The 111,797-nt window shown below is 38.5% G+C and overlaps 3 protein-coding genes and 1 long non-coding RNA gene across 24 annotated transcripts; 2 read left to right on the plus strand and 2 right to left on the minus strand.

The window, feature by feature from the left end:
- Positions 1 to 607: 607 nt before the first annotated feature.
- On the plus strand, positions 608 to 17,656 carry LOC113462801 (protein virilizer homolog). 5 transcript variants are annotated; one of them, XM_039129647.3, is made up of 7 exons: positions 620 to 983; positions 13,194 to 13,371; positions 13,446 to 13,533; positions 13,615 to 14,957; positions 15,065 to 15,904; positions 16,018 to 16,089; positions 17,347 to 17,656. In XM_039129647.3, exons 1-7 carry the CDS (start codon positions 640 to 642, stop codon positions 17,365 to 17,367), a joined length of 2,886 nt encoding a protein of 961 aa, XP_038985575.2. In that variant the 5' UTR covers positions 620 to 639; the 3' UTR covers positions 17,368 to 17,656. The 5 variants fall into 5 exon arrangements, with proteins under 5 accessions (XP_088577292.1, XP_038985575.2, XP_088577294.1 ...); XM_088721166.2 differs by having other exon boundaries at positions 608 to 983; positions 13,446 to 14,957; XM_088721169.2 differs by lacking the exon at positions 620 to 983 and adding an exon at positions 10,065 to 11,004 and having other exon boundaries at positions 13,446 to 14,957.
- LOC148703292 (uncharacterized) lies at positions 3,093 to 9,893 on the minus strand. The gene is made up of 5 exons (XR_015986806.1): positions 9,754 to 9,893; positions 8,806 to 8,910; positions 4,936 to 7,734; positions 4,352 to 4,456; positions 3,093 to 3,280 (listed from the first exon to the last, which is right to left on the minus strand). It is a non-coding gene; the product is annotated as an uncharacterized LOC148703292 (long non-coding RNA).
- Positions 17,657 to 20,477: 2,821 nt separating the features above from the next.
- Positions 20,478 to 74,065, plus strand: EMB2016 (mRNA methyltransferase EMB2016). Of its 8 annotated transcripts, none has more exons than XM_088721175.1 (31): positions 20,478 to 20,717; positions 27,029 to 27,134; positions 28,033 to 28,121; positions 29,739 to 29,862; positions 34,694 to 35,362; positions 35,482 to 35,850; positions 35,942 to 36,046; positions 37,009 to 37,191; positions 37,687 to 37,828; positions 37,919 to 38,100; positions 41,019 to 41,104; positions 41,178 to 41,226; positions 41,319 to 41,385; positions 41,512 to 41,966; positions 42,065 to 42,164; positions 50,432 to 50,565; positions 53,473 to 53,540; positions 53,617 to 53,833; positions 53,994 to 54,209; positions 54,301 to 54,453; positions 54,524 to 54,577; positions 54,654 to 54,865; positions 54,968 to 55,037; positions 58,752 to 59,071; positions 69,457 to 69,634; positions 69,709 to 69,796; positions 69,878 to 71,229; positions 71,335 to 71,955; positions 72,052 to 72,171; positions 72,285 to 72,356; positions 73,608 to 74,065. In XM_088721175.1, exons 2-31 carry the CDS (start codon positions 27,060 to 27,062, stop codon positions 73,626 to 73,628), a joined length of 6,591 nt encoding a protein of 2,196 aa, XP_088577301.1. In that variant the 5' UTR covers positions 20,478 to 20,717; positions 27,029 to 27,059; the 3' UTR covers positions 73,629 to 74,065. The 8 variants fall into 8 exon arrangements, with proteins under 8 accessions (XP_088577301.1, XP_038985471.2, XP_038985470.2 ...); XM_039129543.2 differs by having other exon boundaries at positions 71,335 to 71,895; positions 71,971 to 72,171; XM_088721174.1 differs by lacking the exon at positions 20,478 to 20,717 and adding an exon at positions 22,282 to 22,434.
- Positions 74,066 to 79,038: 4,973 nt separating this feature from the next.
- LOC103707774 (chromatin modification-related protein EAF1 B-like) lies at positions 79,039 to 102,021 on the minus strand. 10 transcript variants are annotated; one of them, XM_088721178.1, is made up of 24 exons: positions 101,792 to 102,021; positions 101,051 to 101,234; positions 100,913 to 100,967; positions 100,725 to 100,822; positions 99,125 to 100,613; positions 98,919 to 99,038; positions 98,446 to 98,706; positions 93,678 to 93,869; positions 93,366 to 93,446; positions 92,194 to 92,254; positions 91,532 to 92,118; positions 91,357 to 91,410; positions 89,860 to 89,917; positions 89,554 to 89,750; positions 88,609 to 88,662; positions 88,432 to 88,512; positions 86,902 to 87,039; positions 86,654 to 86,770; positions 86,032 to 86,132; positions 85,654 to 85,869; positions 85,142 to 85,535; positions 83,185 to 84,196; positions 82,731 to 83,109; positions 79,039 to 79,703 (listed from the first exon to the last, which is right to left on the minus strand). In XM_088721178.1, the coding sequence occupies exons 2-23, from the start codon at positions 101,137 to 101,139 to the stop codon at positions 82,802 to 82,804; spliced, it is 5,763 nt and encodes a 1,920-aa protein (XP_088577304.1). In that variant the 5' UTR covers positions 101,140 to 101,234; positions 101,792 to 102,021; the 3' UTR covers positions 79,039 to 79,703; positions 82,731 to 82,801. The 10 variants fall into 10 exon arrangements, with proteins under 10 accessions (XP_088577304.1, XP_008790654.3, XP_088577307.1 ...); XM_008792432.5 differs by having other exon boundaries at positions 89,554 to 89,756; XM_088721181.1 differs by having other exon boundaries at positions 100,690 to 100,822; positions 101,792 to 102,006.
- Positions 102,022 to 111,797: the final 9,776 nt, after the last annotated feature.

Raw genomic sequence — 111,797 nt, forward strand, 5'->3', positions numbered from 1 at the left:
GGTCGACCGGTACGCCGATCGGTATCGATTCAGCGATCCTTGATTAGAACACTAGTTCCTAGTATGAAAACATTTTAACGTTAGGGGCTGGAACCAACCGGTACAAGGCCTAACCGAACTCGGTGCGAAACGGCACTGAGTCTAGTTTGATTTGTCACAGCGCGCTGCGACATGTAATACCACAACACTGTGGCTGTGGCATTAAATGCCACAGCAATGCCGCAACGCGCTGTGGCATTTCGCGCGAGCGCGCTGTGGCCTGTTTGGCCAATTCGGTACTGGTCCGGTGGCTGATCGGTACGCCGACTGGTACCGGTTCGGCGATCTTTGATTAGAACACTAGTTCTTAGTATGGAACAGTTTAACGTTCTTGTTTTTAAGAATAAATTGACCTCATTGTTTTGATATCATTCATGTAAACATTTTACTTTAGAATGATGAGAGATGGTCTCTCCTTAGTTATGATGCTGAAAACATTTGGCTGCTAGGCAGCAGGCAGTGACTATATCTCCATGATTTGATATTCCAGTCAATTGTTCATCCCTCATAGAGTACTCATTGTACCCTTCTTTTCTTTTGCTCATTTTTTCTGCTAACTCTTGAACCTTTTTTTTTCCTTTAATTTAGTTTTCCTCAATCATGATAGATAGATTGTTTTGTCAGGTTCTGCCAGTTGGAAGGGAATTGTTAGCATCTCTTGCGACTTTCAAGGAATTAACTTCCTGCAGTCAGGGTAGAAGTGCTCTTGCTTCCCTCTTTTCACAAATGCGATCTTTTACCCTTGAGCAAACAGAACGAGATCAGAGATATGGTGATAATACCACTTCAAATGAGTACGAATGGAGGTCGCCTCCCCCCTTCTTAAATTGCTTCAAGAAGCTTTTGAGATCCCTGGAGTTGAAGGACTGTACTCTGACAATTGTAGTTGAAATAGCTCTTGCATTGTCTTTGAGTGCTCTCTCTCTTTCCAGGGATAGTGATGAGTAAGTTGAATTTCTTCTTTTTTGCTTACATACCTTCCTCTTATACTATATTGAAAGCACGTCATTTCAATTGATTTGTAATATTTAGTTTCATAAAATCATTTTTACCTGTATAGTGTTCTAACATCATCTAAACTTCACCAGATACACTTCTTTCTTTTGTATATGCAAGATTTACCAATGATCCGAGCTTCATTGCATAGAGGAAAAGAGAGGTTTTCTCGTACTATTTTTTCTAAACAGAGAACTAAATTTTTCTTGAAATTTTAGTCTTTTCACTGTTCTTCTGTTAATTTTTTAGAATAAGAGAATGTTCGTAGGTGTTTTCAGATAGTTATAGCACCATCATGGAAGCTTTGTTAAAGTGTAATAATTTTACTTGATGAATCAGATGGGTTTGTCCATTTTACATAGAGAATATACCAATGATTGCTAACATCTATTTATTTGTTACAAAGAGCAAATGTAGGGAAGACTGTGAAATTTGAACTTTTTAATCATGATTTCTGGAGGCAATGATGATTTAGCACATGCATTCTGAAACATTTTGCTATTTAATTCTGATATAGAATATTTTTTCTTGAGGAAGATCATTTCACTTGTAGCTACAGTTTGGGTTAAAAAGGGAAAAGATGCTAGTGGGGTACCTCAATTCTGAAACTATGGGAGTACTGGAGAAGCACAAACTGTATTTTTATATTATTGTGAGAAGTAAAAAAAGGCATTAATGTTATTTTTGATAGAAATTAAAGGCGACATATTTTACATTAAAACCAATGGTAGCTTCTTAGGATTATGATCCTGCGTTTGGCAATAGTTACTGTTTTACACAAGGAACTGCAAGGTTTCTTGAGATTTGATCAAGCATAATTATGGTAGAGAGCATGAATGTCTATCTTGATGCTCAATGGTCTTTATACTCCCATCTTCTTGAAATTTAACAACATATATTCTTTAGTATCAGGAAATTTACATGCACATTTGATTTTGAACTTTTTTTGTTTCTTGTTTCTAAGGGTCATAAATCTAAATTCTTCCTTTATTGCGTATAAAAATAATAAACCCTGTCATGAATATGTGTGCTGCTTATTTATCACTGATATGCATGTAGCAACATTTGTCATATTCTTAGATCTAGCAAGTATTCAATATTGAGATCCTTAGTGTATAAAGCTCACCTATGTGCAAGCATATTTCACTGAAATTAAAAAGCTAGAAATTTGTACATGTTTATATGCTCTTAGAAATGCATCAAGTGGTTCTCCCGCAATCTCATTTACATTGACTTTGTGGCGAAACTAAATTTAAGCATATGTTCCTTCGTATACATAACATTTTAAAATGTTCTGGACTAAGAATGCTAGAATAATAAAAGGGTGTGAAATCATAAAATTAGGTGGAGGAACTTAGAATATTACTTGTATGAGAATGATGCATACGCTCGCTTAAAGAGCAACGATTGCTGAACTATGATGTTCATCCCATTCTCAAGTAACACTTCATTTTCTATGTAGAACTGTTTATGGTACTTATCTGAGATACTTGATATGTACAAACTGTAGACAAAGTTATCTACATCAAGTATGTATTGAATCTAGAAATGGTTACTGGATTTGTGCTTTAAATATTCTCGTGGACTGCTGTTCTGTTAGCTGGGCAACTTGTTATAATTTGATTTGCTGGTGTCCTTGATCTTTGCTGGATTAGTGTAACAACCCAGGACCTCACCCAAAATGGCTAGCCGGAAGGTATTATTTGGGTTCCTTGATCCTGTATAAGTACCCAAGATCTACCCAGCGAATAACCGATGTAGGACTAAACACACGCCCGCACGGGTCCTCACATACTCCCCCCGTTCAAGCCCTGACGTCCTCGTCAGGCTAAGGGTTCAAATCCATTCAAATTTAATCACAAACACCACGATCGGTCCGTGGTCAACCCCAATGGATCTGTGCTGCAGTGTCCCCTAGTCCACATAAGTTATGTGCCGAGTCCGCTCTGATACCATCCCGAACCCAGCACCCGGGTCCGGTACGCGACCGGCCGCATGAGCCCTAGAGCAGTGCCCTAAAGATCATGCAAGGCCTATGATTATCAAAAATTCCAATAAATCCACAATTAATTTAGTAATTCAAATAGACAAATCCAACATGTCCACACCAGATAAACAAATTAGTTCAATTACAAGATCTTCAAATGTTCATCAACATCAAAGAAAGATAAACAAACCAACTAACTAATGACTCGGGTACTCGCACTCTGCGCCCATCCCGTCCAAATCAATGCATCATGTAACTCTGGTAAAGAAAAAGAAGAAGAGGGGGTGAGCTTTACAGCCCAGTAAGAATCCCTACACATCCATACCAACACAATAATAATATGAATTCGAAAACCACGACAAATCGATGTACATTTCATGAAATCATAAACCGGCTATCAAAAGGCTCAAATAATCAATATAAGTATGTACGTCAAATATCAATGAAAGTCCAACCACGCAAGAATGATATAGCATACGATAGCTCATAAATCTTCATTAATGTTTTCTATGCTTTTTCTTTTCATTCTATATTAACTTGATCCGGATTAATTATTCTTCCGACTTTGGGTCAAATCTCAGTCACATTTCTCAGCCTGTGGTGGGGCAACCAAATTATCACATTTTCAGCCTGTGGCAGGGCCTGCACATTATAGTTCCACATTTCTAGCCTGTGATGGGGCCTACCAAAGTATCACATTTTCAGCCTGTGGCGGGGCCTGCACATTATAGTTCCACATTTCTAGCCTGTGAGGGGGCCTACCAAAGTATCACATTTTCAGCCTGTGGCGGGGCCTGCACATTATAGTTCCACATTTCTAGCCTGTGAGGGGGCCTACCAAAGTATCACATTTTCAGCCTGTGGCGGGGCCTGCACATTATAGTTCCAAATTTCTAGCCTGTGAGGGGGCCTACCAAAGTACCACATTTTTCAGCCTGTGACGGGGCCTGCCATAATAACAAGATAAACCCAAAGTCCCTTTTCATACAATCCAGTTTACATCCACACATCAATTCCTTTATATTTATTTCCGGCTTTAAACTAACCACGGTCACGTTTCCAGCCCGTGACGGGGCAACCAATATCACATAGTTAGTTTAGTGCACCACATCCATCAGTCCAATTATGTAGGTGTAAGTTATGCGCATGCATGCATCCATCATAATACCAACCACAAGCGAATACGATCATAATATCAACCACAAGCCAACACGATCAAAATATAATTTAATATAAAACTATTTTTGATTTATCTGGATTATAGCATATCATACATATCTAAGTATAAAAATATTATATCATGCAGGATTGGCGTACAAGGATCCTTACTCTTTGTTGAAAGCTCAGACAACCAGTCACCCGCCCTCACGGCGATCTATAAACCGGAATGCGCAGGACTCTGCTCAGCGTCCTCTCGTCCAAAAGATTGTTCCCCTACAGAATCAAGTCATCATTAAAATTTATCAAAGATATATGATGATCTAGGACCCCCTGTTTGATTCCTCTAAAGGGTCCTCTAAGATCAAACATCCCAGGACTTCCTAGAATCCACAAAGCAATGCTCTCCCTAGATCCATGTGTAGAGAGAGAACCCAATTAGAGAGAGAGAGGGAAATATAATAAGAAGGGAAAGGGAAGAGAAGCCCCAAATAAAACTCTCTCTCTCTCTCTTCTTCATTCTTCCCGACGGTAAGGGGGAGGTGCTCGGCAGCAGGCGGCCCACGGCCGGCGACGCTCCCTGGTCGTCGGCCTGTGTGGTGGTGCCGGCGGTGCCACGCCCGGCGACGGCCGGCCGGAACGAGAGAGGAGAAGGCCGAACAAGGCATCGGCTTCCCCCATCAGTCTAGCGGCTTGCCGGCCGGATTCCAAGGCGACGGTGGCCCAAAGACAAAGGAGGAGGAGACGATGCTTACCTTGCCTCCGGCGAGTTCCTCCGGCGAGATCGGTGGAAGAACCCGTGAGCAACTCCCTCGGATCCAAGCTTCTTCACCCGTCGGAATCTTCGACAAAGGGAAGTGGTCTTCCTCCGCGGCCGGCCGAATCCCGGCGTCGGCGCTGGGTCTCCTCCGGCGATCGACCTCACGCCGCCGCCGCGCCCTCTCCCCCCCCCTCTTTTTTTTTTTTTTGTGTGTTTCTTCCCCCCACGATCGTGCCTAGGGCACGATCGTATATGGTGGATGGGCCCGGTCTTTTCGGGCCGGCCCATCCACCCCCCCCCTTTTTTTTTTTAGGGGTATTACATACTCTCCCCCTTAAAAAAAATTTCGTCCTCGAAATTAACTTACTTGAAGCCTCAAATTTTTTTTTTTTTTTAAAAAAAAAGATTTGCATCCATTATATCATCCCTGAGATTTCAAATAGTCTCCCTCTCGGAGTACCTACCCACAAGATTTGACATACAAAAATTACAGCATCTCAAAACTTAATCCTTTCTATTTACCACACGTATTAAGTTCTTTTGATCTCCTTCAAAAGAATTCCAAATTCCCAACCTTGGATTAAACTGTCATAATTATATCCCAAAGAAATTAATTTCTCTTAATTCTACCCAGAGATCATAATTGGCTTAATAGAAATAGGAGAAATCTTTAGTATCAAATCCTCTTAATATTCTATAATCATTTTTCTTTTCTTTCTCCCACATCATTTCAACAAATAAGAGATCCATGTTAAAACATTCCAAGTCTAAGACCAACCAAGGAATCATCAATCGTAAATGCTAAATTTAACATGCCCAAGATTCTCCCAAAAGTTGTCAACAATAGAAGAATCCACTGGTGAGAATTACATAGCTACCTTTAGATCATCCATAGAATCAACACCATTCTCCTTTACTAGAAACTAACTCAAGTGTTCCATCATAATACCTTTTACATTAAATATTAATGTCCTTAACCAATTTCAAAATAACTCAAACCACCACACTTCCGCTGTGCACTCTGATTTAATCCATTAAATACTCTAAGGTCTCTAAATGATTTATGACCAAAATATCACTTTGCACTAGGAATAAGAAAATCCAGATTTCAAAACTTTAATTGAAATTTATGTAGAAGATACTAACCATAACTAACCCTCAAGCCATTAATCAAGTTTAAGGTCACTACATGATCTCCACAACTTAGAATCCAAAATATCCAGATTTAATTAACTCTGGATTTCTTAGCAATTCAATTACATAATTTAGATTAACCTTCCTTCCAAAAGAATTTACTTCAAATTCAATGGGTTAAAAATCATTGAGCCAATATCACTATGATTAGAAATTAACTCTATCAACCTTCAAATCTTTCTTCACCAAGATTCTTAATATGTATGATCAATGCTACATATGATAACTCACATAAGCATCTCAAAATCTAAATCTCTACTCAATGGCAAAGATTCCTGGTTAGATCATAAATCTACACTTTAGTTCAAGTTAACACATCCAATAGTCTCCAACAATTATAAGAAAAATTCAGTAGCCCAATCCAAATATATGAATTCAATAATTAGAATTTCCCCATCAATATGCCAACTCAATAGCCTCAAAATAAAATCAAATATATCAATAGGAAATAGACCTATTTGTAATATCGAAACATGCCAATACCACATACAGATTCACATACATATTCAACTTCGAAGAACATTCTTTCCAATATTATGAAATCTTCTTAGCTCACTCCAATACTATGGAAGATCTACGTACAAATCCCACTCTAATAATTAGCAGCAAAACCAAAAGTACGATTACATCATAACCCATATCAAGTTTGAACTTCCAGGTCATTTAAATAATATCTGAATATGGTATAACCGATATGCCATTGTTGACCTTCGTACAGTTATTTTAGGTCAAACCTCCTTTTTTTTTTATCATGATCAAAGACAATTTATACTTTCCTTCCACACTCATCGAAAACCAAACCCGATGCATACATTTTATCACTATGCCCAGTGATCTTACACCCTAAGCACCGAATTTAATTGTCACGTCCCAAATGATCATAACCTTAAGCTATGATATTTTTCTGTCACGATCCCTAGTGATCTTAAACATATGCTCAGATTCCAACTGGTCACATTTTCCAATAATCTTAAACCTCAAACTTTAATGCCACTAAGGCCACAGTCCCTAGTGGTCTTAAACCTTAAACTCTGATTTCATTCTTGTCACAATCCCGAGTGATCTTAAACATATACTCAAATTCCAATTTTGTCACTATTCCCAATGATCTTAAATGTCAAACTCTAATGCCACTAAGGCCACAGTCCCTAGTGGTCTTAAACCTTAGATTACAATATCATTCCTGTTACAATCTCAGGTGATTATAAACCAAGACTCTGATAGTTTTCCTATCATAATTCCCCACTCACACTCACCTAACCCTAAAGCCTAGGATACATTAACCTTAAGCTCTGATACCACTCTGTCACGCCCCGAACCCAGCACCCGGGTCCGGTACGCGACGGGCCGCATGAGCCCTAGAGCAGTGCCCTAAAGATCATGCAAGGCCTACGTTTAACAAAATTCCAATAAATCCACAATTAATTTAGTAATTCAAATAGACAAATCCAACATGTCCACACCAGATAAACAAATTAGTTCAATTACAAGATCTTCAAATGTTCATCAACATCAAAGAAAGATAAACAAACCAACTAACTAATGACTCGGGTACTCGCACTCTGCGCCCATCCCGTCCAAATCAATGCATCATGTAACTCTGGTAAAGAAAAAGAAGAAGAGGGGGTGAGCTTTACAGCCCAGTAAGAATCCCTACACATCCATACCAACACAATAATAATATGAATTCGAAAACCACGACAAATCGATGTACATTTCATGAAATCATAAATTGGCTATCAAAAGGCTCAAATAATCAATATAAGTATGTACGTCAAATATCAATGAAAGTCCAACCACGCAAGAATGATATAGCATACGATAGCTCATAAATCTTCATTAATGTTTTCTATGCTTTTTCTTTTCATTCTATATTAACTTGATCCGGATTAATTATTCTTCCGACTTTGGGTCAAATCTCAGTCACATTTCTCAGCCTGTGGTGGGGCAACCAAATTATCACATTTTCAGCCTGTGGCAGGGCCTGCACATTATAGTTCCACATTTCTAGCCTGTGATGGGGCCTACCAAAGTATCACATTTTCAGCCTATGGCGGGGCCTGCACATTATAGTTCCACATTTCTAGCCTGTGAGGGGGCCTACCAAAGTATCACATTTTCAGCCTGTGGCGGGGCCTGCACATTATAGTTCCACATTTCTAGCCTGTGAGGGGGCCTACCAAAGTATCACATTTTCAGCCTGTGGCGGGGCCTGCACATTATAGTTCCACATTTCTAGCCTGTGAGGGGGCCTACCAAAGTACCACATTTTTCAGCCTGTGACGGGGCCTGCCATAATAACAAGATAAACCCAAAGTCCCTTTTCATACAATCCAGTTTACATCCACACATCAATTCCTTTATATTTATTTCCGGCTTTAAACTAACCACGGTCACGTTTCCAGCCCGTGACGGGGCAACCAATATCACATAGTTAGTTTAGTGCACCACATCCATCAGTCCAATTATGTAGGTGTAAGTTATGCGCATGCATGCATCCATCATAATACCAACCACAAGCGAATACGATCATAATATCAACCACAAGCCAACACGATCAAAATATAATTTAATATAAAACTATTTTTGATTTATCTGGATTATAGCATATCATACATATCTAAGTATAAAAATATTATATCATGCAGGATTGGCGTACAAGGATCCTTACTCTTTGTTGAAAGCTCAGACAACCAGTCACCCGCCCTCACGGCGATCTATAAACCGGAATGCGCAGGACTCTGCTCAGCGTCCTCTCGTCCAAAAGATTGTTCCCCTACAGAATCAAGTCATCATTAAAATTTATCAAAGATATATGATGATCTAGGACCCCCTGTTTGATTCCTCTAAAGGGTCCTCTAAGATCAAACATCCCAGGACTTCCTAGAATCCACAAAGCAATGCTCTCCCTAGATCCATGTGTAGAGAGAGAACCCAATTAGAGAGAGAGAGGGAAATATATGTCACATGGTGGCGTTCCTGCCTCTCTCTGTCCAACTCGTTACGCAATTGACGTAGTAGACCCATGATTCTTTCAATGATGTATTCAATCAAGACATGCCACCCGATTAGCTACTGCACCGGGTGCATTTCCCCAAGGGTGTCCTAAAGTTCCTCCGCCAAACTGTAGTACGGAATCATCCCGGTCGGATTAACCCCGAAAGAAGTGATCCAAAAATGGATTTGGCCTAAAGTTTCAGGGTATGTCCGACCGGTATCGCCTCTTTTCTTTCCGCAATGGAATCGGCTTAAGCTCGACCTTTTCTTTCATTTCCTATCATAGGGATATCCAATCAATAACATGTAGTTTTCTCATAGTTTCATAATAAGAAGGGAAAGGGAAGAGAAGCCCCAAATAAAACTCTCTCTCTCTCTCTTCTTCATTCTTCCCGACGGTAAGGGGGAGGTGCTCGGCAGCAGGCGGCCCACGGCGGGCGACGCTCCCTGGTCGTCGGCCTGTGTGGTGGTGCCGGCGGTGCCACGCCCGGCGACGGCCGGCCGGAACGAGAGAGGAGAAGGCCGAACAAGGCATCGGCTTCCCCCATCAGTCTAGCGGCTTGCCGGCCGGATTCCAAGGCGACGGTGGCCCAAAGACAAAGGAGGAGGAGACGATGCTTACCTTGCCTCCGGCGAGTTCCTCCGGCGAGATCGGTGGAAGAACCCGTGAGCAACTCCCTCGGATCCAAGCTTCTTCACCCGTCGGAATCTTCGACAAAGGGAAGTGGTCTTCCTCCGCGGCCGGCCGAATCCCGGCGTCGGCGCTGGGTCTCCTCCGGCGATCGACCTCACGCCGCCGCCGCGCCCTCTCCCCCCCCTCTTTTTTTTTTTTTTGTGTGTTTCTTCCCCCCACGATCGTGCCTAGGGCACGATCGTATATGGTGGATGGGCCCGGTCTTTTCGGGCCGGCCCATCCACCCCCTTTTTTTTTTTTTTTTTTAGGGGTATTACAATTAGATCCTACACTTTTGGCTAGTGGCCAGGTGGATTAGGGTCTTTCTACATTCCATATTTAGAATATGCGATTGTCCTTTGCAAATCTCAATATCTTTGTTAAAAGTTGATGAGTTACTTTTTAGACAAGTTTTGTCAACATAATACGTTCAAGCGAAACATTGGCTGATGAAGGCTAAAAAAAAACCAAAGTTCGCCATATCAGAGTGTACCACATCATGCTGGGTGTACCGCACCATGCCATGCACACTTTATTGTACCGATACCGAACTAATACTTGGTATAGAGGGTGTAGAGTGTCACTACATGAAATCGATGCTCTCTCTCTCTCTTGGTGCGCAATGATATGATCTTCCAACCGAACGAACATGAGATAAAATTGTCGATGCGCCAACATGGTACCTGTATGGGTACGGGGTACCCTGTCGTTTTTGAGAACTCTGAAAAAACAATATAGAAGGTGTTTCTTCTTATCCTTGGAAGATCATCTTCTTCAGTGTCTAGAATTTAGAGTCTAAGTAGATGCTACATTGTTTAAAATTTACAATTTTGCAATAGTCAAATGTCGAGTGGGAGATTTTGCTTGACATGGAAGGAACTATGTGGAGTTAAGGATTGAAGTCACTTGGCTGGATAGAAAAATAAAGGTATACTTTTGCCATTGTCAACAAAATAGGGCTGTTTGGAGCCCTGTAGCTGAAATTGCATTGCAACTCAAGTCATATTGCAACTTAAGTTGTAGTAGTTGACTAATAAGAAAGCTTACTTCTTGTATCTGGAGGAGAGTTTCTGGAAAAGTGGGGCATTTCTGGTGGACATTCCATCGAACACGTTGCAAGTGGACACCAGGTCGGAGCACTTGATGTACATCGAGATGAGGGTGTTCTAGAAGAAGAGGTCGGCATCGAAGCAGTTGGTGGTGAGGGGCCTTTTTTTCTCAAAAATTAAGATACCTAGTTGAGATAGAACAGAAAGAAAATCCCCTTTTTTGTTTAATTTAAAATACATATCTAAGCGGCTGCAACTTGTCTTATGGCCATTTTAAGCGCAAGTTTACCTACTATAGGATAGCGCTATGTTGTTGACCAACAAGAAACTCAATTTACCATGAAATTTGGGTTGCATGCATCCAAACAAGAGAGTTGGTCCACATGTATAACTTGAGCTGCATGCAGCTCCACTTACATGACTCCTAACAACCATGAAGTTGAATCTGATTCAGAAAGTGGTTAATCTACTAGTATTGAAACTAATTTGACACTGGATTAGTAAAAATGTGAAAGGCTGCTGAATTCTGATGCAATGCTGGTATTCTTTACTTGGGCATTCTAGAATATTGTAAAAGATACATTAAAGAAAAGATTTTTGATGGGTTAGCTATCTGCTGGTTTTTTTTCCTTACACTCCAGTTTTGTTCAATTTGAACAGAAGAAATGCTTTGTTGTTGAATACAAAAAATCTTTAAATCGTTATCTCTTGATCATTCTTTTGTTGGCTTGTTCTATTAGACTAGTAAACTGTCTTTGCGTGACCACATTCTAGATGTTTATAAATTGGATATCATCTGGATCTTTTAGAAGTTCTAGGGGGACAAGTTATGAGGATTTTCTATATCCTTTGCCTCCCATACTTGCGGATGTTAATTTGTAAATAATTTTTGTGATGGAGGGGTAGGTTTGATTTTGGAAATAGTATAATCTTTTTTGATAATGGAAAACACTTTAGTGGCATACCTTTAGCAATTTACATGTGGTCCTTACAGCTTTTGAAGTTAGATCTGGCCTATTGAAATAAATTTTCCATGAGATGGCAGGTAAGTGGACTTGAGTGATGGTCTGGTTTCAGACAGGATAGAGTTATACAGTTTATGAGATAAGTCTTGCCTGTTGTATTCCATGTTAGGATTTTCGGAAGATATTTGAGCAGAAAGATTTACTACAGCAAGGATAAACTGTTTCTTCTATATGCTTTTCCTCTACTGCTGAGTTGCAGCTGCCTGAAGCAGGATATTTGTTTTTGGGTGTGTCTTGTACGTCTGTTACCTGTAATTGTTTTTTTTCCTAATCATGCGATCGTCTTTTTTGCCTTGTTCCGTTTCTTGGCCTTGGCATGTTCCCTTGCTGGGGTGTAATACATCGATGATGTATCTAAGAAGTTGGTCCTAATAGTGAAAGTTAGAACATCCTCGATGTTCTGGACGGACATTGATCAGCATAGGGGCGCATCTAGGATTTGGTTTCTGTTGCTTCTTCTGTGCAGTCATTGCACTGATAAAAGAAGAACAAAATGCTCCAATTACTAGCAACCTGTGCAATATATACTAGGGTTCAGTTTGGTCTCCCCATTTGCTCAACTAGTATCTCACCATATGTTCTAGGCTAAGATATCTGTGCATAGTCTCCTAGTATATTTGGAGGAAAATTTATTCTTCTAATTCTCTTGTATATTATTGTAGTTTTGAACCTTTCTCTGTGGAGTGTTTAAGAATTGTAGTCCTTTGTTGTCTTTAATTTTTTTCATCTGTTTACAAGCTAGTATCAATTTTTTCCGGTGTTACCTGGACACTCACTTCTAGCTCCAAAAAAAAACAATTAGTGTTGGAAGTTGGATACATATCATAGTTAGATATATATCGGATGCCTGGATATGTATGAAGCTCTTTGGTAACAACTTTTAAAGATTGGAAGAGAGTTTATCCTCTAATTAGTTCTTTTTCAAGATTGGTCGAGGGTGTAGGTGTTTAAACAACTTCACAATGTATTATTTTTCTTTTATCCTTGAGTGAATTGGGAAGTTTGAATAAAAAATGGATATATCAAAAGATCTTAACAAACAATATTTTTTAGTATTTTATTTTTAATGTTCAAACACATAACGTTTAAAGGTATACATATATAAGTTAGTTAAATATATGTGTTAGCATATCTTGGTATCTCCTTTTTCCCTCCAGCTGCATCAAATACTTGGATACATGTCCAAACCTGCTTCTTGTATCCATGTCCATGAAACACTGGTTTTTCTCCCTTGAGTGTCTAAAGTTTTTCAATAACATATGGAAACACATTGTTTTTTCAAATCTGAAATCACATCATGATATTTGCTCAACAGTTTGGAGGGAATCTTGATATCGAAGTGCCTTTTTGGGCTGCTGAATGATGTGGATGGTGCCGCAATTTCTTCTGATAAAAACTCAAATGATGTGCTTAATTTGATACAAAAATTAGAGCAGAGGATTAGCGAGGATGAGAATTTAACTACTACAATCGGGAAGACCGGTTTGCATCAGGTATGATTTATGCTTTATTTTCTTGCGTGATTTAATTATTTGAGTTTGAAAGCTAAAGTGTGTTGATTTTACAGGTTAAGGAGTCTTTAGATTCCTTGTTGTTTCTGCTGCAGAGCCCTACTGGTTCATCATCCATGTCAGAAGGCATTGTTCTAAGTGAAGGTTCTCATTCCTCCATTGATGTTGTTCAATCCATTGTTTTGACGTCCCAGTTGATGCCATCTTTGACCATGTTGTCATCAGACAATGAAGATGCATTATCCCTTTCAAATGTTTGGAAGTTGAAAGAAGATGAAAAAGCTGGCAATCAATACTTGCTCGAAGGAATTGCTGAAAAGTTTGTGCGGGAGTGTCCTGATTCTTCTCTTGACAGACGATTGGTGCCAGCTTTATCTGCAAGGAGGAAGCTGGCAACAGTAGAGGGCTCTGGTAGACGCACACGGGACGATACCGGGTCTGAAGCTATTGGATCAAATGTGCTTTCTCGAGGGTTGGGTGTAACCAATGTTGCTTCTGGCCCTACTCGTAGAGATACTTTTCGTCAGCGAAAGCCTAACACCAGCAGACCGCCTTCCATGCATGTTGATGATTATGTTGCCAGAGAGAGAAATATTGATGGTGCAAGTAGTGGATCAAATATTGTTAGTTCTTCTCAGCGTGGGACACCTACGAGTGGAAGGCCTCCATCAATTCATGTGGATGAGTATATGGCCAGGCAAAGGGAGCGCCAAAATCCCATGGCTGTTGCAGTTGGAGATGCATCACAAATTAAGAATTCAGCCCTTGGAAATGAGAATGTTCCTGTTAAGTTGGATAAACCTCAGCAGTTAAAGACTGATCTTGATGACGATCAAGAGATAGATATTGTCTTTGATGAGGAATCAGAATCTGATGAGAGACTGCCATTCCCTCAACCTGACAATAGTTTGCAGACTCCTCTCATCATTGGGGAAAGTTCTCCAGGTTCAATAGTTGAGGAGACTGAAGGAGATGTGAATGAAAATTCTCGATTTTCTCAATTAGGTGCGCCACCAGCATCTGAAGATGGAGGTTCCCACTCAGATATTCCTTTGAGACGGTCTATTTCTCAGTCTGAAATATCAGCGGCTCAACAATTTTCTTCAGAGAAAAACATGAGATTGACAGCAGCAGATAAGCCATCCTTCCGTGAGCAATCTGAAGAGTCAAAATATGTTTCTCCTATAGCAGGATCAAAGGGTTTTGATGCACAGCCCTCAGCAAATCTTACTGGTTTTCCTTCACACTTCGTTGGTGTTTCTTCATCTGTTCCACCGATGCCCCCATCTACGCTTTATCATAGGAACAGCCCACAGAAAACAGCTGATGGTTGTTTAACTGTTGGATCTCAAGGGTATGGCGAACAGAAGCTTCCCAACAGCCAACCACCTTTGCCTCCAATGCCCCCTTCAGCTATCTCTTCTGTGCTGTCAAAAACTGCCGAACCAGTGCAAAGCCACTCTTCGCCTTTCATGAACATTGTCCGGGATGTACAACCACCACTTCCTTCAGGATATCCACTACAAGCATTTGATGTCAATGGCCCTAATACAGTTAGAGCTCTCAATGTAAGAGAGAAAAGCCCTTCTTTTAGAGTTTTTCTATTTTGTTGCATTGAGCCATGTCATCTGCATTTTTTTTTCAGAAGTGGTTAACTTCTTTCTTCAAATTGCAGCTTCAGTCAGAGAATTATTTATCCACCAGCAACTGTTCTTCTTCAAATGCCCAGCCTGTTCTGGAGCCAAAGCTCTCATGGAATTCGGTTTCAGGCAGTAGGTTACATATGGAGACCTTTACTTCCAGTACCTCTGCACATCCAACACCTCCGCTTCCCCCTCTGCCACCACCATTTTCCACTCCAATTACCCATTGCCCTACAACTATTTCTGGATCACAGGCTTCACTGTATAATCAGGGAAGTGTTGCAGCCCATCTCACTCCACCTTTGACTCCTATAAATGACACAAGTTTAGGAATTTTTTCTACACCAGGAACAAGCATAGCTTCTTATTCACTACCGGCATTTACACCAACTTTGCTGATGAGTAGGCCGGCTTCTGTACCTGGAACATTGTTTAGCCCACCTACCCTGCAACACGGACAGAACTCATCGATTCTTTCACAGCCTGTCCCTAGTTCTCAGACTAGTGTTCAAACAATGCATCCCCGACCACCACCACCACCTCCTCCGCAGCTACCACGTCCTCCTCAGCCTCAACACACTGGACCTCCCATACAGGTCTCACAACCACATTCTAAACAAGTTATGCCAATTCAACAAAGCTCTATCCAAATACAGGTTAATCCCTTGCAGATTCCACAGCAGCTCCATATTCCCCAGTTACAATTTTATTATGAAACCCAACAGCAGGAGTCTCTTTTGCAACCTCTGCAGCCGATGCTTGAGCAAGCTCAACTGCAAAATCCAAATCTTCAAGTAGATAGTGCACCTCAGCAGCAAGAAGAGTCAGTAATGACTTTGCAGCAGTACTTTTCTTCACCTGAAGCCATTCAGGTTTGTCTTGTATATAGTTTGCTGACTTTAATGTATGAAATATATTCTGCAATTCATTTTATGTTGACTGACATCTTTTTTTCTTCTATTTCTCTTGGGTTTGTTTTTGACAGACTCTCTTATGTGATCGAGATAAGCTATGTCAACTTTTGGAACAGCATCCAAAATTAATGCAGATGCTTCAGGTTTGATTCAATAAATTATGATAGTTTGATGCAATAGATGACGAAAAGATCCACTTGGTGTTTCGGAAAAAATGCATGTTTACATTCATGCGGAGAATTAAAAGAATTTAGTTCCTAACGGAATTTTCCACAGAGAAGCTAATTAGTAAGACTACTACAGACTGGTCCCAAGAGTTTTAAGGATAAGTAGGGCTTAATGTGTTAAAGAGTGAGCTGGTGTTGGTGAAATGGGATATATTGGATTTAACAGGTTGGTATAATTAGAAGCTAGGAAGGCCGTACTGCCCCAAACTCTTTAACAGTTAAAGGGTGAAGATTTTGCGGATTTCAACTTACATCCAAGCCAAAAACAGGTAAAGGGTCTTCTCCCCTTCCCTGTTCTTTTTGTTTTTTTCATGCCGAAAATCAGCAAAAAATTAAAGAGAGAGAGTTGAGGTGCAGTTATGTTGGAGAGAGTTGAGGAGCTTGTTCACTCATTCGGAGATCAGTGAGCTCTTGGATGGCCGGCTAGCTGGATCGTTTCATGATACAAGGGATGGTGATATTTCGAGCCACGATGTATTTGGTGGCCAGAGAGATAGCAGTGGACATGGCAAAACAATATATAACTCAGCTTAGGATCTTCGATTCACCAATGAGTCTCAATTCTGTCATGCCACATAGGATAGGGATCATGGTGCACGACCCGGTAGAGCCTGCGAGGATTTTATTACATAAAAGAAATGGCCCTCTTATGGTAGAGCTCGTGATACCCTAGACGTATTTGGATTCAAGTCATACACTGAATCCTATTTTACATGGTTAGGTTATGACCCACATCGATATGGTTCGTCTAAGGTGTCGTATTCGATGCATACTATCTCTGCTACAGGAAGAAATTTTGGCTAGGCTAACCTTGTTACTAAGCTTGTATCTCAGAGGTGTATTTCCTAAAAGAAATTATATTGGGATGGACTAGTAGGTGGCTTGGAAGATGATCAAAGACAGGGGAAGAGAGTCATGATCTGTTAAATGACAAATGGCCTGAGGGAGCTTGTGTCATAATAGTAGACAAATTTGTCTACCGTGATGGTTTAGATCATTTCTTCCTAAGAGATTTATAGCGACTATAATGTGTCATTTTGAAAGTTGAGCATGCATCTGCCTATTCATATGCTTGCATGAAATGATATGTTCTTTATGTCAACGTCCATTCAAGGATTAATTTTGATGTTCCCCTGCCACTCATGTTTCCCATCATTTTCTGTTGCTGTTCAGGAGCGTTTGGGCCAGCAATAGTTGCCGGAGGAAGAGGTGTAGGAATTATCAAATCTTCGTACTTGGATGTAAGAAATTTTGATGTTGACAACTTTTCGTGGCCACCATCACAGGCCAATTTTGCTGGCTCCGTTGGTGGGGGCCAATCCGCTATATAGAGAAGGCATCACAGCATATTGAAGCCTTCCAAGCAGTTGCTTCTCATTTCACCTTGTGTTTCATTTGTGCATTAGTGTCTGTTTAATATCTGAATAATGTATTAATCAAAATGTTTTTTTCCTACTCTTGGTTGGAATTTCAAGTTTTAAGATACATTTTGTGTTTGTATCATGGTCGGGTGGTTTTCTTTCAGAGTTTGAGAATTCATTTCAAAACAATTGTCAGCTAAGTTGGCCCAGTTTTGTATATGGAGTTGGGATTTTCGGTACAAGTAGGTGTTATCCTAGTGAGGGTTAAATTTGTGTAGGTTTAATTGGAATGATCTCATTTTGTTTGGAACAAATGCTGTTATCCCTGATAATGATTATAGTTTTGTTGTTATTTTGTTTGAACAGTCTGAGGATTAAAAAAATAATGTTGTGACGATATCTTAGAGTTAATCCGATTGGATTGGCACTATGGCTATGACGATTGGATGGGCTTTATCAAGCATGGGGCTATATGTACGGCATGGGACCTATCACTCATGGGTGCCATCTTGATTCGAACATGAGCTCTGAGTCTGTATAGTCCAGGCAGGGTCCTGTCTTTTACGAAGAACGGTGATTTCTTTCTTAATCGGTCAAGTCTACCTTTGCAATCATGTTAGTTCTGTATTTGCTTGTAACATGGTTGTGCAAAGCAGTTGGGGCACTATTTATATAATGATAACAATACGTACTTGATTTAAAATAATAATAATATGTACATAATAGTAAGAAATTAAAGCTTCATTTATATTACAATAAGCATGACATGGAAAGGTTAAATTTGGCTTAATCTTATTGTATAATACTTTCAACGGATATATAATTGTTGAACAATAAGATGTTGCAAAAATTGTTATTTATTACTGGCCAACTTAGATGCTGTTGGAGAATATATTCAACGAACAATATCAGGAACCTATAATCCATAAGTCAGAATCTGGAAAACAGGAATCCTGATTTATAAGAGAAGGATCTCCAAACTGAAGTCCACAAAATTATGCTTAAAGAGAAAATTTGAAGCTCTGAACATGGATGCTATCTAGTTGACACTTGAAGCTCCGACGGATTGGGTTCTCCTTAAACCTTGATAAAGTATAGACTCAAATCGAAAACTACCTTTGTATTATGAGAGTCCAAACTAAACTCTACACTTGGCCATCTTATTTATCTGCCACTTTTCCTCCTTACTAGCCTAGATGGCTGCTTGAATTTTGGCCTTCACCATGTCATCCAATTAGAGACCTCATAATTTGTTGGATCTCTAGAGTAATAAGATGGTGACTTTGCTATCCTCCTATCCAACTTGGCGTGTTTCTCCCATGATCTCCTTTTCCGGTTGAAGTCTCCAAAAGTTTGTTGAAAAGGCTGATGGAACTCTCGAGGACATTTCTTACAGGCTATAATATTGGAATACTTGCTTGTTGGTTGCTTTTTCATCAATTAGGTGACCCAGCTCCTCAACTTGGAGGAACATCACTTGCTCCTCCAATGGTGACGATAACTATTTGGTCATGCCGCCACTCGTTATCCTTAGCTTAGTATTCTTGCTTTTCGGCTTCATAGTTGATTATCTAATCCTGAAATTTTTAAAACCATTCATCATCAAATATAGAACAAGGTTGCACTGATTATCACTTTGCATCTGCAAATTGACCATAATTTTTAATTTAAAATTACTCAAAGAATTTAGAAAATGTTTGAAGATGTCTAAAAAGGTGCTACTTGTCTTAAAAATTACTTTCGAACTATATTTATATAATTCTAAATTTTCACAAATTTTCAATGCATAAATGCTTTTTATATTAAATTTATTGAAGAATATGTATAAATTGCATAACCATCGGAAAAATATGTATATGCTTCAAAAAAATATTTACAAAACATCGGTACATGATACTGAAATTTCACGAGTTCTTGAATTAATAATTATTTTTGAAATTTTTATAAAAGAATAATTCAAATTAAGTTCTTGAATTTTAATTTTGGCTAATGTAGCCTCTCGAAAGCCTCTCTAAAAATAATTAAGCCATACGGGCCCTTACTAGGCTGAACCACTCGGAATGGAGTGTCTCCGGATGGTTCAGTCCGATTAAGGCTACTTTGCGCATGTTCGGGCCCTATTGCATGCCAAGACTTCGAACCATTTTGGTTAGTGATCAGTATTGGCATGGTATCTGACTAAATCAGGTGGTTCAATACAATAATCCTTGTTATCAAGAGTCCAATCATATCTTTCAGAGGATGCCAATGGTGTGTTAGTATGATATAATTTATATTCATCTTGGATGCTGTAAAATGCTGTCAATTTATCATTTTCTGTGACCTTTGCTTCTCTATATCTAGTTTTGTGTAGACATATGGCCACCCATTGCATGGACAACTTTCGTACCCAATACATGAAACACTAATAGAAGGTCAAAAGCAAACTCTTTTGGGGTTTTAGGGTTTTAGGTTGGGGGGTTTAGGGTTTTCGGGGTTAGGGGTTTAGGGATTTGGGGTTTAGGGGTTTTGGGGTTTGGTGTTTGGTTTTAGAGATTTAGGGTTTTAGGGTTTGGGGTTTTGGGTTCGGGGTTTGGTGTTTTAGAATTTTTGGGTTTTTGGGTTTAGGATTTTTGGTTTTAGGATTTAGGTTTTAGGGTTTCGAAGTTTAGGATTTTAAGGTTTAGGGTTTAAGGTTAGGCCTGTTAATAAGCTGAGCCGGATAAAAACTCAGCTCGGGCTGGGCTCGTTAGTCAAACGAGCCCGAGCCCAAGCTCAAAATGAGGCTCGTTTAAACTCGAGTTCGAGCTTGGGCTCGAGCCCGAACAGCTCATGAGCCTAAACAAAGCTCGCGACTTGACCTGACTAATTGAGTTTGGGATCCGACGGTTGAGATCAGTTCCAAACCCTGCATCCGACGGTTGGCCCAACGCCCTCCTGGCCTCCTCTCCTACCATTCGGTCCATCCTCCTCAGTCCTCTCCCGACCCCGACTTGCTGCGGCGCTGCCCTAGCTCCTTCTTCCCCAGTCCCCACCTCCTCCTCCGTCTGTGGTCTGCCCTAGCTTTCGCTCTCCCCTCCCTCTCCGGTGGGGGCGACGATTTTCCGACAATTGAAGAAGAGCCGGAAGGGCTCGTTTGCGGGGAGCTCGATGGGCGGTGCGGTGCTTCTCTTCTTTCTCATCGTCCTCCTCCTTGGCGACTCGGTGAGTTCTCTCTTTTTTCCTCACTTCTCCTCATCGCGACGGGAATCTGGTTCTCCTCTTTGCTCCTCTACCGTCATCTCTTTGCTCCATCATCTCTCTGCTCCATCTCTTTGCTCCTCTACCAAGAACCTGTGGTTTGCTATTCTAAGGCCACTCATGACGATTCGATTTAGAGAGAGATCTAAGAAATCTCTCTTGCAAGAAATGTAGGGACAATGAGACTTCTAACATCGCAAATGTGAAGGGGCTTCTTTTATTTTCTTCTTCCGAGTCCCGTGAGCAAGCCCACAGGCTTTCATACGATATTAGCCATAGCTCATGCGATATTAGCCATAGCTCACGCGATATTGGCCATAGCTCATACGATATAAGCCCTTTTTCGCTTCCGAGTTCCCTCATCCGGCTGTCCCGAGAGGAACCCTAGATCTGGAGAAGAGCAGACCCTGTCCGGTTGTCTCTTCTTCCCGGATCGATCTCCCCCTTCTGCACGCCCGCGAGTCTCTTCGGCGTCCGGCGACTTTGGCGTGCTTCGTCCCTTCTCCGGTTCTCCCAAGGTATGTCCCTCCTCCGAAACCCTAGGTCTGCAACTTGCCCTAGGTCCCTTCTTCGATTCTTCCTCTCATTCATTCTCCATTTCGAAGGGCTGCGGCGGTGCTGCGGAGGAACCCTAGATCTGGAGAAGACCATGTTTGGGGATCGATCTCCCCCTTCTGCGCGGTATAGGAAGACCATCACGCTCGAGGTTGAGAGTAGCGACACCATCGACAACGTCAAATCCAAGTTCCAGGATTTTTGCCTTCTCGTTTTCAGCTTGCTCACTCTAAAATAATGCCAAAACAAGTTTCTTTCTGAGAAGCCTCACAGATAATTGTTACTCACCTTTCTCTAAGATACACTCAAATATTGAAGAAAAACTAATGCCTTGCGTTCTGAAACATTTCTTTGAGATTTAAAAGAGCACATGCTCAAAGTGTCTATAGATCATATTTTAATAGATAAGGAGCAAATGACCTAGACAGGGCTAAAGAAATTCTAGCAGAGAGAGAAAGAAAGAACTGGCACAGTAGCCGCAAGCTCTAGCTTTTTGCCATCCAACTTCCGTTTTGAAGCATAAGTAGAAAAATAAGCATCAAGTTTAACGCAAAAATATAAAACAGGGCTCCAGATTTAGGAGGGAGAGAGCAAGAGCCCGTACCTGAATGGCACTGCTGCCATAGTTTGGCATCCGTCGAGCAGCATGGCCATCGGACAGCCGTGAGAGACTAATGGCAGAAGAGTATCGAAGAGGGATGTCGGGAAAGAGGTATTAGGTTAAGGTTTTGAAGGAGGAAGAGGAGCAAGAAGAGGAGGCATCGCGGCCAAGCGGAAACCTGCAGGAAGCCCGGAGAAAGGGGGTTGCTACACGTGCGAAAAGAAAGTTCTTAACCTCCTTTCTCCGGGCTCCTGCAGGTTTCCGCTTGGCCGCGATGCCTCCTCTTCTTGCTCCTCTTCCTCCTTCAAAACCTTAACCTAATACCTCTTTCCCGACATCCCTCTTCGATACTCTTCTGCCATTAGTCTCTCACCGCATCATTTTCTCTCCCATTTTTAGGGTTTTCGATCACTATTACTCCTTGAAAGGCAGAAGATTGACGAAAAGGAGGACATGGATCGAACAAGGCTGTCCGATGGCCGTGCTGCTCGACGGATGCCAAACTATGGCAGTAGTGCCATTCAGGTACGGGCTCTTGCTCTCTCCCTCCTAAATCTGGAGCCCTGTTTTATATTTTTGCGTTAAACTTGATGCTTATTTTTCTACTTATGCTTCAAAACGGAAGTTGGATGGCAAAAAGCTAGAGCTTGCGGCTACTGTGCCAGTTCTTTCTTTCTCTCTCTGCTAGAATTTCTTTAGCCCTGTCTAGGTCATTTGCCCCTTATCTATTAAAATATGATCTATAGACACTTTGAGCATGTGCTCTTTTAAATCTCGAAGAAGTGTTTCAAAACGCAAGGCATTAGTTTTTCTTCAATATTTGAGTGTATCTTAGAGAAAGGCGAGTAACAATTATCTGTGAGGCTTCTTAGAAAGAAACTTGTTTTGGCATTATTTTAGAGTGAGCAAGCTGAAAACGAGAAGGCAAAAACCTCATTACAACTGTTCTAATCTCGGTGTTATTTGGTCCCATTAGCCTATGATAAGCAAATGATGATGTTGCTATTTGAATTGTGGATGGAGTAATTGTTCATGGTAACTTGCATAGCAAGAAAGGAAGTGCTGATGCCTCCTTAGGTATTGGAATGGCTTGGCGAATATGTTGGCAACTCAACCATTTGATTTGAGTGCCCCTTCATCTTCAGCATAACTTATTATTTCATTGATATAGCTGGACAGCTAGATTGTCTTTTTAATACAATACTACAAATTTTGATTAGGTGCCCCATGATTATTTGCTTATGTATAGATTAACATTCTGTTCATTGATTGAACAAATTACCAAATTCAGATTATGGCAGGAGGGATAGCTTTGAAGGAAAACTTTTAGGGACAAATGGTACAATAGTCACGGGAGGTGCTGGTTTACTTGAGTAACTAGCCTATCGTTCTTGAACATGTAGGTGCTCCATGATTATCTTCTAGTGTATAGGTTGTCATTCTGTTTGCTGCTTGGACATATTTGCCAATTTCTAATGATTAGAGAAGGGATACCTTTGAAACAATGAAAAGGCTGACATTTTAAGGTTTGCTGGTACAAAAGACATGAAAGATGCTAGGTTACATGATCAACTAGCCTTTAGAATGAAACCTTGAATATAAGGAAAATGCTGAAGTATTTCTTCTGGTTCTTTAGAATAAAGCTGATGCAAAATCATACCGATTATAACAAAATTGAGTTTGTATTATAAACAAGTGTTTTAACTAAGGATGCAGTTTAGGTCTTCTACACAGTGGAAACTTATGTTTCCATTGCATTTAGATTTAGGATGCATGAAACTTAAATATTCCCATTGGAGAAGGGACTAATGGAGAGACGACGGACTCCTCACCGCATTAGGCTTATCGTGCGTCAGGATCAATGTTGATGGCTTCCTAGAGCAGGAGTTGATTGAATGGTTGGGGAGTGCTGCCATGCCGTAGATCTTCTTGAACAAGAAGCTTCTCGGGAGTTTGATGGTGCTCAACTCTTTGAGGAACAACATAGAGTTTGATAGGAGGTTGAGAGATGACTAGTTAAGGATGCTTGGAGAGCGCATCGAGGGCACTGGTGTCACTACAAGAATTTATACATTTAGCAATAAAATAATTTTGTTGCTAAAAAATAATTTCGTCGCCAAAAAATAATTTCGTCGCCTATGGTATTTGGCGATGAAAAAAATTTCGTCGCTAGGTTTCGTAATTGATGCCCCATCGCTAAATGTCTTCTACGATGAAATAGAGTAGTTTATCACAAAATATTCAATATTTTATAATGAAATGAATTTTGTCGCTAACATATATATATATTTCACGACAAAATAGTTTGCCACTAAAAGTATGTAGGTGACACTGCCAAAACATCTATTTTATCAAGAAATATCAGCTCCAAGGGTCATATGCGCTATTTTTTTTTGCTACGGAAGTAATTTTTTCTGTGACGGAAGCACTTTCATCAAAAATATTTTAGTAATAAAATTTTCTTTGTCCTAGAAAGATGGCTATAGCGATGATACTATTTTGTTGCTCAAAATCAAGTATTCTTTCTGAGAATGAGCAGGATATTATCCAATCAAATCCATTTCTATATTCTTTCCGAATTCGATCGGATTTGGATCTGGATTTGGATATATGCTTAAAATTTTAAATGCGGGGAAGAATTTCTTATATATATATATGTACACCTATACAAAGGATTGAACCAAGGATGGCGGAACTGCCTCGAGTTGCCCGATTCGTAGTGTATAGTGCTGTACAAGCGGCGGATGGGATGGTTCCAAGGAGTAGAATGAGAAACTAGCAGTGGAGGGGTTGCTATAGGGGGTGAGGGAGAAGGAAAGAGAGGGAAAGAGAGAGAGTGGGGGGAGGGAGAGAGGGAGGGAGGGTGGCAAACGGTCGATGAAGACCAATGGAGGGCCGTGGAGCCGCATAGAGGGGCAAAGGAGAGGCTCCGTCTCTGATTCTTCTGTTTCGCTTGAAGTAGGGATCTTGAGGGGCCTTTTTTTTCTATTGCGACGGGTAATTCATACAACACATGCATGGATATACTCAAGAAAGTCAGAAAATAAAATATCATGGAGCTCCCGAGGCAGCTCTCCATCCCCTATCGACATGGTACTGCCGGTGTGGTTGGCCACACATTGGACCACCCAGTCCGCAACTTCATTGGCTTCTCTAAATACATGCTTAGTCTGGACAACTCTTCCATCCCTCATCATCATCCAGATGTCACGAAGCATTGGATGGTCACCGACAGCGACCCTCGGACCCCTCTGGATTCAATTGATGACCGTGGCTGAGTCACCCTCCAAGATGACTGAGCTAGCTGATTGCACACGCTGAGCATGTCGAAGACCTGCCCAGGCCGCCCTCAAGTCCGGATCGAAAACTGTGCAATCGAATAACTGACAGCCTCCTGCTACCACAACCCTGGGGGGCTTTTTTTTAACTTCAAAAATTAAGTGAAGTCGGCATTAGGGTTTAGGGTCTAGGATTTTAGGATTTTGGATTTTGGCTTTAGGATTTAGGAGTTTAGGGTTTAGGGTTTTGGATTTAGGGTTTACGATTTTAGGGTTTTAAGGTTTTATTGTTTAGGGTTTAAGATTTTTGGTTTCGGTTGAGGGTTTTAGGGTTTAGGCTTTAGGGTTTATGGTTTTAGGGTTTAGGGTCTAGGGTTTCGATTTTAGGGTTAGGGTTTAGGGTTTAGGGTTTAGGGTTTAGAGTTTAGGGTTTAGGGTTTAGGGTGCTAGGGTTTTTAGGGTTTAAGGTTTAGAGTTTTTAGGTTTTAGGAGGTTTAGGGTTTAGGGATATATAGTTTTAATTTATCTCCGCTTTTAGATTAAATTTAGCATTTTTTCGATCCTTTAGCAGATTTTTGTAGAACAATAAGATCCATACTTTCCATATTCCATATGAGGATCTTAGATCATTCATGATGCCACCAGGCCAAATAGGCTCTTGCGTTGTTATGTTGCCCCCCAGCATAGGGAATATTCATCACATTAATAACGTTTGGAAGCTTCCTTCGATACGGTTGACCCCCAACCCTCGTGATACGTACAAAGCTATTATATTTTTGCTCTTCACTCTTGGGCAAACGATCAGAAACTAATGTCGCCAATGATTTGTTTACTTCACTAGCGATCCTTTGTAGCTTACTATGACGGACAATCTTGGGTTTTGGCTAGGTATTGATTGAAATATCCCTCGATAGTTTGGTCTACTGCAACTTTGCTGTTGTGACTTCTGTGATACCTTGGTCAGTAGATTTTGGGGTCCTAATGCTATCATCTGCGGCTGTTATCTTCTGATGAGCTAAAGTCTCCATCTCTGATTCTTCCTACATTGTAGTACTTTAACACGCCGCTGATAAGCTGATTCATCCATCACAAGAATAGCCTTAGCTGTCTTTACCGTAAAACTTGCTGAAATGTACTATGGCTTTGCATATCGACCTTCAACTATGGAAACAAGTCTTTCAAACCGTCCCTCTACTAAAGCTAAAGATGTGGTTTACCACTCCAAAAGTGGCCTTATTATAGTGGCCGCGTCTTTGCAGCTGTTTTCGTAGCTTCCTTTGATAGTGGCAGGGTGACAACTATGCAGTTGTTCCACTATAAGTAGTGTCACAATGACTACGCAGGTCCCACCAAGCGTGCCAGAAAGCTTGTTGACGCCCTTTCTATCCCATTTTGGATGAGCCAGGAAACTCGAGATTCTAGAAAACTTGATTAGTTGGTGGAGAGCGTGCAGCCAAGCCTGGTTGGGTAAGTTTTATATGCATGTATGGAGGTGCCACCGACGTTGGACTAGTTTTGCCGTCCTTTTCATCTTATTCTGAGTGAGCTAGGGAACTTGGGATCCCAGAAAGCTCGTGGGTGTGGGATGATCCTTTCTTTAAAGGAATGGCTAATGTAACGTATGGATGTTGAACTTTCTTAATATTGATGGATAGCAGTACTATTGCTACTTTCCTCCCAGAAAGGAGAGAGAAAGGAGGGGGGTGGAGCAAGATGAGTCAATCAAGCTTTTCGTATTCATATCATGCTATACTTATCGATAGGAAGGTTTGATTTGGTTGTTGATGTGGCTTTCCTTTTCAAAACTCTAGTTTCATTTTGTTGCTTATGTTTCTTTTCAGGCTATGTCTATCTAGAGTTAAAGAAGAGAGGATGGGCCGCCCCGAGCCATGTGTCTTATTTGCTCAATCATTTGTTCATTCTCAGCTTGATGAATATGTCGATGAGGTCAGACAGTCTCTCTTATTAATCTTAAGTTTGCAGAATAATAGTCAATATTTTAGTTATGGAATTTATTTTCTTTTCCAATGCCATCTTTCGTTGTTTTTTGAAGCTATATTTGGTTGTTCTTTACATGCAAACTCCTGGTTCTCTTGGATTGAAGTTTTCTTGGAAAAGGTATTTGGTTGTTCAAAAGTAGAGAGGTTCTTTGAAAGTGAGATTTTTTGGAAAGTGTTTGGTTGTTTAAAAGAATGGATGCATTTTTCTTACAAAAAAAGAAACAATAGATACGAACAGTCTGTTTTTTGGTTAGGAAAATATACAATTTTGAGAGGACTGACCCAAAGACCCAGTCTGATGCAGAAATCTGGTGTGGCGTAGCCTGTTGATATCCCCCCGTGCAAAATATTTAAACTAAAATCAGAAGAACGATTGCTGAGTGCGATGTCAGAATGATGAATTCGGAAAATCTCACTCCAAGTAGAAACTTCCAATACTTTGATTTTGGGATTTCCTTGATTTCAACACATTAAACACCTTAGCGTAGAAAATTACAATTTCCATTTTCAGAAACCGTGTAAGATCGCTGAACATTGTAATCTTGCTGGTACACCAAAATGCACTGCGAACATTTCTTTTATCTTTTGTGGAATCAATTGTTATTCTCACTACATAATTCATGCACCATTTGTTCTATCTTTGTTTCACTTTTGTCTGTATCTATAAGGATTTGCTTGATAGTTTCTATGCGCAAATGCAAGGCATAAATTTTCTTGAATGTTCAGCAGGACAAATGATGTATACATAAGTTATGAAGAAAGTGTGAATATTTTCTGAATATTAACTCTAACAGTTTACTTTTTCTTGTTCAATACTTTTAATGATGTTTTGCATATCCATGCAGGTGCTGTTTGCAGAACCTGTTGTCATAACTGCTTGTGAGTTTCTTGAGCAGAATGCTTCTCCGTCTACACCAAACTTATCGCTTATTGGGTATGATTGACAGCTTTTTTCCCCTTCCATTTTTTTCAGAAATGCATACATATATGATGACAGTTATTCTGATTAAAGTAGTTTGATGACTTTTACCTTGTCTTTTATTTGTTAATCTGGAGTTGGAAAAAAGATATGGTTCTTCTTAGGAAAATCATATGAAAGAAAGGGAGCATGCGAAGACGTTCTATGTAATGTGGTCAAAAGTTTTCATTTTATTAACGGGAATAAATATTATAGCCTTTTGCCATTTGCATCATCTCATCAAGACAGTAACCACATGTAGCTGCATTCTATTTTGTTTGCATCCATAACTATGATGTGCCAGTCTGAAAGTTTAAGATGGTGATGGTAACATATTTCTGAATTCTGATCTTTGGTGTAGATTGGGTAGGTCATCTCTATTTGATATATATTTAACCTGAAAAGTCATTGAGTGAAACTTCTGCGATTTTTGGCGGTATGCTGGAACAAGGTTATCCGGAAAATAAAAAAGAAAAAAGGTATTCAAGTGTCATGCTTGTGCTACAGAATGGTTGATGCTGTATCAAATACCATGCGAATATTGCATTCGCTGGCATGAAGATTTTCAAACTTGTGAAGAAATATCCGATTGATCTGCTAGGGTATTTGATGGAAATCATGCTTTTTTGAATGCAAGTCTGTGCATGCATATGCTTATGAGCATCCAGAACATTGTCTAAGGAATTTAAGAACACATACAAAATATATTTCGGCATTGATCCTTTGAATTATATTTATTTTTTATTTGTTCATAGTATTTATGCATAAAAGGTACACAGCATCTGAAGAAAAAAAAACAAAATAAAAGGTACACAGCATCAGAAGAAATAAAAACAAAATAAAAAAGGTACACGGCATATGAAGAAATAAAAACAACCTGTAGTGGCCAATCTATTATCTGCTTATCATTGCTGTCTGTCATCACCATCATTCATGTAGTCCTGTATATTAGGAGCATTACATGATGATGGTATGTAAATGCATTTCGATTGCGTGACAGCAAGGACCTATAAAAATCAAATGATAGATTGCTGGAGACTAGACAATTCAGCTTGAAAGTTGCTTATCTACCTAAGATAGTGAGAGCACAACTTAATTATCTTGCCACTTCTCTGCTTGCTCATGAGTTGTGGAGCTTATCTCATCACCATTTATGTGGAAGAGTCATCTCCCCCTACTGCTACAATGGGGACATCTTGGAACACCATGGGGTTATCAAATTTCAGTGTCGCTGGCAATCCCTGTTTACCCTTGTTAGGTGGATGAAGCTCATGGATCTTTTGTTGAATAAGCACATGGATCCTTTGTTGAATAAATCCTCATAAAATCAGTAAAAGTCATAACCTCATAAAATGTTAGTATTGTCATCTTCGACGAAGTTATCACCTTCTCCGTAGTCATTCAGGTAAACTGTGATATGGAAGACCTTTCTTTCATTTTTGATATTTTATGGGTATTTCAACTGGCAAAGTCTATGCGTGATCTTCATCTCAACGAGGACAATTTTTCTAGATTTGTTTTACATGGCTAATTTTGAAGGGACATTTTAAAATCATTCTGAATGTTGCTTGTGTTGGAAAATTTCTCATGCAGCGCGACATCCCCTCCTTCATTTGCTTTGGAGGTTTTTGTCCACTGTGAAGGGGAGTCACGATTTAGGCGTCTTTGCCAGCCTTTCCTCTACTCACATTCTTCATCAAATGTTTTGGAAGTTGAGGTAAATTCTACACTGCCTTCTTCTCTACTTCCTCAGTATGACTGCCTAATCTGTCTGAATATCTACTTCACGATTCACACTACAGGATAGCTATTCATGTTAGTATAGAATATACTAAGAAACTTTTCATGAAGAACAATTGGCTACCGATTTCCATGAAGCCAAAGATTGTGAATAGAAGAAGCCAGCTGGCTGTGTTTTAAATTTTTTCTCATGCATCTCTTAACTGAATGCTCGTTCATTTGCTTTGTTTTGAATACCATATGGCCTTATGTTTCAGAGTTGAGGAGAAATAGTGTCTATCAAGTCTGGGAACAAAGATCCGAAGAGAGTACATAAGATAGGTTCTTGGTTTGGAGTTTTATGAGTAGTACTCTTTGACTATGAGAACAAAGAGCACAACAAAATGTATTGTCATACCGAAATTGTTCTTTTAAAACTATGGGTGGAGGAAACTTGGTTAAGTTCAATAGTGAACATACCAGCTATTATCGAGCTTTTTTCCTTTCCCTCTTTGTAGAATGGAAAATTAGAAGTGCACAATGTTGCTAATAGCACTTGGAGAAATTAAAATTTCAGTTTTTAATGATGGTGAAGATTGAGTTTGTGAGAAGTTTCAAAAATGCTTTATCAAAATACTATTTGCTTGCTCTGATGACTTCTTGTGGAAAGTTGGATTATTATGCTCATTGCCATCTCATGCATTGATGAAGCGTTTGATGGTTGAGAATGCTATCGAAAATCATTTATGCATTTTGCATTTCCTTTGTTTTGTGAAGAAGTCCATGCAAATTATTGGTGTTTTTATTGAGTTGGTTGTCGCATTATTTAGAGGCAAAATACTTCAATCAAGTATTGGGTCTTGAAAATGGGATGTTAGAAAACCAAGTATATCGATGGATGCCGAGCGCGTATATTGATATTTCTATATATATATATATATCTTCTTAGGCCGGTTTTGTAGTTTGACATGCTTTTTATGACTATTTGTCAACCTAACGTCAACTCCCAACCTTTTTCCATTTGAGCTTGGAACTCTCGTTGCTGATATTTGTTGATACTAATTCTCGTCTTAGACTCGTAGGAAACTTATTATAGGATCGATACTAAGCTTATGTCTTTTATGCTATGGATGATATTCATAAAGATGTACTGTGGTGTATATTGTTTGTAGATGTTATGTAGGTTATTGAGAAAGAAAACAACAAGATTAATGCTATTCATGTAAGTATTAGAGGATATGATACGACAAACAAAAATATATGGGGCATAGTTTCTGGGAAAACAAAAACAAGCATGAGGGCCTTACAAGTTTGATTGTCTAAGATACCTTATATCGATCAGATTTGTTATCTAGGACCTGCTGTGCAAAACAATGGCAGATAGATAAAGACATGTAATACAATTAAAGCTGGTTGGATGAAGTGGAAAAATGTGCTTTTTGTGTATTGTATGGTTGACTTATAACTTGGCCCCTTAAAGAGGAAATTGTAGAATGATATTAGAGCATGCAATGTTGTATAGCTTAAAATGGTGCACGACTGCACATAATGACGTTTTGAAAAGACAAGATGGACATAGCAAGAATGATAATGCTAAAATGGACGTGTAGTAAAAGTAGAAAGAATAAAATGTGAAATGGGTATACTTGAGGAGCTGTAGAGTGCGCGCAAATTAAGGATGAAATGATGGAGAATCAACTAAGTTGGTACAAGCACATGCAATAAGGGGGGGATACTTTGATCTTGGTTGAAAGATATGGGAAGAGGAGGGAAAGTCCTAGGGTAATGGGAGCAGAAGTTGTGAAAAACGATATGGATAAGCTTGAAGTTACATTAAGATCAGCCTAAATAGGAGACTGTGGCAATTGACGATTCATAGAACTGAGCGTAAATAGGGGGTACAAGACTTGAGACTTGATGCTTGTGGCTCTGTTTTGTGTATCTCTACCTATTGAATTGGTTGCATTTGCTCTGGAAGATATAGGGAGGTTGTGGGTGCTCCATTGATTTGTTTGGGGTGTGGATGATTGTTGTATCAAAGTATTAGGAAATTACCACATGTTGCTTGAGAACTATTGTGGAGAGATGTCAGGGAAAATTAACATCACCAAAAGATTTGCTATTCTGCCTACATCAAGGCATGGCCTTGAATGCAATTATGATTGTTTCGCTATGATGATTTCATCTGAATCTTTTCCTCCATACTTTCGCGAATAATATTTCACTTGAGTTGGTGTTGGTTGGATGGATACGGTGTGTGGGGGTGTGGTTTTCTCTACGGCGCAAAGAAGATTAAGGATTCTAGGTTTAATAATATAGAAGACTTAGTTTGGTGCCAGGATTGAGGTTGGGATGGACAATCAACTTGTCAATTTATGAGTGTTCACTAGCGAATTAGAAATCTTGAGTTCGAGCTTGTAGTTGTTTTTGGAGGAAAGAAACAGCATATTATAAATCGTACATAGTCATTTGACCCATAGGTTACCTCTACAACAAGTACGCTAGATTTACCTAGAGTGTCAAAAACAATTGAAGATTGCTTTGGGAGAGAGAACTCAGAGTCACACGTATTAGGCTCTAGATTTGCCTTCTGAGCCTCTTGAACAAGATTGAAGTAGCCTGGATGTGAGTCTAGTAGTGGGATAATAAGTGAAAGGGTTGCAGGATTAACATTTCTGACCATCAATGTTAAGACTCCTTCCTAATTCTGACTTAGAAATTGGTTGTTGTTTCCTAATTGAAGTTGATTTCTTGTTTTAACTTGTTTAAAAGTCCGTTGCTCCAAATCTTGTATTGCTAGGCCAAAATTAAACTGTTTGGTGTGTTTGATGTCGGTTCTATCTTCGATTGCAAAAGGGGTTTTATTTTATTTCTTTGGAGGTTGTAATATTGTAATAGATGGCCATCATTAGGGCCTAGCTGCCTAGTTTGCTCTCATATGCTGTTTGACATCCTAGGGAGTGTCCAAGAAGGTAACAGGGACTAGGCAAGTCGAATTAGAACTATTTTTAAGGACAATCAATTATATCCTAATTTTTCATATGCTACATTAATATGTATTTACTCATATTAGATGCGGATGTGTGCCTGCTAAGCACTTGGACACTTGAATACCCATGTCGGTAAATTGCAAAGTACTAGCTGTTTTTCATATTTTATAATTTAAAATTTGACTTTGATGTCTTAAACATGATTTGCCTAGGTGCATTGACTCTATCACATTAATGCTTGCATACCAAAGGTGCTGATGTTGTTACATTGATCAAAGGCTGCATGGAAGTTATCTGATTGCAATTTAGAAGAGGCAATAAGAAATTGAATATGAGGATCAAAGGGTAGGGATGTCAATGGCGCGGATTCGGTGCGGTTAGTGAAAAAACCGAAACCAAATCCGAAATCCACCATTGCTTCCCGAAATTGAAACCGGACCCGAACAGCTTTTGAAATCGAAAACCATAACTGCAACCAGAAAAAAATTGCAAAACCGAAACTGAAACCGAAAAACCAAAAACTGTTTAACTTTTTTTTATTCATTTCAAAATTTTCACATATAAATAACAAAATTAAAGATATGTTCCATAATTTCTATATTATAATTCATACCAACTCATCTAATAAATATATCCAAAAATAATGTGCTGTTCAAATTTGTCATTGAGTGGAATATGGGATGGCCCAGGTTATTTCATGAAGCTCCTAATTTGATTTCATCTTGAATACAAAGTGTATTAAGGGTATTAACCATCGGGTATTTTCGGTCAGGGAATTCACCAAAACTGAAACTGAACACGAAACCGAATGGTTTTTAATTTTTTAAAACCATCACCGAAATCATCCCCATTTAATTTCGGTTGAAACTGCGTCGTTCGGTTCGGGGACGGCTAAAATATTCGGGTGTTTGTCCCCATTTACTTCCCTATCAAACGGAGGAAAGTAGAGGGAGAATTTACGTCTAGCATGATAAATTAAAATACTGAAGCATTAAACAGTCAGTTAAGCAGTTGAAAGTTATTTGTACCTGAGTTATATTCTCATATTGTGAATAAGGAGAAACTTGATCTTATTAGTTGTACATTTTTCGAAAATACATAAGAGACAAGGTTTTGGGTATAATGGCTGAACATAAACATAGCTTTTCAAGAATATAATATCTCTAGGTAAGGTGAAAAACTATAAAAATAAATGCATAGTTTGTCATTGAAGGTTGTCTCATGTTGACCAATCAGATTATCGAGATAAGAGGGAGACTTTTTTTTTTTAATCTGTTTTAAGCATAATATGCACATGTACATGCATGACATTTCAGGTTGTATACCAGCCTGAAAAGAAGTGAGATTAAATTAAAAAGCACATGTTTTGAAATCCATTTAGGTAATGTATTAATGTCGCTTCAATCAATAGATTAAATAACTGAATGAATGCAGCATTGCATGGTATATTTTCAATGGTAAGCTCCATATGATCTTTCAAACTTCTAAATGAATTAAACTATTATCAAACACTTGAATAGTTGGTCTATTTCAATGGTAAGCACTGTCTAGCGAGTTAAGCAGGCTTTAGATGTTACTGTTATCTACAAAATTGTTTGCTATATTATAAGTTTGTTTGCACGTAATACGTGACTCTTCCTTATTCATACATCAAACTTAGAGATTTAGATCTTGTTGAATGCAGTGATCCTGGTATTAGAGGATTTCACATATTTAAACACATAATAATGTTGCTTTCTGTTGATGTTGGTTAATTTTTTTTATTGCTCTTATGTTAAATCTCTTGGTTTTGGTTATTACTCTGGATTATTCATATGCTTCATTGACAACATAATGCAGGCTATAGTTACAAATCATTTGGTATTAAGGGGTAGTTATCGATGTCTCACTCTTGTTGTTTATGGAAACACTGCTGAAGATCTTGGACAATTTAACATAGAATTTGATCTCGATACTTCTCTGGCAAATGTGGTTTGTTCTCCATCAGAGGCGAAGCTTGAAGACCTGCCACCAGCATTGCACTCGGCTAAGATGACATTCAAGGAATCCATATCTTCCCTGAAGTCCTTGAATTTTCTATTTCCTGAGTTTGACATTCCACCAGAAATGAAACAGTTTTTGCTTTTAGCTCTTAAGATTTGTCAAGTTTCTGATCATGAGAACACAATTTCTAAATTAGCAAGTTCTGTTGTATCAGCTGTTTGTTCATATGCCACTGGTAGCAATAACAGCTTCGCAGTCTATTGGGACCAACAATTGCTGAACGGGTTCACTGATAAAAGAAAAGATTCCCAGCAATTTATTAATGTTCTTTCTGAGGCTAGAAAAGAGCTTGTTGAACTCTATGAAATTCATTCTGTAAGGAGGGGTACTCAGTTAATGGAAGATGGAATTACTCTTGGATCAGTGGCTGAGTTGCCTACTTCTAAACTGCTAGTTGACATGTTTAATCAATGTTTTCCATTTTTCAGGAAATTTTCAGTTGATGAGCTACCGTTGCTTTCTCAGGTACATCCATTTGGTTCGCAAGTATTTTGGGTTAGAATTATGTTTGATCAATGGAAAGGCATGTCCATCTATTTCTCTTCCAGATTTGTGATGTATCTTACAATTATTATTTCTTTCAGATCAAAAACATGATTTTAGCATGGAGCATTGTTCTTGTCCTCTGCTCTTCACGAGAGAGTTGCTTTCATTTTGTTGATAATGGTGGAATGGAGCAAATTGTTGATTTATTTTGTTATGAGGCACAAAATTCTACAGCTATCACATTAATATTGCTTGGTATTGTGGAACATGCTACTCGGCATGGCATTGGATGTGATGGATTTCTGGGATGGTGGCCACGTGGAGATGAGAATGTTCCAGTTGGTAAAAGTGAAGGTTATTGTTATTTACTGAAGCTGTTACTGGGATGGCAACGGCATGATGTTGCCTCTCGTGTAACCTATATCCTACACCGTTTGCATTTCTATGAGACTGTCTCGAAATTTGAGGTTTGTTACTGCTCGTCAAAAACATTGATCATGCGATTTTGGACATTTTACTTACTGTTACTTCTGACCCTTTGTTTTTTTTTGTCTGCAGGCTGCAGTGCTATGTGTATTGGCTAATCTTTCTTCTGATTTCCATATTAGTACTGATGGAAGTGAATCACTTGCTGCCGCAAATTCTAAGCTCAAGCAAATTCTGGTTAGTTCTGCATTGATGGCTTTTGTGGTCAGGCTGCAAATAGGTTTGGTTGGTCTTTGGATTTGTTTGATCCAGAGGCAACCCCAACCTGTTTATAAACTACTGTTTCAAGTTGATGATTCTACTACTAGGATACAACAAGAATGTTGGGTTAAAATAGGACTCATCTATATCAAAGTCTGTCCCATATTTTTGAAATTCGGTTAGAATTGGTTTGGATTTGAATAATTTTGGGGTTAGGAGTTTTTTAGATATTCATAGTCGTTAATTAGATTACACTACAGATCTCTCATGTGGGTAATAAAGTATGCATCCAACCTATAACTGAGCAATTGATTAAGCATCAATTTTGATAAACACTCGTGACAATTTATCGCAGTATAAGTCCATCAGAAAATTTCGCATTGTGGCTCAATATGACGTCATGTGATGATAAACAAAGCAGTATACTGCTTAACTCATTGCAATGCTAATGGATCCAAATGAAGCCTGCATTTTGGCAATAAATAGGGCGATTCCTTCGTAATGATAATAATAATTTGTTCGTTATAGTGATTCAATAACCTATTAACTGTATTTTAGCGAACCATTACATTTAGTCTGCTTATTGGGCAAATTTAGCATGTATGTACAAGTCACATCAAGAATTGTTTGGTTGAGGAGCTCCCTGACTCATTTGGTCCATATCTTTGCTGGAGTTTGGTCCTGTTGAGTTGGGATAGGCATTGAATGTTTGCAGTTATAATACGGTCTTGTTCGGCTGGGGGCTGGGTTGGATCTTGGGAAAAGTAAACTCCATGTGTTTATGCGTGTTAAGCATGCATCTAATCATGTGCATGTCAATGTGGACATGTGTGCAAGCACCTGCATGCGTGTAGTGTGTACCTATTATACTGTTTATGTTAATTGTTATTTTGTATCCATGTTTCTGTGCAATATTTTGCTGACAAGATTTGATGCAGAAATTGATTAATATGTTTGGACCAATTGAAGATTCTTCTCCGTTGGCTTTTGCACAAAGATTATCTATTTCTGGCCAATCAGAGGGTCTGTTGTCTTACAAAGCAACTGTCAACTATATTACAACATGCAAGTATAGTTTTGCTAGATGGGACATCGACACATATTTGTTATCTCTACTTAAGGTAATCATGCTAATATGCCTACTGTCTCAAATTCCTGCATCTTGAAAAACCTATCAACCCTGACTTGTCCATGGAGTGTGGAGACAGCTTGAAAGCTCACTAGTTTGTGAAAAGTGCCATAAATTCAGATTATGATGTGTTTTCCCCCCAAATTTTGCCTTGCTTAAGCTTAAGGTTTCTTGTTCAACGCATTTCTACTTTGACATGGCGAATTCTCCAAAAGAAACAACTTCATAATAAAATTTTTAGATCTATATAATATACCTTGTTCTATTTCTAAGGTGCGAGTTTTAATTAAATCTAGAGTAAAAATTGCAAGCATTTACTTAAGCGTGCCTAAAGATTGCTTATTGTGCCTTGGTAGAATTTTTATGCTGTTCTCAGTCTTTTTCTGGTTAAAATCTGTGCACCTATTATGGTTCGGTATACACATTTTGATTTAAATTGCTATTTGGAATAACAGTTTGCTAAATCAAATTGACCTTGTCAAAACAGGAAAGAGGCTTTTTTCCTTTGTCAGCTGCTTTGTTGTCATCGCCTGTACTACGGTCAGCAAGTGGGAGCACAGCAGACATATTTATGGAAATTGCCACATCAATTGAATCCATACTTCTCTCTCTCCTTTTCTATCGTTCAGGTCTTATTGTTGATTCTCTATCTATTGATTCCCCGTTTTCTAATGATAATAACCAAGATGACATCAATAAAATCTGCTTTTGTTTACCAGGCTTATCTTTCTTACTTGTTCAACCTGAAGCAACTGAGCTCATAATTCTTTCTCTTCGAGATCCTGAAGATACAAGTAAGAAAGAATGCATGGCTCTTAGGCAGGCAGCTGTTTTTTTGTCAAAGGGATTCTTCTGTCATCCACAGGAAGTTGGGATGATCATAGAGCTCCATCTTAAAGTGGTCAGTTTATATCACATACATACATACATACATACATGTACGTTTATGTAAACGTGTATGTAGAACTAAGATTTCAAGTTATTGTCAAAATCAATTTGTTTCAGCAACAGAACCGAGCCCTGATTTTTGGTTTTGCCGGTTGTGATTAGTTTTGGCCAAAACTAACTAGTTTTGGCCCAAACTAACTAGTTTTTAGTAATTTCAGTTGGTTTCAGATGAAAATAATCATGCATGCCAAGTATGTTGGTTTAGCGTTTTTAAGTCAGTTTGAGAAAAATTCTTTACTTCTTTGAGCATGCTTAGGAAGTCGCATCAATTTCGAATCATTTTCTTTTTTTGAGTTATAATAAGGGATTCTAACTCATAGTGGCATTTTGTCGATGCGAGTTACTTGTTCAAGTAATTCTATGATTTCCAAGTCTTATCTGTTATTCATCCAATATCAGTTGAGTATATCTCAATAATTTGCCATAGCCATAATCATTTGACCTTTTCATAAATATTTGGGTTTCGTTTTATGGACCATGATTTACCTATTATTCCTATTTAGGGAAAACTCTGATGTTATTCCAAGGCTCTTCATATCCTTCCACACAACTCTATCCATGTTACTTTAGGCCTTTCCCTCCCTTTTCTTACAACCTTCAGCCCAAACTAGAGTACATTTTCACATTGGAGCCTTCTAAGGTTTTGTTGTACATGTCCATACCATCTTTATTGATATTTTTTGACCTTGTCCTTAATTTGCAGAAATCTGATAGCTCCTAATATTTTCATTTCTTAATCTATTCCTCTATATGTACCACACATCCATCTTAACATGCTTATTTCTACCACACTGGACTTCTTTTCATGTACTTTTTTTTATTGCCCGGGACTTTGAGCCTTACAACATTGGATGCCTTACTATTGTTCTATAACATTTTCCCTTGAGTCTTTAAGGTATGCACTTCATGTATTATCTTCCCATTATTTTGTATAGTAGATCTTGAATAAGGAAGCCGGTCAACTTGTGGTATCTTTTGTCCAACAGTCTTCATTTGTATTACATCTTCATGTTCATTTTTCACTAAATTTACATGTCATATAGTCTATCTTTTTTTCAACTAGTTTTAAACCCTTATCTTTTCCTCCATAAATCCAAATTTGTGTATAATATAGTTCTCTTTTCATCCATCAGCACTATATTATCTGCAAGTAATATGCATCACAGTATATCTTCGTAAACATTAGTAGTCAGTTCATCTAAAACCACTGCAAAAAGATATGGTTTGGTGTTGATCATTGATGCAATACCATTTTAATTGGTTAATGTCCTGGCATGTATTTTTTAAATTATTTTAATATACCATTTGTGTACCCCCTTCTTAAACCCCCCAAAATTACTTTTCTTGCTACCCTATCATAAGCTTTCTTTAAATCAATAAAGGCCTTTTGTAGACCATCTTCCTTTTCTCTACATTTGTTATCAATTCTACACATCTGTTTATCAATTATTCTTTCCCATAATTTCATAGCGTGGCTTATAAGTCTTCAAAACATATATATATATATATATATATATATATATATATATATATATATATATACATGCTTATAGATATACAAAAAAGGAAGATCGCGGGTGTGTTTATATATAATATAATATGTACTATAAAATATATAATATAATATATGTAACATAATATATATAATATGTGTAATATATCTATAAAGAGAAAGAGAGAGGCTTTCTCAATACGTTCAAATTGGCACGTAGTTGATAATATGAATGAGTGAAGCAGAAAAGATGAAGAGATTAGGATTTCTGCATATAATTGATATTAATCAGAATTATAAATATGAGATAGAAACCAATTGCTTTTTATTCAGGACTCTGATTTTTAATTGCATAAATATGCTATTTAAATATAAGAAGCATTTTGTTAAGGCTATTTGGAATTTTTTTTGGGGCAAAGTTTGAAAACATTGAAAGCTATTTTGAGTTCAATTCTATGAAATTCAAGACAAAGTTAAGAAATTGGAAAAAAGAAGATGAAATTGTACACTTTACTCTTTGAAACATAAACACACTTACAAAATTTATAATTAAATTGCTATCATAAAATTGAATGCCATAGTACACTTGAAATTTATGTATAACATGATTTTTGGACATATTAATTGGTTTCAGCATGCTTTTAATTTTTAATTTCAAACTTTTAGTTTGTTTTTTAGTTTCAGACGTTTTAGTTTGAGAACAGCGATACAGCAACACTATACATTAAATGATTCCAAAGGAAACAAAATTAAACTATAATATTATGTGATATGCTCTTTCTCGGATTGTTTTATTTTTCAATTATTTTTCCTAATTTCACTTTTTTCCTGATTTTGTTGACTGAACTCTGAAAGTCCACTTTACTCTTTGAAACATAAACACACTTACAAAATTTATAATTAAATTGCTATCATAAAATTGACTGACATAGTACACTTGAAATATATGTATAACATGATTTTTGGACATATTAATTTGTTTCAACATACTTTTAATTTTTAATTTCAAACTTTTAGTTTGTTTTTTAGTTTCAGACTTTTTAGTTTGAGAACAGCGATACAGCAACACTATTCATTAAATGATTCCAAAGGAAACAAAATTTGGCCATAATATTATGTGATATTCTTTTTCTTGGATTGTTTTATTTTTCAATTATTTTTCCTAATTTTACTTTTTTCCTGATTTTGTTGTCTGAAACTCTGAAAGTCAGAATGGGAATATTAAACTTGCAATGGAATGTAGAACCTTGCATACAGTGCACACATACAGTAATGCATATTTACATTAATAAGTATATACAGACAGATGGAGATGGATTTTGATCCTTCCATCCTATGCGGTTCTTCTACCTATTTGTTGTAATTTTGCCTCACTGTAGGGGACTGCTATTGATCGCTTGCTTGCAACAACAACTCATTCTGACGAACTTTTATGGGTACTTTGGGAACTTTGTGGCATTTCCAGGTAGATTGATCTGGCATTATATTTTGTTTTTGAAAGTTAAATTGCTCGTGAAGCATCTAGAGCTGATATGCAGGTCTCATTCTGGTCGTCAAGCGTTGTTAACTCTGAGCCATTTTCCGGAGGTATTGTACTTGATTTCTGACCTGCAGGAACATCATTGAATTTTTACCCAACTGTTGTAGTTTACATAATTATGCCGACTATGGTGCTGCAGGCAATATTGGTCCTTCTAGACGCGTTGCGTTCTTTCAAAGAGATAGAGCCAAGTGCTATGAACAGCGGTAGAGTATAAGTCAATTTTTGCTATAATTGTCTTATTCAGTTCTACTCCTTCACTCTTTTTGGCTCCAGCTTGGTGGCTCTTTGTTTAATCTGTGCAAATACTTATTGAGAGTTCTGAATTTCAGGAACTCCTCCGCTGAGTCTTGCCATCTTCCATTCAGCAGCAGAGATTTTTGAAGTCATGGTCACAGATTCAACTGCATCTTCTCTCAAATCATGGATTGGACATGCTGTGGAACTTCATAAGGCTTTACACTCTTCTTCTCCAGGGTCCAATAAAAAGGATGCTCCTACAAGGTTGTTGGAGTGGATAGATGCTGGTGTTGTTTATCACAGAAATGGGGCTGTAGGGCTTCTTAGATGTGCTGCCGTTTTAGCTTCTGGTGGAGATGCTCAACCAACAATTGACGTTGAGAATGTTGTTGGGGATTCAACCAACACTTCTGATTCTCAAGTTGTGGATAATCTACTTGGAAAGTTTGTCACTGATAAGTACTTTGATGGAGTCACACTCTGCAGTACCTCTATAGTTCAATTGACAACAGCATTTCGAATTTTGGCATTTATTTCAGAAGATGCAGTAAGAATATTTTTCAATATTCAATCAATATAAATTTCTTATGTCGACCTTTTTCTTTTGATTTTATACAATTTCTGATCATTGTTTTGTTGATGCAGGCTGTGGCTGCCTCTCTTTTTGAAGAAGGTGCTGTTAATCTTGTTTATGTGGTTTTAGTCAATTGTAAATTTATGCTTGAGCGCTTGTCAAACAACTACGGTGAGTGCTCCATGCTGTTTTTTTTTGACTTGACAAGTACCATCTAAGCACTTATTCCTTGATATAACTCCATCCATGGAGGGTTGGCATGCCATCTTTAAACTGTCATCTTGCTGCCTCTTCAGTTGATTGTGGATCCTAGCAGAGTTGTGCACCAACTATATCTCATTTGAAGTGTTGGATCTTGGATGTTTATCATACAAAAAGGGTCTTAGGTTACATAACAATTGGAGAGATCACATACAAGTATCAGATAATTAGGTCAAGGCTGATAATCATGGTTGTCGTTATGATTACATAATACTTATCAGCTATTTGGGATAGGGTTTCTGTTTTCTCATTTTATGAACTTGGTATTTATTGCCATGACACAAAGATTGAGATAGATAATCTTCTCTTTCCTGCTTTGAAATTCCTTTGACTTCTGCGTGGTTGGCATACATGGTTTTGGTTTGAGTTTCCTCCTACTTTGTGCATAAGCCACAATGGAGTGACCATTGTATTATGGGAGAAGGCTGCCAAGCTACTCTTGCAACTTGATGTTGAATCTAAGGTTGTCTTCTACTTGCCATGAGTGGATTAGTTTAAGGTCTGCTGTATTGGTGCGATGATTTGTATCGGTTAGCATGCGATACAGTACGATACCAATTCGGTATTGTACTGACACTTGGTATGCCATGGCGTACCCATGACTAGTACATCATTTTGATTTTTTTTTGTTTTTCCATTGTTTTTCAATAATTTTTTTGGATTTGTACTTAAAAATTTTCTTGGTTTGTTGTCCAATTTGTTATTTTATCCTTATTTATTTTATCATGAAATGGAACTAGGACTTGTCCAACCTATGTATTTATAAGTAGAAATATATACAATATAACAAATTGAATTGATTTTAATGCATTTAAAGTACAAAATATATACTGACATCTAAAATTTGGTGGAGTGTCGATATGACTCTTAGACGTCCTGATGATAATAGTACTTTAGAGGTGCATCTCACCGACTTTCCAACCGGTCTATATTGCGATAGGACTCGATCCTTTTGGGGTTCACTGGATAGCTACTCCATGAGGACTTATCTGTTAGACTTTATGACCACCTAAAGATGCCGATAGCAAAATTCAACTCGAAAGACAGGTCAAAGTGGATACACCATTCAGCTTCAAAAGCATTCAAGAAAAGTACATATTAGACACTACTAAATACTAATTGTATGACATCTAAGTAACAACTGTAGTCCATACCTTAAAATACATGGACCCATTTTTTTGTTTGCTTGCTACAGTTGCTAGGACGCTGAAGCTAGCCGAGCCCTCTCTAAATATTTTCATCTTTGGAAAAGATATGTCATACATGTTACGGATGTCAATTGTTTACATGAGTTCACAAAGTCGGCAAAGTTAACTCACCTCTTCCAAATATATGGCAGCGACCTCTGGATTAGGCTCCATCTTATAAGTAACATTGTGCAGGGCAACTTGAAGTTCCTCATCTATGTATCTCGTAAGGATGGTGTACTGGAACCTCGGGTTTAGATAGTAGGTTAATATAGTTTGCATTTGATTTAGTGTAACACTTGTATTTAAAACATACAACAATATATGGCAAATAGGTATACAAGTGAAATTACATGCTAGATGCAATTTCTTTCCTATCTGATAATCCCACCTACAAGGTCTGCTGAACCGACCTGTACCGGTCGGTTCAGCCCGTACCGGACCGGTACCGAGCCGTACCGGTCCGGTACAAGGGTGTAAAACGGTTCCGACCCAATATGGGTCGGAACCGTTTGGTTTGAGCCTTGTACCGGTGCGAACCGGCTCGGTTCGCACCGGTACATGTGTGAACCGGTGAGAACCGCTCGGTTCGCACCGGTATGAGCTCGAACCGGTGCGAACCGAGCCGGTTCGCACCGGTTCGCTTCTGAAAAATAGTGCCAGCGCTGTGGCACTTTGAAAGTGCCACAGCGCTGGCCAAAGGCACTTTCAAAGTGCCTCTGGCCACTTTGAAAGTGCCACACTGGGGCACTTTTCAAAGTGCCACTCAACCCGATTTTAGATATTCGAGAGTACTTTAAATGTATGTAATTAATTGTATCTTAATTTGAAAATATTTTATGTTCTTCATCTCATTATTTGAATCATTTGGAAGTAATAAGTTGCATCATCTACTTTTAACCTTAAACCTAAACATAAAAACATCAAAAAAATATCCAAAAGTGAAAGAACTCCAAAAAAAAAAAAAACGACGATGGGGTCGAAACCAGGCCGAATGTGCCCCATCGGTACTGTATCGGTTCGGCACCGGTACCGTACCGTTACCGGAGCCGACCAGTACGTCGGTACCATCGGTACCGCGAACCTTGCCCACCTATGGTTGATGATATCAATATACTCCTGTGCATGTCTGAGATTTGCTTTCCTGATTCGGGCCTTTACAACCATCATCATGTGGTAGCGGAAGTCCTTCTGGGTATATCTCTCGCTGTCCATTGCCTTTAGCATTCCATATAATGGCTTGATAGCCTTCACGATCCCGTAGGTTCATTGCCAAAATTGTTGGCTCGTCGCTAAGGCCCTGTTTGGGGAAGCTGTTGGCAGTAGAGCTATTGGAAGTAGAGCTGTCTGAAGTAGAGCTGTTATAAAAAGCTATTTGCTATTTGGTAACTACATTCGTAAAGTGCTGTGGTACTTTGTTTTGTGTTTGGTAAACAAACTGAGAAAGTACTTTTGTATGACAAAATTACCATAAAGGACATTGCATAGTATTATACAACTGAACATAATAAAACATAACATAAATTAATACATAAATATACGATATAGTATAATATTATTGTAATATAAAATAATATTATGTTAATATAGCATAATAGTAATATAATTATTAGAGTAAATTAATATTTGGTAATATAACATAATATTAAATTATTTAACATAACATATTAATGTATTATGATATAATGTAATATATATTATATTTATAGTATAATACAATAATAAAAGTATAAAATATTATAATTATTAGTATAAATTAATTTCTCATAATATAACATAATATTAAATTATTTAAAATAACATATTAATGTATTATAATGTAATATAATATAATATAATATTTATAGTATAATACAATAATAAAGGTATAAAATATTATAATTATTATTATAAATTAATTTTTCATAATATAACATAATATTAAATTATTTAAAATAACATATTAATGTATTATAATGTAATGTAATATAATATAATATTTATAGTATAATACAATAATAAAGGTATAAAATATTATAATTATTAGTGTAAATTAATTTTCCATAATATAACATAATATTAAATTATTTAACATAACATATTAATGTATTATGATATAATATAATATGATATTATATTTATAGTATAATACAAAAATAAAGGTATAAAATATTATAATTATTAGTATAAATTAATTTTCCATAATATAACATAATATTAAATTGTTTAACATAACATATTAATGTATTATGATATAATATAATATGATATTATATTTATAGTATAATACAAAAATAAAGGTATAAAATATTATAATTATTAGTATAAAATAATTTTCCATAATAATTTCCCATAATTTTCGATAAAATAATTTTCCGCGGTCCAGGGGCTCTTCTTCGTGGTCCACGCTCGAGGAGGACCTCAGTGTGGGCCGCGAGGTTGATGATAAAAAAAAAACAATAGATTGATTTTGGAAGGTATGGAGAAGGATTAAAATTTTTTTCTTCTAAAATGTGGTTCAAGAGATGCATACAAAAATTGAAAAGAAAAATACATTTTCTTACGGAAGGGAGTCTGACGGCTAGGGTTCTTGGCTCCAGCAGATTTTTAGGTTTATAAAGGGACAAACTATGTAATTATGTTATTTTAATATGGGCATTTTTGTCAAAAATACAGCTTTGCGAAAAAGCTGAAACAGCTTCCTCCCAAAAGCTTCAAATTGGAGCTTCCTCCCAAAAGCTGAAACAGCTTTTTGAAAAATTTACCAAACACAGTTTTTCATCTAAAAGTACTTTTGGAGGGTTCCAAAAGCTCCCCCAAACAGGGCCTAAGCCTTCCACCTGACTCCCCTCAATACCAACTCGGGCATACCTGGTCTCTTGCCACTTGGTACAGACAAATATTTGATGTGTGTATATATATGTTCTTACGGAGGCTATCCAGTGAAATGTAGTTCGTCGCATAGCATGTGACTGTTGGCTATAAGATGTCACCCTATGTGTACTTCCTCATCGAAGCAAGCACCCATGTGTGGTTGTAGACGAGCTATGTGATGGACTGGGTTGACTCCACGATCTGCTTCACTCTGTAAATCTTTTTGATGTCCATCAACATGAGATCAATGCAATGTGTAGCATATGGGGTCTAGAATATATGTGGCCTCCTATCCATCAAGATCTCCGGACGACTTTGTACTGCGAGCCATTATTAGTTAGTACTTCCTTGGTATTCTGGTCTCTTGCTTGATCAGTCACCTCATCTAACAATTTGGGCCATTATTGGTGACTCCTTCCTCGATATTCTGGTCTCTTGCTTGATCAGTCACCTGATCTATCAATTTGAGGATGTACCGAGCATTGTGCACTTGATTCGAAGCATCGGTCGACTTGTAAAATAATTTTTTATAATTCCTACACCTCATTAAATAATTTATAATTAAAATTTAATTGATAGATTAATATTAAACTGAAAATATCTAGAAAATTTATTTTAATTCGGAATAGTTTAGAACCCTAATAGAAATGCTACATATAATTTTATCTTAGAGTACTGCTTTTTATTTATTTTTTAAAATAGTGAATTTTTACTGAAATGAAAAAAATTACTTTTCTAGTTTAGGAAATACTTCTGAATTATCCATACATAAAACTAATTTTTCATAACTTTTTATTATTTTGTTTTCTATTTTATTTAAAAATTAATTTTTTATTATAAATATTTAGAAAATTAATTTGATCTTGGATCCTTGTAGCACCCTGTCAAGAATGTTGCGTGTATTTTTCTAAGCTTGTGGGCATGCACAGTGCACTGCGTACTTACCAAATTTATTCAAATTTGGTCCTATGTGATATACATATGATCAAACCCAAAGTTAACCAAACTAACATCAAATTTTGATAGAGGTAGCATATACATACCCCTAACATGCTACCGATTTTACAGAATTTTTTTGACAATTTTTTTAATTTTTAATCCAAAAAATATTTTTAATTTGAAAATTATAGAGTAATAAAAATTTATGATTTTGGTGGTATTGTGTAGGTCAAGGACGCCGAACCGCTACCGGTTGACGTACCGGTTGGCCACTAGACCGGTACCGATCCGGACCTGTAGCAAATTGAACAGGACTCGGTGCCGATCCGCACCAAGTCCTGGTCGAATCAGATAGAACTGGTCCGGTAGGGCCGTAACCGTTTTCTGAGGCCGTACCGACCTAGTCAGAGATTGGACCGGTTTGGTACGGGCCGGTTCAGCATTTTTTGGTGTAGATCATTCCTAAATTTACACCAAATCATGAAATCTTGCCAAAATCGGAAAATTTGGCATGATCTGCTATTTTGTCATTTTAATGCTCATTTCTGGTCTGTAAACAAAAAAAAGGCCTGAAAAGAGGAGGGGGATAGGTATTTTACCTAATTTGAGCTTCGTGCTAGTGTGAAATCAGTGACATTCAGCATTTTTGGAGATTTTCTAGATTTTAAAAAAAATGAGAGGGTTGAGAAGCCATGGGAGACCTCTGCACCCCCTCTCAATTATTGAAGCAAGGAGGCGTGGAGCTTGAACTAGCCCTGTATTGGTGCGGACCAGGCGGTTTGTATCGGCACTGCTCTGAACCGGCTGGTTCGGAGCGGTTCGCTCGATTTTTTGAACTGAGGGGCTGTACTGTTTCGGTTCACTCAATATGATTTGGTATGTTCCAAACTGGATGGTGCGGTTACGTCCCTAATTGGGCGGTTCAGAGTGGTACATCGAACCTTGGTAGGCAATTAGATAATTGTTCCTCATCCTTTTCTCCATTTTGTGTTTGCTTTTCTGGCATTTTTGGCAATTAGATAATTGAACCTTGAGCTATATTGGTCGACTATAGGAAACTGGCGAACAACTCTTCTTTCTTTTGATAAAGGTCAATGGTCCTGTTCAAGCATTGGTACACAATGGGAGGCTAGCCCAGTAGATTACCATTCTTGTAGTTCTTGTGTGAAGAAGTAAATGATTTGCGGATAGTAGCTTTGCTCGTTTGGTCGATAGGGTAAGCACTCGTTCCGTTCTTGCTTGCTTTCCATATGTTATAAGAGAGATCCGCCATTTCATGACCGAGTTCCTTAGCATGGATTACAGATATCAGAAGGTTACCCAAATCAAGTGAGGGAATGGTTAAGTCAAACATTCGGGCCTTAAGCCAATCCATCTTGCCTAATAGGTGCAATCAGTATACGAATAAAGGAGCGATATGGTTTTGGAAGAGGCACTCATTATACCGATATTGTTAAATGAATTGTTTGATTGCCGATTGACTGTGCCTACCTATCCCCAATTACACAAAAATTTTCGCTTGGGCATCTGCCAATGATGCCTTTCACTTTCAGACAGTTCCTCGCGCATCAAAGGGCTTTAATTAAAAGGTAAACGTAAGGGTGGTCTACAATCAGGAATGCCTTAAGGAAAATTGGTCATAGAGAGAGCACCTATCTCTTATAAGAGAAGAGGAGGGCTATTGTTAGCACAGCTAGCTACTAAAAGACAAGAGCTAGTATCCGGCCTATAACTCTTTAGTTGCCATCCTCGAGGCAGGAGCTTTACGACATTTCCTTACCTGTATTAGAGTATTCCTGCGAAAAGGCAAAATAAAGCTCTATTCATTGAGTAATCCATTTTATGACTTGCAATCACTTGTCTGGTGATTAAATTAGTCGTTGTTTACAATAGTTGCTCTTTAGCAAGAAGCACTGTTCAATCAAGTAGGCTAGTTTGAAGCAAGAAAGGGAATTCCATTAAGCAACACTTTTCATGCTAGGGTAAAGTGCTCTTGATGGATGGATGTCAAAATTGTTCTCTGTGTCAATTTGTTTGCAGCATAGGAAGTTTCAGGAAGGCAAATATGCAAAGCAGATTAAATGAAAGAGCCAGGGTTTGAGTATTCTATGGGAGCTACCGTGCAAAAGATTGGGTTTTACTTTCAAGTGCTCTTTCTCGGGCATTAACTTCTTAGCCTTTGGAAATAGAAGGAGAAAGTGCTCTCTCATATCTTATTTGTTCAAGCCATTCATATAGTGGTGCAGCTTGGAAGGCAGCTTAACAATCTAGTCCTTTTGAGTAAGGAATTTTACCAAGGGCAGGCGATCTCTTCAATCGATTCCCCTCCAGGAATTGCTTTTGTTAGTTAGCTGTCCCACACAGTGAAATATTGAACTTACTTTGTAACAAGTATCTCAAAAAGGCTTTCATTTATTTTAAGATTGTTAATGGAATTCCACAGGAATCAGGGAATTCCACAGGAATCAAGCACTTGCAAAGAAGAATTATGATCAGCCACTTGCCTTGTGGACTCAAGTTAGCAAAAAGAAGACTAAACTTAACAGGTAGACCTAGAATCAAGCTAGTAGGAAGTACACTTACAGGGATTCAACGCAAAATAATGAGATAGATAGACCGTATTTTCTTCCCTAGTCAAAGTAAAGCAAGCAAGACTTATAAGTCGATTCGGGGCTGTGAGGGGAAAAGATAAAGGAATTGCAACAGCAAGCTTTGGGGGAACTCATGGCATTCATAACGCTCTTTTTAATTTGTATGTTAGGGTATTCCCTTAGCTGGGTTTCACTAATGAACTAAACTAAATGACTACAATTAGTGTATATGGAAGAAGAAACTAAGGAGCAAAGCGACTGCAGTAGAAAATTTTTAAGTAAAGCATGCAACAGCAAATAGTAACCTCCCCTTCCCCCCCTTCCCTGAAGAGCTTTCATTTAAATGTATATCCTCCCTCTTAATGAGCAAGTATGGCTCCTTCTTCTAGATCAAATCTTCCTCTAAAGCTAACGTATTTGGCATGCCTTAAGTTAGATAGATCTTTTTTATCCATCATGCTATTGGATGCAGAATTCCCTTTAGATCTGGGTGTATCATTTATTTTGGCATGTGACTCTTTTCTTTTGCTTGCTTTACATTGAATAGTTTTTTCTTTTTCTTCTGAGTTCTATTTTTCTGAATTTTGGATCCTGTTTGATTCTTCAGATTACCTACTTGATGAAGGTGCAGAATGTAACACTACGACTGATTTGCTATTGGAACGAAGTCATGAACAGAGCTTAGTTGATCTCATGATTCCTTCGCTTGTTTTACTAATTAACCTTTTAAGAATGTTACACGTAAGTTTTGACCATTTATTTTTTTTGACTATATATGCTTATAGGACTTCTTGTTCTTAATTTTTCTTTTCCTATCTGCTTTATAATTTATATGGCTATAAATCATAACCAATATGCAACGTTCTATCAACATCGCTCTTACAAATCCATTGCAAATTGAATTATGTGATGTTTAAAAATTTTTACATAATCATAATCATAATTATAATCGTCAAGCATTTTCAATATTTGTGCGTACAAGAACTTAATTTAATGTTTTGGCAAAAGGCTTGTTTTAGGAAGTCATAATGCAATATTTCATCCGAAGTCTTATCAGACAATACTATTGTGCAAAATATTGATATCATCTATTTTCAGTAATTCGTGGAGGAGCAAACAGTAGCCCAAGCCCTTCCAATCAAATTTTGGTTGGCTATAGAGAACTCTAATCAAGAGGGATTTGACAAAAGATTGACCTTCATTTTACTAACTTTCTTGTAGAAATGCAAGTGTCTCAGTTAGATTCGGGCCTGGCCCAAAGGCCCCAAACTCGACGTGGTTTTTTCCAACCCTTAATTTTAATCTAGAGTTATTGGTGGTTGCCTATATGTTGTAAAGTGAGACTTAACTTGAATTAGCAATGTTATAGGTCTGGTCAATGACTTACACATTGCATGCCAGAATCGTGCTGGCCTAGCATCAACAGGATGTGTACCAAGCTGTACTGTGTTGATGGTGCCAGTGCTCGGCACACAATGGCATTGTGGAGTGCCAAGCATCATTACATATCTGCTACTGTGCTAGTGCCATGTATTGGTAAGGCATTGGCATGATTTGTGTCACGTTATGTTGACTGTGCTGACTGGCACTTGAATCCATGGATCTATGATAACGGTGCTTCCCTAATAATGTCTCATTACACCTAATAGAAAGTAGTTTAAAAAAAATTGTGCAGATCTGGTCAAATCTTCAATTTGCTCAAACTTAGCCTGTTGTACCATATATGGCTTATTGATCAAGTGGATAAAATTGATCTGGTTTAAAAAGCAAGGAGAATCACCTTTTTCTACTATAATTAAGGCAAACCAAATAACCAAATAAAACACATACTGTTCTATTCTGCTGCTGTACTCCTGCTTTAATGCTATTTATTATGTAGATATATTTGATATAAAATCTTAGTATAGGAACTTGGGAAGAAATTTTACATAATGTGGATTTACATACCTTACATTCCTAAGATGCATAGAGTTAATGGAGCTCATTTGCAGTCCACGTAGAGGTATAAAATTTTGTTTGAGAAAATTTTGACATCTCCACATATGGGCTGCTATATTGCCCTACTGTGGCTCTCCAAGTGCCGAAGGTGTTGGTACTCAAAAATCCCTGGAAGCTTCATGGTTAATAATATTCGTTGTACTACTTAGTAGTGCTATTGTCAATTTAGTTCCATGGGTATGCAGCCTCTCATGGATGCCAATATATGCTTCTGAAACTATATGTTCTATGATTGGTTAGTCCTTGTTCTTTCAGTTATAAAACATGCCACAGGAGAAATCCATAAGAATATAATTTGATTGAGTTGCTAAAATTTTACTTCATGTTAGAAACTAATTGTTAGAAGTCAGATCTTGGAATTTTATATGTGTATGCATGATTATATTAGTGTTTGCATAAGCATGCATGCTCTCCTTGTCGAATGCTCCGAGTCTGAAATATGCTGGCAAATAAGTACACTTTATGTAGTTTCATATTGCATCAAGGACTTGTGAACTAGGTTTTGTCTATGATAATTAATGGAGAGTCAACTGTTTCTTTGGCATTCATCACATTCTGATTTATCTGCACCAAAACTGTGAAATTGCTATGTTTTAAACCCAAAGCATCGAAGTGAAAAATCACATACAAGTTCATAACAACCACTATAGAAGTTCACAACTTCTTATGTCTGCTTAATGAATTATATTGCCGTTATTGGTCCTATTCATAGCCTACTATAAATTTCTCCTTCTGATGGATTGTATGACTCTTTGGCTTGATTACTGATTGTTGTTCCTTTCTGTTCCTTGATATCTCATCCATTCATGTAGAACATCAATCTGGGTTATTTGGGAAGGTCGAGAAATTCATGCTCCTTCAGAAGGATATGTATTTTAGTATCTGAATATCCCCAATGTTTGAAAGATGGTTAACAATTGTTCTTTAGAAGCTGTGGTTTAATGAGTGTCTTGACCAGGCTAAACAGTCCTAGTCTTTTAATTACACCAACTTTTCCCCAGGGTACGTGGATACTAGAAGTTTTCATGCCATGGTTATAACCAATATTTATCAGATGCGAATACATGTTGTATGCAGGATGGAAATAAAGCGTTCTATTCTATTAATGCTTTGTGCATTCCTTTTTAATTATATGGAAATAATATATATTTATTTGTTAGTGTATCCTAGCTGTATCATATCCTATTTCTTCGAGATATGCTATTTCAATGTATTTGTATTATGTTGTATCCAAGGATTTAAGTCCTAGTGGGACTGCAGGATGTCCCACAATGTCGAGTGACAGGATGGGGGCACTATCCTGAGTGTTGGGAGGGGAGAGGGAACGGGACTCGACATGACATCCATCGTCCAAGAGTGTCAGGTCATGTTTATGTTAGTGGCTATAGGCATCTATGTCAAAACGAATCATCAAAAATTACTTGAGTTGCATTTTATGGAAGTATCAGTCCTATCTTGGCAGAATGCAATTTCAATACAAATAATGGGTTCATTGACTTTCTATCGCTATTGCATCTGAAATAAAGTATTGTGATGTTAGTTGAAAAATGTTTCTTTGACTTATAAGATGATAGTTTTTTAACCAATTAAGGTTAATGAGCACTGTTTGTTTATATACGCTTTTAAATTAAAAAGGCACTTCATTTGTAGGAAACAAAGGAGCAGTATCGCAACAAAAAATTACTTAACGCACTTCTACAACTGCATCGAGAAGTAAGGTACCATGTTTTTGATTTTTCCTTTAGTTCCTTTGTGGTTGCTGAATTTTTCTAATCCTAAGTGTTAAATTTGCAGCCCAAAATTAGCAGCTTGTGCAGTGGACTTGTCTTTCCCATATGCAAGCTCTGCACTTGGTTTTGGTGCTGTCTGTCAACTTCTTACATCAGCGCTTGCTTGCTGGCCTATATTTGGTTGGACGCCTGGTCTATTTCATTGTCTTCTTGAGAGTGTTCAGGCTACTTCATCATTAGCCTTGGGTCCAAAGGATGCCTGCAGCATGCTCTGCCTACTGGTAATAATGCTAACAACTTCATGGAGCCTCTCTTGGAGCTTCTGATTTCTTTTTGCATACAGAACCTTAAATATCTAGATAAGTCATAATCTGGCTCTCATAATTTAGATTCTTTACTTAACCAGTGCATTCTCTTATATGTGACTTTATGCACCAAAAGGGTGATCTATTTCCAGAGGAAGGTATATGGCTATGGAAATATGAGATTCCCCCTTTAAGTGCTTTGGGACTTTTGAGTATTGGGTCGATTTTAGGACCTCAAGCAGAGAGAGACATCATCTGGTATTTACAGCCAGAACACCTAGAAGTGCTACTCGTTCGGTTGACGCCACAACTTGACAGAATTGCACAAGTTGTCCTGCATTTTGCCTCTACCGTATGTGCAGCCTTAATATGTTGCTTTCTCTTGCTCTTTTTTTTTTAAACTACTGGCAGTTGATCAAATCTGTTGTTAATTTATTACTCAGGCTTTGGTGGTCGTACAAGACATGCTTCGTGTTCTCATAATTCGTGTTGCCTGCCAAAGGACAGAATGTGCAGTTGTCCTTCTACGACCAATATTTTCATGGATGGATAATCATGTTAATGAAACATCCCTGTCTGACATGGATATTTTCAAGGTAATAAGTTTTCTGTTATTTTCATTATGGCCACTCCAAATGATCTAAAATTTGATATTTTTTTGTTCAGATGCTTCGGTTGCTTCATTTTGTTGCTAATCTGTTGGAGCATCCTCATGCCAAGGTTACTGAATTTTCATCTGTATCACATTAGTCAATGTTCCATTTCTGTGCTTGTTTTAACTTCCTGTCTTATCCAGGTATTATTATTTAAGACGGGGGCTGTGAGAATTTTAGGAAAAGTACTAAAGAGATGTAGCAGTGTGTTTAACTCAGATGGAAAGCTGATTCTGGAAAGCAGAGTTCCTTCTAAAAGTGTCACATTTCTTTGCTGGTGCCTTCCTGTATTAAAGTCCGTGGCACTGATTTGTAACTCCCAGTCATCTATAAACCGAACAAGAGTACCTGATCAGTGAGTGAATCCAAAACTGACTCCTGGGTTCTGATTCTTGATATTTCATTCTAATTTTGCATTTTCTTGAGAATATAAATTGTTTTTACTCTCATAATACAGGTATTTAAATGAAAATATAGCTATTGAAGAAAATTCCGTGATTGTGCAGCATGTCCTTAAGTTATGTCAGGTAACTTACTACTCCAGTGTTTTTTTTGTGAGTATCATGTCGTTTGTTAGGAAATGTATGCTTTAAAAACTTCTTCAATATCTCAAATCAAAGAGAGGGTCATTTGAGCTAGTTGCATTCATATATGATCCAAATTAATCTTACCTTTGGATATTTTAATGAGGATTGTGTATGATTTTTCTTTTTCTGGGCCAATTTTTTTTCTTACTATGCAAAGCAAACATCACTCATTATTTTTGGTTGGCGCCTTGTTTACGATGTTGAATATTCCTCAGAAGCAAATTTCCTTTAAATCTTTTTAAATGATAAGATTTTTGTTTCATTTATACATCATCCATTTAAAGCTGCCACTCACCTTTTCTTTTTGAATAAATGATTAAGCAGAAGAATGATGCCTGGTAAGCATCATGGCTTATTGCCTTGGTGAACTACAGAGAAATCTTCTGTCTTTTACCTTCACAGTGCCTTAAATGTCAATATTTGCTTTATGTCGAGATCATGTTAGAAGTCTAGGATATAATGTGGTGTTTCTTTTCCTTTTTTTTTTTGGGTGATGCCTTTTGAACTAAGGTACGCGTACGGTACCGAACCCGGTACCGGTATCCGGTACAAGTGGCACACCGATACTCGGGACGCCAAAAAAGTCCGTATCGTATCGTACCGACACTGTGTTAGTGTGGCACCAGTACGGGGTCCGGTACTGAGACGGAAAACCTTGTTTTGAACCCTTCGTGTTGCTTATTCTTGGACCTTCTTCATTACTCATTCTTCGACTTTCGATACTTACAGTTCAGGCAATGACCTAAGGTAGCATAAATAATACAGTCAAGATGTTTTGTGGTGTTCAAACTTTTTGTATTACCAACACAAGCCATTTTATGCCATTTGGCACATCTTCTATCAATATGACAATGTTGTTGTTGCTGTCTCTTCGCTGCTAGTCCTTGTCATGTATTGTGAGAATGTTGTTTTAGTCAACCACTGGATATTAGTGGAGACGTGATTTGTCATCTAATAATGACACAATTTTTTCTACAACACTTTAAGGAAAGAGACATCCTATCTTCTTCCCCTTCCTCTTTTCCTTTTCTCCATTTCTTCTACTGTATAAGACTTTTTAATTCTATAGATGAGGATTTAGGGTCAATGGCTGCTGATGTCCTTCCACTATGAAATTATAGGGTGGGAAAATTGTTGAAATTTTGTCATCATTTGATGTTTTCTTGGTTAGCTAAGCAGATAACTAAATTTACTCACAACGAAGTGGATCCATGGGCTAAGCATGCCTTTATCTTCATTTAGAAGACAGGTTTGTAGAAGTGTACTATGTTCGAGACTTCAAACTTTTTCCCTTGTGTGATGAACAAGTATGATGCAGATATTTATCTTCCCTTGGAAAGGGTGAATTTTTATTTTCCCCTCCATTTTGGTCCTTCTAACGGCCATGGTAGAAGCGTACTTTCTGCCTGTAGCCTTTGATAGTGTCTACTGAATGTTGATGACAAATCTTCACTTCTCCAGCTAGCATATAGATTGTTCCAAGATGCAGCGAAGGACATAATGGCTTCTCCTTCGTAGCTGCCTCCACTTGGCTGCCAAATTTAGCCTGGGTATAATGGATCGCAGAACTCAGTGAATTGTTTAACATATGAGTAATTTGCTGCTTGACCTAAGTATTAAAGACCAAGTATTCTTGCAACAAAGGATGTTTAATTTAGTTTCCATCGGAAGGTTTTATTAGCAAGAGGTTGCCCCTCAACTATTTGCTTGTTTTGGATAGTAAGCTCAATAGAGAATGTCACAACATGTCACTTGAGGGAAGTTTTGGCTTCCTAGCCAAATGAAGCTTAAGTGCTTCAAGAAACAATCTTTTTTCTTAGTTATTCTTCAAAGTAATTGCCCACCACAAACTAGGAAGAATGGAGAAGTGGAGCCTCTCCTTGACTAAATGCTATGGAGTTTTGACAATCACCTTAGACTTATCTTAAACAATAAGGCTATGTTGATCTTATGAAGACAAGTATAATCCCACAATTTCCCATCAAGGAGTGGGTGGGAGGGTCTAATATGCAATGTAACCCTTGAAAAGGTCAAATTTTGAATCCCATTTAATAAATGTAGATGATAAAGACTACTATCCATCTTGGCCAAATGGTATCCTACAGTTGCTTGCATAATCTGTCCGGTTTGAGCATTCTTACATTTTGTGTTCTATGATGTTTGCGAAGATTTTGCAGCACTGTTGATGAGGTTAACTGTACACTAGGCATGCTAGCCAATTTAACATAATGTGGATGTGTATTTTGATCATTTGCATAGTATGATAATTCTAAGTCCAGGCTCATTCATATAACAGGATGAACTCTGGTTGTAGAAAATTGGAGCTGGTCAATGTGACCAAACTAAATATGTTTTAGGCTAATGTTGATGAGGTTTGGCCCATTGCTGAGACATTTGTCTTGCGACTTTAAATTGGTGGACTATACCTAACTTAACCGTTGAAAGGGAAAAATTCTATACTTTATTCTTATGTTTATTTGTGAAATTTCATAGTGAGCAGGATCTGCAAGAAGCTAATGCGATTTACTACTGTGTTAGTAGTGTTAAATCCAAACTAAAATATCAAGCTAAGTTTAACATATTTAATGCAAAAGGCAAAGGGTAGCAAGAAGAGACATAATACATGTATGGATTAACAGGTTACACCATTTAATACCAACGGTACTACTAGGCTTGATATGAGATAACAGAATATTTATTTTTATTGAAACATTAGTTGATTACTTTTTTTTTCTTTACTTGAACCTAATTAGGCCAATTAGCATATATGATAGAAAAAAAAGTTTCTTCCTAGTTCCTACCATTGCGTGATAGATAAAGAAAATATGAAATCTTTTAATAAACTAATAGTGCATGCATTGAAAAGTACAGGAAATGTAGATAAATCAAATGGGACATAATAATTAGATATATTTGTTCACTATAACTGCTGTTGTTCATAGGTTAATTTGTTTTCTTAGTTAATAACGAATTGGGGAGGTCCTTGTCATTTTCTTTTCATGGTTCATCAATTTTCTCATCAAAATGCATACTTGCTTCCAACTTTAAACTGCCATTCAATTATTAACACATTTTTTAATAGTGAAATGTTTATTATTACTTTATTTACTATGGATTCTTGTTACTCTTTTGGCTATTTAAAGGTTTAACTACCGACAATTAGTTTATGTATGGATTATGCCAATAATCATTACTACCATTCATGCACTAAAACGGTTAGTGTTCCTTGGCACGACCTATTTCTACACCTACAACATTGTTATTTGCTATCAGTTCTGCACAAAAATGACGAAATATTCATTTGGATGATCAATTAGAACACGTTCTTTGTATGGGAACAGTTTAATGTTCTTGTTTTTAAGAATAAATTGACGTCATTGTTTTGCTATCATTCATGTAAACGTTTTACTTTACAATGATGAGAGATGGTCTCTTCTTAGTTATGATGCTAAAAACATTTGGCTGCTAGGCAGCAAGCAGTGACTATCTTTTGTATATCTCCATTATTTGATATTTCAGCCAATTGTTCATCCCTCATAGAGTACTGGCTGTACCCTTCTTTTCTTTTGCTCATTTTTTCTGCAAACTCTTGAACCTTTTTTCTTCCTTTAATTTAGTTTTCCTCAATCATGATAGATAGATTGTTTTTATCAGGTTCTGCCAGTTGGAAGGGAGTTGTTAGCTTGTCTTGTGACTTTCAAGGAATTAACTTCCTGCAGTCAGGGTAGAAGTGCTCTTTCTTCCCTCTTTTCACAATTGCGATCTTTTACCCTTGAGCAAACAGAACGAGACGAGAGATATTGTGATGGTACCATTTCAAATGAGTACGAATGGAGGTCGCCTCCCCCCTTCTTAAATTGCTTCAAGAAGCTTTTGAGATCCCTGGAGTCGAAGGACTGTACTCTGACATGTGTAGTTGAAATAGCTTATGGATTGTCTTTGAGTGCTCTCTCTCTTTCCAGGGATAGTGATGCGTAAGTTGAATATCTTCTTTTTTGCTTACCTACCTTTCTCTTGTACTATATTGAAAGCACGTCATTTCAATTGATTGATAATATTTAGTTTCATAAAGTCATTTTTACCAGTATAGTCTTCTAACATCATCTAAACTTCACCAGATACACTTCTTTCTTTTGTATATGCAAGATTTACCAATGATTCTAGCTTCATTGCATAGAGGAAAAGACAGGTTTTCTCGTACTATTTTTTCTAACAGAGAACTAAGTTTTTCTTGAAATTCTAATCTTTTCACTTTTCTTCTGCTAATTTTTTAGAATAAGGGAATGTTCGTAGGTGTTTTCAGATAGTTATATCACCATCATGGAAGCTTGTGTTAAAGTGTAATAATTTTACTTGATGAATCAGATGGGTTTTGTCCATTTTACATAGAGAATATACGGATGATTGCTGTCATCTATATATTTGTTACAAACAGCAATTGTAGGGAAGACTGTGAAATTTGAACTTTTTAATCTCGATTTCTGGAGGCAATGATGATTTAGCACATGCATTCTGAAACATTTTGCTATTTAATTCTGATATAGAATATTTTTTCTTGAGGAAGATCATTTCACTACAGTAGTTTGGGTTAAAAAGGGAAAAGATGCTAGTGGGGCACTTCAATTCTGAAACTATGGGAGTACTGGAGGAGCACAAACTGTATTTTTATATTATTGTCAGACGTAAAAAAGGGTATTAATGTTATTTTTGATGCAGATTAAAGTCGACATATTTCACATTAAAACCAATGGTAGCTTCTTAGGATTATGATCCTGTGTTTGGCAATAGTTACCGTTTTACACAAGGAACTGCAAGGTTTCTTGAGATTTGATCAACCATAATTATGTTATTGCATGAATGTCTGTCTTGATGCTCAATGGTCTTTATACTCCCATCTTCTTGAAATTCGACAACGAATATTCTTTAGTATCAGGAAATTTATGTGCACATTTGATTTTAGACTTTTTTAGTTTCTTGTTTCTACGGGTCATAAATCTAAATTCTTCCTTTATTGCATATATAAATAATAAACCCTGTCATGAATATGTGTGCTGCTTATTTATCACTGATATGCATGTAGCAACATTTGTCATATTCTTAGATCTAGCAAGTATTCAATATTGGGATGTTTAGTGTGTAAAGCTTACCTATGTGCAGAGCATATTTCACTGAAATTAAAAAGCTAGAAACTTGTACATGTTTATATGCTCTTAGAAATGCATCAAGTGGTTCTCCTGCAGTCTCATTTACACTGACTTTGTGGCGAAACTAAATTTAAGCGTATGTTCCTTCGTATACATAACATTTTAAAATGTTCTGGACTTAGAATGCTAGAATAATAAAAGGGTGCGAAATCATAAAATTAGGTGGAACAACTTAGAATATTACTTGTATGAGCATGCTGCATACGCTTGCTTAAAGAGCAACAATCGCTGAACTATGATGTTCATCCCATTCTCAAATCACACTTCATTTTCTATTTAGAACTGTTTATGGTACTTATCTGCGATGCTGGATATGTACAAACTGTAGACAAAGTTATCTACATCAAGTATGTATTGGATCTAGAAATGGTTACTGGATTTGTGCTTTAAAGATTCTCGTGGACTGCTGTTCTGTTAGCTGGGTAATTTGTTATAATTTGATTTGCTGGTGTCCTTGATCTTTGCTGGATTAGATCTTACACTTTTGGCTAGTGGCCAGGTGGATCAGGGTCTCTCTACATTGCATATTTAGAATATGCGATTGTCCTTTGCAAATCTCAATATCTTTGTAAAAAGTTGATGAGTTACCTTTTACAGAAGGTTTATCAACATAATACGTCCAAGAGAAACATTGACTGATGAAGGCTAAGAAAAAACCAAAGTTACACCATATCAGAGTGTATCGCATCATGCTAGGTGTACCGCACTTGCTAGGCACACTTTATCGTACCGATACAAAACCAGTACTTGGTATAGAGGGTGTAGGGTGTCGCTATATGAAATCGATGCTCTCTCTCTCTTGGTGCGGAACGATATGATTTTCCAACCGAATAAACAGGAGATAAAACTGACAATGCGCCAACATGGTACCCGTATGGGTACCGAATCGTTTTTGTGAACTCTAAAAAAACAATATAGATGTTCCTTCTTATCCTTGGAAAATCATCTTCTTCAGGGTCTAGAATATAGAGTCTATGTAGAAGCTACATTGTTTAAAATTTACAATTTTGCAATAGTCAAATGTTGAGTGGCAGATTTTGCTTGACATGGAAGGAACTATGTGGAGGTAAGGATTGAAGTCACTTGGCTGAATAGAGAAATAAAGGTAGACTTTTGCCATTGTCAACAAAAAGGGGCTGTTTGGAGCCTTGTAGGTGAAATTGCATTGCAACTCAAGTCATTTTGCAACTTAAGTTGCAGTAGTTGACTAATAAGAAAGCTCACTTCTTTTATTTGGCGGGGAGTTTCTGGAAACGACGGGCATCTCTGGTGGACCTTCCATCGAACATGTCGTAAGTGGACACCAGGTCGGAGCTCTCGATGTACATCGAGATGAGGGTGTTCTAGAAGAAGGGTTGTGGTGAGGGGCCTTTTTTTCCTCAAAAATTAAGATCCGTAGTTGAGATAGAACAGAAAGAAAGTCACCTTTTTTGTTAATTAGAATACATATCTAAGCGGCTGCAATTCGTCTTATGTAGGGGTGGCAATCGGATCGGGTCGGACATAAACGGGTCGGATCACATGTAGATCGGGTCAGAAAATTATAAACCTGAACTTGATCTGTTTATTAAACAGGTCAGGAATTACAACCTGAACCTGACATGTTTAATAAACAGGTAACCCGACCCAACCTGTTTAACATGTTTAATAAAAGTAACCTGTTTGCCCAACCCGACCCGACCTGTTTAGCCCAACCCATCCTGACCCGATCTATTTAACCTGTTTATCCAATCCGACCCGACCTGTTTAACCTGTTTTCCCAACCCGACCCGACTTGTTTAACCTGTTGTCTAAAACTATCAATAATTAAGGAAAAAATGGTTGCTTGGCGATCGCTAAAGCTAAAAAAAGGGTTGATTAACATTGACAAACTCAGGAGCTTTAAAATCAAACACGTAAAGCTGAGATAATGAAACGCATAGAAGTTCTGACGGTTCAGACAGTAACAACAGCATCAGGCTCATACCACAAAGCTGCAGATATGCTCATTCATATAATAACGGAACACAATTTTACTAATTGGAATCTGATGGTTTTCTAGTTGCAAAAATATGTTAGTACAAAATGTGATCACAGGAGTAAGGCAAAAGCCACCGAGCCACTCAATGTCAGAAGCACTGGAACATGCACAAGCTACCCACGAGTCAAATCAATATCAATGTGGGTGCTCCGTGCTCCTCATTTCCAATTCCAAAACAAAGTTGTTAGCGTCTTGGTCATAGAAGCTGCTTTGGAAAACAGGGCACTTCTCAGACTGCCTTATATTCTTTCTTCTAAGGCCCTTTCCATATGCAGCAATTAGAAGGGCCTCAGCCCGGCCTGCAGCAGTAAACAAACAAAAAATTATTCAGCTTATGAACTGTCTACATGATTATCCAAAGAGGTAGATGCATGGTTGGAAATAGCTAAGTGATTGCAATTAGCTTCTCTGCTATCATCCTGTTAAAAAGAAAAACAAAATGACATGTTTCAATGCTGTTTGGAAGGGAAATGGAAAGAAATAGAAGTAAAACAAGCATGTTTAAATATTCAGCAAAGTTCCATGGTGCAAGTTATCGCACAGCAAAATCTACACAAACAAGATGGGAATTGACTTTTCTAGGCAAGAGAATACTCTAATCAATATTCAGTATCTCTACATCACACTAGGTCAAGATACATCAAGGAGCAATCAGGAAATATGTAGGCTCATCCAGCCACCATTTCACTGTAGAGCCAACACACACTTCCTGAACTACTGCAGGCAGTGTGTGATGCAAATATTCCCAGTTAGAGGAGACAAAGTTGAAGATTTAATTGAACATCCTGAAGAAATGGAAGAAGAATTGATATAATTATAAAAAGTAATTAACTCACAGAAATATCTACTGCACAAATAGTTGTGTATGACATCATGTGACAATAGATATTTTCAGAATAAGGGCTAAGCACTATGTGTACACACACACATCCTCAGTTATATTGTCATTCAAATTATTATATGTTCTTCATATATCTTCCAAAATACACTGAACAGTCTCCATATTTTCTCTGGAAGGGCACAATGAAATATGAAGCATATAATAAAAATGGATCATACATCCAGAATCAACAGCATGACTCTGTGAAAACTGACATTGGGACTAAACAAATGCAAAACCATAGCTGTACCAATGACACAAAAAGAAGAAAATAATCTCTTAGTTTGATCACTCAATCCACTGCATGTTAGTTTGATAACAAATGCAAAACCATACCTGTATCATGTTAAAGAACCGTATAATCCACTACACTATTTTGCATTGTGCTAGACCAAGTTTGGATCTTGTCACCCAATTGACCGTGATTGAACAGACAAGACTCAACCAGACTAATTCTTAAAGGCATTAACACTTTCACTTCCAGATGCAGGTATGAACTGCCCGTCTGCCCCCCCAATCCCCATCAACTTTTGACCTCCGGCCAGATGCAAACAACCCTCTCGAATAAAAAGGAACAAAGCCCAGCAAACACTTCAAGAAGATGAAAGAAAACCACCATCAAACCGGATATTAAGCCAGGCTCTTTACTTGTTCAATCAAACACAATTATTGTTCTCCCTGATGATTTAGAACGCAAACCGATTGAGCTATGAATCTATGATGGAGAATTAATAACACGGTACATAATTTTAAAAGAAAAAAAACAAAACCAATCAATTTCTCAATATAAACCAAAAAAGAAAAAAAAACCCGTTTTCTTTTCAAGAAAGTCCTGCAAGAACATGGACACAGCAGAAAAAACTAAGGGAAAGAAAAGGGAGAGATCTTGGATTCTTGATGAACAAGGAAAAGTTATCAAAAAGCCCGCCTATGGTAAGAAAAGTCGTTGACTTTCCAAGCGAAGGCGGCTTAGTTGCTGTTGGCTGCGCCACATCAAAAAACCCCAACTTTCAAGAACTCCATACCAGAAATCCACACAGAAAACATCAAGAATTAGATCTCAGATATCAAAAACCAAGAACAGAACCAAAACCTAAATGATCAAGATCGCCCTCCCTAACCAAAATCAAAAGGACCCACCAGAAAACACTTCGATCATCCACAAACGAGGAGAAAAAGAACAAAAAGGGAAAACGGGAAAAAAACATAAGAGCTAATACACGGAAGATGGACCTTTTTTACCGCGGTAGAGCAGAGGAACCGACCTCGCGTAGATGAATCTTTCTTACCCCGTCGAGCTGCCGCAGTTGCTGTCGATGGGGAGGCGGAAGTAGTCGACAAGGGGGAGGAGAGAGTGGAGGTCTGGAGGAGAGGGCTCGGGAGGCAAAGAATCCGGAGGAGAGGAGAGGGGAGAGAGACATTGAGGGAATAGACTCGGGCGGCGCACAAACCCTAACCCTAAGGGGAACTGGAGAAGTCACGGACGATGGAGTGTGGACCGTGGACTCGCGCTGAAATTGGGCCGAGGCGGGGACTTGGGCCGGCCCGGGCTTTATCTTATGGATTGTGACCCTTATCTATCAGCCCAACAATTAAACAGGTTATACGGGTTAAACGGGTCGGACACCTAAAATCTGTATCCGACCCAATTAATAAACAAGTTAAACGGCTTAACCTGTTTACGACCCGAACCTGTTTAGGCCAAACCCAAACCTGTTTATGGCGGGTCGAACACGGGTCGGGTTGGCGGGTCGGGTCATATTTTGCCACCCCTAGTCTTATGGCCGTTTTAAGCGCAAGTTTATCTACCACAGGATAGCGCTATGTTGTAGACCAATGAGAAATCCAATTTACCGTGAAATTTGGGTTGCATGCATCCAAACAAGAGGGTTGGCCTACATGTATAACTTGAGCTGCATGTGGCTCCACGTACATGACTCCTAACAGCCATGAAGTTGAATCTGATTCAGAAAGTGGTTAATCTACTGGTATTGAAGCTAATTTGACAATTGATGAGAGATGGATTAGTAAAAATATGAAAGGCTACCGAATTCTGATGCAATGCTGGTATTCCTTACTTGGGCATTCTAGAATATTGTAAAAGATGCATTAAAGAAAAGATTTATGATTGGTTACCTATCTGCAGTTTTTTTTCTTACACTCCAGTTCTGTTCAATTTGTACAGAAGAAATGCTTTGTTGTTGAATAAAAAAAATCTTTAAAGCATTATCTCTAGATCATTCATTTGTTGGCTTGTTCTATTAGACTAGTGAACTGTCTTTGCGTGACAACATTTTTGGTGTTTATAAATTGGATATCATCTAGATCTTTTAGAAGTTCTGGGGCGTCAAGTTATGAGGATTTTCTATATCCTTTGCCTCCCATACTTGGGGATGTTAATTTGTGAATAATTTTTTTGGAGTGGTAGGTTTGATTTTGGAAATAGTATATTTTTTTTGATAATGGAAAATGCTTCAGCGTTGTCATACCCAAAGTCCACTGAACTGGTACCGAGATCCATACTGGTCGGCGGATGGGTCGGTACAGTACCGGTACCATACCGACACTGTATGCTTAGGCCTGCCGGTTCTGTATCGGCATGCCCAGTTTTTTTTGAGGTTTTCAAGTTCAATTAATTGCCAATCAATTTTTTAAATTTTTTTCAATGATTTTAAGTATAATTTGATGTTTTTTTGATTTTTTTGATATTTTTTGATATTTCTATGATTCAATTTAACCTAAATGATGCATCTTGTTTTAAAATGATACAAAATATAAAATTATTAGTGAGATGTTGCATGCTACAAGAAGCCACATGAAATATCCTCAAATCAAGTCGTAAAGTGAAAAATATAAAATAATACAATCAATTACATATATTTAAAATACAACATACATACCAATATTTAAAATTTCGTTGAGTGATGATGTCTCATAGATATCGGAATCATTAGCATATCGACCCACCCTCTAACCAAGCAATGTTGTAGTCTTATATGTTCATCCTATAAGAAACATGCTCTGGGTTATAAGCACTCTCGGATCTCTCGCTGAAACTTTGGCTTTGAGACATTCTCTAACTGATATACTGGTTGATAAAACGGCTGTGAAGGGCCTTATCTGAATAAACCGACAGCAAAATCCGAGCCGTAAGATGCTTCGGGTTGCGTAGGCTAGTAGCTACCCAAAGATGCCTCAGACACACTATATCCATATCGTATCCGTATGAGTCATAGGCTATCTGTGGCTGCGGGTCATAGGATCCAGTATACGACTCGGAACTTGATATGTCTATTGCCATGTGCAAGGTCATTTGCAGCTGCATCGTGTCCTCCTGAATGACGTCGAGAAGTCCGTCTCCTATATGCAATTGGATCTTCGTAGATTCTACTAGATCGTGCACCGTGGTTTCTATTCTGTGTAACATGCATAAATTGGGACTCACCAGTGAATCGAAGACCACCTTGTGGCTCTCATAAATGATGGTCTCATGTCCTCCACTTTCTCTGGCCAATAGTCCATGACCACCATAACTGCTGCTTCTGGTCTTTGAATCTGAGTGAATTGGCTTCTCCTACACTCCATTGGGGCTGCAGGTGCCTTTTATTTTTTTTGGTGTGCCAGGCAGCTGCTTTTTTATCTTACATGCCACTCACTGCTTGCTTACCTTTCGTTCCACTCTCTGCCTGGCTATGTTGGGAGGATGTATTTCACTCTCCTGATCGAGTTGATCGGATAGTGTAGTGACCTTGTCTACGCATCTCTCGATCACATCTCTGAGAGGATGTCTCAGACAAAGAGTCATATAGTGACTGGCTCTCTTGTGGTTGTGGCTGATTAGCTGGAAGTATGCGTGGAATATTGCTCTCTGCTCATTGCTTTGCATTGACCCTAGCATTGCTAGCTACGAAACTGGCCGATCGTGGAGGCGATCCTCGCCCATCAATCTCCGACTCCTGATACTGGCCCACAAGCCATCCGATCATAGGATCATTCTTATTATCAATGAAAGTACTATGGATCGGATCTGTGTACTTTAGCTCTACTTCTTCCTGAATGTATTTTAGCCTCAACCTCAGATTGTAGTGAACATATACAAGGTCATTGAGGAGATTCTGTGTCAGACGGTTCCTCTGCTTGCTGTGGATGAGGGCAAAGGTAGACTAATTGCACTCACAACCACTCGAGGAGACCGCCTGGGAGAGAATTCGGATAACAAGCCGCTTAAGATTTTTCGTAGATAAACCAAAATAAATTTATTATTCAGCTGCAAAAACATTGAAGAAAATTATGCCCCTAAATACGCTTCTGATTTTACATTTTTTAATTTTATTTTTTATATATTTTTATTTTTTAATCCAAAAATGTATTTTTAATTTTTTAAAAATTATATATAATCCAAAACAAGGCCAAAAAAAATAAAAATAGAGAATAAGATTGGAAAGAGGAAGCACACCTTATTTAGGCTTGAAGCTTCCTTCATTTGCGCTGAATCGGTATTGTTTCGCAAATTGGTGGGAAGGAGTTGTTTAGGCATCTTAAGCCTAACCGAAGCAGAGAAGGTGTTGGATTCCCAACACCTTTTAACAAAAGAAGCAAAGGAGGAGGGGGCCCGGTTCCAAACCGGGTAGTTCATACCGAGTTCGAACGGAACCAACCGGTTCCGAACGGTTTCGGCTAGTTCCAGGCCGCTTCAGTCCGGTTTGGGCCTTTTCTGGCTAGTTCCAGTCGGTTTGGAACCCGTACCGGCTGGTTCGGGGCTGGAACCATTTTTAATGGGCGAACAGACCTGATTCCCCATTGGGTCGGCTCGGTACGGGTCGAACCGGGCGGTTCGGCCTACCTTGGTCATACTTTTAGCAATTTACATGTGGTCCTTACAGCTTTTGAGGTTGGATCTTGCCTATTGAAATTAATTTTCCATGAGATGCCAGGTAAGTGGACTTGAGTGATGGTCTGTTTTCAGACTGCCACTGTTATTTCCGACTGCCACTGTCTTGCCTGTTCTATTCCATGTTAGGATTTTCAGAAGATATTTGGGCAGAAAGATTTACTACAGCAAGGATAAACTGTTTCTTCTATATGCTTTTCCTCTTCTGCCAAGTTGCAGCTGCCTGAAGCAGCATATTTGTTTTTGGGTGTGTCTTGTACGTCTGTTACCTGTAATTATTTTTTCTTTTCCTAATTATGTGATCATTTTTTTTTCCTTGTTCCATTCCTTGGCCTTGGCATGTTCCCCTTGCTGGGGTCTCCAACTCTTATTATGAGGTATCTTGTAATGAGATCATTTTTTGGTTAAGAGGGTGTAATACATTGATGATGTATCTAGGAAGTTGGTCCTAATAGTGAAAGTTAAAGCATCCTCCATGTTCTGGACGGACATCGATCAGCATAGGGGCGCATCTAGGATTTGGTTTCTGTTACTTCTTTTGTGCAGTCATTGCACTGATAAAAGAACAAAATGCTCCAATTACTAGCAACCTGTGCAATATATGCTAGGGTTCAGTTTGGTCTCCCCATTTGGTCAACTAACATCACACCATATGTTCTAGGCTAAAATATCTGTGCATAGTCTACTAGTATATTTGGAGGAAAATTTATTCTTGTAATTCTCTTGTATATTATTGTAGTTTTGAACCTTTTTCTGTGGAGTGTTTAAGAATTGTAGTCCTTTGTTGTCTTTAATTTTTCTTATCTGTTTACAAGCTAGTATCAATTTTTTCCAGTGTTACCTGGACACTCGATTTCAGCTCCAAAAAAAGCAATTAGTTTTGGATATGTATTGTAGTTGGATATATATCGGATACTTGGATAAGTATGAAGCTCTTTGGTAACAACTTTTAAAGATCGGAAGAGAGTTTTATCCTCTAATTTGATATTAGGAGTAATTAGTTCTTTTTCAAGATTGGTCAAGGGTGTAGGTGTTTAAACAACTTCACAATGAATAAAAAATGTATATATATTAAAAGATCTTAACAAACAATATTTTTTAATATTTTCTTTTTAATGTTTAAACACATAACGTTTAAAGGTATAAATATATAAGTTAATTAAATATATGTGTTAGCATATCTTTGTATCTCCCTCTTCCCTCCATCTGCATCAAATACTTGGATACGTGTCCAAACCTGCTTCCTGTATCCATGTCCATGTAACACTGGTTTTTCTCCCTTGAGTATCTAAAGTTTTTGAATACCATATGGAAACACATTGTTTTTTCAAATCTGAAATCTCATCGTGATATTTTCTTAACAGTTTAGAGGGAATCTTGATATTGAAGTGCCTTTTTGGGCTGCTGAATGATGTGGATGGTGCTGCAATTTCTTCTGATAAAAAGTCAAATGATGTGCTTGATTTGATACAAAAATTAGAGCAGAGTATTAGCGAGGATGAGAATTTAACTACTACAATCGGGGAGACCGGTTTGCATCAGGTATGATTTATGGTTTCTTTTCTTGTGTGTTTTAATTATTTGAGTTTGATAGCTAAAGTGTGTTGATTTTACAGGTTAAGGAGTCTTTAGATTCCTTGTTGTTTCTGCTGCAGAGCCCCGCTGGTTCATCATCCATGTCAGAAGGCATTGTTCTAAGTGAAGGTTCTCATTCCTCCATTGATGTTGTTCAATCCATTGTTTTGACATCCCTGTTGATGCCATCTTTGACCATGTTGTCCGCAGACAGTGAAGATGCATTATCCCTTTCAAATGTTTGGAAGTTGAACGAAGATGAAAAAGCTGGCAATCAATACTTGCTTGAAGGATTTGCAGAGAAGTTTGTGTGGGAGTGTCCTGATTCTTCTCTTGACAGACGATTGGTGCCAGCTTTATCTGCAAGGAGGAAACTGGCATCAGTAGAGGGCCCTGGCAGACGCGCACGGGACAATACAGGGTCTGAAGCTATTGGATCAAATGTGCTTTCTCGAGTGTTGGGTGTAACCAATGTTGCTTCTGGCCCTACTCGTAGAGATACCTTTCGTCAGCGAAAGCCTAACACAAGCAGACCGCCTTCCATGCATGTTGATGATTATGTTGCCAGAGAGAGAAATATTGATGGTGCAAGTAGTGGATCAAATATTGTTAGTTCTTCTCAGCGTGGGACATCTACGAGTGGAAGGCCTCCATCAATTCATGTGGATGAGTTTATGGCCAGGCAAAGGGAGCGCCAAAATCCCATGGCTGTTGCAGTTGGAGATGGATCACAAATTAAGAATTCAGCCCTTGGAAATGACAATGTTCCTGTTAAGTTGGATAAACCTCAGCACTTAAAGACTAATCTTGACGACGATCAAGAGATAGATATTGTCTTTGATGATGAAACAGAATCTGATGAGAGACTGCCATTCCCTCAACCTGACAATAATTTGCAGACTCCTCTCATCATTGGGGAAAGTTCTCCGGGTTCAATAGTTGAGGAGACTGAAGGAGATGTAAATGAAAATTCTCGATTTTCTCAAATAGGTACACCACCAGCATCTGAAGATGGAGGTTCGCACTCAGATATTCCTTTGAGACGGTCTATTTTTCAGTCTGAAATATCGGTGGCTCAACAAATTTCTTCAGAGAAAAACATGAGATTGACCGCAGCAGACAAGACATCCTTCCGCGAGCAATCTGAAGAGTCAGAATATGTTTCTCCCATTGCAGGATCAAAGGGTTTTGATGCACATTCCTCAGCAAACCTTACTAGTTTTCCTTCACACTTCGTTGGTGTTTGTTCTGTCTCATCATCTGTTCAACCGTTGCTACCATCTACTCTTTATCATAGGAACAGCCCACAGAAAACTGCTGATGGTTGTTTAACTGGTGGATCTCAAGGGTATGGTGAACAGAAGCTTCCCAACAGCCAGCTACCTTTGCCTCCAATGCCCCCTTCAGCTATCTCTTCTGTGCTGTCTCAAACTGCTGAACCAGTGCAAAGCCACTCTTCGCCTTACATGAACATTGTCCGAGATGTACAACCACCACTTCCTTCAGGATATCCACTACAAGCATTTGATGTCAATGGCCCTAATACAGTTAGAGCTCTCAATGTAAGAGATAAAAGCCCTTCTTGTGGAGTTTTTCTATTTTGTTTCCTTGAGTCATGTCATCTGCATATTTTTCAGAAGTGGTTAATTTCTTTCTTCGAATTGCAGCTTCAGTCAGAGAATTATTTATCCACCGGCAACTGTTCTTCAATTGCCCAGCCTGTTCTGGAGCCAAAGCTCTCATGGAATTCGGTTTCAGGCAGTAGGTTACATATGGAGACCTTTACTTCTAGTACCTCTGCACATCCAACACCTCCGCTCCCCCCTCTGCCACCACCATTTTCCACTCCAATTACCCATTGCCCTACAACTATTTCTGGATCACAGGCTTCACTGTATAATCAGGGAAGTGTTGCAGCCCATCTCACTCCACCTTTGACTCCTATAAATGACACAAGTTTAGGAATTTTTTCTACACCAGGAACAAGCATAGCTTCTTATTCACCACCGGCATTTACACCAACTTTGCTGATGAGTAGGCCGGCTTCTGTACCTGGAACATTGTTTAGCCCACCTACCCTGCAACACGGACAGAACTCATCGATTCTTTCACAGCCTGTCCCTAGTTCTCAGACTAGTGTTCAATCAATGCATCCCCGACCACCACCACCACCTCCTCCGCAGCTACCACGTCCTCCTCAGCCTCAACACACTGGACCTCCCATACAGGTCTCACAACCACATTCTAAACAAGTTATGCCAATTCAACAAAGCTCTATCCAAATACAGGTTAATCCCTTGCAGATTCCACAGCAGCTCCATATTCCCCAGTTACAATTTTATTATGAAACCCAACAGCAGGAGTCCCTTTTGCAACCTCTGCAGCCGATGCTTGAGCAAGCTCAACTGCAAAATCCAAATCTTCAAGTAGATAGTGCACCTCAGCAGCAAGAAGAGTCGGTAATGACTTTGCAGCAGTACTTTTCTTCACCTGAAGCCATTCAGGTTTGTCTTGTATATAGTTTGCTGACTTTAATGTATGAAATATATTCTGCAATTCATTTTATGTTGACTGACATCTTTTTTTCTTCAAATTCTCTTGGGTTTGTTTTTGACAGACTCTCTTAAGTGATCGAGATAAGCTATGTCAACTTTTGGAACAGCATCCAAAATTAATGCAGATGCTTCAGGTTTGACGCAATAAGTTATGATACTTTGAAGCAATAGATGACAAAAATATCCTCTTGGTGTTTCAGAAAAAATTGCATGTTTACATTCACGCGGAGAATTAAAAGAATTTGGTTCCTAACGGAATTTTCCACAGAGAAGCTAATTAGTAAGACTACTACAGACTGGTCCCAAGAGTTTTAAGGATAAGTAGGGCTTAATGTGTTAAAGAGTGAGCTGGTGTTGGTGAAATGGGATATATTGGATTTAACAGGTTGGTATAATTAGAAGCTAGGAAGGCCGTACTGCCCCAAACTCTTTAACATCTAAAGGGTGAAAATTTTGCAGATTTCAACTTACATCCAGGCCAGAGTCAGGTAAAGGGTCTTCTCCCCTTCCCTATTATTTTTGTTTTTGTCATGCCGAAAATCGGCAAAAAATTAAAGAGAGAGTTGAGGTGCAGTTATGTTGGAGAGAGTTGAGGAGCTTGTTCACTCATTTGGAGATCAGTGAGCTCTTGGGTGGCTGGCTGGCTTGATCGTTCCATGATACAAGGGAGGGTGATAGTTCGAGTGACGTATCTGGTGGCCAGAGAAATAGCAGTGGACATGGCAAGACAATATATAACTCAGCTTAGGGTCTTCGATTCACCAATGAGACTCAATTCTGCCATGCCACATAGGATAGGGATCATGGTGCACGACCTGGTAGAGCCTGCGAGGATATTATTACATAAAAGAAATGGCCCTCTTATGGTAGAGCTCGTGATACCCTAGACGTATTTGGATTCAAGTCGTACACTGAATCCTATTTTACATAGTTAGGTTATGACCCACATCGATATGGTTCGTCTGAGGTGTCGTATTCGATGCATTCTATCCCTGCTACAGGAAGAAATTTTGGCTACGCTAACCCTGTTACTAAGCGTATATCTCAGAGGTGTATTTGCTAAAAGAAATTATATTGGGATGGACTAATAGGTGGCTTGGAAGATGATCAGAGACGGGGAGAGAGTCATGATCTGTTAAATGACAAATGGCCTGAGGGAGCTTGTGTCATAATAGTAGACAAATTTGCCTACCGTGATGGTTTAGATCATTTCTTCCTAAGAGATTTATAGCGACTATAATGTGTCATTTTGAAAGTTGAGCATGCATCTGCCTGTTCATTTGCTTGCATGAAATGATATGTTCTTTATGTCAACATCCATTCAAGGATTAATTTTGATGTTCCCTTGCCAGTCATGTTTCCCTTCATTTTCTGTTGTTGTTCAGGAGCGTTTGGGCCAGCAATAGTTGCCGGAGGAAGAGGTGTAGGAATTATCAAATCTTTGTACTTGGACGTAAGAAATTTTGATGTCGACAACTTTTCGTGGCCACCATCATAGGCCGATTTTGCTGGCTCCGTTGGTTGGGGCCAATCCGCTATATAGAGAAGGCATCACAGCATATTGCAGCCTTCCAAGTAGTTGCTTCTCATTCCACCTTGTGTTTCATTTGTGCATTAGTCTGTATAATATCTGAATATTGTATTAATCAAAATGTTTTTTTCCTACTCTTGGTTGGAATTTCCTTTGGTCAAGTTTTAAGATACATTTTGTGTTTAGAACCTATCACTCATGGGTGTCATCTTGATTGGAACACGATCTCTGAGTCTGTATAGTCCAGGCAGGGTCCTGTCTTTTACGGAGAACGATGATTTCTTTCTTAATCGGTCAAGTCTACCTTTGCAATCCTGTTAGTTCTGTATTTGCTTGTAACATGGTTGTGCAAAGCAGTTGGGGCATTATTTATATAATGATAACAATACATACTTGATTTAAAATAATAAAAATATGTCTGTAATAGTAAGAAATTAAAGCTTCATTTATATTACAATATGCATGATATGGAAAGGCTAAATTTGGTTTAATCTTATTGTATAGTAGTTTCAATGGATATGTAATTGTTGAACAATAAGATGTTGCAAAAATTCTTATTTATTACTGGCCAACTTAGATGCTGTTGGAGAAAACAGGAATCCTGATTTATAAGAGAAGGATCTCCAAACTGAAGTCTACAAAATTTTTCTTAAAATGATTCTAATATGATGTACAGAGATATGTATTGTCAAAACTCTGCAATAGCGCTATCCGTAGAACAGCAAAACTTGCTAAGATAATCAAACTAAAGCTAAGAAACTAAAAGGATGCAAATGCTAGGTAATCTGAAAAGGAAGAAAAAACTGACAACTTGGTAACAAGAAGCAATCAGAAAAATAAAACAAAGGAAAATTCTATCAAACAACTGAAAGTAGTGGTATATAGTTAGTGATAAAGAGGAAGTCAAAGTAATCTGAGGCAAGACTGGCCGAAGTCGTGGACGCTCGTTGTGCCCGTTTGACTTGAGAGGGTGTTTTAGGGCTTTTGTTAAGCTAGTAAACTATTAATTGGTCACTATTATTAAAGAAACGGAATGGAGTCTAAGCCATGACTAGAATTATTAGACCTCTAACTAAAAGAAACCCTAGGTTTGATAGCCAAGAAAAATCCTAGGCAGAAGAACCTTCACTTTTTTCGTGCGAGGTGGACTGCTATGTTGGGAGGGGTGGGATCCTTCCCTTACCTGCTGTCAGATACATAGGCTGGTGTTGCAGAGAATAAAGTGTCGGGCCTCGATGGCTTCCCCCTTTGTTCTTCAGAAGATTTTGGGTTATTAACCATCACGAGGTAGTAGCTGCAATCTAGTAGTTCTTAGCACTGGGAGGATACTGGAGGCTTGAAAGAGGACTTTCATTACTTTGATACCCAAGAGTTAAGATGTCTCTGAGCCGAGCCACTATAGATCGATCAGCCTCTGCACAACCCTATACAAGGCAATTGCTAAGGCTATGGTCTACAGAATGAAGCCGATCCTTCCCCATCTTATTAGCCTTGAGCAGGGGGCATTTGTGGAGGAGAATAGCGTCACGGAGAATCTCCTTCTGGCCTAGGAGTTCATGCACGATTTGCTAAGAGCGCCATCTCACTGTAGTCTCATGGCCATCAAGCTTGATATGGAGAGAGCTTATAACCGCATATGTTGAGATTTCCTCCGAGTCTCCTTGGAGAGTTTTGGATTCCACAGAGAGTGGGTCGAATGGATTCTTAGTTGTGTATGCAAGCCCTCCTTTGCTATCCTGGTTAATGGCACCCCAATAGAGTTCTTTCAGTCCACTCTTGGTCTTCACCAAGGTTGTCCCCTCTCTCCCTATTTTTTTATCATTTGTGCTGATGTCTTATCTCGTACGCTTCGGGATGTGACAAGGCACCAGGCAATTGCCCCTATATGCTTGTGCAAGGGGCCCAACCAATCTTGCACTTGCTTTTAGCAGATGACTACCTCATGCTTGGTCGGGCCTCCGTTCAGAACGTCATACTCTTTAGGAGGATTTTGGAGGGCTACTATCTTTAATTAGGCCAGAAGATGAATCTCTACAAGTCTGTGGTAATATGCGACCCCAAGGCTCGCCCCTATCTAAAGCTTGCAATTAAAGATTGCTTGGGGGTTTTGGAGTAAAATGAGCCATGGTGCTACCTTGGCATACACATTATGTGGCACAGACTTCGGAGCGCCAAGTGCATGGTAGTGGAACAGGGTGTACGTGATTGGTTGGAGGGGTGGCAGTCTGGAGCCATGTCTATGATGGATAAGGTGACCCTAGTTAGATTGGTTCTTAGCTCGATGCCGGTATACCTTTTGACCAACACCGCCCTTCCAAAGAATCTGTTGGTGAAGCTTGAGCAGATGTTTAGAAGCTTCCTATGGGGTTCACATAGTGGAGAGGGTGGGGTGCACCTACTATCCTGGGGAATCATTTGTCAGCCCTGCATGACGGAGGCTTGGGTATCTAGTCTCTGCTAGTCAAAAGGAAGGCTTTCCAAGCGACTGACGAAAAGCGTCATAGTGCTTCTTAACTACTGAACCTACACAGGCGGGTGCTTTCTCTATCTATATAGGAATTATGTTCCCTGTTTGAGGCATAAGAGGAGAAAAAACTTGGTTTAAGCGAAGCTGATGGTAGGGTAGGGTTTAGAGTTTTCCTGTTTGAAAGACTAAGGATGTGGGGATAAAGAATAGCTCTAGGGGAAGCAGGAGATTGAGCTAGACCAAACCTTGATACTCACCTTCATTGGGAAGGTATTAACTTTGATAATACCTTGATCCAGATATAGTGCTGATCTTTGATAAGTGATCTCCCCTTTCCAAAATAGAGCACTTGGGAGAGTTTGAATGACTGAATGTTCGAGAAAATCCGAGGCTGATCTAACTTGTTGAGCAAAATGTATCTTTTGAGACGACATCTTTCATCTTCAACGTAACTCCTTTAAGTCGAAAACCCTTTACGAACCTTTAATTTTTTACGTACTTGTGACGAAACCCCAAAATTTTTATCTTAACTTCTTTCTATCTTCCTTTAGGCTAGAAATAAAGCGAAACTCAAAGTGGAGAAAGACTAAAGGTGAGTGACCACGTAGAGAATAATCACTTGAGAAAGCCATTAATGGGTCTAAAGAACCCAAATCTTGATATGAGAGAGGAGAAATTAATCCTAAAAGCTGAACCACATTCATAATCGAATTGATTAGTGTCGTGAAAGAGGGAAGAGATAGAGTGAAAACTCACTGAAAGAGTTGCTCAAGTACATAAGAATTCAACCATTTTAAGAGTAGTTATTCATTATGGTTCCCGACCATGTTTGCAATCTATTCGGTCAGTGCTCTTGATGTCGGGTAGTCTTCTATCAGGGCTCTTGCTTTCCTTGCTTTAATTAGTCTTATTAAGTCTAAACTCTTTGACATTCAGGAAATACTGCCTCGCTCGGTTTAATCAATATAGGTAGAAAGAGCTTCGGGCTAGACCTAGCCCTCCAAAAAAATTAGGAAAGATTGACCAATCCTTGCATTATCATTAGCCTTTGCTCTTACTGCTCTTCCTGACCTAACCTTTTTTGTACAAAAGAGGATATCTCCTAAAGTTGAGCTGGAGAAATTTTGAATTCGGGCCATAGGGAGAGCAGTACAATAAGTTCTTCAATGTTCTCTCAAAGAAGCTTTGTACATAGTGTACATAGTGTACATAGTTAGGGTGTCCACTGTCAAGTTTTTGATTTGGGCCAAAGATGAAAAAAATCAATGGGAAGAGTCACCTTTCAGTCTATCTAAAATTCCTAAGTGGATAGTAAGAAGAGAAGAATAAGATTCAATTTTCTCACTCCACTACGATTCAGTACTTTCATGAGAAACAACAAGTTTAATCACTTCTTCAATGAAAGTGTTTTCGAGGGATGAGAGGCTAGGTAATAGTGGAGTGGAGAGGACCGGTCAGTTTTAAGGGAAGTGGTCTGCGCCTACATGAGTTTTAGCCCTTCCATTACCTTGCCCGGACCATTCAAATGGGGATGCTTCAAATGGGGATGAAATCTTATTTCTAACAACAAAACATCCAAGGTAAATACAGCAACAATATTGATGTTTTTAACTATAAGTGCAAACAGCTTATCATACTATAGACAGGAGACAACATGAATATGCAAATAAATAATTAAACTTATCCAGCAAGAAAATTAGGAAACCTCCGACTTTCAAAGTCATTCGGGATCATAAAGTACCAACTAATTGTCAATCAACCACTTTGAGGCTAGAAAACTATGTAAATCCATTTATCTTGATTCTTTCTCTTTCTCATTTCTTCATCACGTGGACTATCCTGCTCTAACCTAGAATCTCTTTCAGTCGTCAACCACTACTTTGACCTCTCCTATTTGGTGTTTCGGCACATCCTCTGGCTGCAACCAATGAAAGTCAAGTCAAAGAAGAAATCTACTAACTAATTGGTGCAAACTTCATTATCGCAGAACTCATTTTGGATCCAAATAAAGTGAACACACAATCTATAACCTCTACAGAGTAGACATCTCCGGATAGGCCCTATCCATTTATATACCAAAAATGACTGAATTTTCAGGCTATTTCGGTGCCACCAGCAACGATTCTATAACCAGTGGTGGTTAGAGCTTCTCTCCAATAGTGGTGTCTCATTATAAGCATAAATAAAGGCATGTACTAGGAGCTTGGTTTGACCTTTTAGGATTCTGAAACTATAGAATATGTTGTTCTGCATGAACCTTACTAGCATTTCAACTTTTACCTCTTGAAGTAGAACCGCTACTACCCATGATGAAAAGTAATCAGTAGCTGCCGCGATAAATCGATGTCCTATTGATGGAGGTTCAATTGGCCTGACTACATCCATTTCCCACGCTACAAATGGCCATGATGGGACCATCCGATACAACGGGGTTGGAGGTTGATATAACAAATCGCCATAAATTTGGCACACGACCGTTTCTTGCCATGTTTAGGCAATTATCGAACACTGATAACCGTTTGAGGGCATCCAGGACCAGAGAGATGGAGCAGCTACCCCAAAAATGGAGTTCTTGACATATGTATTAAGCATATAAATTTTTCCTAATATTTGAGTCCCGATTGCACAATTCAAACGCCATGGGCAGGACCATTTTCTTAGGAGGCAGTAGGGTGAATATCCCCCACTCCAGGCTTGGACTCTCTTTTTCAAGAACGAGTCTTCTCTTTTTTTTGCCCTTTTTCAAGTAACCGTATGAGCCATCTATCAGCACAATATCATATCCTCCAGATGGTAGCTTAGAATTGAAATACGAGTATAGTAGAAAGAATAACATTTCACTCTAGAAATCCTCAATGGAAGCTATTCAAATTTTGTACATCCACAATGTGACCCAACTTCCACATAACGGATGCGGACTCAAAACAGCATGTTCAAATAGTTACAACCATTTTTGAATATTCATTTTCACTTGAAAAAAAAAAAACAAATCCATAAAAAATCTGACTTCGAAGGAAGGCTAGATTAATTGACCGAGCAAGACTCCAACCATTCTGCATCCATCTAGCAAAGCCGTCTGCATGAAGCGCCCTAAACTTTGTAGTCAAGATAGAGCTCCATTGTAGACGTAAGGATCCCAATTAGCATGGATCATACAACACTATTGGATGAGAATTTTACACACTTTTAGCAGCAAACTGTGGAAGCAGGTTCTAACTGTACAATGCTAGGCAGACATTAAAAACATGCATGTTATGGGCAAGAATATATATATTACACAGCCCAATTAGTGTTACAGTCCATCTACAGAAGCAATTTGACTTGCAAGTCCCATTCTTCATGCCAATGGAATTTGAAGCAGTTGGTGTGTGAAGCTGACTTTAGGCAAGGCAAGGTTGCAGCTATGTACCTTGAAGTGAGATGAGCTCAAGTTGGGAATCAAAGAGCACATTTTGTATTCCTCAGCTTTCATTGCCTGGAAACCTAAAAAATAATTGCACAACATAGACGGTGAAAAAGCATTACTGAATGACAAACTTACAGAAACATATTTAAAGCACTACTTCATTGAATGAGAACATTTAAATCGATTTCAGTAAAATTACTAATTGCTTTCCTCAGCTTCCGTTCAATACCTCACTTCCCTATCTCTTCAACTATTATTGGAACTTTCGCTCCATTAGCCTTGTTCCACATTCTCATCCACTTCCTTAACTCTAGTAAAGACGGTCAAGAAGAAAAGAGAGCAACAAATGATTATTTCAACTTCGAGGTTTCTTCAGTATCACTCCTGTGAAATTTCGTCTAAGTTTGATATTCATATACAAGACGAAAAAGATCAGCCCTCACATCGTTTGCTTGTGGGCAGGCATGTTAAGCAAACTTCTATTGCTGTAATAACTTGACCCTTCAGACCATCTAATAAAGTCTAAGATCTTTTAATCTCAGCCCTTGATTATACATAAACCCACTAAGACCTACAAATAGCCAGAAACAAAAGAAAAATATCGAAAACATAAAAATCCATAAGTTGCAGCTTTATGATGCATCATGGGAAGATCTTATGTCCTCATCATTCATTTTGCTGCAAAGGAACTCGCCTCGAGTTCTTTTAAGTTGATGCTGGAGCTGCTTTGATTGCTTTCTTGTATCAATAATAACTGGTCATGGATGCCCATCATAGGATGTCTGAAATTCTTTTCAATACTTACTCCAGGTATCTTCAGATCGTTTTGAAAAGAGGCGCAAACGTGTATGACTGTTGAAAAAAAAATGTGACAAATCACCTAAAGCTAATGGCATGTTGAAATATTTTGCATTTATTTGAACTTCAATAGCCTCCTTCAGAATTGTAGTTACAGACAAATCCTTACATTCTTCAGACTCACCATCATAAGCTATTTCATGATCTTCATAACTTGGACAAAAATCTCCTCGACTGAAACTTTCTTTGATCTTCAATGAGTCCAGTGATGTTTCATCTGTGGCTGTCTGATCTTCACTGACAATTTCAAAATTCAGGTAAAGTCTCTTCTTTGGCTGTCTTGATTGCATATTTATCTCAAATTTCTTTAGATGGTAGAATCACCTCCTTGATTCTTTCACTTCTTGAATCATGAATTTCTCTTTGTTATCCTTGACAACACTTTCACACAGAAAATTTATTAGACACTGAAATTGATGTTGTCTCCTCCTTCATGATGTCTTCTTCATGTGCTTCACAAAGTCCTCTGGCTGTTGACCATGTGATACTTTGCCTTTTATGCCTTGGGACTGTTGGTGGTGTGATGCTTGATGCGCACCTAACAATCCCCCAATTTGGAAATTTGGTCATCCAGTCCACTGACAATTTTGTCTTGGTCAACAAGTTATCACATGTTCCAGTGTCCTAAGACCCCTATCATTTCGATACCAGGACTGTCCTCAATGATTGTACATGCTGGGCAAGCTACGCTCTAATACCAAACTGAGGAAAGGGGGTCAATTAAGATCTTGCATATGGTTGAAATCTATATATTGCTGGAATTTCAGGATAAGAACTGAGTTTTCAATAATCAGGATAAGAACTGAGTTTTCAATATAATTGAACTAAAAAGGAAATGTTTTTGAAGAAAATTGGTAACGGATGGCTATTGTCTAATCTAGAAAATACTTGCTGGATTTTTTTGGCAACAGAGAAAGCTGAGATACATATGACATTAAACATCTATGGGGAAAAAGATGTTTTTTTGATGAAAAACAATTAGAGGAAAGGTGAAGAGAAAAAAAAATAAAAGGACAAAAAAAAGGCTAAAGAGAAGAGCATGAATAATAGGGAGCTCACTTTGGGAACTATCACACCATTTTCAAGGTTTCATACTTCTGTTGCAGAATCACATAGGAGAAAAACCGTAGGAATCATCCCTTTCTTCATTAATCAATCATCCTACTCTCTGTTTCGTCAATACTTGAGAGTCCCTTTTTATTACTGAACAAAAAACCAAATACAACTCTTCTTTAAAAATCCCAAGATTGCCCCTAATAAGGAATGGTTACTGTTCATGGTTATGGTAGCATGAACAGTGCTTTAACCACCATTGCTATTGCAACTCAAACCTTTAGACTATCTAATAAAGTCTAAGATCCTTTAATCTCGACCTTTGGTTATAAATAAACCCACCAAAACCTGAAAATAACCAGAAATAAAAGAAAATACAGAACTTAATAACTAAATGAAATCTAATAAACTCTCTAAATCGCAGTCCTATGAGGCATGATCTTGGGTCATCATCATCATGTGAACTCAGAAGCAATGTGCCCGTAAATGCATGCATGTGTATGCATGAGCATGTGCAAGTATGAATATGACATAGGTCAGCAGGTTGTATTCCACATATGCACACGTGGCTAGTGCTCAACTGGTGTTCTGATTCTGCATGTCTAAGCTAAACTCGGTCGTGCACGAATGCACATGATGTCTAAGATCAAGTACTAGGGCATAAACGATATCTAAGATCAAGTCGTAGGTGGAATCTATATCAACCTTTGAATTATAAAACAGTAGATACGTGCTCATATCTATGAGCATTCTCATGTCTACATGTAGCTGCATATAAATAGGACAAGGTCCAATGGCAGTAGGAAACAACCATGAGTCAATGTGATCAACAGTAACCAAGTGTTTCTGCCCATGAGGGCCCACGGTATACGCTGTAAGCAAGTAAAAGGCATTTTCGAATATCTGGACAATCAATGAGCATGTAAATCTCTAGGCCTTCATGTAAGGGAGCCGGAGGAGCAGGGAGTTATCAAATGAAACATATGTTGATCAAACAAGACTATTTGGCTAACCAACCACCTGGTCTGGTGTCCCTAGTTACAACACATCTGTAACAAACTCTAATTTGAATAGGTTGAACATAAAGTCACAATCATGCTCTAATGGGAGTATAGAACATTCAAACTGAAGCTGCTCAGAGGTTAGTTTAGTAATCAAAAGAAAAGTGCAAGTATGCTATAGCACCAAGTTACCTGTACACTAGTTGCACTGAGGGATGTGAGATTTGCTTCTTGATAAAAGATAGATCCAGTACTGGTCTTTATTACCCTGGTCCTGAGTTCGATGGCTGTGCATATAAAGTGCCTTGTGCTGCTTGCCGCTGTTGCTGCTGCTGAGGCTGAGGCTGCTGTTGCTGCCACTGTCCACTATTTCCATGCATCGAAACACTTCCTGAAAACTGTCTTTGCACTGATCCTTGGCTGGAAGGGGGTATTATGGTTTCAGTTCCCACTAAATTTTCTGGTGGAGAATTGGCCAAATGTGCTGTTGGACCTGGTGAGCCCACATTGTATGATGACTCTGGTTTCCACTGTGCTGCAGATGAAGCCACAGGAACAGAAGTGCCTGAATCTGTACAATAAGAAATGGATGTGGTTGGGATCATCTGATTAGCTAGAACCTGATCAGCTGAGGAGTGTATCCTACCATCAGAGTTCAACTGGCGGTTTTGTTGGAGCACCATTCTTTGAACATTCTGTTGAGATGTATTCATTTGATGCTGCTGCTGCTGCTGATGATGATGATTAGGCATAGGTGATGAAGAAGGAACAGGGGGTTGCTGGGAAGCTAACATGGTGGGACTGGGAGAACCATGGACTGAACCTTGGTTGCAAGTATCAGAGTGAGAAGGTGCCGATGTCATTTGCTTTGATGATTGGGGCAGCACACGAGAGTACATCTTTTGTTGGTTTCCAGTCTGAGGCAAAGTGGAACTCAAACCCAAGTTACCAGGAAAGAAGCCCTGGACATGCTTGTCAGAAACTTGGTTCTTGGGAGAGCTTGAAAAGCCACTGACTTGAGAAGCATCAACTGGTAAGTTCTGCTGCATCAGCATGCCCCCTCTGCCTAGACCCTTCATAAGCTTAGCTTGCGGTTGTGACTGTTGCCTTTGTTGCTGCTGTTGCTTTGGCTGTTGTTGAACCTGTTGCCGCTGTCTTTGCTTCATAACCTGATTTGGCATTCCAGAGCTTGACTGCAGATTCCGTGGCATTTGTTGCTGCTTATGCTGCACTTGGGAAGGACTTGCACTCACAGGAGAAGATGTCTGGTTCTGCTGTTGGATCTGCGAACTATTTTGAATAGGTGACATGGCATTGGATCCAGAAAAAGGGTGCTGTGCCTGAGGAATCATCCGCTGTTGAAATGGCCTTTCTTTAGCAAAGCGATAAGCATAGGCCTGCTGCTGAGGGCTTGACTGGTTTGTTCCTTGAATATGTGGATTGTGAGAATTTCCAAGTATGTGTGCCTGTTGTGGCATCTGATGAGACTGTTGGTGTTGTGGAACTGGAAATGTCTGAATCGATGGAGGAGCTGTTGTGCTAGAAAATGAGGCACTCATGCCATTGAAAGGAGTGACAACCTGACCATTCCCTTGCGAAACTTGTATCTGGAGTTCTTGAATCAACATGTGCCTATGGTCCTCCGTATTCTGACCAGGCTAAACAACCATAAAAACAACAAAAAAGTGGGTCTATCACTCATATGCAAAATTTGCTAACTTCAAATATTTTGACTCTGCCTTGACAGTTATTTTTCAACATGCTTAGCATTATGAATAGATGTCATGTGCGCATTAGCCCCAACCTTCAAAAAGTTAATGTTCAGTGACATGTTTTTGGGTCTATCATTCAGGACACTGATCATTACATATTTCTAAATTCAAATGTTGGGATTCTGCCTTCGAAATTTATTTTCCTACATGCTTAGCATTTTTGAGTCTTTGATACTAATTTTTCTACATGCTTAGAATTATGAATAGGTGTCAGGTGCATGTTAGCCCCAGTGATTATATTGCAATTGATTTAGAGAATAATGTGAAATTGTTCAAGCAATCCACGTGATAATTTATGTTTGCAAACCAAGAAAATGTCATTGCAATAAGGTCAGAAATCAAAGGGCAAGTTGAAAGAAACTGAGACAAGGACTGCTATGGCAGTTCATATCAAGCCTACAACCAAAACTTGCAAAAGGCATGTGATCCATAAAAAGGCTCTTATCATATATATTTTTGGTACGAAGTGCTTATGGCTTAAAACAGTCTTCTCTCTTTTATTTCATGCTACTCTTTTTCAATTGATTTTTTCTCTTTGAAACAATACCACCAAGAATTTCTAAGCAGACGGTAACATATTAATGTAAACAATTGGATTTTAAAATATGAAACATTAAAATGAGATCAAAGTTTGCACAGAACAAATTAGCACTCCACTTGTTACTTTTTAATTGCATTTATTTATGTTAATGCAACATAATAGTTGCATTATTTTGAATGAAGTAAATTGATACCCATGTAACTACTAATGCGAAACAGCAGACAGACTACAAATATGAATTGACATAAATATGCAAGCAATCATGCCAAAATGAGAGATTAATAGCTCACTCGAAGCATCTGCAAAGCATCGCGAGGCCTCAACATTGGGTTTCCAGAGCCAGAAACAACACTTGGATGAACATTGACATGATTTTGCATTCCATGCCCACTGTTTGGCAGCATATTTCCAGTGGAAACCATGTTTAGCATGCCTGGTGGACCCATTCCCTGGAAACTTGGTCTCGGCATGGGCATGCTTCGGTTCATCCCACACACCATCCCAATACCATTCCCACCAGATAACAAGCGAACACCACGATCGACTCCCACAGGTAAAGCCCCAGGTGCAGACATAGTAGATTGCTGAAGACTTCTACCAGAAAGCATTTGGCTATACTGCTGCATTCTCTGATCATCAACTGGCATAGAAGTTGGTCTTGACACACCATATCTCTGGGCATCCCTAGGAGAACAATATTAACAACTACCATAAGCACAAAGAGAATAAGAGAACCCTTCTAGAACAATAAAATATTGAACCGAAAAATGAAAAAATAGTTAGATCATCTAATTAAATATACCTAGGAGCCACATTTAATGGAGCAGATGGTGATGGTAAGCTGCTGCCTAAGACCATACCAGGAGATCCTTGTAACATGGTGTTCACATTTGAGGTAGAAATAGAAGCCATAGAACCCTGATGACTTGAGATTGCTAAACCACCTGTCTGAGATCCCTGATATCCAAGGGAAAGAACATCTGGGCTTGAAGCAATTGCTTCACAAAGATCAAGTGGCCTGTTTGCATATAACTAAAAAAGTTAAAAAAAAATTACTTTCAAAAAAATGAGAAAATACAAAGAAAGCACTAGCACCAAGAAAAGATTGGCAATAAAAGCCTTGGAATTGAAATTATAGATTGAGATGCATCAAGAACATAAGAAGTCAGTAATAACTTACGTTAAAATGCATCCAGTCAGGTTGCTTGAGCATACTTGAGAAAGAGCAACCATATGAGAACTGTGCATTGAAGTGATTTGTTTTGGCTCCAGATTGTCATTCTTCTCAAAACACCAAGTCATATTCACCAGCAAGCATGATGGAACACATGAGCAAAAGCAAGGAATTTAGATAAATTAAGGATATGCAGCATAGAATAAAGGAAAGAAACTCTAAACCATACAACGCTAGACATAATTCAAAGAGCATGCTGAAGATATAGACTACATATTATGATTGTTAAGCTGTCATGTCATATGTGCTCCCCAGGTTTTCACATTCAAATATGGTGAGAGCGATAACTGCAATTGGAAGGAACTGATCATTTCCTTGTAGGCATTGCAAGATACTTTCATCTCTGCAGTACAAATATATATCTCTCTCTCTCTCTCTCTCTCTCTGTGTGTGTGTGTGTGTGTGTGTGTGTGTGTTTGTAGCAGTAGAGGGAGTTGGAAGGCCAAAACTGCAACTTGCTTTTATCATTTATGGGTAACGAAAGCAAGTCGCATCTCAGCCTTTCACATGCTAGCACCCAAGTTATCATGGCAATAGAATGTTGTTCACAGTAGAACAGGAAACAGACCTGATTCCTACGGGAATGCAGCTGCTGTCCAAGCAAAATAATTTTTTCAAAATGTGCCTTTAGAGTATCCTCTTCCAGGGGTCCTTGAAGACGTTGAAACAACTGTCTGGCACTGCCCTGATGAGGAAAGTAAAATAAAGATATTGGAAGATGAGTTACAACCATTTGACCTAGTGTTAGTCGCCAAGATTTTCAAAGCCAACAGATTATGTGGTTGTCTTAAAACAAACAAATCACAAGTGCCTTGCCTTTGGTATGCCAGGTAGAGTGGATGGATAAGCTTGAGATGAGCCTGAATCTTCTGCACTATCAGCCCCATCACCAGCACTTTTGTCCATTAGAAATTTGTGGCGCTCCCTGCATTCTTTAGGCTTCCGGTAGATACACTGCGAGTGTAGAACAACATCAATACCCTGAATCCTATGCAAAGAATGGGACAACAAGCATCAAGATGGTTATGAGCTAAAGTAGAAAATATACAGCGATAATCTGTTCGCTGGAGGGGGAAGATTTGTTTGGGAGGGGGGGGGGGGGGGGGGGATATCAAGAATTACAAAACTTCCATCTAGTAAGGCTATCAATTTTTAATAAGATAATACTAAAACATAATGAAAAAGGTAAGAAGATTTATTGAAATCATGGTTCACAATCTTGATACTGGATCTCAAACCAGTACCATGCTGGTACAATATCAATATACTCCTGATAGGGGGCTCAGTTCGACGTATGGAAACTCCGTACACTCCACGTACTGAGTCTCGATTCGACATCGCTATGGTACGATGCACCTGATATGAAGCAGTACGTACAGGCACATCGAACCTTGATTGAAATAGATCCTTAAGTCCACAAATTTTAAGACAGCTCAAAGCCTCTATTCGGATCTACTCCCTGGCATCCTCACAAGCAAATTATTTCAAAACCTTCAAGCTACAAGCATCAAAATAAATCTCCCTGCCCTCAACCCAACTATATATTGCAGACCCACATGGCTTATAAAACAACGGGGTTGGCTGAAAACTGTTCATGTGTGTGCGTGTGAGAGAGAGAGAGGAGAGAGAACTGCAAGAAGTTGGTGGAGCTTGGTTTAATCAAGTGCTGTTGGATATTTTTGTTGCTTTAATTCTTAGTATTGGATGTCAGGAAATAATTAAGAATAGGTAGCATCCATGCTGTTTAAAATTAAGATCTTAGAGGAAAGACAAGGGGACAAGAAGATGGATGATCATAACTGTGAGGTGTGCTTGTGGTGCGATTAGGATCAGAGTACAAGAGTCCTTATCAAAAATCAAGGTATACAGCCATGATTAGGCCTTATACAAGTGGATGAGCACAGGTTAAGTTATCCAATCATACCCAAGCTCTATGAGTTCAAGAAATTTTCAGGGTGGGCAATGCAAGTGCATTGAGGAGCAAAGAGATTCCCTATAAATGGTAATATGGTGAAATTTTATCTTTATTTTTCTTCTTCTGGGTTTGCGTGCCTTTTTTTTTATGGAGGGAGGGGGTTTGTAAGATGGGATGTCACTCAACCCCCCTTTTGTCCATCCTTGTGCATCTGTCAAGTCAAAATACGCCCAAAACCACATCAAAATTGTAAACAAATAGTTGTGAAGGAGATACATTCCATCATTCTTAATCATGAAGAATCCTAAGTAGATAAGTAAAAGAAACCAAGTAATTGACTGCAGCTGATCGCTGGTGCTAATACAGGGAGCTGACAATGTGAATCATGCAAAATAGCACACAAGCATGGAATGAATTGTGAGTCACTTCACCTTGAACTGGAGGGTGCTGTTGATTGCATCACTTACTAGCTCCCAATTTGGACCCATATCATGAACAAGTACAACAAGTGCCTGCCATCAAAAATGAAATAACAATTTTATATCAAAAAACATGTTTCATGTGAGAGACAATTCAAATAATAGAACAGTTTGAAAAGGCCGAAAAACCTGGTCCTCAAAGTTTGACCATGGACTTCCAGATCCTGACTGCCCAGCAGCCATCTGCAGAAAGAAGATTTTGAGAGCCAGAAGTTGGTTATACATATAAATGTAATTTACATGTACAAAACACAATTAATCTTGCATCTTGTTTGAATCATGACAATCCGAAATCGTTCATTTTTTATTTTTTCTGCCCAGAATAACATAAATGCTAGTCAAACATTTGCCATTGCAGATAAATAAAAGAGATTAGAGATACAGATAATCAAATTGGATTTACAGCAGTACAAAAGAATACATAGCATAGGTAGGATTGCAAGTAAAATCTTATTGAAGAGCCTTAGACTCCCAAATCACAGTATGCTCCAAAAATATACTGCACCATAACCAAACACTTCATCTATGCTTCAAACATAAAGAAATGGAGACAGCTTAAATTTTTTTTTAAAAAAAAAAGTTTATTTTCGGAATGCAAATTGCAATTGGTAATTTCAAAAATTTCAGCCATAGTCATGGTCTTAAATCCCAATAGGATGTCCCGAAGGACATCAGGATAGGGTATCATCCTGAATGTCGGGACAAAACCGTCCCACCATTGTCCCAACATTCCGAACGGCACATCTTGGGGCAACCCCTGCCCCGAAACAGGGCGGGCCAGCGGCACGTCCGGTTCCATAGGAAAACCAGGACAGCCCCATCCCACGGGATTTAAAACCTTGGCCACAACACAACTAGCAGCATGGTAAAGACATAACTAAAGAACATGACAATTGGATCAAATTGACAATTTTCTACAATAGAATCCAGATTATCTGCAAACAAATAACTAATAATCTAAGTTTGCTATCAGTCATGAGTGACTAAATACTATGGAGGCACAATATATCCAACAACATAATAGCTTGCATGCCAATTAAAAGGGGCAAACAGACATAAGCCAAAAGTGCAAACCTTTAATGCTTTACATTTTCTTCCCCGATCTTTGTTGGCAATAATTTTAATTAGCTTATTTGTATTGGACATATTACTCATCTGGGAAGCAACTGGAGAAGGCATTGACCCAGTGACTGGGGTAAGTGCTTCTGGGGAGGTCTCTGGCAGTTGCTTCAAAAGCTTAGGTTTCTTAGCAGCATGTTGCCCATAAATAACTGCAACTTATGTATTAGAAAAAAATCAATAAAGTAACAAGAACAATTGAAGCAGAACAATTAATTTCTGATATAAATCATAAAATTATAAAAAACTAAAAGAAACTACCAGTGTTCTCATTTGACTCAAACTGGTGATTCTCCAATCTTTTTTTCAAATGGTCCTTCTGCAATCCAAAAGCATAGCATGAGTAATTAATAGAATATTATATGAAAAAAAAACATAGTAGAAGTGCAGTGAGTTGACACAGAGATTAGTACGGTGATGGGATAAGCACTATCCTTTTACTCTGCCAAATTGTCTGATAAATGCTTTGAAATTATGAAATGAATAACAGACAAGGGAAAAAAAAACACAACAGAATAAGAACTAAAAGTTATCAAGACATGAATGCCAGTTGTAAAGCAATATTAAGAGATGGTATACACACAAAAAGGCCCCCATTAAAACCTGCTCATGGAGGAACAGTAAGATCAACTTAGATGTATCTATCACTCCCTTGATCTAGCAGAATACAGCACCCATGTCTAAGCTTAGCTCGGAGAAGAATAAGTACAAGACCAAAGCAAGTGATTGGTTGAATACTGAAATCCTTAATCATAGTCACGTGAACAAAATATGCTAGAGAGACAACAAGATATAATTGCGCCAACTAAAGCAGTTAATATGATTGGTTGAAAAGTTGGGATCTACAAAGGTCTACATCAGTAAGTGAAGAACAATAACTTTAATGTAAACTAGCTAAAAACCGTAATAGCCTCCAGTAACATCTACGACATGCCTTTAGACTCAATAAACTCATGTTCTTCTGATTTACCAGGCAGGAAATGTATTAATTAGTATGCACACAATCCAAAAGAAAAATAAATACAATGATGGAAATATTAAATAAAACATATATTATAAGTATCTCCAATATTTTTTTATAATTTTATTAATCTGACAATTGACACCAACTACTTTTTCAACAATTTTATTCATCAAAATTATTTGCAGAATATGCTATTTTCTAAGGATTGCCAAACTAGCCCAAACCGCCTGATTCAGGGCATACCATACCAAACTAGTGCAAAAATGGGTCAATTTGCCTAAATGGTTGAGATTCGATGCGAACCAGCCCGAACCGCTACAAACTGACAAAAACCGCTGGGGTCTGCTCAGGCTGACTTGGTTCAAGTCGGTTCATACTATCCTGTTACCAAAAAGATAGAAGAAGGCAACTGATGCCATTCTCTTCACTTTTCCTTCAAAAGTTTTGAGGGAAGGGTGGGTTTTGTGAGGAAAAATAAGGGTAGAAGACTAATAAATTGAACTTGGAATTCTCATAGAACTACTGAATATATCACTTCATGTTTAAACTCCAATCTTTTAAATTCTGTATAACTTAATATGCTAAACTTATTACAGTTTTTTAAGTCCACACAATTATCAAATTAAGATAAATCATAAAAAACAAAAAAAAATACAAATTATCTAATTTTATACCTAATGAACATGATTCAGTCGCAAGGTTTTCTAGTTTTATTTATGTTAACTCCAGAGTTTCAAAGCTAGTTAAACCAGACTAACTCCCAAATTAAACGAATAAAACAAGTGAAAATTCACCTGCTCATGTTGAACTGTGGAATCAACTTGCAGCCGCTGCTCATACAACGAACCCTGCAATATTACAGAACTTCACTAATCTAGCAAGAAAGTAATAGCAAAAAACTGTTGCTTTTTTTTTTTGTGTGTGTGTGTGTGGTTGGTGGGGGGGTGACGGCGTTGGTGGGGGCTTTACCTTTCCTGAAACAATTAAAACATTAGAGTCGGTCAAATTCAATGAGTTCTTGTAACGCAGATGCTTAGGCTTCTTCTTCTTTCTAGATTTTGTTGTTGATATTTCATTTCCATCATATGGTAACTGCCTCCTAAAGTCCACTGTAGATTCAATTTCCATGTTTTTCCGGGGCAGGGATCCACCATGCAGGGAACTCTGGTCATCTTGGAAAGAATTTGTGTCTCCACTTGAAACATCTGTTTTACTAGTTACTTGTAGACTCTCAGTAACTCCGGCACTAAAAGGACTCACAACCCGTTGCCGAGCAGCTGAGCGTACACGCTTTGTCGGAATTGATCCAACATTAAGGGTACTTGATGGTCTTTTTCCAAATGACAAAGATTGATTTCCTGACTTGCTTTCCAAGCAAGGCTCATAAGACAAGTCAGTACCAACTTCATATGATCTTGGAGCACATGACTTCTGTTGCATGTTTTTTCTCCTTTTATGAGTAAATTTTGATGACAAACCACCTTCAAATGCTCCAGACAAATAATATGTGCCTGTTTCACCTTCATCCTCTTCATATGCATTCTCACGAGATCCATCTACATCCACATACATTGTGTTAGAATGTTGGTGTATTCAAACAAAAGTAATGATTAACCGTATATATCTAATACCTGCCACAGAATCACACATGGACGCCTCACAATCCTCTTGATGGATGGTGTTGCCCATTTTCTGCAAGTAGTTAAAATAAATATCTAGTGCTAGAAAAGTAGTTGACTGGCAACCCTAAACTTTAAGAATTTGCTAGTGATATTACTAGCAAAAGAAAATGTCAAGATATCACAATGTGGACAAGTCTTCTTCAAAAATGTCGCATCCGTAAAGTATGATTGCCTTTACAAAATGTAAACCAATAAAAAGTACCAAATGTTTATCACATTTATGTAAGATATCTCTGTATATTGCCTCTTCATGAACCATAACCCACATTATCACAAGGTAAGGCAAAGTTTCAAGGCCTTACAAAAGTGATTGGATTCATGTATCCAACATTAAAATATTCTCAATTGGTTTAAATGTCTAAGCTGACATAACGCAACTTTGATGAGTTAGAAAAGTGGATAGAACGACACAGTAGTTTATTGTAAACCCATATGAAGCAAGGATGACACCAATTGTTTAGAGAGATGGACATATTTTTATTTTTTGCCTGCATAGTCACTTCAAATAATGTTTCAATTTTTAAGTATTCATGAATCTTAATCAACTAAATGATTATCTGAAATATTTCTAAATTATCTTTAGTTCACACATACTATGAATTTTTCATGAAGTATTTATCAATTACTCATGGATTGCTAATTAATGAAGTCATATACATTTGCTGCTGTTGACGACCATGCCTTAATTGTTCTGCATCTAAAAAAATACACGCGTATATATACATTTACATGCATGATATAATTTATACATGGATATGTATAATAACAATGTATATTAAATGCATAGTATGAATGTGTGTGTGTGAGAGAGAGAGAGGGCTATAGGGAGTGGGCTGAGACATGGATTCTGATGCAGAAGTCTCCCATTTTAAGAATCACTGCCCCTATTTTTACTAGAATATTTGCCTTTCATACAATTTAGAACTGCCTCTTATTTCTGCTATTGCATTAGTTACATAGAGAAATAAGCATGTAGTCGCATAGCCTTGTTTTCAAGATCCTTTTTTTCCTTTTGAATCATTGGCAGAGTTTATTTTTTCATTGCAGATTAAAATGTCCCCCCCACCACTCACTTTCTGAATGCACCCAGAAATAAAAGAAAAGAAAAAACTTCCTTTTACCTTATAATGCACCCATTCAGACTCAACAGATTCTCTGTAGGCCTGCATTGCACCAGGAGGTACCGTATAGAAGAGACTCTCCTGAAGAGGAAAAGGAACCCGTTGTTGATATGACAAACAGGAAACAACATTTGAACCAACATGTGCTGAAGCAAGATAGTTTATATCAACAAGTTGTCTTGCTCTTCTAAATAAAATGTAACACGAACACTATGCATATGCAGGTATACTGCTGAGCAACAGTTTCCAACCGTAAAACATGACTAATAGAAAAAATTTATTAAATATAAGAGAAAAGGATCTAGTCCATACTTCAGAATGTTGATCTTCCCAGGACATTTCTAAAATGCCAGTATCACACAGCCTGTCAGGAGTAGTTGGTGCTTCAGCCAAGACAGGATAACTCGATATGTTACTATTATACTTCAAAAACCTAACTGCATAATCCTTAATAGCAAGTCGGGGAATGTGCCCAGATCTTTCTGCTTCAATATATGTGCTACCCTACACAAAACCACAGGTCAGCCATTTAAATATTGCTTAGAATCTTAGATGCTGGATCATTTCAAAACAGCATATAGAAAGCAATTATTATATCAAAAAACAGATGAATAATAACACGTATTGATATTGAAATGTGTAACACTACAAGAGAGTAAACAAACCTAGGTATCTCAAAAAATGAAATCCTATTATACAGCTTAAAAATTTAGGCCTCGAAGACTTAAATACAAACTTTCTGCTGACACAGAATCATTGACAAAAATTCCTTACCAATTACAGACTCCAAACACTAGCTCATGTAGTCAAGAAATAATACAGCACACAGGGAGATACTGCTGCAGCTGCTGCTTCTTTCTTTGGCTAAGTGGGAGGAGATAGTGCCACAAAATTTGTATTATGCCTACAGTAAATTCCTCTTTAATTTTCAACCTTAGTTGTATCTCTTGTCCATAATTTTTAATTGCAGTCTCATCTCCATTTTTCATCAAAATTGGTTTATTATCATTCTGCTGCCTTTTAATTTTCCTTTTTAATGTTTAGGCTTTTTTTTCATTAATCCAATTCAGCAAGGAATCTTTATAGTTCCTAATTGATCAGCACTATATCATCTGCAAACATGCACCACAGTATTTTTTCTTAAATGTTAGAAAATAAGTCTACAATTAGCATACAAAGATCTGGGCTTCGTGCTGCTTTGTGGTGGGAATCACTGTTATTTAAAATATGATCAAACCATAGCTAGTCCTAACATTTGTCACTGCTTTAGCACACACATGCACTCAGCAACTTAATGTATCAATCATGCATGCCCTTCCTTCTTAAGGCCCACCAAACTACACTTCTTTGTACCTTATCACAATCAAATAAAGGTCATATATGGACTTTCCCTTTTTCTCCACATTCACTGTACAATTGCCCGAGTAAGAAGACAGCCTCCATGGTCAACCTTTCTAGAATAAAATCAATGTGATATAGTGTACAAAAATTTCATAAAACGAAGATCAGGAAAGGCTACAGGTTAACAGTTATGATATCGCAAGTAACATTTACATATTTAACTTGGTATACATGAATGCACATGATGCTCCGTTCTAGTTTATAAATGATTAAGATTTGATACATGGATCTTATGGATATTTTTTTTTCATAATGGTAAATAAGAAAATATATGTGCATTTGATAAATGAATTCCAGGAATTGGCATACACTTATCAAATGCCAAGTATCAACATCGCCCACTATCAACAATCACACAAACCTGTAGAAACACCCACAAGTTGCATTTGCCCTAGCTAAGAATAGCTTGGAGTTACGAAAAAATTGATATTGGATTGAAAAGCAACAATAAATTAATACAATTGATGGTACACCATCAGTCAAGCGAGACAAGGTTGACCTTAATGACCACAAACCAATTTAAGAAGGAGAAATGTCAGAAAGTGCGTGCATATTTGTTAGTAGGTATTTAGGGCGAATTTGCTACCCAAGGCAATATATTTCAGCTGATAACTTACTCTCATGAACAATTATGATATATCATCATTACCGAATATAATTTTTCATGTCCTTAATGGAAGTAACCATATCAAACATTCCCAACTATCCAGCACAATGATACTTTCCCCCATGTTTTATAATTTACTAGGTTGTACACACAGTCATCTAAATATACTTAGGCCCTGTTTGGGGGAGCTGTTGGCAGTAGAGCTGTTGGAAGTAGAGCTGTTGGAAGTAGAGCTGTCTGAAGTAGAGCTGTTATAAAAAGCTGTTTGTTGTTTGGTAACTACATTCGTAAAGTGCTGTGGTACTTTATTTTGTGTTTAGTAAACAAACTAAGAAAGTACTTTTGTATGACAAAATTACCATAAAGGACATTGCATAGTATTATACAACAGAACATAATAAAACATAACATAAATTAATACATAAATATACGATATAGTATAATATTATTGTAATATAAAATAATATTATGTTAATATAGCATAATAGTAATATAATTATTAGAGTAAATTAATATTTGGTAATATAACATAATATTAAATTATTTAACATAACATATTAATGTATTATGATATAATGTAATATATATTATATTTATAGTATAATACAATAATAAAAGTATAAAATATTATAATTATTAGTATAAATTAATTTCTCATAATATAACATAATATTAAATTATTTAAAATAACATATTAATGTATTATAATGTAATGTAATATAATACAATATTTATAGTATAATACAATAATAAAGGTATAAAATATTATAATTATTATTATAAATTAATTTTTCATAATATAACATAATATTAAATTATTTAAAATAACATATTAATGTATTATAATGTAATGTAATATAATATAATATTTATAGTATAATACAATAATAAAGGTATAAAATATTATAATTATTAGTATAAATTAATTTTTCATAATATAACATAATATTAAATTATTTAACATAACATATTAATGTATTATGATATAATATAATATGATATTATATTTATAGTATAATAAAAAATAAAGGTACAAAATATTATAATTATTAGTATAAAATAATTTTCCATAATAATTTCCCATAATTTCCCATAAAATAATTTTTCGCGGTCCAGGGGCACTTCTTCATGGTCCACGCTCGAGGAGGACCTCAGCGTGGGCCGCGAGGTTGATGATAAAGAAAAATAATAGATTAATTTTGGAAGGTATGGAAAATGATTAAAAAATTTTTCTTCTAAAATGTGGTTCAAGAGATACATACAAAAATTGAAAAGAAAAATATCTTTTCTTACAGAAGGGAGTCTGACGGCTAGGATTCTTGGCTCCAGCAGATTTTTAGGTTTATAAAGAGACAAACTATATAATTATGTTATTTTAATATGGGCATTTTTGTCAAAAATACAGTTTTCCGAAAAAGCTGAAACAGCTTCCTCCCAAAAGCTCCAAATTGCAGCTTCCTCCCAAAAGCTGTTTTCAGCTTCCCGCAAAAGCTGAAACAGCTTTTTGAAAAATTTACCAAACACAGTTTTTCATCTAAAAGTACTTTTGGAGGGCCATAAAGTGCTTTTTGGCCCTCCAAAAGCTCCCCCAAACAGGGCCTTAAACATGTAATTTTATGTTGGCCATAGCACAAGTTTATCATTAAGAAAATTCTCCATCCAGGCATTTCCCAAGAGTTTGTCCTCCCTGGATTTAGCTAATGCTTGAACAAAACAAACTAATGACATCTCCTTTTCTTGAGATTTGGAGGTTGTGTGGTAACATGCCCAAAGGAAGAGATAAAATGTTGCCTCATTTCATAAAGAAAGACCATTTGCAACCAAACTAGTCTGACCCACTAAAGAAAAGTAAACAAAAGAAATAAAGCCCTTCAGTCTAAACTCCAACTTATTGAAGTTCTGAACATAACCAAAAGAATAACAGTTATGCTCAGCAGGATCCGCCCATTTGCTAGAGAATTAGAAACTCAATCTGATCAGCACAATGCAGCAACCAAGGGGTTCGTAACAGTCATGTTGCAGTAGGCACCCAGAAAGAACATCAAAACTGGAGCAGAGAATCTAATACATAGATACAACTAATCTTACTCCTCGGTTTAGAAAATTTTAGTGAAGTAATCTGAGTCAAACAAGAATTTTCCTTCATTACTTAGGCATAAAAAATTAAAATCTAAAAAGAACCTAATAATTAGTTGAACAACATCAACACAATTAGTAATAGATAATCCTGATAAAAAAACAGAAATCTCCAACAGGTTCTTTCTACTTTTTGAACATGCCGCACAATAATTAAGTCAGTGTTCTGAAAATATTTGATATTGCAAGCCTTGTTGGACATACGCATAACAAACTGACATTTGGAAGAGTGAAATCATACTTGACCTCCATAAAGCAAGATACATTTCAACCATCCAAGATGCATAATTTAAAATTTACCATATCATTAATTTAACAGCAAAATTATTGCTCACCAAGGCATATGGGTCAAAGTAGCAGGAGTTATAGAGCACCAAATAGAAACAGGTAAAAATATAGCTATTCATATGAGAACAAAACCATAAAATTCTATTATTCTGTACATGGTATATCACCACGTTAGTAGAATTCAGGGATTCAAGAGTCAAGAAAGCCTAATAGCAGATGGTTCGCTGTCCCGGGCGTCCATACCATACCGATACCAAATTGAGACTCAGTATGAGAGGTGTACTGAGTCTCCATATGCCAACCCGACCCCCATACCGGGCACACTGACACTGTACAAGCATGGTACAGTACGGGATTCGATACCGAGACCGCAAACCTTGCTACAGCCCAAACCCATCAAAAGATATAGAACATGTCAGAGACTTGCTCGGATCAACTTCTAGAAGAAGACATTCACCTTGATGATAAGGATGAAACATTTACATCTAATTACACAAACAAAGCATCCGCCAGACTATAATGAAAAGCTGAAAAGTAAAAGCAACCAATAGGACACATCTAACTATTAGTCTGATAATACTAAGAGGCACCACATGTTATAACAGAAATGACCAAGGCAGTCAAATTGTTCAACAATAAATCCACAACCTGGTGTTTTTCAGCTTTAGCCCCATCAATCTTCCACGATCCAAGCATATCTGAATTGCACTCTCCATCAATGGTATCAGGTGTCTCACCACTAGTTCGCAAAGTGTCAGCTGAACGCCAAAAATGGAAGACAGCCTTTGCTAGAGTTCTAGCCACATTTTTCTGCTTATGCCACATGTTCACCTGTTGAAACTTTGGTCGACCACAAGAAGCAATCCAATGGCATACTTGAGCTGCAGCAGTTGTCTTCCACAGGCGCTCCTATTTAAATATGATGAAAGCAATTTTAATAAATTAACAACATTAGGTGACACTGGTCAAAGTAAAACCTATTTTCCTTTACAGTAAGCAAGAGCGAAAATAGGATAACTAATATTAAAATTGATTTGCTTGGCAAACAATATCTGAATCAAATATTGTAGATGTGCATTTACACACAGAATGCATCAAAAGTCTATTCAAGAAAAACACACCTGCATGAAATCATTTGCCATCCATGCCATCTCCTCAAGAACAAAATCCCAATGACATTTCTGTCGCTTTTCTGAAAATATGTTGCACAAAGACAACTCATCGGCTCTCTTAAGTTTTGCCTGATAAGCAAAATTGTTATGATATTGTTAAAAGGTAAGCCCAGTTCTTAGCAAATAAGTAAAATTCATAGAACCATCTAACAAACCTCTATTATTCGAGCCTCTTTCAGAACAGCATCTTCCTGTGCCTTCTTCGCCAACTTCAAGTGATTTGCAGCATAGTTCTGAACCTCAGAGGTAGAAGTGGAATTCCTCTTTTCGTGGGCAGTGATTGCAGGTTCACAAGTGGAGGAAACAACTGTCCTTGCATCTATACCAGACTTGTCAATGGAATTGGAATCTCCTAAAGCCTTATCCAGCTTCCTATCTGGTATATCACCATTTAGTATCATAGACTGGACATCAGTAAAAGGACTCACTTCACCCGGTGCGTCGGCACTACCATCACAGACTTCCACCTCATCTTTAATATGAATAACCGAGTTGCCGGGGTTTGGCTGAACAGATCTGGATTCATCGTTACCACTAATGGGCGTATCAACGGCTATCAACTGATTGTTCTCCTTTAAATCCTTGTTCTCAAGCCTGGATGAGGCCTCTTCAAACATTGAATGGCCTTTGGAGTCTCCATGTGAACTGCCATCAATCTTCCCCAGCATCAAATGCTGGTCACCATCTGCATTTCCAACACTTGTACTAGTCATGTTGACAGAAAGGGGATCTGTTTTTATGTTACTCGTACTTAAGGCTTCAGGAACAGAGTCAGCGACACAAGTTTTTGTATTCAGATCATGCACTTCGGTTGTATTTTTATCTGGAGCATTAAAGCCATTCACCTTTTCAGCATTACTGGTATCTTTAATAACCTCAGTAGACTCATGAAGAGTGGGAAGAAAACCAACAGAAAGAGCTTCATCTTTTCCAGAGACGTCAGATGAACGAGATGTGGTACCGTTGGTAACTCTGTCAGCAATTACATGAGAATGCTCATGAGTGTGGTCATTATCCTGCAAGTTTTCAGAAGATTTCACTTCCACTGCTCCTTCTGGCACTACATCTTTTATCATATCAGTGCATGTGTGATGAGTTTGCACTGTATCCAGCTCCATATCCACATGATCATCAGAAGCAATATTCTTTGATACAACATTAACATTTGGGCTTGCTGGTTTTGAGTTGGAAATGGAAGAAATAGCATGGTCCTCCACTTGTGCTTCCCATATTGAACCCTTTGCATTTCTGGGACTGGGTCGGGCAGAAGGTATAGCTAAAGATCTATTACCATGACGCAGAGTGAAATCAGTTGAACCTACATTGCCACTATCACGACTTGTTCTGGACCTATTCCGTCGGGCATATGCTTGACTTTTAACCCCCGGACGAAAAATAACAGAGTCCTCTGATTCTTTTGCAGAACAATCAATCTGGGAAGCTTGTTCCAGTGGAGTTATATTACCACTTTTACCACTATGCTTAAAGTTTCTTTCTCCACCAAGATTACTGTTTTCTCCATCCAGAAGCAAAAGATTGTCAGCAATGTTAGGTTCACGACTCAAAGAACCTCCAGGTCTGTCACTGCTTTCAACAGAATCTCCATGGGGTGAGGCAGCTAATGCAAAGCTACCTCTTGCTTCACTGTAGTGCAAAAACGGGAAAAAAAAAGATCAATATCAACAATTCCAGATCTAAGGAAGCTATATTGGTTACATACATTTATCTCATGATAATTTGATGTAGTATATAAACCTGATCACATATTGCTCAGCCAGTTGATCTGTGAGGGAAGTAGACTGTACACTGATTGATGCTGCATGAGCAAATTTAAAATCCAGAGGATTTCCCCCCTACAAAAATTACAATAATTATCATATAAATCTATAAAAAGAAAATAATTTTATAAACCAGAAAGTCAAAGAATAACCACGGGGAAATACCTTTTCGAGAAAATCTAATTCCCTCCTCCGTTCTTCACGTACATCGCATTCCTGCCTGTAATTCATACATTAAGAAATTTAGCTGTCTGCGTTAGAGAATTGCAGCAGATAAATAAGACACATATTGCTTCGACGTACTGCAGCTCTGCCTGTGCCTTCTCGATTGCTGCACGACGAGGTGAAGTTTTGGTGTCTGCACCAACTCCACAATCGACAATGCCTCCCATCGAATCAATAGTAGCATTTACCAAGAGAGAAGGTGCCAGCTATGCCCATTCATCTATGGGCTTCCTACTTTCCGACATGCAAATAGAGCAACATCCTGTCTCATGGATTCATAATAAGCAGGAGGGGAAAAATTAATCAGACAAACGATAATTGCAAGATAAGCAAAGCCAGAACAAGTTGCTAAATGCATGAACAGAAAGTATAAAGACAAACTGCAGGAGGGTGCAAACCTACGAGCAGGCTTGAGATCTTAAAATTCAAAAAATTGCCGGTCATAAACCAGAAGGTTCTCGAGCGACAGAGCCTTTCGGGCTTTTTTCACTAGGGCAGAATTAGATAATTCTGACACAGTTCACTAAGATCGAACTAAAATCGAGGGGATTAGGGGCTGAAGAAGATGTCGGTCTTCCAAATCTAGGGTTAGGGTTAGGGTTAGGGTTAGGGCTTGGAGGAGAGGTCAAAGGTCAGCATCTAGGGTTAAGGCCAAGGCTTGAAGGAGGAATGGGAGATGATATCCGCGCAGCTAATTTCAACAGCGTTAGGGCTCAAGGAACGAGGAGGAGAGACGAGGTGCAGGGAAGACCAGAGCGTGGGAGAGAAAAGCGAGGGGCGACGAAAGGGAGAAGAAGGAATTTGACATGAGATGCTCACATTGGAGACGTAGGTCCGGAGATCCAAGCCCGGGATTGTGAACGGAGCGCCTGGGTGAGACAGGACAACCGACGGCGAGGAGGTCCGTCCGCCACGGGCGATTCGGCCACCGGGAAGGAGAGGGGAGGGAAGGGCGGATTAGTCGGGGAGGTGGGGTGGAGTCGGGAGAGAAGACGAGCGTGCGTCAGGCGGGTTACTCGAGTCCCACTCAGGTTGGGCAGGGCTGGGCTGGGCTGGGCTGTTATGTAGAAAGTCTTATTTTATTAAAAAATTAAAAATATATAAATATAAATTTTAAAAATAGATTTTTATGATAATTTTATTATTTATTTTTATGCGAATTTTTATTAAAATTTTGTGTTGTCTGTATAAATCTATTGCTATGTAATTGAGAATATAGTTTGTATTATTGACATTTGAAAATATTGAATTACTCTATCCTTTTGCCTCATCCTCCTCCTCCTTCTTCTTCTTCACTTTCCTCCTCTTCATCTTCTTTCTCCTTCTTCTTCTTCTATTTTATATCAATTTAGTATGAGAGCATCTCATTCTACTTGCCTTTCAAGCATGTCCCACATTAGTTGGTATCAGAGTAAACTTCGATCCACCACCATTGTCATGGCTTCCCCATTGCACCATCACCGCCATTACAATTCCATGCTCTATTAGCATCACCTCGAGATTCACACCTATCCACCAATAGCACCATCTTAAGATCCACTACTCACTATGTCCCACCACAACAGCATCATAAAAAAAAAGAGAGACAGAGAGAAAAAGAGAGAGAAAGACGAGAGAGAGAAGAGAAAAGAAAAGAAACCGCCAAAAAAAAAGTTGGATATCCTATTTTTTCCTAATTTCTTGGCGCTTTCGCCTCCATCCCGACCACCGGTGGCCCGTTGCCCCTTCATCGAAGCATCTCACTCTATGATGATTATGCCGGTCTCCGCAGCCTCCATCAATGGTCGTTCAAGTCCGATCAACAATCTCTCGGGTCCATATTAATCACCCAACCCTCCGTTACTCACATGGTCTCCTTCTCTGTTGTTGATCGTCGAGATCTACCACAGCCACTCAACTTCATCATCATCTCAACAGTCTGCCTTCTTCCTCGGCGCCTGCTCCAATGCCATGAGATGTCGCCGCCCTCAACCTTGGCATCTGGGAGCCATCACCTCAACACCGCCCTCTCCTCTCCATTGTTAGATGGCCTCACACATGGTCGCACACGTTAGGGCTTCGAACTTTAAGGCTCACAAGGAAGTTGACCTGTCGATTTAGGTTCAAATCCATAAGATCCGATCCAGACCCTGTAGGAAGCTTTGAAAAAGCAGGTTTGGTTTACATTCGACCTATCGACCCGATTCACTTTTGTCATATAGCATATAGTCACATCATTGCACATCATCAACATTTGACACGTAAGCACCTGGTCGGCATGGTATATCATCTGTCAATATCAGTTGCCACATTTGCACCACATTAGTGGTTCTTATTGTGATAGGACTCTGTTACGGGGGAACTTAGCCACCATGCCCCACGTGACCGGCACGCGCGCCCAGGGAGACTACGGCAGCCCCTTGATCCAGCAATCCGACCCCGAGTCGGACATCTTCGGCTCCGCAGCCCGACCCCGAGTCGGCTGCCCCTTGATCCAGCAATCCGACCCCGAGTCGGACATCTTCGGCTCCGCAGCCCGACCCCGAGTCGGCAGCCCCTTGATCCAGCAATCCGACCCCGAGTCGGACATCTTCAGCTCCGCAGCCCGACCCCGAGTCGGCTGCCCCTTGATCCAGCAATCCGACCCCGAGTCGGACATCTTCGTCTCCGCAGCCCGACCCCGAGTCGGACATCTCTCGACAACGACAGGCTATTCCCCAGAGGCACGCCGCGGCCCTCTGCTCCACTACACCCAGCAACGGTCGTATCCGGCGCTGCTCCACGATCCCCTGTAACAGCCGTACAAAGCGGAGCTCCACTACGCCCTGTCATGGCCGTACCCAGCGCTGCCCCACGACGCCCTGTAACGGCCATGTCAGTGGCAGCTCCATCGTGCTACACGATGACCAACCCCCCAAAAGGACCCCCCAGCCTGGTATATATGCGGCTGGGGGGAGAAGGGGGAGGGTAAGCAAGAACTTCCAGAGCATTCTCTTACTTGCTACTATTATCTCTCTATCTCTCTCCAATCTCCTCTGACTTGATCGTCGGAGGGCCCCCACTACCCCAGTGGTGGTGCGAGGCTTGCTTGTAGGTTTTCCGGTGGAAGGTGGAGCGCAATCAACACCAACCAAGGCAACTCAAACGGAACCCCGTTCACACCGCTGTGCCAATCGTTCTCGGTTTGGACCACCAGCAACAGACTCCATTAGCATTAGAAACATATTGCTAATTCCTCTCTAATTTCAACACACTGATTCTATTTTTTATGTCCATTTTTGTAGATTCTATCTCTACGACGAGTTTTTCTTCACTCAAAAGGGAAGTCATGGTTTAATTTGCTCTTTGTGAGGCAAGATCTTTCCTTTTAAAGGCTTAATTGATATTTATTTGATTGGGTAATTAGTAAATTACTTTAGTTCAAAGTTTAATTTTTCTCCTTTTTTTCTACAAGAAAAAACTATATTCTTGCACCTAACCCTTATTGTATCCATCCTAGTTTCTAAACTTTAGCATATTATTTGCATTAAACTTATTAGTTTTACATGTATGCGTCATAGTAATTTAGGAATCTTAATTACTTATTACAATTTTAGTCTATCTCTGTATATTTTTACTATCCAGCACTTAAGTGTCTCATATTATAACTAGGAATAAATAGAGTGACCATTTATCCACCATTGATCAAACTACCACAAATGTTATTTCCTCTACTTCTACACCACCATTCGACCCTCAAACCTTTATAGACTCCGTAGACTAGAATTTTTCAATGACAAATCAACAATATGAGCAATTGAGTTAGCATGTAGCTTAAGCCCTAAGAGGTTTAGGGGTAGACGAGTCTGTTAAGCAACTTGATAGGTCCCCTCATTTAGTTAGGCCTATTTAGGATATCCTCCCCACTCCCATGTCAATAATAACTACTAATAGGATGAGTTATGCCTCTAGACATACTGTTAGAGTCTTACCTAGGGATCCTTATTATAATCTGGAGTCTAGGGATCATGATGATGTATATGAGAAAGATGAGTTTGTAGAGAAACACTAGATTCCTAGGCATTAGCATAGACAAAACCACAGGCAACCAGTTCAGACTGTCCAAGAAAAGTTTGTCATAAGCCAGTTGATCAACATTCTCAAAATCATGATAAGGACAATAGGCATTCCCCTTTGTCCCATAAATATAATCCAGAGGACATTGGTAGCATTAGTAAATTGCTTAAGATATATGTGTGATCATATGATGGTAAATTAGGCCCTGATGTCTTTCTAGATTCGTTGGATAAGCTTGAAGATTTCTTTGATTGGTATGATATGACTAATAGAGAGAGAGTTCATTTTGTTGAGATAAAATTGGTAGGAGCAGCTAAGAAATATTAGCAGTTCCAACAAAACCTTCAACGTCAAGATGATCTGCTTATCATCCAATGGGTAATTATGAGACATAAGTTAATCAAGAAATACCTACCTTCTTATAATAGAAATAAATTGTTTGACCTGCTTCTAAACCATAGGCAAACATCAATTATGTCCAAATATATAGAAAGATTTGATGAGCATTTGTTTAGGACCAGGATACAAAAAGATCCATTTCACACAGTTAGGAGGTTTATCAATGGCTTAGAGGAGATATAAAGAGAGAGGTAAAGTTATATGCACCTGATTCTTTGGAGGAGACCTATCAAAAGGCTATTGTTATAGCGAGGTATCTTAAGACTCCTTTTCTGTGTATGTTCTCTTCTTAGGTAAGTGAGTCTTGTCAGTCTAGACCTGTTTTCCAATCAAGGTCTGCTACCCAATTTAGGATTATTTCTTAATCAACTTTTAGGGATAGCATTGGTAGGAATAAAGAACCTTAGTTTGTTACATATCCTAGTAGTTTTGTCAGCAATCCCCATTATAGCGGTGTTTTAGTGCAGTGCCATCACTGTCATAATAGAGGTCACATGGCTGCACGTTGACCTCGTCGTGCTTTAAACTTAGAGCAGAAGTTTGATGATCCATAAGAGGATAAGGACTAGGTAGTAGATCCTATAGAATATTCTGAAGATGAAGTAGAGTTAGAGGATGATTTAGAGACAGATGGCCACCATTGCAATGCAGCGAGGTGTGTTTTATCCACTACTGTGGATAATGATAAGGGAAAGAACATTATTTTAAACCTAGCCAAACCTTCAAAAAAGGACTCTAGAACCAAGAATAGACTACTCTGTCAAGTTTATGTTAGAAATGGTATCAATATCCTGAACTATAAATTTAGGCACAAAATTACAATAAGTAATCGGACTATAAATATGCAGCTGATGTGCATCATATGCCTAAGAAGTTTAATGTAGGAGATAATGCCATGGTTTGTGTTGCTGGAAATTGGACCCGGGGGCTACCGCGAAGCCGGGGAAGGAGGAGCTTCGCTGCAGGGACGGTGGTTGGCGGCGCGCCGACTGGTGACGTCCTCCTGGAGGGGTGTAAGTCCTGCAAAAAGCCGGTGGCCGGGCTCCCCGGCGCCGGCCCTCCGATACTTAAGTCAGAGGGGGGCAGATATGTGTAGAGAGCAAGGAAGAGAGTATATGGAGAAGACAGCAGGAATATTTGGATAAGATGAAGAAGATGAAGAGGGTGATATCCTCCATTGTGTCTGTGCTGTTTGCTTCTTTTCGCCCGGTCCAGGAGGGTTCTGTCCGGGGGGCCCCATCCTTTTCTCCCCAGGTTTCCTTTTATAGAAGGATTTTTGTTACCTGGGAGGTGACAGGAGGTTTGTCCTCTTTTGTAATAATTGGGCACGATTTGGCCCATTAATGGCGTAGTGGAGAACGGGACCGAATCGGACCGGAATCAGGGAGTTGTCACGGTCGATCGGACCTGTTGGAGTGGTTGAACCGCCGGCTGTGGTGGGCCTGGGGTCCGTGGATGGTAAGTGCATTTATTACCGAATGAACCGGCGGTCAGGGAGAGCCATACGCTCTGATGGTTCAGTGATCCGGAGATCGTCTTGGGCCGTGCTCATTAAATGACTGGGTGCATCGGAGACTTGAGGGAGTCTCATGCATTAATGGCAGGTCGTGCCGAATACCTGCAGAGATTTTATGCCTTGATGGCTTGGAGATAGTGGCAGGCTATAGTAGAGTCGCGTGTATAGCCGTCGGACCTTTCGAGAAAGCTTGGCGGGGAGGAGTATTAGTTAAGGCATCGGCTCGGCAAGGGTGCCGAGCCGAGCTGGTCGCCCAGAGGGGCGCCCTGTGGCGGGGTTACTTCGAGTACTCCTGGTCGGCGCCCTTTGGGCGAGCACCTTCTAGCCGAGCGCCTCTATTTGGCGCTCTCTCTAGTCAGCGCTTTCTAGTTGAGCGCTTCTCTGGTCGGCGTCCGCTGGTCGGCTCTTCCTATCCGAGCATCTCTACTTGGTTATTTTGATTGGGCGCCTCTTGGCGCTCTCTCCGGTCGGCGCCCTTTAGTCGAGCGCCTTCCTGGTCGGCATTCTTTGGCCGAGCATCCTCCTGGTCGGCGCTCTTTGGCCGAGCGCCTCCGTGGCGGTATGACTTGGGGTTTTTCCCCCAACAGTTTGCATTTATCCGGTCATTTATGAAATTGCATGCCCGAGCGATTGTTTAAATTTTCTATTATTAGAGAACTTGGACCTAATGCATGTATATTTGATTTACTTGATCATATAAATATTAGTCCCATTTTTAGTATGGAGGATTTATTACCTTACCGAGGTACCTTCTAGCTTGTTGCTTTGCCATCTAGTGTTATGCAAGTACTTCAGTTCATAAGGTGCCATATTTTTCTCGATAGAGAGATGCGATTGAAGCAGTTTTGGTAACGATATTATTACTTCTTCTTATGGTGACTTCACATTATCTTATTCAATGGAAAGGTCATCCTTCATCTAATGTTTTCTAGATTATAGAGGTCGAGTTTTGCGCCTTAGATCTAGAGCTTCTCGAGTAGTGCTTGCAGACAAACTCTTTGGAGTCGAGATTTTTCCAACCAGGAGAGTATGATGGAGGATCATCTTATTATAAGTCAATCTAAACACATTGCTATATAATTTAGAACATTGTTTGCATTTTGAAAGTTGAGAATATTGAATTGCCATCTCCCTTAACCTTCTTCTCCTCCTTTTCTCTTTCCTCCTCCTCTTTTTCTCTCTCCTTCTTCTTCTGCTTCTGTCCTACATCAATATAGTGTTAGAGCATCTTATTCTCCCTACCTCCCAAGCTCGTCATGCATCAGTTATAACAGAGCATAGTCCGATAAGAAATTTAGATGAACTTCTATTAGGCGCAAATATAAAAATTAGTAAATTTTATTTTATTTAGAAATTAGAGAATTATATTTTTTTATACGGATTCTTGGACTAGAATTTTATGAGGATTTCTGTATTTTATTTTTATGCTGATTCTCATTAGGGTTTTAGATTGTTTATATGAGCCTATTGCTAAGTAATTGAGAATATAGTTTGCATTATTGAGATTTGAAAATATTGAATTAGTCTCTTCGTATGTCTTTTTCTCCTCCTCCTTCTCTTCTTCTATCCCACATCAGTTTGGTATTAGAGCATCCTATTATCACGGTCTCCGGAGCCTATCTTGCATCAACTTCTCCAGGGAGGAATTGGGAAAGAGCTGGAAAGTGGTGGCAATGGAATCAAATGATCTTAGGATTTGGGTATCTCGCAGTAGCACTTGAAGTTGGACAAGGTGTGCCTCTCGGTCAGGAAGCTAAGAAGCTCCAGGGTCTCTTTTGCGCTCCTCTAAGCATATCTCCGGCCTCCTCTTTTGCATGGTTTTTAAGCGCAAAACAACCAGATCATCCGAAATAGTTGAACCTCAATGCGCTAGGCCAAAATCTGTTTCCCTAATTTTACACGTCTTACTCTCTGCATGACAAAGAAATGGAATTCACAAATCAAGAGTGTTAGTATATCTATCAGTTCGAATGAATGTATATAATTTTGAATCAAATAAAACCACGACCACATAGCTTATATATAGGCAGGATCAATTGTTCTTCTAATGTTCCTCCATTGCGAATAAATTGCCTGCATTTTATTTTTATTAATAATTTATTTACCCAATCAAAGCACCGCATATGTTTGATTTGAACTACCTTAACATGAACTCTCGTTTCTTTTTGTAGTTTTTCAGTACCAATAATACATTGCAAACCATCTTTGCAATACATCATGTATATTTATTTTTTTTTCCCGATCTTTTTGGTGGAATAGTTTCATTTTGTCTGCGAGACAGCGCTGGCCTTTCAAATTAGGCTCAATGATGGCCATTCCTATAAACCGGGGCAAGATTTGGCACCATTCAAAGTCAGGAAAATGGCCTATCAAATGGAACCGGACATCCCTCCCATCTCATTCCTTGCATAGAATGCCGAAATCAAACTCAACCACTTTGACCAATCACCTTGGAGAGAATGATGACATTTCCTTCATCAAGAAAGAGTGTCTTATACAAGGATTGGAACATAATAATTTGTGCCAAATCTAAAGTTCGCCGTCTCGGTATCAGAAGCTATAACGGTGCTACACTAGCACAGTATCAGTACAGTACGAAATTTTTTTGGAGTACGCCACCTGTATCGAATACCGGTACTAAATTGGTATGATATAGTACATCCTATATCATCCGATTTAGACCGATACGACGTACTATGGTCATATCCGTAATGCTAGATATCAATTCATATACTTATTAGCTCAATCACGCATAGCAAAGCATCTACTGGCAATGGGGACCCAGGAGCTCCTCGACAATCTAAATGGTCCACGATTGGGAGTCGGAACGCATCAAGATAGAGATGGTTGACAAGGCTGCAGCAGACTACATGATCCCACATGTTTCTCTTTCCCAAGGAACCTTCTATGTGCAGCCTCCCTTAAAAGGGCCAACCTCTTTTGATATTGAATCACTACTATTATAGCCTGAATTTTACCATTCTCACCACCATGCTCTAATAACGATACTATAATTATTTTTTAGGAGAACAAACATAAAATACATGGGAATCATAATTTTGAGGTTGGCTTTCTTGCACTGCCAAAAGCAAAAGATAAAAACTGCTGTGGTCGACGCCGCCGGTGTAAGCCTCAGACCATGCTCAACTGCAGCTCCTCTCTCTCTTTCTCTATCTCTCTAATGTCTGTGCAACTGTGCATGCACGCATATACCTGCAACCAATATTAAATATAGATACCTATATTATTCTATCCAATACCTACATTGCGATTATTATTACTTTTCCTTTTTAAAAAAATCATTAACATTGTGTTCAGCTTTCAAGCACCAGGTCGTGCAAGATGACCTGGCTAGAAGCAAAAAGTTCCGATCCTAACTAGTTTTTCATTTGGATAACTAGGAATAATCATGTTTCTGCAAAGAAGTTGTAAGTTTCTAATCAAAATTTAAAAGCTGTAAATTTAAAAGAATATTCATTCACAGACCATTAATTCCTACTATCCATTCCCCTGGTTGTACCCTTCCATAGTCCACTCCACCTGAACGGTCCCACAAAAAAATTCCTGCCACAACATTATTCTTCAGGAGAACACTCAGAATTGCCTCACGAGACCTTAAGGTACCTTCTTTTTAGTCAAACCTAAAGCGGTTTTGAGACAATTGCAAGGAATCTTCTACTTCCTTCCTTTGTCTGAAACATATGTTGTAATCTATATGGACAAATTCACTACTCCAGAAGTCCATGAGGATGTCATCCAAGTGGTTGTTTCCCTAGGACCAGAATGTGCCCCACCATGCTCATGACTTCTACATTATCAGAGAACCTGCAAGGCAAATATGGATCATTTATGCTAATGTTAATAACAGTTTTTTCATCATATAAATCAGCGAGATAGTCTGCTACAAATCCAAGTTGGCACTCCTGATGGATAAGAACGCATGCCATGCATTGTTTTTTTTTGTTGTACAAGGCAAAAACAGTACCAACTAAAACGAATATTCCAACGGCATCAAGTAAAACATATATCTAGATGGGACCATGTCTCTATTTCTTTCATGTCCCTAATAGAGAATATTGATGGTAAATGAACAGCCAGCTATATTTAACTAAATCATGTATCAAGAAGCTGATTATAAATAAATACCCATGAAAGTTTGTTATGTAATTACAACTATAACCAATAAACCTTATCTCACAGTTTGTGATGCAACTGAAACCTAAAATGCAATAGCAGAGGTTGCAGTAAATCTAATTTCTCAATATATTATGTGGCTAATATTCGTACAATAACAGCGCAACAGTCCAAATAAGTCACCATGATGGATGCGATATGTACAAACACAAAATGTATATATGTCCTGCATTCAATTAAAAAAGAACTATCCAGTGCAACATGATAGTAGATTAAACATTGAAGAATATGAGAAAGACTGAATATAAACTATGAAAGGAATCATAGCAGCATTGGGTTTGTTAATCACATAATGATGGAATTCTGCAGCTAGATTCTAGTAATAGAGCATGATAAAAGATTTAATTGGAGCAACTACTACACATCAACCTGTATTAACAGTATGATAGTTCATTCCTAGTTAATTCGAGTTAGTGGATCTACTTCATGATGCTTTGTCAGAAATTCTTCCCGAACATCTGCTAGGCATTATCCACTGGTAAAGATACGAGAGACATTCACATTTCAATTTTTAATGAATGTTATTGGATTTTAAAGAAATTTAGTCAAACCATTACTCTTACATGGCGGCAAAATTTACTGAAAAGTATTTAAAATAAGTATTACTTGGTAGAAAATGAAAAGTCTTCTTTTTAGTTGGAGAGCTACAGCCTAAATTCAAGACCTGGACCAAGCTGAAGT

Source organism: Phoenix dactylifera, chromosome 5 (genome assembly GCF_051530095.1).
Source record: "Phoenix dactylifera cultivar Ajwa chromosome 5, Ajwa_hap1_PhDact_Kaust_v1.1, whole genome shotgun sequence".
Classification (NCBI taxonomy): domain Eukaryota; kingdom Viridiplantae; phylum Streptophyta; class Magnoliopsida; order Arecales; family Arecaceae; genus Phoenix; species Phoenix dactylifera.

What these genes read in the sequence shown, in the direction of transcription:
- LOC103707774 (XM_008792413.5), bottom strand. Translation starts at nt 101,139, where the DNA reads ATGGGAGGCATTGTCGATTGTGGAGTTGGTGCAGACACCAAAACTTCA. An exon ending in TTTTAATTGTTTCAGGAAAG is followed by an intron (nt 91,411 to 91,531) that starts GTAAAGCCCCCA and finishes GTAATATTGCAG; the next exon opens with GGTTCGTTGTATGAGCAGCG. An exon ending in GGTCAAACTTTGAGGACCAG is followed by an intron (nt 88,513 to 88,608) that starts GTTTTTCGGCCT and finishes TTTTGATGGCAG; the next exon opens with GCACTTGTTGTACTTGTTCA.
- LOC113462801 (XM_088721166.2), top strand. Translation starts at nt 640, where the DNA reads ATGATAGATAGATTGTTTTGTCAGGTTCTGCCAGTTGGAAGGGAATTG. An exon ending in GGAAGACCGGTTTGCATCAG is followed by an intron (nt 13,372 to 13,445) that starts GTATGATTTATG and finishes TTGATTTTACAG; the next exon opens with GTTAAGGAGTCTTTAGATTC. An exon ending in AATTAATGCAGATGCTTCAG is followed by an intron (nt 16,090 to 17,346) that starts GTTTGATTCAAT and finishes GTTGCTGTTCAG; the next exon opens with GAGCGTTTGGGCCAGCAATA.
- EMB2016 (XM_088721170.1), top strand. Translation starts at nt 22,385, where the DNA reads ATGGCCGTGCTGCTCGACGGATGCCAAACTATGGCAGTAGTGCCATTC. An exon ending in ATTTGTTATCTCTACTTAAG is followed by an intron (nt 37,192 to 37,686) that starts GTAATCATGCTA and finishes TTGTCAAAACAG; the next exon opens with GAAAGAGGCTTTTTTCCTTT. An exon ending in TAGAGCTCCATCTTAAAGTG is followed by an intron (nt 38,101 to 41,018) that starts GTCAGTTTATAT and finishes GCCTCACTGTAG; the next exon opens with GGGACTGCTATTGATCGCTT.